Below are 144,179 nucleotides of genomic sequence, written 5' to 3'. Positions count from 1 at the left end.
TCCGACTATTTGTAAATGGTGAGATGCTATTTTACCCGGGGCGTGGCCTGTCGATGACATCATATCCACGTTCCCCTCGGTTTACTCGGCGACTGCTATGACAGAATTTACAAATTTTACAGTGCACCTTTAACAATAACAATGATTATATTATGAATAAATAGTCTAATGTACTATGTGCAGTATGAAGTGATGTCAAATTAAAACATTCAAAAGTTATATTCTTTTACATTTATGCATTTAGCAGATTATTTTATATTCTTGCAAAAGCAAAAGGCTCTATTTAATAAATATTTATACATTTGACTTTCAGCTTTTAATATATTAACTATAATTATATTAATGTAAAATACTTTTCTTTACAAATTATCAACATAACATTGAGTGAAAAGTTTCCTTTAAAAAATAAAATAGTAAATAAAACGACCTAAAAATAATACAAACATCATTTTTTTTTTAAATTAACTAAATTAAGTAAAACATGCTTTTATTACTAAAGAGGAGCAAAAATGACTGGAAATAAATATTTATACGTTGTCAAATATTTTAGTTTTACCTTTTAATATATTAACTATAATTATATTTAGTGATGCACCGATCATGATTTTACATGGCCGATTCCGATGCCGATTTTTTTTTCAAGAAAACTGTCCCATTCCGATACCGATTTCCGATTAAAAATAAAAATAAAATTACACAATAAAAGAACGAAAGTATACATGAACAAGATGTTTATTTGGTATTTAACAGGCTAAATTGGCTTTTGGCTAATGAAAACAAGTCCTCAATCTGAAATTAACTTGAAATTGAATTGGAAATGAAAAGGCTGAAAGGTGAAATTAAAGGCAACAACTGCATATTCTGCAATCCAAACGAAGACGTTACTTAAATCAGCATTTGTTTTTAAATTCAGTGTAAAGAAAAAAGTCTTTACCAGTGAAATTAAATAAAACCAAAGTATATAATTGTTCCAAAATGTTAAATTAAATAAAGTTTAGTGCAACGAAAAAAACTAAGATGCTACAGCAGGTGCTTTTTAAATGAAATTAAGTCAATGTATCTTAAAGGTAAAATAAAGATGATCATCCTATAGGCTACAGAACTGATAGTATTTCATTTCTAAAGTGCAGCATGTTCTTCTTTAGGCTACAAAAAGAAGTATTTCGGCTTTGTCACAAGTTAGTCTGTTTCGTTCTCATCCGATCCAACACGTGAGAAGCTGAGCTGAACAAACGCTCACTATCTGCGCTTGAGGTAAGCTTGCGCAACTTCAGCTCGCGCAACTTCAGCTCGCACAACTTCAGCTCGCGCAGGAAAGCGGCTCTTCATTCCCTTCAGCGGATCTCGTCTCTTCCCTCAGTTCTCCAGTTTCCGTTTGTAACACACAAGTGACATGTTCGCGAATGATTGCAATATAGGCGTATGTGCACGCGGGCGCACTTCCGGAAAAATCGGCAGAAAAATACAAAGAAAACCGGCCGGTTTTTGGCCGGTCAACCGGTGCCTAATTATATTAATGTAAAATACTTTTCTTTTCAAATGATCAACATAACATTGAGTGAAAAGTTTCATTTAAAAAATAAAATAGTTAATAAAACGACGTAAAAATTATGTAAAATTAAAAAAAATTACTAAACTAAGTAAAACATGCTTTTATTACAAAAGAGGAGCAAAAATGACAGGGAAATAAATATTTATACATTGTCAAATATTTTACTCTTACCTTTCAAGAAATTAAAATAAGAAAAATCTATAATTATAATAATTTAACAGTTTAATTTGTTTCATCACAAATGATCAACAACGAGTGAAAATTTCCCGACTCTTAAACAGTTGAGTTTTACCGTTTTCTCATCCATTCAGCCGATCTCCGGGTCTGCACTTTTAGCATAGCTTAGCATAGATCAATGAATCTGATTAGACCGTTAGCATCTCGCTCAAAAAGAGTTTAGATATTTTTCCTATTTAAAACTCGACTCTTCTGTAGTTCCATCGTGTACTAAGACCGACGGAAAATGAGAAGTTGTGATTTTCTAGGCCGATATGGCAGGAACTATACTCTCATTCCTGCGTAATAATCAAGAGCTGTGAGACGTCCGAAAATAGTCCCAGCTCTCTCTGTGTTAGCCGGTTGTCATGTTGGTTATGTTGACGGAAGTTCGCCTATTTTCAGCCGCTGTGTAATATCATTGCAAGTAAACAACAGTGTGTATTTGTGTGAAACAGCAGTGGCGATCTGTGTGTTTGTGTAGTTCTGGACACGGCTGGACAGGAGGAGTTCAGTGCCATGAGGGAGCAGTACATGAGGACCGGGGACGGATTTCTCATCGTCTTCTCAGTCACTGACAAAGCCAGTTTTGAACACGTGGACCGTTTCCACCAGCTCATTCTGAGAGTGAAGGACAGGTACGAACACACATCAAAACTACCCATCTAAAACTGAAACGTTTTCCCCCAACAGTAATGTCCCTTACTTGATTGTTGCTTTGTCGCAGGGAGTCGTTTCCCATGGTTCTAGTGGCAAATAAAGTTGACCTGGTGCATTTACGCAAGATCACTAGTGAGCAGGGACGAGAGATGGCCTCCAAACACAGCGTGAGTGAAACCTGTCACATCATCTGAACGAACCGCAATATTCTCCAGCAAAACATGCGGTTTTATCTACTGGGATTTGACTGGATTTGGAAAAGTAAAACATGTTAGGGCATGAAATGAATGGTTATTGTTTTCCCAACTCACAAGGCCTTGAGAGATTTTGGAAGCTGATATTGTTTTGCATTATTATATTTTTATTGCATTATTTTGTATTATTTTTATATTCATTTATATTGATCACTTTGTTATTATATCCTCTTTTAAAAAAGATATATTTTTTACAATATGACCAGCAATGTTTATTAAGAAATAGAATCTATTTTTATTTCCTGTTCTCTTTTTCTTTCATTTTTCTACATTATTATTTTTATATAACTATATATTTATTTATACACACTATACATATACATATATATATATATATATATATATATATATATATATATATATATATATATATATATATATATATATATATATATATATATATATATATATATATATATATATATAAATTATTGATCAATCAATTTGATATTATTTAACCTTTAATTTAAATGGTTTTTTTTTAATATATATTTTATTTTGTTTACTTTAAACTTTTAATGAATTGTTCAATTTAAAGAAGTTTATTTTTATTTTGTTTTGTGGCTCTTTTTTTATTTTAAGTATCGGTTTAGGCACCGATACCATTTTAAAAGTATCGGTTCAGGCACTGTTTAGGCACCAGTACCATTTTAAAAGTATCGGTTTAGGCACCGGTACCGTTTTAAAAGTATCGGTTCAGGCACCGTTTAGGCACCAGTACCGTTTTAAAAGTATCGGTTTAGGCACCGGTACCATTTTAAAAGTATCGGTTCAGGCACTGTTTAGGCACCAGTACCGTTTTAAAAGTATCGGTTTAGGCACCGGTACCATTTTAAAAGTATCGGTTCAGGCACCGTTTAGGCACCAGTACCGTTTTAAAAGTATCGGTTTAGGCACCGGTACCGTTTTAAAAGTATCGGTTCAGGCACTGTTTAGGCACCAGTACCGTTTTAAAAGTATCGGTTTAGGCACCTGTACCATTTTAAAAGTATCGGTTCAGGCACCGTTTAGGCACCGGTACCATTTTAAAAGTATCGGTTCAGGCACCGTTTAGCTACCGATACCATTTTAAAAGTATCGGTTCAGGCACCGTTTAGGCACTGGTACCATTTTAAAAGTATCCGTTTAGGCACCGGTACCATTTTTAAAGTATCCGTTTAGGCACCGATACCGTTTTAAAAGTTTCGGTTCAGGCACCGTTTTTAGGCACCGGTATTGTTTTAAAAGTATTGGTTTGGCACCGTTTAGGCACCGGTACCGTTTTAAAAGTATCGGTTTAGGCACCGTTTAGGCACGATACCGTTTTAAAAGTATCGGTTTAGGCACGGTACCATTTTAAAGGTATCGGTTTGGCACCGTTTACGCACCGGTACCGTTTTAAAAGTATTTGTTTAGGCACCGGTACCGTTTTAAAAGTATTGGTTTAGGCACCGCTTAGGCACGATACCGTTTTAAAAGTATCGGTTTAGGCACCGTTTAGGCACGAGACCGTTTTAAAAGTATCGGTTCAGGCACCGTTTGTAGGCACCGGTACTGTTTTAAAAGTATCGGTTTGGCACTGTTTAGGCACCGGTACCGTTTTAAAAGTATCGGTTTAGGCACCGTTTAGGCATGATACTGTTTTAAAAGTATCGGTTTAGGCACAGTTTAGGCATGATACTGTTTTAAAAGTATCGGTTTAGGCACAGTTTAGGCATGATAATGTTTTAAAAGTATCGGTTTAGGCACAGTTTAGGCACGATACCATTTTAAAAGTATCGGTTCAGGCACCGTTTTTAGGCACCGGTACTGTTTTAAAAGTATCGGTTCAGGCACCGTTTAGGCACCGATACTGTTATCGGTTTGAAAACCCAAACGATAACCAACCATATTCATCACAGATTTCATATTATTATTATTATTATTATTATTATCATCAATCAATTAATTTGTTATTGATTAATCTTTTATGTAATATTTTTACAAATATTTTCTTACAATAATGCAAACCACTAAATAGTTCACAATAATATTTTTTTTATATTTTTAATAAAAACTATAATATATACTAATAATACAAACCCTTTTTTAATCATGTCACATCTACTATGAATATTTTGTGCGGTTGTAATTGTTGTGTTTTTATGTCTTCATCACAGATCACGTATATTGAGACGAGTGCAAAGGATCCGCCCATGAATGTAGACAAAGCGTTTCACGAGCTCGTCAGAGTGATACGGTGCGTCCAAGTTTACAGATTCCGTCCTACTTTCACCCTCCGTACTCTACAAAGCTAGCGTCGCGTTAGCATTCCCATTCATCTCAATGGCATTGATGTTGGTTGATCTCTGTTCACAGTCAGCAGATCCCAGAACGAGGTCTGAAGAAGAAGAGGAAAGCCAAATGGAGGGCGGACAGACCTTCGGGTTCCCAGAGGCTGCACTGCGTCTTACTGTGACCGCACACCCTCTATCTCTGGGCGTCAATGCCGCGATGATGACTCCAAGACTCGGACTGTTAAAACACACACACACACACACACTATGATAATATCCAGGAACTAGAGAACACAGATTCAATATTCAATATAATGTGGAATTTCAGGCAGTTTTCATGGGATTTTCCTAGCAGGTGAAAAATGACAGGATTCTAGCGCTGTTCACTCATGTTATTTCTCAGAGAACAATTCAGAGACACACTTTCTGAGGCCTTGTTTTGTATTGTGTTTCTATATTTATTGTGCTGAATTCTATATTGTTAAGTGATTGTTAATACAGCGTAATCGCTTTGAAAACGACCTGTTCTTGGAATGGACGTCCGTACTGATCAGAATTACAGTTGCACAATGGGCACATACAGATGCACTTAGAAAGGAGGGGGGGGGGGGGGGGGGTCAAATACTGGTTACCATGGGTACCATATTTTTATGAACAAAATTAAGATACATTTCCAAAACACTGCAAAAAAACAAACAAAACAGCAATAGGGTTACACACATGACACTAAAATAACTAAATAAAGTAATTATAAGTAAACATTTTACATGAAATTATATAATTTTTAACTATTTCAACAACATTTTACCATAAAAGTGCTCGCATTGTCTTATTGAATATAAATACGTTTTACCATATAAGGTAACGTGATGTCATCCAATACGTTTTTTTTCTGTAGCATTTTTCCCAGTTAAAATATTACTCCCATTATTAGTATTACTTCAGCTATATTTGGAGAAACATTATTTTATACTTTATTTTAGTCAATTGTATGGCATAAAAAAAAAAGGTGCGTTCACGCCATGTTTTAATTACAATAAAAGTGCCAAACCTGATCTCACGGGAAAACGTAACTATATTATGAGGTAATGAATTCGTACAATGTGAATTGTACAAAAATATACCCAAACCCCACCCCTAAACGTAACCGCCACTGGGGCGTAAGCAGATCGTATGAAAACGTATGATTGTTATTGTACGAATTAATATGAATTAGCCTCTAAATCGCCAAAACGTAAAATAGTTATGAATTTATGGTATTTTTAGAAAATAAAATTATAGTTTATTTTAGTTAATTGGATGGCAGAACAAAATACAAAAATAAAATGCGTTCACGCCATGTAGTAATAACCGTAATTACGAGATTTCATCTTGTAAAACGTGTTCACGTCCTGGTAGAGCTCGTAAATTCAGCTTGTAAGATGGGAATGTTCTGAGAGTTCCTACTTGTACCACCTGACCGCTGGAGATTCATTTAGCCGTTGATACTGTTGCCATAGAAACGCATAATTCCAAAGACCGCTCGAAAAGAAACTCACATGTTGTAATCTCAAGACTACGGTAATGACAACATGGCGTGAACGCAGCAATACTTCTCAGTATTTTCTTTCTCAAAAGCGGCAAACCTGATCTCACAGGAAAACATAACTATGTTGTGAGGTAGCGCTTTCGTATGAATTCGTACAATTTGAATCGTACAAAAACGCGCGATTATTAGAAAGAAAGTGAGCATGAAGGCCCACTCTAACCCCCCTAAATGTAACCGCCATTGGGGTGTAAGCAGATCGTACGAAAACATATGAATTCAATTGTATGATTACGGTTTACCATAGAAACGCATAATTCCGAGGACGTAAACGGCTCCGAATATAATGTCAAGTGTTGTAATCTTGAGATTACGGTAATTACGACATGGCATGAATGTAGCAATACTTCTCAGTATTTTCTTTCTAAAAAGTGGCAAACCTGATCTCACAGGAAAATGTAACTATGTTACGAGGTATCGCTTTCGTATGAATTTGTACGATTATTAGAAAGAAAGTGAACATGAAGGCCCAACCTAACCCCCCCTAAATGTAACCGCCACTGGGGTGAAAGCAGATCGAAATATAACATCACGTTTTGTAATATCGAGATTATGGTAATTACGATATGGTGCGAATGCAGCAATACTTCTCAGTATTTACTTTCTAAAAAGTGGCAGACCTGATCTCACGGGAGAACGGAACTATATTACGAGTTAGCGCTTTCGTATGAATTCGTACAATGTGAATTGTACAAAAACGTACGATTATTAGAAAGAAAGTGAGCATGAAGGCCTACCCTAACCCCCCCCCCCTTACTGTAACTGCCACTGGGGTGTAAGCAGATTGTACGAAAACATGAATTCAATTGTACGATTACGGTTTGCCATAGAAACGCATAATTCGAGGACGTAAACGGCTCTGAATATAACGTCACGTGTTGTAATCTTGAGATTACGGTAATTACGGCATGGCATGAATGTAGCAATACTTCTCAGTATTTTCTTTCTAAAAAGTGGCAAACCTAATCTCACAGGAAAATGTAACTATGTCGCTTTCGTATGAATTCGTACAATGTGAATCGTACAAAAACGCACGATTATTAGAAAGAAAGTGAGCATGAAGGCCCAACCTAACCCCCCCTAAATGTAACCGCCACTGGGGTGTAAGCAAAACGAACGAAAACGTACTAATGAGATTGTACGAATTAATACAAATTAGCAACCAATTCGCCAAAAATGTACAATAGTTCTGAATGTAACGTCACGTGTTGTAATCTCAAGATTACGGTAATTACAACATGGCGTGAACGCCGCAATACTTTTCAGTGTTTTCTTTCTTAAAAGCGGCAAACCTGATCTCACAGGAAAATGTAACTTAGCGCTTTCGTATGTATTCGTACAATGCGTTTCGTACAAAATAAGTATGATTATTAGAAAGAAAGCATGAAGGCCCATCCCCTAAATGTAACCTCCACTGGGGTGTAAACAGATCGTACGAAAACGTATGAATGAAATTGTACGAATTATTACAAATTAGCCACCAATTCACCAAATAGTTACGAATCGTCATGAGATTGTGTTGCGTATTCTTCATGTTCCGCTTAGAAACAATACGTAACTATGGTAACCGGAATTCGTTCACCCGGCGCTAAACCACGCCCCCAATGTGTGATGCGTTGCTGACTGTATCTATAAAAACTCAAAGATCGATGTTCGTACATCAGCTCCTCTTTGACGATATACGATGTTATTAAATCCAGATCTGTAAGACATCAGCTGATTGTAGATCAAGACTATCACATTGAAAGTTTTGTACATTTAATGCCTGATCTCAATTACGTTGCCATAAAACTGATTCAATCAGTAATTGCACAAAAACGTTACAGTGTTACATCGTGTCTTTGATGCTTTTGTTACATGGTTACAATGTAACATTCTCCATTGTGACATCATTGCGAAGTCATTAGGTCAAGGGACGCGGTCCGCCTTGATCTCTCGCGTTTATCTTTTTTCGCTCGTCTTGAATGCATCGTCACTTTATTTTGAATGCGTTTTTTGCTCGTTTCGAAGTTCTCATTGATGTTTTGAATGTATTGTATGTTATTCTATACGCCGGTTTTGCTTTTTGATGTTTCAAAAAGTACAGCTTTAGTGTTTAGCATATTAAAGGAACACCGTCCAAGTAGTTTGTTTTGTGATTCGTCTGCCCTATACGTGTTTATTTGAATCTTACGAAAGCAGATCTGTTTTGTTTCAAAGACTGGATGTCCTCCTGACATTTTCGATTTCCTTTGAAACTTGGTGCAAATTTTGCGGTTCTGTTATTACTGGATTTTTTTTTTTTTGCTATTGTTTTTTTTTTTTAAGTAATTTATTATATAAAGTCTATGTATTCTGTGATCATGTTTGTATGAAGATTAAGATCATTAAGACCAATTAAGGCCAAAAACATGCTCTGAAAAAGAAGGGATTTTTTGCATCAGGAATATTGTAAGAATTTGTAAAGTGGAATATAAACATATTATAATAAAAATCTAATAAATCAATCAATTTGTTTTATTTACCTGATTTATTTGAATAAACGCGGCATGAATTAGTTGTGAACTTTATTCAATTTTGTAGTTTCTTTTCAGTTTTGCATGAAATATTTACACATATATAACAATTGCTATTTAATAGTAACTAATAATAATAAATAAATGCAAAAATAAAATAATTTAGCATGTTTCTTTACCCTACTACCGTATGATTTTTCCATTATTCCAATCATTCTATTATTCCTTGTGTTTATGTTATGCCTTTTCGGCCACATGGTGGCGCTATTTACTAAGGAACACTGCAGAGTTCACAGAAAATGTGATCAAGTATATACTTTAAATGTTAAATATGTATGATTTTTTAATTTAATTGTGCAAATTACACCAAAGTTGTGTATTTAGAGACCACAGTGTATGTGTGTATGGGAAGCTTTTCAATTTGTTGAGGCCAAATTCAAGCGGAAATCCCCAAAATGGTCCCAGAGGTTAAGAAAAACAGACCTTTTAACCACAAACGTCTTTATTCTTCTGAGACCTACTGTACATATTAGAGGAACCGGATATGAAACACGTACACATAGGCTACTAATATTCATAATTATTATTAACCTTATACAGACACACAAAACAATACTCACCCAAACGCAATTAGTGAACAGAAGTGCTATTCATAAGAGGAACATTTCATAATTGCAATGCCCCTGTGACATCACACCATTATATTCATAAAGGGGTTTCAGCACGTTCTGAATGGATTTAGTGGATTAGGGATTTTGCTGTTGTTATTGTCGCACAGTCAGAAATAATGGCAGTTCATGGTCAACTACATCAAAAAGAGATATTTGTATTCACGACACGGTCACTTCAAAATCCAAATATCTTTTATATGTCATGTATTTCTTCCTCAGAATTCATTACTTATGGAAGAATTTTTACATTGAATCTTCAATTGAGGCAGCGTTCAGACCTCAGAAACTTCAACCAACCAAAGGGATCCGTCGCCAACATTTCTGACATTTCACATTTACATAAAACAACGTCACTTAAGTCTGCAAATCTTTTTAGTTTCTCGACGTCGTACAAACCATCATCATGAAAATATAAAATGTTTCTGTAAAGATCATAAAAGTGAAAGTTGAACTTACAGCGACAAATCAAAATTGCGTTCTGTGGTAATCAACGACAACAAACGAGTGATTCTATAATTGAAAAGTCAAAATTATGATATTCTGTCTTATTTATGAGATGGAAAGTCCAAATTATGACAAGCTAAATCCTATTAATGAGATGGAAAGTCCAAATTATGACAAGCTAAGTCCTATTTATGAGTTGAAAAGTCCAAATTATGATATTCTGTCATAACCATGAGATAAAAAGTCCAAATTATGACAAGCTAAATCCTATTTATGAGTTGAAAAGTCCAAATTATGATATTCTGTCATAACCATGAGATAAAAAAGTCCAAATTATGACAATCTAAGACCTATTTATGAGTTGAAAAGTCCAAATTATGATATTCTGTCATAACCATGAGATAAAAAAGTCCAAATTATGACAAGCTAAATCCTATTTATGAGATAAAAAGTCAAATTTATGATATTCTGTCATAACCATGAGATAAAAAGTCCAAATTATGACAATCTAAGACCTATTTATGAGATGGAAAGTCGAAATTATGATATTCTGTCATAACCATGAGATAAAAGTCAACATTATGATAAGCTAAATCCTATTTATGAGATAAAAAGTCCAAATTATGATAATCTAAGTCTTATTTTTGAGATGGAAAATCAAAATTATGACAAGCTTAATCCTATTAATGAGATGGAAAGTCAAAATTATGATATTCTGTCATAACCATGAGATAAAAGTCAACATTATGATAAGCTAAATCCTATTTATGAGATAAAAAGTCTAAATTATGACAATCTAAGTCTTATTTTTGAGATGGAAAGTCCAAATTATGATATTCTGTCATAATCATGAGATAAAAAGTCAATTATGATATTCCTTCATAACCATGAGATAAAAAGTCCACATTATGACAAGCTAAATCCTGATTATTAGACAAAGTGAATATGATGACATACTAAGTCATTATTATGAGATAAAAAGTCGAAATTATGATATACTGACATTGAGATAAAGTCCAAATTATGACATACTAAGTGTAGATTTTGTCTAAAAAAAATTAAAAAAAAAAGGATTTTTGAATATGATATTTTTTTTTTGCGAGACAGAATGACTTGAGACTTGACTCGGACTCATGATAAAGACTCCAGATGAAAGACTTGTGAACATCTGTGGGCGGAGCAAAAGCATTTGATAGATGGTTAAACGAGTCTTGAGTTCAAGCAAGAAAATGAAAACATCGATCGGAAGAAAAACGGCAAGACCTTTGTAGGCTACAAGAGACTGGTGATAGTGGCCTCAGAAGGGTTCTTCCCTTAATGATGTGCTCTACAGTCAGAGTTAAGAGAAAAGCAGAGGGCTCATGTGGAGATATTCAAACGCAGAGACAAAAGTGCACAATGACTGATTTCCTCTTGGATTTCCACTCACTGTAAAGAACATGGGGTTCTTTAGTAATGATGAAGTCCACTGTCAGTCTGTTTCCAGTTAGGAGAAAACCTGAGGGCTTATGGGTAGTTTAATAGCGCTCTCCTTTTCTCCTCTGGAACTTTTGTTTTCTTCTGTTTCTCGGCTTCTTCTCATCAGACATAAAAACATAAAAATTATGACAAGCTAAGACCTATTTAGTCGAAAAGCCAAATTATGATATTCTGTCATAATCATGAGATAAAAATTCTAAATTATGACAATCTAAGACCTATTTATGAGTAGAAAAGTCTAAATTATGACAAGCTAAGTCCTATTTATGAGTGGAAAAGTCTAAATTATGACAAGATAAGACCTATTAATGAGTCGAAAAGTCAAAATTATGATATTCTGTCATAATCATGAGACAAAAAATCTAAATTATGACAAAAAAAGTCATATTTATGAGATAAAAAGTCCTAATTATGACAATCTAAGACCTATTTATGAGTCGAAAAGTCAAAATTATGATATTCTGTCATAATCATAAGATAAAAAGTCAAAATTATGACAAGCTAAGTCCTATTTATGAGATAAAAAGTCCAAATTATGACAATCTAAGACCTATTTATGAGTCAAAATTATGATATTCTTTTTTATGAGTTAAAATGTCAAAATTATGACAAGCTAAATTATAATCATGAGATAAAGTCCAAATTATGACAAGCTAAATCCTGTTTATGAGATAAAAAGTCCAAATTATGACAAGCTAAGACCTATTTATGAGTTGAAAAGTCCAAATTATGATATTCTGTCATAATCATACGATAAAAAGTATTGCCAAATTATGACAATCTAAGACACAACCATGAGATAAAAAAGTCCAAATTATGACAAGCTAAATCATAATCATGAGATAAAGTCAAAATTATGACAAGCTAAATCCTATTTATGAGATAAAAAGTCTAAATTATGACATACTCAGGGTTTTTCCTGGGTCAAAAATGGTCTTCGGTGGTGGCTGACAGACATGTTCATCCATACACACACACACACACACACACACACACACACACACACACACACACACACACACACACACACACACACACGCACAGTAAAAAAGTACCCTACCCACGTGATCTGCAAGCGCAATACTGACAATACATCTTAAATAAATTCAAAGAAAGTTTGTAACTTTTGCTTTTCTTATTTTGATCCCACATGAAAAAATACTATAGTAAATATACTACAGTAAATTAACAAAGTGTAGTAAATACTACAATATACTACAATTTACTGTAGTGTCTTTACTATAGTATGGTTCAAAAACACTATAGTATTTACTACAGTAATTTACTATAATATACTATAGTATTTTTTTCATGTGGGATACCTTGATGTTTGTTTTTGTTCCTCAGTTTTACACTATTTACTGATAATTGTATTAAAAAAAATTAACAAATAGCCTAATTTTCTGCCATATACAATTTCATAAAATGATCAGCTAACTAACAACAACTTTGTTCTGGGTTCACCTCACTCCAGTCTAAACTAAATGATTTTAGGCTATTTATTTTACTACACATTGTCCACATAAATAAGCTGAAAGACTGTGGATGATTCAAACTAACTCTTACACCCACTCTTGCTAAAGTGGGTAAGAACACTTGTGATTAAACTGAATTATGAGTTCAGTGTTGGACTGATCAGTTGTTCTAACCAGTCGTTAAAATGATTCGGTTCAAAGGAGTCATTAGTTGGCGAACCGGACATTAGCAGACGCGTTGTGTGTGAATCCTGAAAGAACATCGCGAAAGATTTGTCAACACACAGAAAACACTTCATAACCGGATAGGATGTGTTTCCCGTTTATTGAAAGTATGGTTTTCTTCTCATTCTTGGATCGGATCTCCTTAGCCAAGCGTCTCCAACAGAAGCCGCCTCTCATATCAATTATTCCTATATAGAAAAGACGGAGAAAATCAAATACCCACAATGCATTGCAGCATAACAAATGGAGTATCGTGGGAGAACATCAATACGGTGTGATTGAGTATTGTCTATCTGAATGTGTGATCGTTCGCAGACTACACGATCTTTTATCACACCTGAATGAGAGCGATGCTTTGAGAACAGCGAGACAAATCTTCTTCCCTAAAATTGCATTGTGGGAACAGGTGTGAATGGCGTCTAATGAGCTCAGACTGAAGAGACGAGGCCTCTCGGAGCGAGGGAACTGTAGTAAGGCAGCTAGCAGGCCTTTGTGATGGATATAAACTAATTACATATAAATGAAATGAATTTTACCCAAGAATGAAAATTATGTCTTCATTTATTCACCTCATGTCACCTCACGGCTGCAAGACTGACTGAATTCTGTGGAAAACAACTGGAAAATTAATAATCAACAAATAACTTCTCGAACGGAAAAGTCATAATTATGACAAGTCATATTTCATTTAAAAAGACGAAATTATGACACGCTGTTCTATTTATGATATTCTGTCAGAATCATACGATAAAAAGTATTGCCAAATTATGACAATCTAAGACACAACCATGAGATAAAAAGTCCAAATTATGACTATCTAAGACCTATTTATGAGTTGAAAAGTCCAAATTATGACAAGATAAGACCTATTCATGAGTCAAAAATTCAAAATTATGATATTCTGTCATAACCATGAGAGAAAATGTCCAAATTATGAAAAGCTAAATCATAATCATGAGATTGAATCTAAATGATGACAAAAAAAGTCATATTTATGAGATAAAAAGTCCTAATTATGAGTTGAAAAAAGTCAAAATTATGATATTTTGTCATAATCATGAGATAAAAAGTCAAAATTATGACAATCTAAGACCTATTTATGTGTTGAAAAGCCAAAATTATGACAAGACCTATTTATGAGTTGAAAAGTCCAAATTATGACAAGATAAGACCTATTTTTGAGTGGAAAGTCAAAATTACGATATTCTGTCATAATCATGAGACAAAATCTAAATTATCACAAGCTAAGTCCTATTTATGAGTTGAAAAGTCCGAATTATGACAAGACCTATTTATGAGTCGAAAAGTCCAAATTATGATATTCTGTCATAATCATGTGATAAAAAGTCCAAATTATGACAAGCTAAATCCTATTTATGAGTCAAAATTATGATATTCTGTCTTAACCATGAGATAAAATGTCCAAATTATGACAAGCTAAATCCTATTTATGAGTCAAAATTATGATATTCTGTCATAACCATGAGATAAAATGTCTAAATTATTACAAGCTAAATCCTATTTATGAGTCGAAAAGTCAAAATTATGATATTCTGTCATAATCATACGATAAAAAGTATTGCCAAATTATGACAATCTAAGACACAACCATGAGATAAAAAAGTCCAAATTATGACAAGCTAAATCCTATTAATGAGATAAAAAGTCCAAATTATGACTATCTAAGACCTAATTATGAGTTGAAAAGTCAAAATTATGATATTTTGTCATAATCATGAGACAAAAAAATCTAAATTATGACAAGCTAAATCATAATCATGAAATAAAGTCTAAATTATAACAAGCTAAGTCCTGTTTAGTAGTCAAAATTATGATATTCTGTCATAACCATGAGAGAAAATGTCCAAATTATGAAAAGCTAAATCATAATCATGAGATTGAATCTAAATTATGACAAAAAAAGTCATATTTATGAGATGAAAAGTCTAAATTATGACAAGAAAAGTCACATTTATGAGATAAAAAGTCCTAATTATGAGTTGAAAAAAGTCAAAATTATATTTTGTTATAATCATGTGATAAAAAGTCAAAATTATGACAATCTAAGACCTATTTATTTGATAAAAAGTCCAAATTATGACATGCTGTTCTATTTATATTCTGTCATAATCATACGATAAAAAGTATTGCCAAATGATGACAATCTAAGACACAACCATGAGATAAAAAGTCCAAATTATGACAAGCTAAGACCTATTTATGAGTCAAATTTATAATATTCTGTCATAATCATGAGATAAAAAGTCCAAATTGTGACAAGCTAAATCCTATTTATGAGTCAAAATTATAATATTCTGTCATAATCATGAGATAAAAAGTCCAAATTGTGACAAGCTAAATCCTATTTATGAGTCAAAATTATGATATTCTGTCATAACCATGAGATAAAATGTCCAAATTATGACAAATATAAGACCTATTTATGAGATAAAAAGTCTAAATTATGACATACTAAGTCATAACCATGAGATTAAAAAGTTAATCTCATAATTGTCATTATAACTGTAATAATTTTGGCATTTTATAATTAATTCTCATAATTATGACTTACATATCTAATAATTGCAACTTTTGGTCATAATTATTGAACAAAGTGTCAAAATTATGACTTGGTATGTCAATTTTGACTTATGTAAATGTATTTTTTTATTTATAATGTGTCGACTTTATCTCATAACTGACTTTTCTGAATTGCGACATTATATCATAAAATATTATCCCCTTGGATAAAACAGGAAAACCTATTTTACCCAGTTTACCCATCTCAGGAAAAGATCCAAACATTCCTTTATTGTTCCACGAAATAAAGTCATGCGATTTACTCGATGTACTTCGATCTCCATTCTTGCGCGAACCGGCCCCTTTACGTTTAGTAAACACGCATTTGTAACCTGATCTTGAGAACATCATCATCATCATCAAAGAACAGAAAAGAAGAAAGAAGCCGCTCCCTGAAGACTTACAGTACGCTGATTTCCACGCCACTGGGCCGGTTCAGCTCATTACTGTCAATTATCATCACAATCCTTCTCAAATCCCATACATCACAACACCCACCCGACGAGGACCACAATCTCTGATGTTCCAGATCACAACACAACAAAAAGCGGAACAAAGATGAGGTGCGAGTAAAGCTTCATCTATTTTTAATCTTCGCTCTCTGCATGGCTCTCGCTGTATAATTAGCAGGTTCAAATATCAGCTGAGCACTTGGAAATCACCTCAAGGCTTGTTTTATATGTGTGTTTGTATAAGTGTGATCTCATTATCTTTATTTTTTGGTATATTGTTGTAGAGTTTGTTTGATGTTCATTATTTTGCACGCAAGAGTGTGCGAGTAACGACCAGGAACGCTCATTACGATGCTTGCATTTGCTAAATTGGTGCTGGTTTTCTTGGCCTGCGAGCAAGAAAAATCACAAAATGAATTGTGATTTCTCATTTGGATAGCAAATTAACTTTTGCTTTAGAAAAGAAACAGTTCCAAACTTTGCTAGTTGCCATGATAGTTAGTGCAATCAAAAGTTGGAGATCTCAATATAAACCCAAATATTTTGTTTTCCAGGCTGTATTATTCATATGTTGTGGCTGAAATATCCATCAAACTGGCGGCCATCTTGGATTCTTGGACATAAAACAATTTTTTCGCTACTCCTCTAGCAATGTTGTACGACTGTAGAAATTTTGTACACGTTTTGAACACGTAACCCAATCCCTTCCTTAAACCTGCCCATTTGTGTATTATAAAAACATACTGTGACAAGATGGCCGCCGGTGATGACGTTAAAGACTCCGCCGTAAGACATCTAGCCTTTATTATGGATATATATGAGCAGCATCAGCAGCTCATCTTTTTTGTCTACTCACTTCCTCTTTGTCGCATCCATAGATATCCATAATAAAGGCTAGATGTCTTACGGCGGAGTCTCTAACGTCATCACCGGCGGCCATCTTGTCACAGGGCTCTGTGGCTCCTGATGTAAGGCGAGTGATCTGAACACAAATACTCTTATCTCGCTGAAATCTGGACGGATTTACAAATGGTTTGGTTTCTTACAAACGTTATTAGCGTGGCTATGATTATGGATGCTTGAACAAATTATGAATCATTTTTCATAAGTATGCAGTGTCATAACTACATCTCTGACGTTTATAACAAACCAAACCGTTTGAAAATCGGTAGAAAATTTAGCAAGTTATGGTTATTTAAAAAGTACACGCACCATTAAAACACAATGTTAGGAGTGAGCGAGCTGACTGTGACAAGATGGCCGCCAGGTGCGGACTCGACCTCCATTGGCCAGCAGCGCGGACGACACATCTAGCCTTTATTATGGATATCTATGGTCGTATCAATGTGTGTTCGGCAAGACCGTTTTGTGCTTGAGCGCCACCAAGTGGTTTTACAGTCACTTCAGCAGCTCCATGCGTGTGAACAAAAGGTGGTCGGCCAGTTTTTTTTTAAAATGACGTTTTTACGCCTGGTGTTTTGCGCATCGGTGTGCTGCACACTCACATTGGCGCCCTTTGTTTAGTCACGAGGCATTAAAGGGTTAGTTCACCCAAAAATGAAAATTCTGTCATTAATTCCTCACCCTCATGTGGTTGGACACCCGTCAGACCTCCGTTCATCTTCAGACACAAATGAAGATATTTTAGTGTAAATCCGATGGCTCTGAAAGGCCTCCATTGGCTCAACTTTACACTCTCAAGACCCTTAAAAGACACTAAAGACGTCGTTACAAAGTCCATCTCACTACAGTGGCTCTACAATACCTTTATAAAGCGACGAGAATAGTTTTTGTGCGCAAAACCCTAAATAACGACTTATATAGTGATGACCGATTTCAAAATAATGCATCATGAAGCTTCAAAGCGTTATGAATCAGTGAGTCGAATCGCGTGTCAAACCGCCAAACTGCTGAAATCACGCGACTTTGGCGATTCTAACCGCTGAATCGACTCACTGATTCATAACGCTCCAAACAGCTGAATCGACTCACTGATTCATAACGCTTCGAAGCTTCATGAGGCCGTGTTTTGAAATCGTCATCACTATATAAGTCGTTATTTAGGGGTTTTTTTGCGCACAAAAACTATTCTCGTCACTTCATAAAGTTATTGTAGAGTCACTGTAGTGAGATGGACGTTGTAACGACGTCTTTAGTGTCTTTTAAGGGTCTTGAGAGTGTAAAGTTGAGCCAATGGAGGCCTTTCAGAGCATCAGATTTACACTAAAATATCTTCATTTGTGTCTGAAGATGAACGGAGATCTGACGGGTGTCCAACCACATGAGGGTGAGGAATTAATGACAGAATTTTCATTTTTGGGTGAACTAACCCTTTAAATATCGGCGATAAACACGCGCAAAATCGTCCCGGTGTGAATTAACGCTAGCAGGTGACAAAATATGACTAAAACTAAAAGCCATTTTAGTCAAAAGACTATGACTAAACACTGATTTGAATCATAACAGAGAAGAAAGTCCAATCTCTGAGCAATAACATTTCCCAGGGAAAATGATGCACCATCAAATAAAAATAAGCAGATGAAAATAAAAAAAACACCTGCAGAAATGAAACCACTCAGATGAGATTAAAGTGGTGAGTGTCGGCAATGAAGCCATCATCGGCAAGTTACGCCTGACTGGATACCATGATGAGATATGAAACTAAGGCTTGGCGGTAAGTCTTATGAGCGTATGAATTATCCCTCGAGCCATTAATTGCATGCTAGACAAGACAATACAAGCACACTCAAAAACATCATTTTTTGCACTGGTGCTGCAATGTGATTGAAACATCCTTCCTTTTGTTCTCTTCACAGATTGCATTGAAATAAAATTGCTGCTGGCACTTCTACACAAGAGTTACAGTGCAACAACAAGCATTCAGAAGGATTTTATTTATTTTTTTGTGCCAACCCAGGGGTCCTCGCTGAAGCGAAAGTGTTGAAAAAGCGAAGCCCATTAACATCAGTTCCACCCGCTAAGCTTGTCGTAGTGGCTAATAAGCACAGCAAATGCAGGAAAGGGATGATAAAAAAAGGAAAGGGGAGGTGGGAGACTTTGCATTGATGCATTCGCTAATGGAGACAGAAAGTCGCAAGATTAGCGATGATGGGGACATAAAAAGGTCTAATAATTTGAGAGAAGGCGACATTCTGTCACCTGCTCTTACACAACGGCCATCATTAAAGTGAATCATTTTCCATTTCCTTTCTATGAAAAGACTTTGTGCGCGTGTTCAAAAGGCCAAAGAATCGGTTGCTTTTCACAGGAGGCAAATCAATATTGGCACGAGTCTGAGGACATAATCAGCTTCATTATAGGGAAAATTGGATCTGAATGGAATTCAAAATATTTGATCCACAAAAGGACAATGTTCATATGTTGGGTTGGCGTGTCTCTGCCTCAAGCCTGGTTCAAGTGACCCCGATTTTTCCCACTCATGTGGCACAGATCGGATATGACGTGTGAATGTGTAAGCAGGAAAAAAAACACATGAATGTCCTCCAATCGGATTCAGGCCTCATTCATATGTGGTAATAAATCCGATATTATTCAAATACGTGCATTTGCGTCTACCATGTAAGCGGTCAAATCGGATATTCCCCAGTAAATGGGGAATGGGGAACACATGACACGAATGGCTCTCCGCTTTACGAGAGCAATGTTTTGCTGACCTTTAACCCTTAATCACCCCTCAAGTAGAGTTTACGTTTGTGATCGTTGGGGTCAGATAGACCCCAAACATTTACAGAGCGATTGCATAAGGAAATATACATTTTTTACATGGAAAACTATATATCATTTTTTTTATTTACTTCTCTACTTTACATTTATGCTGTGTTTTGTGGATATTTGGTCGTTTTTTACCTATTTACTGCACAATTACTTAACAAGGCCATAAATTGGCTCATTAAATTTATTTATTTTTTGTTCACAAAATCACTTAAATGATGATCTTAATTAAATCTAAATTGCTTTTGGACATTGCTCTGTGTGTTAGGGATAGAATACCGCCATCTGCAGGTTAGGGGAAAAACCTTAGGAATTATAGTTAAAGAAAGAAGGTGCAATGACCACATATATCCAGCAGAGGCCATAGGGACTTCATTTTTACTTCATCGATTTTGTGTGTGTGTGTGTGTGTGTGTGTGTGTGTGTGTGTGTGTGTGTGTGTGTGTGTGTGTGTGTGTGTGTGTGTGTGTGTGTGTGTGTGAGAGAGATAGAAAGTTCGTTCCACTTTGTGTTTATGCTCTAGGACCAGACATTGATTTAAATGTAGACATTTTCAGATTTATACTGGATTTTTTTTTTTTTTTGACAAACAATTAAAATAAAACCTGTGTGTGTGTGAGTTTGTGTGTGAGAGTGAACATGCTTGTTCCATGTTGCATTTGTGCTCTAGTATTAGTCCTTCATTTATGTATGGCAATTTTTCAGATTTATGCCAGTTTTGTTGATTTTATTTGCCAATTTCTATACAAATGCGCTCTGTTGCAGTCACACACGTGTGTGTGTTTGTGCGAACGCATGTGCGTGTGTGTGTGTATGAGATAGAAAGTTCGTTCCACTTTGTGTTTATGCTCTAGGACCAGAACTTAATTTAAATGTAGAAATTCAGATTCATATTGGATTTTGTTTTATTTTTGTAACAAACAAAGTGAAAAAAAAAAAGTTTTCTTCATTTTTCGATTCTTTTTCAATGTGGGGTCATTCTAACCCTGAGGACCTTAAATGGTAAAAAAATTGTACACACCTTTAGAACAACCAAATCAAGCCCAGATTTTTTGTGCATGTTTAGATGGATTATTTACGAAAAGTCCAGTGGGGTCAGCTGGACCCAAGGGGTGATTAAGGGTTAACGATAATGCGGAAAGCAAAACATTGAATAATCATTTTGTCTGCATCCATTGTGTCAATTGCATTTTGCACCGTTTTACTTCCTACTTCAGAACGTCTTGGGCTGTTTCGCCAGTGTATAGTGTAAATAAAAATTTCGGATACCGCTCGCTTTTAAAAGATAATGTAAGCGGGTCGTCAAAAAAAACCCAAAAAAAAAACCAGATATAGTCACCAAATCGTAATTGTGCATCAAGACCTGCTGTCACAATTCACCAGTGTGAGTGGGACTGTCACGCCTTCATAGACTACATTACCCATAATCCTTTGACTCATTAGCACTCACTGTTTACACCTGTGTCTCATTTCCCTGTTCACTTCACCCTATATAAACCTGGTTATCTCAGTCATTCCTTGCGAAGTCTTGTGTAACACTGCATTTCTGAGCGGTTTACCTCGTTTCTTGTCTCTTGGTCTTGGATTTACTTGCCCGTTCCGTGGATTACTCTTTTGCCGGTCTCTCCTGTTTTATTCAGTCCAATCAGGCAAACAAGACTTCGCAAAGAATGACTGAGAGAACCAGGTTTATATAGGGTGAAGTGAATAGGGAAATGAGACACAGGTGTAAACAGTGAGTGCTAATGAGTCCGGGCAAAGGATTATGGGTAATGTAGTCTATGAAGGAGTGACTGTAATCACGGACACTCACACTGGTGAACTGTGACACCTGCAGTGTAAACGCGGCCTAAGAGAACTAAATGAGACAGTTGTTAGCATTGGTAAAAAATAATAACTTAAATGCTATAAACCCTAACGCTCAAAATAATGAATTGGTTTGAGTAGAGCCAACTCAAATTAAGCAAATTAGTCCAATCAAATGGACTTTTATGAGTATTTAGGGACTTTTTTTTCTTTTGAGTTCTCAAAACGGACACATTTTAAGTATCGTTTCATTGTTTTGAGTTTTATGAACGCGTTTCTGGGCTGGGATTTATATTTCCCAGCATTCTTTGCCATGACACTCAAAAGGTAAAGTAAACGCCAAAATTAAGTGCTATATTATGTTTCTTGTGCAAGATTAATGTTAAATGATAGATTTAGTAGTGTATAATGTTTTGTTATGCTAGTTTAAACGAGTTTCTGTCATGCTGGGGTTTCCATCATGTGACGAGTGGAGCATGAGCTTAGTTTGAGAACAGATATACAGTATGTTAAATTTATTATATTGCTAATGCTACCAAAGCGTTGTGTAACCAATTTATTGAATTAGCTAGTCAAGTTTCCACTAAAATGTGAGATTACATGATAGTTTCAAGGGCAGCTGATAAATAAATAAAATAATAACACCAAAATATATAATTAGATGCTATGATAAGCCGTATATATTTATAAAATAATTTAAAACGCATAGCATGACTCATCATTTCCAAGGATTTGTACAGAAAATGTTTGAGTTTGTATTAAAAGCTCTGACTTCTGATGGCAAATATATCTGAGAAAAACTTTTCTTTTCTATAATTAAAATTTCTCGTTGGGAAAGGATATGGAACAGTAATCGCAGTGCGAACACATAACCCGCCTCCCACAGGGCCATGAATGGCTGTAGAGTTGATTTAAACTCAGAGCAAGACACATTAAGGGCACCCTTGTGTACCGAACGGTAAACACTTGAGTCTATTAAGGCTTTCAGTCTAATTCAGCCATTCAGGAGCTTTTATTCACATTCAAATTGCATTTAACTATACTATGTGTGTGGCCTGTTGTAATCTTCAAAAACAGCTAGTGTATTCATTGGGACAAGTACGTCATACTTTAGGTTTACATTGTAATGATCACATTTTAACATGACCCTATAGTATATTCAAATGTTACATATTGTTGCATATTTGTATGTTTATATTGACATATCAATTAATTTTGAATATTTGGATTGATACTGTACAATATCAATATATGTAGGCCAATTTTTACATTAAAAAATCTAAGTAAAATGTATGTTTGTGTCCTGAGGAATTCATGTTTATTTTATTGTATTTAAAATAAATTGGATTAAACATATTTAATTTAACTACATGAAGTTAAAACACATGCTTTTTTTTTTTTTTTTAAGGGTTAGCACACAATACAAATATTAAAGCCAAAAAATATATATCAATGCAACTTTCATAAAGTAAAATCACTAAACGCCTTCCTTCCGCTGGATAAAATAGTCCCTCTTCGTGAAGCGAACAGCAACAGAAGTTACGATTACGTCATTAGATGTCGGCAAAAACTGTCTTTATGAGTGAGTCAGTCAATGACGAAGACTTTTAAATTGAAAGGACTGAAACTTGCGCGGAAATGCTTGAGTTAAAACGGCGAGATATCGCTGTGGACATTCAAGCGATTTTTTTTTATTATGGACATAAGGCAGGTAATACTCTTTTACACTAATGCATTATGGGATCAGTTTCCCGCCAAATTTATTGCAGCCACGCATAAAAAAATTATAAGCATGAATCAAAATTTAAAAAACATGTGAAAATATAACGCACAAAACTGAAAAATCAATGCAAAGTTGACCAGAATCACAAACAACGCAGTCACGGAAATAAAAATAATACGCGCAAATCAAATATTTAAACAAGTTTAAAATTATATTGCTCAAAACTGAATCCTGAATTCAAAATTATCCGAATTGCTCACAAAATCATGTTTTCTGCTCCTATTTAATTTTTTTGCATGTCCGTGCTCTTTTCTCCTTTGCTCTTGTTTCCACATTCTGTGCTTGCGGTTTCAAATGTTGCAGTTCAAGTTTCATGTAAATTAGGGGCGGGTCTTAGCATCACCATTGGTCCACTAGTTCTAGATTGACAGCTCATCCTCAAGCCAATCAATTGAAGAGGGAAGTTTACGTCACTCCAATGCGACTCATGCCGCAGTTCAGCCGGCCGCTGTTGAGCTACGAGTATAAAGCTTTTCTATCACTATATCTGCAAGGAAATACATTATTGTATTGTTATGAATAGGGAGATGCCACAATTCTCAATATAATATTGAACCGTTCGGTACGGCATTCACGGTTCAATACGCGCTTGTGAATTGCGGTTTTCTCGGTTTTGCATTTAATTAATTATTTTTCTACAAATTCTATCATTTGTCTCCATCCCAATACTGAACAACGCGACATACATTCACATCACAGGTTAGTGGGAGAGTTAAACTCACGGGACACTATAGTTATTCACAATCATGAAAGTTCATTATTTGCATGTGTTTTAAAGCCTTGCCGGTTAAACATGCGCTTTTCAGAGCGCGCGCACTAAACGCCTGTCAAACACGTGATTACTGGACTAAGTCGTCTTACTGCGTTAATACTTTCAAATACACACAAGGTTTAACATAAACACAGTCGGGTATGTCTAAAGTGAAAGTAAAATCGCAATCGTGTCTGTATATTACATGCGTGCAGGTCTTTAATTGACAGCGGCGCAACCTATAGTGAACACGCGGTCCTTAAAGGGACAGTTCACCTCTAAAATGATCTCATTATTTACTCACTCTAATATTGTTCCAAACCTGTATTCATTTCTCGATGACAGAATTTTCAGTTTTGAGTGAACTATCCCTTTAATGTTAATACAACAACAAAAGACAAAGAGAAAATCACTCACTGCTCTTGACTGAAGAACTAATACAGTAGCTTTAATAAGAATCAATGTATTTGATTCTCAAAATAATCTGCCAACGGGGTAAGCAAAATAATCGTTTTCTGTTTCAATTAAGATCATTTTGAGTTATTTTCCCCCAAAACAAGACAAAAACTTTTGCTTGTCTAGTAAATGCTTCTTAATGTAAGATTTTTTAGATATTTAGACTGAAAACAAGACAAAAATACTAAGTAAGAAAAGCATTTTTTGCAGTGTACTGAAACCTGACTTTTTTTGAAAACTCCGGCCAGGTTGAAGATTTTTAGAAACTCCAGTTGCAGTGTTGTGTAGATGGTGAAACCGGAGATTTCGGCTAGTGAAGTCGAGGTGTGCGGCGTTCTCTCTTTTGTTTGACGTCAGATTGTACGCCGTTATCTCTTTTGTTTACACGAGTCGAGTCTATGCAATGGCGGACGTAGCTTTTAATAACTCTGCTAACAGCGCTTATCACATGTATCTCATTGTATTACAGAACAGAAGCACCAGAATGCAATAATACAAAATACTAAGTGTGTTAAGCGATTACAGTCCACTTATATATACAGTATATACAGTTACCATTTGTAGTAATTTCTCACGCTATAACTCAGATACATTTTCACTCGTTTCTTACTCGATACTACGGTGCGGGCTCAGTGGCTAATCAAGATCCGTAAATCACGTGTGTGTGTGTGTGTGTGTGGGACATTCGTTTTTACACCAGGTTGGTTTATAAGGCTTTTGAAATAGCATAACACCAACATGTTAATCAATGTGTGTGTGCGAGTTGTGAAAAATGTTTAATTTTGAGCACCATCATTCATATCTCCCGTCTCTTCATATCTTGTAATCGGAAGCGCACACTTGGAAATAGAAAAACGGCAATTACATGACAAAAATTGTAGTTAGTAATCCATTACATTACATATTTAAGGTAATGTAATCTGACTACTTTTGGATTACTTTTGTCCTAACTTGTTTGAGACAAGTTTAATGAAAAGCTATTAAGTAATGAAATCATAAAAATTCAAATAAAAACGATATATATCATCGTTATATTATATCTTTTTTAAAATTCGATATTACAATGTATTAGATGCTTATTTCTGTGTTCTTGAAATCTTTATTTTTTACATTTTACAATGTAAATGTAAGTGTTCTTGTCGACACGCACATCGGATGCAACACTTTTAGTTCATATCATGAAATACAATGTCTGATTAATTGCGTTTATTACACCTTTGCGTGAAACATCAATACATTTAAAACTATTTAAGAAAAACATTTACTGGCAAACCACAGTAAAAAAATAGCTTGATACAAAATTTGTACAATAAAACATTCATGCCAAGCAGCGACCAACTGATTGTCTTGCTAAAAGCGTAATCAAATACATGGCAAAGCAGAACTCTGAACATTGGGTTGCGTTCATGAAGACGAGCAGAACAAAAATGGGTTTAAATTTATCGGCAAAACCAACTTGCTAACAATTTTACAAACCTAAAACGTAAGCAGTGGAAATGATTTGCAAAAGCATTCTTGCATAATTCTGCTTGAGTTTCATGAATGAAACGCATCATTTGATCGCAAAAAAAACACACTTCATTTACCAAACTTAATGACGTAAACAATCTTGCGATGATGTTAATTTCCAGCAAATGTCAAGTATTTCTCGCTAACTGGGCTTTGAAGGTAAGGCCTAGAAATGAGTGAAACCAGTTGATCCAAACCAAACCGTATTTTCATGCATTATACAACACGTATAGCCTCTGTGTTCGACTGGCTTGCGATCATTTTTTGAGTAAACATGAAATCAAAATGGACGCCACTTACTTTCTTAATACACTTTGTTAGCAAACTCTCATTCAGGTCTGGCTCCATTTTGGTCTGTACAGCTAATTTTGACAATCCAATCAATTCCCAAAGGATAAAATCCAGGTAAGCATTGAAGCAAAATGAAACCCAGTTACTTTCTTAATACACATTCTGGGTCTTACAATGAATCGATGTGTCATTCTAAAGAAATCCAATCAATTCCCGAAGGATGAAATAAAGCAAATACATCACATTACGAAAGTAAAATGGGTTGCAAATGGCAATTCATTGTGATAATTTTGAAGTAAGCATTAAATCATAATGGATGCCATTTACTTTCTTAATACACATTCTGGGTCATAATATTAATCAATGCATGTTGTATCAAAGAAATGCAATTTTGACAATCTAATAAATTCCTGAAGGATAAAATATAGTTTTTTTTAGTTGAATATATTGTTTCAATAGTAAACGCATCACATTACGGAAGTAAAATGGGTTGCAAATGGCAATGCATTGAGATTTTTGAAGTAAGCATTAAATCAAAATGAACGCCATTTACTTTCTTAATACACTTTCTTAGTAAACTCTCATTCAGGTCTGGCTCCATTTTGGTCTGTACAGCAAATTTTGAAAATCCAATCAATTCCCAAAGGATAAAATCCAGTTTTTTTTTTGTTGAATATCCTGTTTCGATAATAAATACGTCACATTATGGAAGTAAAATGGGTTGCAAATGGCAATGCATTGAGATTTTTGAAATAAATCATTAAATCAAAATGGACGCCATTTACTTTCTTAATACACATTATGTGTCTTTGTGTAAATCAATGCTTCTTGTTCCAAAGATATATTTTTTCCCCCAAAAAACGACCTTTTCTTTCTAGGGCGACTTCATTTTTTGTATGTACGACCAATTTTGACAATCTAATCAATTCCCGAAGGATAATTTTTTGTTGTTGTTGTTGAATATCTTGTTTCAATAGTAAACGCATCACATTACGGAAGTAAAATGGGTTGCAAATGGCAATGCATTGAGATTTTTGAAGTAAGCATTCAATCAAAATGGACGCCATTTACTTTCTTAATACACTTTCTTAGCAAACTCTCATTCAGGTCGGACTCCATTTTTGGTATGAATGACCAATTTTGACAATCCAATCAATTCCCAAAGGATAAAATCCAGGTAAGCAGAAGTAAGCATTGAATCAAAATGGAACCCAATTACCCAAATACACATTCTGGGTCTTACAATGAATAAAATGCATCATTCCAAAGAAATCCAATAAATTCCTGAAGGATCCAGGTTTCTTTTTTTGAATATCCTGTTTCAATATTAAACACATTCTGGGTCTTAATATGAATCTTTTGACAATCCAATCAATTTCCAAAGAATAAAATCCAGGGTTTTTTTGTTGAATATCTTGTTTCAACTGCAAATACATCACATTACGGAAGTAAAATGGGTTGCAAATGGCAATGCATTGAGATTTTTGAAGTAAGCATTAAATCAAAATGGACGCCATTTACTTTCTTAATACACTTTCTTAGTAAACTCTCATTCAGGTCTGGCTCCATTTTGGTCTGTACAGCAAATTTTGAAAATCCAATCAATTCCCAAAGGATAAAATCCAGTTTTTTTTTGTTGAATATCCTGTTTCGATAATAAATACGTCACATTATGGAAGTAAAATGGGTTGCGAGATTTTTGAAATAAATCATTAAATCAAAATGGACGCCATTTACTTTCTTAATACACATTATGTGTCTTAGTATAAATCAATGCTTGTTGTTCCAAAGATATATTTTTCCCCCCAAAAAAACGACCTTTTCTTTCTAGGGCGACTCCATTTTTGGTATACGGCCAATTTTGACAATCTAATCAATTCCCGAAGGATAATTTTTTGTTGTTGTTGTTGAATATCTTGTTTCAATAGTAAACGCATCACATTACGGAAGTAAAATGGGTTGCAAATGGCAATGCATTGAGATTTTTGAAGTAAGCATTAAATCAAAATGGACGCCATTTACTTTCCTAATACACTTTCTTAGCAAACTCTCAGGTCGGACTCCATTTTTGGTATGAACAACCAATTTTGACAATCCAATCAATTCCTGAAGGATAAAATCCAGGTTTTTAGTTGAATATCTTGTTTCAATAGTAAACGCATCACATTACGGAAGTTAAATGGGTTGCAAATGGCAATGCATTGAGATTTTTAAAGTAAGCATTAAATCAAAATGGACGCCATTTACTTTCTTAATACACTTTCTTAGCAAACTCTCATTCAGGTCGGACTCCATTTAGGTCTGCACAACCAATTTTGACAATCCAATCAATTCCCAAAGGATAAAATCCAGGTTTTTTTTTGTGTTGTTGTTGTTGAATATCCTGTTTCAATAGTAAATACGTCACATTACGGAAGTAAAATGGGTTGCAAATGGCAATGCATTGAGATTTTTGAAGTGAAATGGACGCTATTTACTTTTTTTAATGCACGTTCTGGGTTTTACTATGAATCAATCAATTCATGTAATTTCAAAGAAATACCCCAACCCCCCCCCAAACTAGCTCTTCTTTCTCTGGCGACTTTCCTTTTACGCTGGCCACAGTAAAATGGGTTGCAAAAGGCAATTCACGTTAAATGAAGCCTTTTAAAGTACTTCCTCTTCCTCCTGATCCAAACTGTGGTACGTCACAGATAAAGAATCCTTCCGCGAGATGCATTTGGTGATTCCCGTAGGGACGGCGTCATCGTCCCTCTTTATGACTTTATCCTCAGAATCCACATGGGCCGTGATTTGCACACTCTCTTCGAAACAAATGCTGAGGGCTTCCTGTCGTACGGTGGTTTTAGCGCTTTCTTTGAACGTGATGTCGTCGATGTGTTTGGCCTCCTCGTCGATTTCTTCCGGGATGGAAGGCGGAAGGCTCTCGATGTCCGAGTTGCTGAAGACGTACCCGGGCAGGATGGCGTGTGTGTGTGAGGGCTGTGTGAGCGAGCTGACATTGGTCTGAGCGGAGCAACGGTACACCCTGCTGGTGAGGAGGGCAGAACTGCGGCTCACAGAGGTCAGCTGGGACTGGACACTGGCACCACTGCTGTTCAGGACCGGCCCGTAGCGGTAGTTCGCCAAAACTACAGGACCCTTCCAGTCGAACGCAAGAGTCCAACGGAGCCAGGTCTTACGGATTTCAGTCTGGACCTAGGGTAGAACAGAGGATCATGAGCAGTTGTGGAGTCTTTAAAGGGTTAGTTCACCCATTAATTCATTAATTCCTCACCCTCATGTGGTTGGACACCCGTCAGACCTCCGTTCATCTTCAGACACAAATGAAGATATTTTAGTGTAAATCTGATGCTCTGAAAGGCCTCCATTGGCTCAACTTTACACTCTCAAGACCCTTAAAAGACACTAAAGACGTCGTTACAAAGTCCATCTCACTACAGTGGCTCTACAATAACTTTATGAATTTACGGCGAGAATAGTTTTTGTGCGCAAAAAAATCCTAAATAACGACTTATATAGTGTTGACCGATTTCAAAACGCGGCATCATGAAGCTTCGAAACGTTATGAATCAGTGAGTCGAAACATGATTCGGATCGCGTGTCAAACCGCCAAACTGCTGAAATTTGGCGATCCAAATCGCTGAATCGACTCACTGATTCATAACGCTCCGAACCGCTGAATCGACTCACTAATTCATAACGCTCCAAACCGCTGAATCGACTCACTGATTCATAACGCTCCAAAACGCTGAATCGACTCACTGATTCATAACGCTCCGAACCGCTGAATCAACTCACTGATTCATAACGCTCCAAACCGCTGAATCGACTCACTGATTCATAACGCTCCAAACCGCTGAATCGACTCACTGATTCATAACGCTCCGAACCGCTGAATCGACTCACTGATTCATAACGCTCCGAACCGCTGAATCGACTCACTGATTCATAACGCTCCAAACCGCTGAATCGACTCACTGATTCATAACGCTTTAAAAACCGCTGAATCGACTCAATGATTCATAATGCTCCAAACCGCTGAATCGACTCACTGATTCATAACGCTCCAAACCGCTGAATCGACTCACTGATTCATAACGCTCCGAACCGCTGAATCGACTCACTGATTCATAATGCTCCAAACCGCTGAATCGACTCACTGATTCATAACGCTCCAAACCGCTGAATCGACTCACTGATTCATAACTAGGGTTGGGTATCGTTTGGGTTTTTTTCGATTCCGGTGCCAAACCGATACTTTTAAAACGGTTCCGGTGCCTAAACGATGCCTGAACCGATACTTTTTTTTTTTTTAAAGGCCACCAAACGAGGTGGATGACATTAAATGGCTTTTTATTTATTTATTTATTTATTATTTAAATTGAACCATTTATTAAAAGTTTAATGTATACTTAAATGTATGAATATAAATAAATACAAAACACAATTTACTTATTTACAAATTATAATTGACATATTCACAGTAAAACCTAAGCCACCCAACTACAACAAGCCTAATATAACTCTAAACAGTTACAGTAATAACAGCAGTCGTCTGTATTCTTGCTCTGCTACTAACCAGCTTCGAGCTTCAGCTCTTTTTTGAAATATGATCATATTCTCTGGCTAAATATTTTAGAACGCATCGCCTTAATGTTTCCATGGCGACGCGTCATTTTTCTCACATGACACACAGCAGCCGCAATAGCGCTGACAGCTCAGCTGTATCGGGTTTATTTCGTTTTTTCTTTTTATTCAAAATATTCACAAACTTCTTAACTGTGTCACGAACTATCTGATGTTCAAATGTGTGAGTGAATGTGTGTTAGTTGATCTATAAAGCGCAATGGGCGGCGCCATGTTAGTTTGCGCCTCAGAATCGGATCTGTCGGATTTACAACACTTGAGTTCATTCACGTCTCACGAAATACATGAAAGTAAGTGACCAGTGAACTGGAAGAAGAACAGAGTAAACTATATAGTTACTATATAATGTGCATGTATCTGATGTGAATAAAACACGTAACGTTAGTCAAATTATAACCGTCTGAAAGGATTGTCATTGCCGCTTTCATAGACATCTGTGTGTGTTTTTTGCTAGTACTTATGAACATTTTATGTCTGAAACCTGAAATAAACATGATGTGGTTGAAAACACTGAATAGTTGTCATGAGATGTGGTTGAAAACACTGAATAGTTGTCATGAGTTGTGATGTGACGAGCGCTGAGCGTCTGTCTCTGGCTCAGCCAAAGCGCGAAAGCACGTTTGAATTTTGGCACCGAAATGAGGAACCGAAATCTGCGTTCTGATTCGGTCCGGTACATACCGGTTATATAAGCACCGGTGCCATATTGGAACCGGATTTCGGTACCCAACCCTATTCATAACGCTCCAAACCGCTGAAACGACTCACTGATTCATAACGCTTCGAAAGCTTCATGATGCCGTGTTTTGAAATCGTCATCACTATATAAGTCGTTATTTAGGTTTTTTTTGCGCACAAAAACTATTCTTGTCGCTTTATAAAGTTATTGTAGAACCACTGTAGTGAGATGGACTTTGTAACGACGTCTTTAGTGTCTTTTAAGGGTCTTGAGAGTGTAAAGTTGAGCCAATGGAGGCCTTTCTGAGCCATCAGATTTACACTAAAATATCTTCATTTGTGTCTGAAGATGAACGGAGGTCTGACGGGTGTCCAACCACATGAGGGTGAGGAGAAACTGCCGCTTGGTGTGGACAGACAAGTTGCTTGACGCTAGAATCTTATCGCATCACATCTAGTTAGCAAACGGTGTGAAAACGACAACATGGCGGATGTAGTATGTCCGGATTACATTTATACTACACTCATTCATACTATATCGAATGTATATATATTGAATGTACTTTTTTAACATCACGAAATTTGTTCAAATTCAAAAGTAGTTCCTACTAGGGATGCAACAATACAGTTAGTCCACAGTTCAATATATACCTCGGTTTTTACCCACGGTTTTCGGTTCGGTTCGGTTCTGATGGCTTGTCACATACATTTTTTGTTATTCTATTCTTAGGCGACAGGAACAGCAAGAGGTTAAAGAGAAAAAAGACAATTTTTTTATTGCAATACTCTTTCTTTATTTTACTTAAAAGAATTGAAAAACCTTACTTAAACTTAAAACTTTACTTAAAAAAACCCTTGTACACATTCCTGTATTGGATAATATAAAATAAATATATATAAAGATTTACACTGGCAGCTCAGAGCTGTACAGCAGCATTTAAGTATGAAATTGAATGAATAAATGTAAAAATAAAACATTACATAGACTTCACTATAAAATATACACTGATTCTTATTAAAGCTACTGTATTAGTTCTTCAGTCAAGAGCAGTGAGTGATTTTCTCTTTGTCTTTTGTTGTTGTATTAACATTAAAGGGATATTTCACTCAAAACTGAAAATTATGTCATCGAGAAATGAATACAGGTTTGAAACATTGATAGTGAAATATTAGAGTGAGTAAATAATGACATAATTTTAGAGGTGAACTGTCCCTTTAAGGACCGCGTGTTCACTGGCTGCGCTGCTGTCTACACATCTAATATACAGTCACGATTGCGATTTTACTTTCACTTTAGACATAACCGACTGTGTTTATGTTAACCTTGTGTGTATTTGACAGTATTAGCGCAGTAAGACGACTACTTAGTCCAGTAATCACGTGTTTGACAGGCGTTTAGTGCGCGCGCTCTGAAAAGCGCATGTTAAACCGCGCACGCGAATGAAACGGCAAGGCTTTAAAACGCATGCAAATAATGAACTTTGGTGATTGTGAATAACTATAGTGTCCTGTGAGTATAACTCTACCACTAACCTGTGATGTGAATGTATGTCGCGTTGTTCAGTATTGGGATGGAGGCAAATTATAGAATTTGTAGAAAAATAATTAATTAAATGCGAAACCGAAAAAAACGCAATTCACAAGCGCGTATTGAACCGTGAATGCCGTACCGAACGGTTCAATATTATATTGAGAATTGTGGCATCCCTAGTTCCTACTCACATAGTACGCGATTTCAGACACAACCGTTGTCTTTGAGTGAAAGGTTGACAGGATCAGTGTGAAAATTTACTTTGCTAAAGTGTCAGAATTTTAAATATAAATGTTGTATCACCCACACTTACCTCTCCATTGCAGAAGCAGTAGATAATGGAGACAAAAAATCCCTGAAAGAGACCAGCAAACACCGGTGAGAAAATAATATCAGGAGTGAGAGAATGTTTCTTGCCAAACTTGTGCATTATTATTATTATTTTTTTTTTTTAAAGCTGCACTATGTAAAACATTTTTCAGTAAAATATCCAAACATCACTAGGCCAGTGTTATATATTTTGTTCAGTTGAATACTTACAATATCCCAAATGTTTTCCGACTATTTGTAATCGTGAGATGCTATTTTACCCGAGGAATCGAGACGTGAGAGGGCGTGGCCTGTCGATGACATCATATCCGCGTTCCCCTCAGTTCGCGGTTTTATACTTTAACTGGTTTCGCTATTTCGTTTATCAATAAATATATTTATTATACATATTGTTCATTTATTCATGTATAAAAACCATTCTTATTTATTTTATATAAATAAGAATAAGTATAAATATTCAGTTTTTTGGGGGCTTTTGTTTCACAGGAAAGACAGAAAAGCAAAGAAAAAATGCTTTTAATTTACTCAGCACCAACTTTTATTTTTAATTTAATTTATTGTAACTTTTATTTCTCAGAATAAAGTGGGAAAAACAAAGAAAAAAGCTTCCACACCAACTTCTCTTTTCTTTTAAATTATATTAACTTTATTTTCACAGGAAAGACAGAAAAGCTTCTAATGGACCGCAGCACCAATTTTTTATCTATTTTATTTTAATTTGTAATTTCCACTCAAGACAGAAAGAAGGAAAGCTTTCGCTGTATCTCAGTAAAAACTTTTAATGTATTCTATTTTAATTACATGTATTTATAGACAGACAAACGAAAAGAAAGAAAGCTTCTGATGCATCCCAGCACCAACTTTTAATTGAATTAATCTTAATGTAATTTAAATGATTTTCATGTAATCTTTATTTCACAGCACAGAGCTTCTGATGCACCTCAGCGGCAACTTATTAATTTTAGTTTAATTTATTTTATCTATTCAATTATTTTGTAAATTGTCTTTTATCTCCCGTCAATTATTCCATGTGTTGTTTCAGTTCACACTGTCCACAGATAAGCCGCAAAATGCTTCTGAAATATGAAAGTGCAGTTATTTATCACGCCAACAGAGCAAATTAATCCGAAATGGAAACTGACACATTATTATATTCCCCGTTATCTAACGCCACATTAGTGAGTGTTTATTGAGAGTGGAAATAGACGCACCTGGAACGAGTTGAAGAAGAGTTCACAGTACATGCGCAGCTCCCATCCAAGACCTGTGAATGTGTGCGGCATTCCCACAAACACAATGTAGTGGACACCGAAGACCAGAACCAGAACCAGTGTGGACTTAGCCAGCTTCCTGGACACAAACAGACACATTTTCCCATCATTATTCAATCCTAAACCACCTTACAAAATGATAAAGTGATGGTGTTAGATGTAAAGAGTACCTGAAAACCACACTTGAGTAAAAGTACAGATACCTTACAGCAAAAATGACTCCATTACAAGTTATAAGTCACCAGTTCCAATACGACTATATCTGATTTTAGTTACCCGTACCGAATGAAGGCTCAAAGAAGCACTAGTCCTCTCCATCTGAGAGACACACCAGTGAAAAACAAGAAACAGCTGATTTGTGAGAGAGCAATCACATTTTCTAAAATCTAAATAAAACTGAACACCTCAATATTGCAATAAATCAAGGTTGACACAACAGGCTCTTAAACGTCTACAAACACTCAAGTCTCAGATAATCTCAAGTGCTCAAAAAAGCCATAAGTAAAGCAATATCCTTAAAAAAAAATGTATCTCCAGTATAACGGGTAAATAAAGTAAAGTTAAGTAAAACAAGCAGCAATAAGCCGGGGCCAAGCGCAAATAAGAAGACAAGACATGCCAAAATGGCTGGGAGGGTTAGACCAACTGCAGCAATTAAACACATTTAAAGATGATTTTAGGCAAAAAGGCTGAAAAATGCATTGTAGTCTATGGGAATTTTATGTTGTGTTCTATTATAGTGTCTTCGGAGTGAGCCCATACATGTGTGTGTCAATTTTGGTGAAAATATCTAATTTTGTTTTGGAGTTATAGACATTTATATGAAAAAACACGTAAAAAATGACTGACACCTGACTTTGATTGGATTTTACTCCCCCTTACTATCAATATTTTGACATTTGGGCATATACTTATCGCTATAAACCTATGTTTTCGAACTTCTGACGCTGGTTTCGTCTCGATCGGACTAGCGGTTTTGAAGATATCAGCTAACGTTTTATAAGCGCTAAATTACAACGCTGCACAAACCATACGCCGAAACCTGGCAAGTCTGGTATCGTTGGACTCGGCAAGAATTCAGGACGAAAAAAGTTACTCCCATGAAAATAAGTTAACCACACCCAAAGTTATAAGCGTTTGGAAAAAAAATCTCCACTAGTTGGTGCTGTTTCAGAACTTCTTAGGCTCCTTCAGGGCATTGTGCTGATGACCTAAACCGAGATTTGTAACAATCCGTTAATGTGTTCATAAAAAACAGCATTTTAGCACATAATTCAAAATGGCCGACAGCCAAAATGGCTGATATGGTAAAATTTGATATCAGTCGACTCGGCATGACACCCCAAATCTAAGGAGACCACTTGTATGATTTTTGGACAAACGGTTCATAAGTTATAACCAAAAATAGCAATTTTTTGCATCTCCGGACCAGTAGATGGCGCTGCGCCGAAACGCTGCATGTTGCCTCAGATCATGCTTGTGATCACATGTACCAAGTTTGGTTTGAATACGATAAAGCGTTGCAGAGATATAGCCTTAAGTGTATTTTCGCAACCGCTACGTAAAATTTGTTCGAGCGTTAATCGAAAACGATTTGACGAATCAACTTGAATTCAATAACTTTTTGTCAACACTGGCTGAAGATGATCTGGTTACATTTTCTTGCAAATCGGACAAACCGTCTAGGTTCGCAAAAGTAGGTTTTTCGTAAAATTAAAAATGGCGGGATTTTCATGTCGACATGAGCTCAGGAATCAGTGGGAATTTCTAGCCCTTGCGGTTCAAAAGTTATTAGCATAAACATGAGTCAAACTTTGGACAGTTGGTGGCGCTAGAGGGATTGAGTTAGAGACTCCAAATTTGCTGTGATGACAGACAAGACTGTCCTCTATGAGTGTGCCAAATTTCACAACTTTTTACCATATGGTTCTATGGGCTGCCATAGACTCCCATGGCGGGAGAAGAAGAATAATAGGAATGCTAGCGGTTTCAATAGGATCCTACGCACCTTCGGTTAGCTGATATTTTCACACTCAGTATGTCTCAGTATGCCTACGTGTGCAGTAAACATTTTGTCACTGTCAAATATCCAAATGTCAGTTTTATATATATTATATTTTAGTATAACCTGTCGCCGATTACGTTCCCCTCCAGTGGGCGTAGTTCTCAGTGTAATATAACATCCGTCTCAATTGCCTGTATCCACTTTTGTCCACTTAAACGCTTGTTTTTTTGGGTCGACAGCTTATTAAAACTTTAAGTTTTGTGTTGTTTAGCTTGTTTGCTGTACACCCTGTAACAGCCGCTTTTAGGTGCTTTTTTTCTGTTATTTGTTATAAGTCAGAAATGACGAGGAGGCGCTTCACGCAATACAAAGTCAATGGAGAGCATTGGTTTTCAGATTATGACGCTCTGTCTCTATGGTATGGCAGCAGAATACAGCGTTTTCAGTCGTGTTTGCGGATCTGTGTGAATGAGGATCATTTTGACAATGGTATTGTCTGTACGTGGAAAACTCAAAGAAAAAACTAATTTAAACTAAGTTAGGTGCCATGCAAAATGTAACAAGTAATTGCATTACTCATCACAAATGTATCGGAGTAAAGAGTACACATGTGGCAAAATGAGTGGGAATGCGCGCGGGCTAATTTCGATTTTCGATGCACTTCCAGGGCACGAAGCTCCCGTTCCACCCCATCCCAAAGATGCTCTATTGGGTTGAGATCTGGTGACTGTGGCGGCCATTTTAGTTCAGTGAACTCATTGTCATGTTAAAGAAACCAATTTGAAATGATTGGAGCTTTGTGACGGTGCATTATCCTGCTGGAAGTAGCCATCAGAGGATGGGGACATGGTGCTCATAAAGGGATGGACATGGGCAGAAACAATGCTCAGGTAGGCCGTGGCATTTAAACCATGCCCAATTGGCACTAAGGGGCCTAAAGTGTGCCAAGAAAACATCCCCCACACCATTACACCACCACCACCAGCCTGCACAGTGGGAACAAGGCATGATGGATCCATGTTCTCATTCTGTTTACGCCAAATTCTGACTCTACCATCTGAATGTCTCAACAGAAATCCAGACTCATCAGACCAGGCAACATTTTTCCAGTCTTCAACCGTCCAATTTTGGTGAGCTCGTGCAAATTGTCGCCTCTTCTTCCTATTTGTAGTGGAGATGAGTGGTACCCGGTGGGGTCTTCTGCTGTTGTAGCTCATCCGCCTCAAGGTTGTGTGTGTTGTGGCGTCACAAATGCTTTGCTGCAGACCTCGGTTGTAACGAGTGGTTATTTCAGTCAAAGTTGCTCTTCTATCAGCTTGAATCAGTCGCCCATTCTCCTCTGACCTCGAGCATCAACAAGGCATTTTCTCCCACAGGACTGCCGCATACTGGATGTTTTTCCCTTTTCACACCATTCTTTGTAAACCCTAGAAATGGTTGTGCGTGAAAATCCCAGTAACTGAGCAGATTGTGAAATACTCAGACCGGCCCGTCTGGCTCCAACAACCATGCCACGCTCAAAATTGCTTAAATCCCCTTTCTTTCCCATTCCGACATTCAGTGTGGAGTTCAGGAGATTGTCTTGATCAGGACCACACCCCTAAATCCATTGAAGCAACTGCCATGTGATTGGTTGATTAGATAATTGCATTAATGAGAAATTGAACAGGTGTTCCTAATAATCCTTTAGATGAGTGTATGTGCATTTTAAGATGTCCTGAATGCCAAAAAAAAAAAAAAAAAACAGCTTGATATGACTGATACAGTTTTTCCATTTTTGTGGACATGTTAATTTACTGAAGGCTAACAGGAAAGCTAGGGTAGCTACATTTTTTTAAATTAGTTCACAATATGCACAATACAGGCTGAAAAAAGCTGAGCTTTATTATTGACTGAGAGCTACAAATGGAATTATTAATTCACAATATGCACACATTCATTATTAATCTTATGACTAATCTGAAGAAAACGGCTTTGTTAATATTTCTTGTTTGTAAATTATATTATAAATGACATTACATAGGCCTATTTTAATTCAAAATGGCGAAATTAGACAAGTTTATCAATTTGCCTGAATATTTTTGTCATTTGTTTAAAGTTTCTGACTTACAGAAGCAGCTGAAACGTTTAGTTTTGCTATATCTCTCACTTGATGTCGAGTCGCGCTGCTAATATTCTCACTCAGCCTCAGCAGCTTCTGTGAACATAAAGCCCGCCTTACGTTACTCTGATCTGATTGGTTTTCTCAAATATGTTGACATTGACGAGCGGTGACAGACCAATGAGAGCTCAGATCAACACACACACCTCTGCTTCTGCTTTCGCTGCGGAGTGAAGAACACGCGGATTAATAGACGGGACGAAGCCTCCCGCCAGTTTCATACACTTTAAAAAAAAAAAGGTTCTATATGGCACCAAAAATGGTTCTTGGCTCGTAATCATAGGGGAACCTTTTTTAGTGCTATATAGCACCAATTTTGGTGCTTCAGTGGTTCTTCAGCGGTTCTTCAGCGGTTCTTCACCGGTTCTTTGACTAAGGTGCTATATAGCACCTCTGAAGAACCACTGAAGCACCAAAATTGGTGCTATATAGCACTAAAAAAGGTTCCCCTATGATTACGAGCCTTTTTTTTTAGAGTGTATGTTATAAAGGTTAATCACAATTTTTTTTTAGGGGGGCTGGACAGAAGTTTGGTGGTGAAGCCCCCCCTAAAAAGGGCCTAGTGACGCCCATGTGTAACATTATATTAGATCCGTGCGGTAGAGTATATTGTAATATATAGGCTGTCTGTCTCATTAATGTTAAACCATTGTATCATGGAAAAAAAAGTTGAATATTTATATATTTTTTTCATGAGTTTTCTATAGATATGGGGTGTGTGTCAGATAACCAGGGAGTTTAAGGTATGGTTGCTTAACTTTAACTTGATTTTTCTCAAAATTGACTTTGCTGACTCCATCGACGTCAAACATGTGTAGCTCAGTCATGATTTTATTTTTTAACAGGGACAAAAAAGAGAGAACATATTACACCTGTGTTGTCATCACTTCATTGGCTACCCGTTCGTTTAAGAGTTGATTTTAAGGTTTTAGTATTTGTATTTAAATCAATTCATGGTCTTGCCCCTTCGTATATTTCAGAACTTATCCATTCGTATTCGTATTAAATCTAAAAGTGACAGAGCTTTCTCAGTTCATGGTCCTAAGCTCTGCAATCCCCTACCTGTGTCTATTAGACTTTCCCCTACTCTTTCTACATTTAAATCTTCTCTCAAAACATACTTTTTTTCTCAGGCATATGTTTAATTTGATATTAATTTCTTAATTTTATTACTTTTGTTTGGTTTCTTTTGATATTTTATTATTAGTGCTTAAATGATATTGTATGAGGGTGTTTTGTTTGATATATTGTGCAGCACTTTGGTCAGCATTTATGCTGTTTTAAAGGGCTATATAAATAAACTTGACCTTGACCTAGTCTGATTCCAGCAAATCATACATCATTTTAAGGTTTTAACTCGTTGTGACTCATTTTTTCCAGTACGGGTCACATATACGTACTCAAAAATGTAATCAAGAAGGGACTAAAAGTTATTCATATCTTTTGAAAATACAAGTAGCCCAAAGAAATACTTAAATACAGCAGCTAATTACATTCAGACAAATACTTTACACCACTGTTAGATTTGAAATATAAAACGGAAACATGATGGTTTTCACACGGAGTAAAGCGATGGAAAACCGCCTCCGTCTCGGCACTGAGAGCTGAGAGATTGAGGTTGAAATGAGAGCGAGACACCGTGAGCGTGAGAGTCAAAGTCTCTCTGAAGGATTATTATTGCATTACATGCCAGAAAATGAGAAAAGTTGAGTTGAGTTTTGAGTCTGATTTTCATAACCTCAAATAATGGGTTCTGGAAGAAGTTGAGGAGACCTGCACTGAACTCAAATCTAATGTAAATTGCTTAATCACTTCAAGTTCAGAGCATAAGTCCGACTCTTATTAATAGTCAAATGTGACTGTGCCCGTTCATCCGTAACGTCATTAATGGCTTTCATTGCCTGTGTTAATTTCACTTGAGCTTCTCAAACCTCTGTTGGTTTCAAACACTCTCCAGATGCGGCTCTAATTCTGTTCACATGATTTAGGATTCGTTCTAGTCATTTATTTCAATGTTTATTCACAAAATTAACTGGAAATCAAAATGTTACATGGTCAAATATCTGCCTTGCTCCCTTAAACATAAAATAAAAGTTATCATTTTAGGGTTTCAGGTCATTTTGACCCACGAGGGAAGGATTTGTGCGAGGGTGGGATGAGGATTAAACATTAGGTAACACTTTAATTTAAATTGACGTAGTTGCACATTACTACATGTACTTAACTAGTAACTAAGCCAAACCCTAACCCTATAGTAAGTACATGTAGTTAATTAATATTACTCAGTACTTAAGTACAATGTCACCTTAAAATAAAGTGTAACCAAATATTATATGACACTTTATTCACAATTATTAAATCCAATGTAACTTGTGGTTCTTACAAACATGATCCCTCCCTTCGCTGGGAGTTTGATTGACAGGCGATCTGACCAATCATAATCCGCCATTTTTATCCGACAAAGCAGTCAAGAGAGTTTGTAGATCAGGGGTGTCCAAAATCCGGCCCACAGCTTGTATATTAACTTATATTATATGTGGCCCGCCACGCATAATTTACAAATCGTGCAGTTTCACAATGTCAATGTTCTATATTTTAGGCCAGGGAAACGCCGGCAAAAGCGGAACGAAACAGTGCTACTTGTGCGCAGCGCGACTCGCGAGCTCTGACTCTGAACAAATGTGTTTATTTGCTGAGTGTCTCGATCACATGACCACTAAACAGCCAATGAGAAGCTTTAGAGTTTGGCGCAGAGGTCTCCGGTACGAGCTGCACATCTTTATGTGATTTAATTGAGTTTAAAGCCAGTTAAACAGCACTGACTTAACAACAACACTAACAATCAGGAAAAACACTGAGCCGAAACCGTTTCAACCAACAATTCACCAACATTTATCATGGATTTACTGTGGTAACACTACCTGTGACCGTGGTAATTTGTCAGAAATGTAGGTTAATATATCTAATAATTTGTAATGTTGACATGTATTAAATTAGTAATAAAGGCCAAATTACAGACTATTTTTGTCATATACTTGCAGTTTTGTGCATTTGTATTTATGTTTATAGACTAAATACCATAAAGCTATTCTAGATATAGAAATAATTTTCTTTTACTTTTTTACCATGCCGTGAGGTGCCATGTGTGCACTGTAAAAATGCTCTTATTTAGTATTTTTGTCTTGTTTCTAGTCTAAATATATCTCTTAAATCAAGATGCATTTACTAGATAAGTTAAATGACATTATATTTTTTCTTGTTTTCTGGAGTTTTTGCGTAAAACAAGCAAATTTATCTGCCAATGGGGTTAGAAAAATAATTATTGTTTCTATTTTCAGTCCCAAACAGAAACAAGATTATTTTTCTTACCCCATTGGCAGATTTATTAGCTTGTTTTAGAAATCAACCCCCCCCCCCAGAAATCAAGAAGAAATATGTAATTTTCCTTAGTAAAAGCATCTTGATTTAAGATTTTTTTTTAGATATTTGGAGTGGAAAAAAGACAGAAATACTAAATAAGAAAAGCATGTTTTGCAGTGTGCATGTTTGCCTGTGGTGCTCTTCGGTCATTTCTGAATTTTGAATTTTTAAAAATCACAGCTTCATCAGAATGATATGAAACTTGGTGACTTTTCTAGCATTAGGTATGTAAACACACAAAATAATTGGGGTCATGATTCGAGCATGCTAATCGGTCGTAAAAAAAATTTGCGTTCATTGTCTTCGGTCATAAATGACCGACCATAGGAAATGAATGGGAAATCGGCAAAATTCTACAAATATTTGTGTGTACAATCTACAAATCGGCCACGATGCTGAAAAAAAGTACACAGCAGTAAATGGGTGACACTCTAAAACATCAAGAGTGTGATATTGACACACACACACACTTATACACACACACACGCACACTTATACACACACACACCTATGAAAAACGGAACTTATGAACCACACATTTTGATTCCCTTTCGAAAGGGAACTCGCGCTGCGTCAGCTTGACGCTACGGGGAACGCCTTCAGCGTGACAGGTGTCTGAATCACAATCGAATCACGTCAATCCTATTGACCGGCGACAGCCCATGACATCATCAAAGTGCGACCAGGAAGTATATAAGGGCGCCTTACCAACATGACACCGCTTCTTCGTCTTCAGGGACTGTTTGTCTGCTTCGAGAGAAAGAATCACGAATAAAAAGCAATGAAACACACAGGGAAGTCCAAGCATAACTTCCGGAAGTGCGCGGATCCGTGTCCCAGGTTCCTTACACCTGAGGACACACATACCCTTTGTGTGTTTTGTCTGGGGGAAGAGCACGCACGGGAGGTTCTCGAGGGAGCCTCCTTTGCCAACTGCGAGCGTCTTCCCATCCGGACGCTCCGCTCTCGTCTGGCCCTCTTCTCGAGGGAAGTGGGTCCAGCTTCTGGGGACGGTCCCGCCGGTGCTGAGGCCGAGCGCCGGCTGCAATCATGGGGTTCCCAGATGGATCTGGCTCATCGTCTAGAGAGAGGCGTGGTTCTCTCTGACGATCGGTCAGATCGCGAGGGGCAGCTGCCGGGGGAGGAGTCAGACCTTTCCTCCCTTTTGTCAGCTGGTGCTCTTCCGGATGAGCAAGGGGTAGCTGAGCAGGGTGGTGATGAAGTATCAGCTGAGGCTGAACCCTCTCAGCCGCCCTGCCCCGTGTATGACGAGCTGCTGGAAGTGATGGAGCGTGCCACTGCTAGACTGCAGCTACAGTGGCGGCGCGCGAGGAGAGAGCCCGCGCGTTCGAGCCGCCTCGATGATCGGTTTCTCTCCGACGTCAATCCAGCAGCTCCTGGGAGCCTTCCATTCCTCCCCGATCTTCATGATCAGATCTCGGGGGCATGGAAGAAGCCGTACTCGGCTCGGATCTTTCGTTATCAGCGAGGGAATTTCGCTGATGTCGAGGGATCCGCCGAGTCCGGTTATGTGTCGATGCCACCAATCGACGAGACGTTCGCGAACTATCTCGCGTCTGGGAGGCCATCGACACTGAGAACTCCTGCCCTGCCCTCTAAGGCGCTGAAGACCACCTCACGCCTTAACGGCAGGGCATACACGTCGGCAGGTCAGGCTGCGTCGGCGTTGCACACTATGGCGGTGTTGCAAGCTTACCAGGCTGATCTGCTGAGGGATCTCGATCAGGGGGAGGGCCTACCCCCTGATGCGATGGCCGAGCTGCGTCGCACCACAGATTTTGCTCTCCGGGCTACCAAACAAACAGCGGTCGCCATCGGTCGTTCGATGGCGGCCATGGTAGCCACGGAGAGACATCTGTGGCTGAACCTGGCGGACATCGGGGGGAAAGAAAAGACCTTTCTCCTCGATGCCCCGGTCTCGCCCTCTGAACTCTTCGGCACCTCCGTCGAGGCGGTGGTGGGAAGGTTTAGAGAGGCGAGGGCGCGCTCGGCGGCATTTAGATCATGCATCCCGCGGAGATCCGGGGCGGCACCCAGACAGGCGGGAAGCTCCGGTCCGTCACGGTCTGAGGACTGGCGGCAGGACCAGCGAGCCAGCGTCGCTTCTCGCGCGCCCCCTCCTGGTTGAAGCAGGGCGTGGAAAAAGCGTGACTCCCGCACTCAGAAGAGGAAGGACGTCGGACAAGTGACCCGGAACCAGCGCCGTGGAGGGCCACGTTGGGATCAGTCTCCGCCTCCGAGGAGGCGCTAGACTAACGCAGGCCCTTCCTCCTTCTAATAATTCCCTTTTCCCCTACGCCTCTACATCAGGCGGTGGGCCCGTGATGAGCGGGAAAAGGAAGTACCCCAATCTCTGACGCCCCGCCAGGCCTGGTGTGTGAGAGCGCCCTCGAGCGGGTCGGTGGTAATGCTGCACCTAAGCACACACATTATGAATAAAGATTGTGGTTGAATATCAATGGCGCGCTGCAGGCGAGCGGGTAAGTCCCCTGTGGGGAAAATATTAATACATTTTCTGTTCCATGCTCCCTGCTGAGGATTTCGGGATCACTTTGGAGTAGTTGGATATTTCTGTGGACGGCCAGAACGAATGCAATTTACAAGCCAGTTGCTTTAAAAGTATATTCAGCAGGTTTTTGCAAGCGCTGTTGATTATGTTTTTTATCTCTAAAAAAAAACAAAAAAAAAAACGGGAATATCACCAGCTCATTCCTGCGGGTGTGTAGCGCTTTTCTCTGAATATAGGAAGGCTGCGTGTAAGAATTCCCAGCTTCAAGCTTGTAACTGGTAGCCACCTCAGGGTAGAGCGGCCTGCGTCCTCTCTCAGTGTAAGACTGGCTAGAGAATTGGGATCAGACTGTTACAACTACAGCTAGATCTAAAAAGAGCCCATTAAAACAAAACAGGTTTAGATCTATTTTGGCCTATGCTTCTAGGGTTAAAAAAAAAAAAAAAAATTTCCCTAATGTAGCCGTCTCTTACGTAGAGTCGTCCGGCCAAGGCCCGCCCCCTTTTCTGTGTTCGGGGTTTTTAAAAAAAGCTAGCAATACAGATGGTGCTGTGCAGTATGTGATAGCGACCTAGCCAGTGGTCGCTTGGAGGGGTAGGCCATCCTTTTTGTTTGGTGTAAGGATGTTGTATATGTTGTTCAACTTTGCCCTCCAGAGCTAGTTGTTTTAAGCCGCCAGTTCTTTGGAATTATACCTGGCATGTGGCAGTACTCCTCTGTTAAAACAGGGTAGATTAGAGTATTTCGCTAACCTAGCTCTGTATCATTCTGCCTCACCCATGGCTTGGGTTGAGCGGCACTTCTTAACCTTTGTAAAAAAAAAAAATGAAAATGGTCTGGTAGTGAGCTCCCTTGTAGCCAGAGCATTGCCATGGCTGACGCCCTTGCATTTAAACGATAGGCCGCTTCAAAAGCTAGGTCCTTCATTGGGCGGGTGGCGTACGTGGTACTCCCCCCGTTTAGGGGGTCCAGGGCGTTGTTTTGCCGAGTATCCTGTCATGAGTAATGTAATTAGGTTCCAGAGCTTGTAGGCGCTGCTGGTAAGACTGCAACTGTCATACAGTAGGCCCGAAAAGTGGGCCGCTGGGATGGATTAGCCCCAGGTTGGGACCTTGGAGAACTTGGGCAGTCTGGGCAGTAGACTCCGGGTCAGGTGGTAGGCCTCAGTAGGCCTCCTTGCGAGTGAGTCCCGACGTTGGGGAGGTTAGCGATTAATAGCTGCAACCTAGATAGGTAGTCAGCTTTGGAAAGTAGGCCTTTTGCAAAGTCGGCCCCTTTTGATTGCTATGTGTTTACTCCCCAACGATGTCGGCCTCAAGTAGCAGAATTTTCAACTAATAACTTCTCTTTGTTGTCTTGTCAGCCAGCAGAGGAGCCGCTGTCAGCCGGGAGATATAGCAGCCAGTCTCGTGCCTGCCACAACAGGAAGCCGCCTCCGCGGATCTGCTGTAAGGCTCCTTGGACGCCAGTCGACCATGATAAGTCAGTGCGGCTGCCTGACTGTCCCTAGGGGTGAGCCCCGGGACCAGGATGCCTCTGGCAAAAAATGGACTAACATGGACTGCTGGCAGATGGTAGGCCTTACTCTGCCTCCCGGTGAGCTCGCTACCAGGCGATAGGCCGCACTGGGCCTCCCTGAGGGGGAATTCCCGAGTCAGAATGCTCGGGCGGCTAGCATAGCCTGCTATTAGGTAGCGGGCCTCTCCAGGTCTCCCTGAGGGGATGAGCTCCTGTTTCCAGCTGCATCGACAGTGGGCTTCGACTGCTATTATGGGGATGGGCCTTATCTGGCCTCCCTTTGGCCGAGTTCCCGAGTTGGTTCCTCGAGCATTTGGCATGTACTGCTATCATGCAATAGGCCTCACTAGGCCTCCCTGAGGGGTTGGGTTCTCAGTTCAAGAACTGTTTACTGGCATATGCTGACAGCTAGTGGTATCTGCCCCTTATTTGGCAGCATCTGAGGATGGTCTTACCCTGGCGCGACTGAGGTCGCTTCTGCTACTTGGTTCCCATGGGAGGGAATCTAGCCTACAACCTGGCTTACCTACCGGGCAGCCCCTTCCTAAGCTCCCCTCTCTCCGAGGGTCGTCTGTGAGCCCGAAGCTGCCTGGGCCTGATCAGATGGTCGTAGGCCCCTCGCGAGGCCTCCCAAGTTGGATCAGCTTTTAGGCCAGTCTGGCCTCCTGAGTGTTTCTACCTGATAATAGCTCAGTAGATCCTAGGATCGAGCAGATTGACTCCCCTCGCTGGCAAGGGTAGAAAGCGCTATGCTGAGTACCGCTCTCCAGGATGCCCGTCTCTGAGATCCGGCTCGAGGAGGACACTGCCATTCTGCAGTCCCTTGGACTGGATGCCTCTTCAGGAGGCGAGTATCCAGAGGCTCTGTTCTCGAACAGACAAGGATGGCCCGGCCGAAGTGCCCCTTGAAAAAGGCACCAAGCTAGGCCGCCTTGGCGGCGTTAGTGGCTGGCTGGGGCGCCCTAGGGCCCCCTAGCCACATTCCCTTAAAGGAGCCCCCTTCCTTTGAATGGGTTGGATCCAGGCCTTTGAGCGGCCTGATTAGGACCTCGTGGAGCCGCACTAAGGTTCCTGACGAGGCTTATAGCTTGGGCTATGACCGTAGGGAATGCTGTCACTGACAGCCTTGTGTGACCAGAGGGGAAGTGGTTCAAGCATTTCATTTGAATTTGCGTGTCCTGACAGTTGTCACTGCCAGTGGGCATACACTCCCCTCGGCATGGCGGCGTTGGTATTTCGTTCCCCGTAGCGTCAAGCTGACGCAGCGCGAGTTCCCTTTCGAAAGGGAACGTCTCCGGTTACGTATGTAACCTAGGTTCCCTGAGAACAGGGAACGAGACGCTGCGTCGCTTTGCCATGCCTCAGGGCCTGCCCGCCGAACAGTCCCTGAAGACGAAGAGGCGGTGTCATGTTGGTAAGGCGCCCTTATATACTTCCTGGTCGCACTTTGATGATGTCATGGGCTGTCGCCGGTCAATAGGATTGACGTGATTCGATTGTGATTCAGACACCTGTCACGCTGAAGGCGTTCCCCGTAGCGTCAAGCTGACGCAGCGTCTCGTTCCCTGTTCTCAGGGAACCTAGGTTACATACGTAACCGGAGATGATTTTTAAAAATCACAGCTTCATCAGAATGATATGAAACTGGTGACTTTTCTAGCATTAGGTATGTAAACACACGCAAAAATTGAGGGCAATCGAGCGTGCTAATTGGTCGTAAAAAAACACTCCCACTTGTGCTCTTCGGTCAAAAATGACACCATAGGAAATGAATGGGAAATCTGCAAAAACACAAATTCACAGAAAAAAAATCTATATTTCTGACAAAAAAAATATATATTAAACTTTATAATAAATAGTCTTTGAGATATTTTTAAATATATATTCAAATCCATAAAAAAATAAAAAATGAATCATTAAATGTGTTCAAAACAGAACTAGGGGATTCTCCATAGAGACCTCTAGTGATTACACACATGGTTGCATTATTTCTTAAATAATTCCAAAAGAGGGGCTAATCTGCCTTCAAAAAATATATATAATTTAAAATATAATTTTCAATGCCAAAAATAGACCATAATTATTGCATAAATATTAAAAAATACCATCAAATCATCTCAAAATACAAAATTAAAAAGAAAAAATATTATTGAAGAAAATAAATTGCATTGGTTTTACTGGAGTGGAGGAAGTTTAATTTTTAGGAGTCGACCAATGCAACCCCTAAATGAAGAGCACCAGAGGGTTAAATAAGTATAGAGTTCTAACTCACTAATAATATTTAAATTTCACCCATTAAAACGTTTTGGTGGTTTTTACAGATATTGTTAAATATCTATACATTTACAAGCTACTCTATCCCCTGTTGTAGATTAACATCGGTGGACTTGAACTTGAAAAATGGTGTGTACTGACGTCTTTCCGCGGTTGAAACAACATTTATCTTAGTGTTCATTCATGTTTATTTGATTATTAACTAGAAGGAAGAGATGATCAGTTCATGAGCAGCTTTAACTGAAGCGCTACAGCGACCTGTCACCACAAAACGGTATTTATTTACATTTTAGAGTTGAGACTTTGTTTTATATTACAGTCCCTCCAGAAAAACGACATTATGCGATCGCATGATTTTATGCAAAAGTTTATGCATAATCAGCCATATTTATGCGTGGGCTGCATTTTTTCAAATACGCCGCACTTTCGCCGCATAAATTGCCTGTTTCCGCGTGCAACATATGCGGGGCTAGCATGATTTCATAATCCCCGCATTTTCGTTGCAAAAAAGTCATATATATTAGCAGAAAGTTGAAAAATGTTTGTTTACTTCACACAAGAGCCGCCATTTCCCCCTGTTGCCATGGGGACGTTTTGAAGTGACGTAATTACCCGACGTGAACGTCATCGAAAAGCTGCAAACCCCCGTGGAGAAACCACAGATATCGCTGAAACCATGATGAAGCACAAACTCCCATTGGCCAACAAAAATAACAGCAAAAGACCAAAGCAAAGCAGTTTCCCGTGTGTTGACCGATTTCAAAACACTGCATAATGAAGCTTCGAAGCGTTATGAGTCAGTGAGTCGATTCAGCGGTTTGGAGCGTTATGAATCAGTGAGTCGATTGAGCGGTTTGGAGCGTTATGAATCAGTGAGTCGATTCAGCGGTTTGGAGCGTTATGAATCAGTGAGTCGATTCAGCGGTTTGGAGCGTTATGAATCAGTGAGTTGATTCAGCGGTTCAGAGCGTTATGAATCAGTGAGTTGATTCAGCGGTTCAGAGCGTTATGAATCAGTGAGTCGATTCAGCGGTTTGGAGCGTTATGAATCAGTGAGTTGATTCAGCGGTTTGGAGCGTTATGAATCAGTGAGTCGATTCAGCGGTTTGGAGCGTTATGAATCAGTGAGTTGATTCAGCGGTTCAGAGCGTTATGAATCAGTGAGTCGATTCAGCGGTTTGGAGCGTTATGAATCAGTGAGTTGATTCAGCGGTTCAGAGTGTTATGAATCAGTGAGTCGATTCAGCGGCTCAGAGCGTTATGAGTCAGTGAGTCGATTCAGCGGTTCGGAGCGTTATGATTCAGTGAGTTGATTCAGCGGTTCGGAGCGTTATGAATCAGTGAGTCAATTCAGCAGTTCAGAGCGTTATGAATCAGTGAGTCAATTCAGCGGTTCAGAGCGTTATGAATCAGTGAGTCGATTCAGCGGTTCAGACCGTTATGAATCAGTGAGTCAATTCAGCGGTTCAGAGCGTTATGAATCAGTGAGTCGATTCAGTGGTTCAGAGCATTATGAATCAGTGAGTCGATTCAGCGGTTCAGAGCGTTATGAATCAGTGAGTCGATTCAGCGGTTCAGAGCGTTATGAATCAGTGAGTCGATTCAGCGGTTTGGAGCGTTATGAATCAGTGAGTCGATTCAGCGGTTCAGAACGTTATGAATCAGTGAGTCGATTCAGTGGTTCAGAGCGTTATGAATCAGTGAGTCGATTCAGCGGTTCAGACCGTTATGAATCAGTGAGTCGATTCAGCGGTTCAGAGCGTTATGAATCAGTGAGTCGATTCAGTGGTTTGTATCGCCAAAGTCACGTGATTTCAGCAGTTTGGCGGTTTGACACGCAATCTGAATCATGATTCGACTCGCTGATTCATAATGCTCTGAACCGCTGAATCTACTAACTGATTCATAACGCTTCGAAGCTTCATGATGCAGTGTTTTGAAATCGTCATCACTATATAAGTCGTTATTTAGGTTTTTTTTGCACACAAAAACTATTCTCGCCTCTTCATAAAGTTATTGTAGAGCCGCTGTAGTGAGATGGACTTTGTAACGACGTCTTTAGTGTCTTTTAAGGGTCTTGAGAGTGTAAAGTTGAGCCAATGGAGGCCTTTCAGAGCATCAGATTTACACTAAAATATCTTCATTTGTGTCTGAAGATGAACGGAGGTCTGACGGGTGTCCAACCACATGAGGGTCAGTCATTAATGACAGAATTTACATTTTTGGGTGAACTAACCCTTTAAGAGATTGCACTTTGTGCATTGGAAGCACTCAAATGTCTGTTTTGTAAAGCTACCTCTGTAAAACAGGAAGTTATTTATTAATTTTTTGTAGCATATTCCTTTTGTAAAGCTACAGAACTTGTTTGACTCAATGTTTTGTAAATTTGAGCCATGTGTTTATTAAGGTCTTCAATAAAACAAGATGAGAACTTAAATATTCCCCGCACTTTCTGTGATGTAGTGCTTTTTTTCTCTTTTTCATCAAACCGCAGTTTTTGCAAGTTCCAGCAATTTCATCGCATAAATATCCCGCATTTTCCATCGCATTTTTTTAAGAAAACGTGCGGCATAATCAAGGATTTTTGCCCGCAACAATCACAAAAAAAAGCCACATTTTTCTGGAAGGACTGATATTAAAAGTAACCTGCTCTATCAGTGTGTTGTCAGTATCCTCTGCTCTGCGATGTGTTTTTCCCTGCTTGAGAACATGATGTGTTGTCGGACACGGCAACAGTAACTAAAGGGGGCGGGTCTTTGCGAACAGTCAATTGCAAGGTTTGTTGAGAATCAAGCATTCATGCTTCGAACACCCTAATAACCACCTTAAACCCGAGCAACCCATTAAAATGCCACAGCAACCACATATCAATTATTCAGGAACCACCAAGAATACCCTAGCAACCATTCAGAACTCCCTAGTAACCAACCAGAACACCCATGATGTCGGAGAGTTTTGTGTTCAGTGTTGAGGATCATTAAAGAGCCACAGACAGTGAAACTGTGCTTCAAAGCCAGGCGAGTACATTACGCACTAGAGGGATTTGCTATGATAAGAGACTATCTTGATCTGCCAGTCAGTTCCACTCGAAGACTATTAGTCAGAGATACTGTGACTTCAATGAAAGCAGCACGACCAGAGCTCTCTTTCAAACACCCTCTGGAAAATTACAGTCCTCTTCTGGATATCTCAGCAATGATGTCCAAACACTCCACCACAGCCACAAGAACACAGCAACGCAACAGATTTGGTATATTATAAAATAGCACCTGTACCTTTGGCCTTGTGGAATCAGATACCGGCAGAAACGGGAACTGTTTGATTCGCTTTTAATTTGTGACCAAAACAATCCCAAATCCAATCTCCTCCGCTATATGAGTTCATGTACAGCGTAACAGTAATTTGATGCGCTCACCTGTACTGCTTACGCGTGTCGTACCGGCCTGCGTTTGTTTCTCGGATCTTAGTGGCCAGAACTCGTACGATATTTACAAACAGAATGAAATTCAGCTGCAAGAAAGACAGAAAAAGGAAACAATGATTGGTTCAGAATTGTATTGTTTCATAATTCATTTGACTAAAGGTTCAAACTATTTGTACAATTAAATAATAATTAATAATAAAATAAAATGTTTATGATATATAGATAGATAGATAGATAGATAGATGATAGATAGATAGATAGATAGATAGATAGATAGATAGATAGATAGATAGATAGATAGATAGATAGATAGATAGATAGATAGATAGATAGATAGATAGATAGATAGATAGATAGATAGATAGATAGATAGATAGATAGATAGATAGATAAAAATGAAACGATTAATTCATAATTGTATGTCATAATTAATTTGACTGAAGGTCAAACACTTTCTTATATGTACAGATAAAATAATAATAAAATCGAAATAATATTGTTTGATGATTAATATTATGTAAGTGTGAATAAACATATTATATTTTTAAAAATGTTTAATATATTAAATATTATTAGATATAGACATATTTTATTTGTATTAAAATTGTAATATATATATATATATATATATATATATATATATAATCAAAATAATATTGTTTAATGATGAATATTATGCAAGCATGAATAAACATATTATACATATAATAAACATTATAATAAACACACGCATATACATTATATATATATATTATATATATATATATATATATATATAATATATATATATATATATATATATATTAAATATTATTGGATATACACATTTTATTTGTATTAAAATTAGGGCTGTCAAAAGATTAATCGCAATTAATCGCATTCCAAAATAAAAGTTTGTGTTTACATAATATATGTGTGTGTACTCTGTTAATTATTATTTATATATAAATACACACACATTCATGTATATATTTAAGAAATATTTGCATGTATATACTGTATATACATTTATATAATCTATAATATATATAAATATAAATGTTTTATATATAAAAATAATATTTTTTTCTTAAATATATACATGCTAGTGTGTGTATTTATATATAAATAATAATTAACAGAGTACACACACATATATTATGTAAACACAAACTTTTATTTTGGATGCGATTAATCGCGATTAATCTTTTGACAGCCCTAATTAAAATGTTATTATATACAGTTGCAATCGAAATGATTTAACCCCCTTGACCTGCAAGACATTTTGCTGCCAAGAACAACATTTTATGAAAAACAATTCAACAAAGACATCATTAAACTACTAAAGAAAGTTTATTATTAAACAATTGAATGATTCTGAGAATGTAAAGTTGATGAGAAATATGTTCAAATTAGTCAGATTTGGTGCAGAAACTTTTATTCTCTATAACCTCCAATAAAGAAGCTTCTGTCAGCTCTTTACTGCAATCCCCGCCCATTCCTCGCTTGAAAAAGCTTCCAGATTGCTGAAAATCTTTGGTTGCCACTGCTTTCGTCAAATTCCACCAAATATTTTGAATGCGTTTTAGATCTGAAGACTGTACAGGCCACTCAAGAACATCTATGATCCCTGAACCAAGCTTCAGTAGATTTGGATGTATACTTTGGGATGGCTTTCCTTCAGGAAAGTCCATTGATCATCAAGCTTCAGTCTCGGCTCCGAAGGCATCTTTGCCAAAATGGCTTGATACTTCAAAGAATTCATGATGTCCTTCATACAGTCAAGATTTCCACTTCCTGCAACAGCAAAGCCCCGCCATAACAAAACTGGACCGCCTTCCTGTTTGACCATCTGCTCATAGGCTTTGCCTTTTTTGCACCAGACATACTGTTGATCCACTGGTCCAAAAAGTTCCAGTGTGGTCACATAACTAAACTTATATAAACGCATACATACAAATCACATACATGGGTAAGATGACTGGCAGAATGAAAAAACGGATCGGAACAGAGGAATGGAGCTATGAAAACACCTGAAAGAACCATCAGTGACTATAAGCTCCTTTGTCTGAACAAAGGGGTTCACAGCTTTATCTAACTACACAGCGATTTTGTATATCGTACATTACTTGCATTTGCCTGAGTGGTTGAAGAGCATCCAATGGACAGTCACAGGAGAAAGTCTTGATAGTTCGGTCTGATGGTGTTGAGGTTACAATCGATTTCTTCTGCGTTGGGTATTTACTAGTAGTTACTTGCATTTGCCTGAGTGGTTGAAGAGCATCCAATGGACAGTCAAAGGAGAAAGTCTTGATAGTTCGGTCTGATGGTGTTGAGGTTACAATCGATTTCTTCTGCGTTGGGTATTTACTAGTAGTTACTTGCATTTGCCTGAGTGGTTGAAGAGTGTCCGATGTACAGTCACAGGAGAAAGTCTTGATAGTTCGGTCTGATGGTGTTGAGGTTACAATCGATTTCTTCTGCGTTGGGTATTTACTAGTAGTTACTTGCATTTGCCTGAGTGGTTGAAGAGTGTCCGATGTACAGTCACAAGAGAAAGTCTTGATAGTTCGGTCTGATGGTGTTGAGGTTGCAATCGATTTCTTCTGTGTTGACTGAAGAAGATATGATGAACTTGCACGGTTATTCCGACTCCGTTGAGGTCGAGGAAGTTGCACATGGCTTGAGGTGTTGGGCCTGCCGGCCCGCGACCATGTTGTCGGATCGGGTTTCCGGTCACTCCATAAAACATTCTTCCAGAACTGGTCTATCCAAACGAATTTCAGCATATTCAAGTCAGTCTTTTATGTTCTTCTTGGTCAAGAGTGGCATTCGGCAAGATGTCCCAACATGAAGTCCATGCTTGTCTAGTGTTCTTCTTATATTCTGCATTGAAATGTTTCTTCCTCCTTTCATCAGGTCATCTTGCAAGTCTTTGACAGTAAATTGAGGGTTTTTCTCAGTTGCTCTGATCCAACATTTTATTCCCCTTAATGATATTGTGCTTTTTCCTCTCAAAACCATTAATGGTTTTCTGGTACAACATATTTGAAACTTATAAATAACGCTGCCAGCTGTGTCTCTAGGAACTGTTAGTGTTTTTGGAAATCTTCTTGTAGACATAGACTTTATAATGTAATTAAAAAAATTGTTCTCTATAGCTTTTGTGAGAGCTCTTTTGACTTGGCCGTATTTGCAACTCAACTTTGCACATGCATGGGATAGATGTATGTATTTATGTGTAACAGCATAAGCTAATTCTGTTTTGTTGTAAAGGGAGTTTCTAAAGCAGGGTTCCCACTCGTCCTGGAAAACCTGGAAAATTTATGACAAATTTTCCAGTCCTGGAAAACACATGGAAAATTAGAGAAAATGTAAAATGTCCTGGAAAATCTTGTTGTTTTCTGGGGAAATTCTTTAAAAAAAAGTTATTTCTTTAGCCGAGTATAAAGAGTTTATCGCTGGCCCAAACAATTAGCGCTAGTTGCAGAAAGCACATGTTCAGGAATGCTGAGTTTGATACGTGTGCGTAGTATTTTGAATAATGATGTTTAGTCTTGTGTTGCCACTTGCAGCCGTTAGCTAATGCTTAATGCTATTAACTGCTCAAATGTATGCAGTGAATTCTAACTCGTAAGCTGCTACCTAATCACATAATTTTGATATAAAGTCACATTTGTGTGTTATAAAGTCAGAATTGCAAGATATAGTCAGAATTGCGTGATATAAATTCGCAATTCTGACCTTTTCTTCACAATTGACTTTTTTGCGCAGTTGCGAGTTTATATCTTGCAATTCTGACTTCTTTTCTCAGAATTGTGTGATCTAAACTGCAATTGCAAGTTATAAAGTCCAATTCTGAGGAAAAAAGAATTACTAAAATGTTCGCGTTTATATCACAAATATGTAAACTCGCAATTGCGAGAAAGTCAGAATAGCGAGATAAAAAGTCACAATTACCTTTTCTTTCTATTCTGTGGTGTAAACAAGCTTCCATAGTCATAATGTATGATTAAGAGCTCATATTGAAAAATGCTGGATTGTTAAGTAATGGCAATAAACTGTACGGCTTTTAAATACTTAGAAAGCAATATTTGGCATGATCCTTGTCTTTTATTCCCGCCGTAGTAAAATTGAAAATGTCCTGGAAAAGTACTGGAAAATGGTTGCTGAAAAAGAGTGGGAACCCTGAAAAGGCTTAATTGTGTTTTGTACTATACCATATGTAGCGAGTTAGCTCAAAGGGGAAATATTAATAATTATTCATAACTATGATTATTCATTGTTTAGTTACGCACATTTGAATCAGTTAATGAGATTAACTGCTCGGGTTATGTATATAACCCTTGTTCCCTGAGAAGGGGAACGAGCACTGCATCGGGACGACGCTTTGGGGATGCTCCCTTAACATCAGCGAATCTGAAACCAGAATGCCAACTAGGCCAATCCGATTGGGGTGCGTGATGACGTCATCGTGACGGCATACCCGGAAGTATAAAAGGGGTGCTGGAACGTAATGGCGGTAGTAATTGCTCTGAAGCATGCGCTCCAGGCGCGCCAAGGTGTGGCGTCGGGATGCAGTGCTCGTTCCCCTTCTCAGGGAACAAGGGTTATATACATAACCCGAGCAGTTCCCTTTCGAGGGAACTCGCACTGCATCGGGACGACGCTTTGGGGAACGAGTACCCACTAGGCCACACCGAAGGGTAGCGCCTGCCCTAGTGTGAAGCCGGAAACCGGGCACAGCTAGGACTGGAGCACCCTAGCACCAGGCGTCGTAGGGAGATCCAGGCTATAAAACCTGATAAAAGTGTGTGGGGTAGCCCACCCGGCCGCCTCGCAGATATCCTGCAAGGGGACCCCAGAAAGAAGGGCCACCGAAGAGGCCATGCCTCTGGTGGAATGAGCCCTCACGGCCACAGGTGAAGGCAAACTGCGCACCTGGTAGGCCATGGTAATCGCCTGGACAATCCAGTTACTGATTGTCTGAGTAGACGCAGGCAATCCCTTCTTAGGTGAGCCAAAACACACCAACAGTTGTTGTGATCTCCTCCACTGTGCAGACTTCGCCAGATAAACTCTTAGAGCCCTAACCGGGCAGAGTGGGTGAAGCCTCCCCTCTTCCGCCGTCACATGAGGCGGAGGATGAAATGCCTGCAGGACCAATGACCTGACCACCCTTGATGGCACCTTAGGCACGTAGCCCGGCCTAGGGTGTAAGATGGCCTTTACTCCTCCCGGGGCAAACTCCAGGCAGGTCGGCGTTACCGCCAAGGCCTGGAGATCTCCCACTCTCCTGAGAGAGGTAATGGCAAGGAGAAAAGCCACCTTAAGGGTCAGATCCTTTGGTCCAGCCGACTCCAATGGTTCGAAGGGGGCCTCAGCCAATCCTTCGAGAACCACTGCCAGGTCCCAGGTTGGAACTCTGGACCGAGCCGCAGGCCTCATCCTCCGAGCCCCACGGAGGAATTGTACAACCAGCTGGTGCCTACCCAGAGGCCCATCACCCAAAGGAGTGTGGAAAGCCGCAATGGCAGCCACGTACACCTTGAGTGTGGACGGGGTAAGCCCTGCAGAGAAACGATCTTGGAGGAACTCCAGCACTGAAGCCACTGGGCAGTTAACTGGGTCCACCTCACGTTCTCTGCACCAAGTGGAAAATACATTCCACTTGAGGCTGTACAGTCTCCTCGTAGACGGAGCCCTGGAGCTGAGTAAGGTCTCTATCACGTCTGCCGATAGGCCAGCCTCTATGAACCTGGTCCCCTCAGGGGCCAGACCCACAGGTTCCAAATCTCCGGGCGGGGGTAAAATATCGTACCCGCCGCCTGAGATAGGAGATCCCTCCTCAGAGGAGAAAGCTCTTGAGAGCTTTGTATACCGCCATCATCTCCAGGCAATTTATGTGCCAGGAGGAATGACGGCTCTCCCATGGGCCCCTCGCAAAGCGGCCGTCCATGACTGCCCCCCAGCCAGTGAGGGAGGCGTCTGTTGAAACGGATTTCCGGCAACAAGACGCTCCCAACACTGGCCCTCGGGACAGAAACCAAGGTTTCTTCCATATGGCTAGGGAACGAGAGCATTTGCGCGTTACCCTGATCATACGGAAAGGATTCCCTCTGGGGGAAAACCCCTTGGTTTTCAACCACCACTGGATGGGTCTCATGTACAGCAGGCCAAAAGGTATTATGTTGGACGCTGCTGCCATGTGACCCAGCACTCTCTGAAAGTGCTTCACAGTGATGTTGTGGCCTAGCCTTATTCCTGAGACCATCGCCTGTATGGTCTCGACTCGCGCGGGAGACATTCGTGCCCGCATCGTTGTCGAGTCCCACACGACCCCGAGGAACGTAGTCCTCTGGGACGGCGTCAACACGCTCTTTTTCGTGTTGAGTCTCAGCCCCAAGCATTTCATGTGGTTCAGAACGACATCTCGATGCCGAACCGCCACCTCGTACGACTGGGCCAGTATGAGCCAGTCGTCGATATAATTCAGCACACGGATGCCCTGAAGTCTCATTGGAGCCAGAGCTGCATCCATGCACTTCGTGAACGTGCGTGGGGAGAGGGCTAGGCCAAAGGGAAGCACTCGATATTGGTACGCTTCGCCCCCGAAAGCGAACCTCAGGTACTTCCTGTGACATGGAAGGATGGAGACATGGAAATATGCGTCCTTTAGATCTATCGTGACGAACCAGTCCTCGGACTGGATCTGACTCACGATCATGGGAATAGTGAGCATTTTGAACCTGAAGCTCCTCAGAGACAGATTCAAAACCCTCAGATCTATAATCGGATGCAACCCTCCATCCTTTTTGGGAACTATAAAGTACCGGCTGTAGAACCCGGACTCTCTTTCCAGCGGAGGAACACGCTCTATGGCTTCCTTCGCTAGAAGAGTTTTTACTTCTAGTTCCATTACCCGAACCTGCTCGGGTATCACTGCTGTCCAGTATAACCCCCTGAATTGCGGAGGAGGAAAACCGAACTGCAGTTTGTACCCCTTTTCTACAGTACGCAGGACCCACGTAGAAATATTCGGAAGGCATTTCCATGCGCCGAAATAATCTACTAAGGGAACCAGCCTCTCGAGGCTGGCGTCGGGTGTTACACGGTTCCCGTTCCCAACCTCCTGAAGCGGCTGACCGGCAGGAAGTAGTTGGGAACGGTTCTCCGTGTGCGGACGCGCGAGCTGACCAGCCGCAGGTCTTTCCAGAGGCGGCTGGTGCAGCATGCGTTCGCGGGAAATCGATGTGGCCCGAAGCGTCATAGACGGCGGGATTACCACATCGATTTCCCCAGAGCGCCGCGGAGGAAACAACCTCGGTTGTTTCTCCGCGGGGGGGACCGCTCTTAGAAGCCCAGCCGTGGCTAGGACTTCTTCCCAGCAGTCTTCCGCGCCTGAAGGACGTTCCGAAGATCGCCTTTAGGAGCTGAAGGCTGCTGCTGAGAGCGCCGCCTCTGTTGCCAGGCTCCAGGGGGAGGGGCTCTAGAAGCGACGCTCTCCTTTTGCACCTTCCGGTGCGAGGAGCTGGATGACGGCTGAGGCTGCCCGCTAGGGCCAGCCTTCCCAGGTTTAGAGCGGCGAGGGAGATACTGGTGGAAGGCTGCCGACTGTTTCTTCGCCTCCTGGTGTCTGGAAACGACGGTGTTAACCGCGTCTCCAAACAGACCAGAAGGCGAGATCGGGGAGTCCAGGAGAAAAGCTCTATCCTTCTCCTTTATCCCCGACAGATTCAGCCAGAGATGTCTCTCCACTGTCACCATGGAAGCCATGGAGCGGCCGATAGCGCGGGCCGTCTCCTTGGTGACGCGGAGAGACAAATCTGCAGCCTTCCTTAGTTCCAGAATGTCCTCCGGAGAGGGACCATCTCCCTCGTCCAACTCTTTAAGGAGGTCGGCCTGGTAGGCCTGCAGAATTGATAATGTGTGCAGGGAACCACCAGCCTGACCAGCCGCCATATATGCTTTGCCCACCAAAGATGAGGTGTGTAGATCCGGGAAAAAAGGCAGGCCCCGGCGAGGTGTTTGAACCCGGTGTGAGAGGAACCGGTCATCCAGCCTGCTGGGTGGCTGGATTTCCGGAGCCTCTTGTGGCCAACTTATATTTAATTTGGCCACTGCCCGGGTCAACACCTCGACCAGCTCCTCTTGGGCGGGTGGATGAAGCGATGAAACAATTCCTGCTTCATCCCCCGCCTCGGTGCCTATTTCCTCCGGCTCCTCGGAACCGGAGAGAACAAGCATCGGACCTCCCACCCCGGGGGAAGAAGCCGCAGCGCGGGCTTCCACACGGGGAGGAAGATCCTCGGAACTGTCAGAGGAGGATCGGGAAAGTGCCGCAGCAGTCCCGAAACCCTCTGACAAATCCCGCTGTGAGCCCCATGATCTGCGACGCCGAGCCGCCTCAGCGACTGCGGGTCCAGAACCACGAGGCTCACGAGGCTGGCCGGCCTCATCAAACGCAGCCAGCCGAGAGCGAAGCACCCTGAGCGTCAGTTTTTCGCAGTGCTCACAAGCGGCTCCCTCGAGAGCTTGGGCATGCTGGACGCCCAGGCAGTGCACACAAAGCAGGTGTGTATCCGAGCCCGACATGAACCTGGGACACGGATGCACACACTGTTTGAACTCTCTCACACTTTCCATACTTTTTCACACACTTTCACTGACAAACAACAGTAAATAGACAGACAGTTTACAGATAGCGCTTGCTGAAGAGCAATAACTACCGCCATTATGTTCCAGCACCCCTTTTATACTTCCGGGTATGCCGTCACGATGACGTCATCACGCACGCCAATCGGATTGGCCTAGTTGGCATTCTGGTTTCAGATTCGCTGATGCTAAGGGAGCATCCCCAAAGCGTCGTCCCGATGCAGTGCGAGTTCCCTCGAAAGGGAACCTGATGTAGCTACACTAACACTACAATCAATCAGTTCATCCTGTGAACACTCAGTATTGATTATTAAATAATTCTAAAAGATGGGTATTTACTAGTAGTTACTTGCATTTGCCTGAGTGCTTGAAGAGTCCGATGTATAGTCACAGAAGAAAGCCTTGATAGTTCGGTCTGATGGTGTTGAAGTTGCAATCGATTTCTTTTAACCTTTAGAATAGCCTCTCCTCTGAGTGGTCAGTGAGCCAATCATACTTAGGCTTTCGGAGGGAAAGTCTTACGATCCGTTGTCTCAAGCAGATAGTTTGTATATGTAACTGGATTGGTTGCTTATGAAGGAACTATTAAAGATTCTTGTAATACTAATATGTTGCACAGGTATCGACATATTACATGCACAATCATTCAGATCTTCAAAGTACAACTCCATAGACACCAAACAAGGTATAGCTGAGGTGACTGCGGGTTCTATATGCATAAAAACTAAATACCATATGAAAAATGAGATGGTACTAATCATACACACAATGTCCTGGGATGCGTGTTCATTTATAGATCAGTTTTTCTATAAACGAATGCAGGAAATTCTGTTTAAGGGCTATGGGTCTCCCTATCGCCCTTGTTTTTCACACTCTTTTAAGCCATAAACAAAGTCTTCTCTGATGGTAGCCCTCATAAAGGTGACCTTGCTCTTTTGGGGGAAGGTCCATTACCAAGCAAAAAGCATTTAAAGCATATTTGTTAAATGTAACAAGGAACTATGTGTCTGATTTGTCTCAGTCGTTACACGTACAAATAAGTGACTTAAAAACAGCAGCGTTGAATAATTATGACAATCCGGTAGCTCAAAAGCATTAGATTATATATTGACATTATCACTTTTAATTTGCCACTAAACTATTATAGATGCATAAAATAAAACTCCTACATTTGTGAATGATTACAGTCTTGGGGGGTGAATAATTTTGATTGCAACTGTATATGTATAATTTTATTTTTAACAATTTAAATAAACCTCCATAGAGAAATGGATAAACTGAGACGTGATATTTGAAGAAATATCAAGTTGTGAAAATAATATTTTCATTGCTGTCATTTCCAATCAAGCTGCAATTTTGTCTAATTATGCTGAAAATATTATTTAATTGTCTGTGTTTTTCACAGCTACGAAATTACCATTTGCAGGATAATTACGCCATTTTATTCCACAAGTCATTAAATGTAATTTTCACTCCAAATTGCTGTTAAACACAAAACATGAATTGAGATGTGGTGGAAATTTCAGGAGGTTTCAGGGCTGGCCAGAGTGAGAAAGTTGAACAAGTTGAACGCATTAAAAAAAACGCATTAAAGTATGTTCAACATTTTATCTTATAATTATGACTCAGCGTTTCATATTTTCAACTTTTTATCTCACTATTATTACTTTTAAAATCATATTTTCAACGTTTTATCTTATTATGACTTAGCATGTCATATTTTTGACTTTATCTAATGATGAGGACTTTTAAAATCATATTTTCCACATTTTATCTTATAATTATGACTTAGCATGACATATTTTTGACTTTATCTAATGATGAGGACTTTTAAAATCATATTTTCCACATTTTATCTTATAATTATGACTTAGCATGTCATATTTTTGACTTTATCTAATGATGAGGACTTTAAAAATCATATTTTCCAAATTTTATCTTATAATTATGACTTAGCATGTCATATTTTTGACTTTATCTAATGATGAGGACTTTTAAAATCATATTTTCAACATTTTATCTTGACTTAGCATGACATATTTTTGACTTTATCTAATGATGAGGACTTAAAATCATATTTTCCACATTTTATCTTATAATTATGACTTAGCATGTCATATTTTTGACTTTATCTAATGATGAGGACTTTTAAAATCATATTTTCAACATTTTATCTTATGACTTAGCATGACATATTTTTGACTTTATCTAATGATGAGGACTTTTAAAATCATATTTTCCACATTTTATCTTATAATTATGACTTAGCATGTCATATTTTTGACTTTATTTAATGATGAGGACTTTTAAAATCATATTTTCCACATTTTATCTTATAATTATGACTTAGCATGACATATTTTTGACTTTATCTAATGATGAGGACTTTTAAAATCATATTTTCCACATTTTATCTTATAATTATGACTTAGCATGACATATTTTTGACTTTATCTAATGATGAGGACTTTTAAAATCATATTTTCCACATTTTATCTTATAATTATGACTTAGCATGACATATTTTTGACTTTATCTAATGATGAGGACTTTTAAAATCATATTTTCCACATTTTATCTTATAATTATGACTTAGCATGTCATATATTTGACTTTATCTAATGATGAGGACTTTTAAAATCATATTTTCCACATTTTATCTTATAATTATGACTTAGCATGTCATATTTTTGACTTTATCTAATGATGAGGACTTTTAAAATCATATTTTCCACATTTTATCTTATAATTATGACTTAGCATGACATATTTTTGACTTTATCTAATGATGAGGACTTTTAAAATCATATTTTCCACATTTTATCTTATAATTATGACTTAGCATGTCATATTTTTGACTTTATCTAATGATGAGGACTTTTAAAATCATATTTTCAACATTTTATCTTGACTTAGCATGACATATTTTTGACTTTATCTAATGATGAGGACTTTAAAAATCATATTTTCCACATTTTATCTTATAATTATGACTTAGCATGACATATTTTTGACTTTATCTAATGATGAGGACTTTTAAAATTATATTTTCCACATTTTATCTTATAATTATGACTTAGCATGACATATTTTTGACTTTATCTAATGATGAGGACTTTTAAAATCATATTTTCCACATTTTATCTTATAATTATGACTTAGCATGACATATTTTTTACTTTATCTAATGATGAGGACTTTTAAAATCATATTTTCCACATTTTATCTTATAATTATGACTTAGCATGTCATATTTTTGACTTTATCTAATGATGAGGACTTTTAAAATCATAAAAATCAACAAGTTGAAAGCATTCCGCATATCTGAGCCGTGAACGTTTCAACAGGTCTAAACAGTTTTCCATATTCCACGCTACGTCGTAATCAATACACCATAGAAATTGTTAGTCATGAGCGCTTGGTGCGCAAATTCATCCTTATTTGTATGTTTTGCTGACAGGCTGGACAAAAATACATTTGCATTCTGTCACATAATTACAGCTCTCCTGTTGTGCGACGGTCCAGACATTCTTAAAATCGCAGCTCCATTACAGCCGAAAGCGCTTATGCTCGGCAAAGCCAATAATTAACAGCATAATGTGCTCATGCAGCAGATAAATATATGCATGGAACCACTAACTGGTCAATCACATTCAGTCACAGCACGTCAACAAACGACAGTACGCCTCAATCCACACGACCCTTTGACCCGCTGGATTACAGGATTTGACGTCTCTTTTCGAGTGTCCCGTGTCCAGGGTTGAGTTGGGGGTTAATGGGAAGACAGCTGTGTGTGATTCTGTTGCTCTTAACAACTGCTTTGATGGCAACTTCACGAATATGGTGCAATTTGGTCTCCCACAAGGCATTTAGAAACGAGAACTGTTCGATATGTTAGACTCTTATCCAGCGTTTAATTCATCCGAAATTAAAAACGTCACAATCCCACGACCCTGAAAATGTATTTAATCATAATTTGGATTTTTAAGTCCTAATTTTTACTTTAAATCATAAAATCATAAAAAAAAATCATATTTTCAACATTTTATCTTATAATTATGACTTAGCATGTCATATTTTTGACTTTATCTAATGATGAGGACTTTTAAAATCATATTTTCAACATTTTATCTTATTATGACTTAGCATTAAAAATGTCACAATCCCACGACCCTGAAAATGTATTTAATCATAATTTTGATTTTTAAGTCCTAATTTTGACTTTAAATCCATTTATCTCTGAATTTCTAAAGTCCTAATTTCAATTGTTCATCTCACAATGACTTAGTATGTCGTATTTTTGACTTTTTATCTCACTATTATGACTTTTAAAATCATATTTTTGACTTTATCTAATAATGAGGACATTTCAAATCATATTTTCAACATTTTATCTTATGGTTATGACTTGGCGTTTCATATTTTCAACTTTTTATCTCACTATTATGACTTTTAAAATCATATTTTCAACATTTTATCTTATAATTATGACTTGGCATGTAGTATTTTCAACATTTTATCTTATAATTGACTTTTAAAATCATATTTTCCACATTTTATCTAATAATGAGGACTTTTAAAATCATATTTTCAACATTTTATCTTATAATTATGACTTAGCATGTCGTATTTTTGTCTTTTTATCTCACTATTATGACTTTTAAAATCATATTTTCAACATTTTATCTTATAATTATGACTAAGCATGTCATATTTTTGACTTTATTTAATAATGAGGACTTTTAAAATCATATTTTGACTTTTTATCTAATAATGAGGACTTTAAAAATCATATTTTCAACATTTTATCTTATTATGACTTAGCATGTCGTATTTTTGTCTTATCTCACTATTATGACTTTTAAAATCATATTTTCAACATTTTATCTTATAATTATGACTAAGCATGTCATATTTTTGACTTTTTATCTCACTATTATGACTTTTAAAATCGTATTTTCAACATTTTATCTTATAATTATGACTAAGCATGTCAAATTTTTGACTTTTTATCTCACTATTATGACTTTTAAAATCATATTTTCAACATTTTATCTTATAATTATGACTAAGCATGTCATATTTTTGACTTTTTATCTCACTATTATGACTTTTAAAATCATATTTTCAACATTTTATCTTATAATTATGACTAAGCATGTCATATTTTTGACTTTTTATCTCACTATTATGACTTTTAAAATCATATTTTCAACATTTTATCTTATAATTATGACTAAGCATGTCATATTTTTGACTTTTTATCTCACTATTATGACTTTTAAAATCATATTTTCAACATTTTATCTTATAATTATGACTAAGCATGTCATATTTTTGACTTTATCTAATAATGAGGACTTTAAAATCATATTTTCAACATTTTATCTTGTAATTATGACTTAGCATATTTTCAACATTTTATCTTATAATGAGGACATTTAAAATCATATTTTCAACATTTTATCTCTTAATTATGACTTAACATGTCGTATTTTCAACATTTTATCTTGTAATTATGACTTAGCATGTCGTATTTTTGACTTTTTATCTCACTATTATGACTTTTAAAATCATATTTTTGACTTTATCTAATAATGAGGACTTTTAAAATCATATTTTCAACATTTTATCTTGTAATTATGACTTAGCATATTTTCAACATTTTATCTTATAATGAGGACATTTAAAATCATATTTTCAACATTTTATCTCTTAATTATGACTTAACATGTCGTATTTTCAACATTTTATCTTGTAATTATGACTTAGCATGTCGTATTTTTGACTTTTTATCACACTATAATGACTTTTAAAATCATATTTTTTTACTTTATCTAATAATGAGGACTTTTAAAATCATACTTTCAACATTTTATCTTATACTTATGACTTAGCTTGTCATATTTTTGACTTTTTATCTAATAATGAGGACTTTTAAAATCATATTTTCAATATTTTATCGTTTAATTATGACTTTATGATAACTAAAATGAGCTGATCAGTATTATAGTTGAATATTTAGTGTCCCCATCTGAGCAAACCAAAGCCAAAGGCGACAGAGGCGATGAAATAATACTACAGTAACACTGAATGTATCTATTTTCAATATTTTTATAACCACCAACCAACTCACCCCTATTGCTGTCAGAATAGGAACTTGGTAAATCCATTTAATATTGCCAGCGCTCAACTCCCAACACCTTAGGGGGAAAATAGAGTAATATTAGTTAAGATATATATAGAACAGCTTGTGTGTTTGTGACTTTTTTATATTTCCGAGAAGGCTGGGAAATGTGCGGTTTGCTCACCTTACATCTGCCAGCGTTGCCCTGACGACAGCCCAGGTTGACACGAAGAGAGCCGGAACACCTGCAGTCGCACAAATTAGAAAAGGACCAGATTTATCAACTTTAATGCAGAATTCAAGCACAGAAGCATGCCCGACGCGTGCCACTGACTCCCCGGAACAACACAATTCTCAATTTGTTTTATTTTTTGTTCAGATCCTACAATTCAAAGCCTCCTGAAAGTCTTCTCGACCCTCTGGATGATAAATGACATGTGAAGTCTCCCCTCACCTGCCATTGGTCAAACAAACCCTTAGTCCCGCCCCAAATTCACACTATTGGCTGCCTAAAAGGTCAAGGTTTGGCTGGTTAGATGTTTTAACTACACCATCAGCAGCCATTAAAATGAAAATATAAAAAGAAAATCAATATTTTTTTATATATCGACAGTATATTAAGTAACATGATTTATAATGTCTTATATAATAATATATTTTAATATACATTTTATTAAATGTTTTTTCAGCCATATTCTGACAAAATAAATATGCTTTTTCATGCTTTAAAAAACATTTAATGATTTTTATAATAAAAAAAACACACACATATATATATATATATATATATATATATATATATATATATATATATATATATATATATATATATATATATATATATATATATATATATATATATATATATATATATATATATATATATATATATATAAATAAAAATATTATATATATATATATTAGGCTGTCAAAAGATTAATCACGATTAATCGCATCCAAAATAAAAGCTTGTGTTTACATAATATATGTGTGTGTGTACTCTGTTAATAATAATATATGTGTGTGTACTCTGTTAATTATTATTTATATATAAATACACACACAAGCATGTATATATTTAAGAAAAAAATATTATTTTTATATGTAAAACATTTATATTTATATATATTATAGATTATATAAATGTATATACATGCAAATATTTCTTAAATATATACATGAATGTGTGTGTATTTATATATAAATAATAATTAACAGAGTACACACACATATTTTATTATTAACAGAGTACACACACTTTTATTTTGGATGCGATTAATCGCGATTAATCTTTTGACAGCCCTAATATATATATATATATATATATATATATATATATATATATATATATATATAATAAATTATCTATGTTTATTAGTGCTGGGTTAAAAATGAATTGTGATTAATCGCATCCAAAATAAATGTTTTATGTTTACATAATATGTGTGTATAATTATTATGTATATATAAATACACACACATTCATGTATATATTTAAGAAATATTTGCATGTATATACTGTGTATATATAATTGATCTTGTATATAATTTTTTTTTTTTAAATATAATTTTTTTTAAATATATACATGCATGTATGTGTATTTTATTTATACATAATTATATACAGTACACACACATATATTATGTAAACATTTATTATGTAAAAATTGATTAATCACGATTCATTGATTAAAAATGTATTTAAAATAATTGATTAATTTTTCCCCAGCACTAATGTTTATATTATAAGTTTAAAAAAATATTATATATATATATCAGGGCTGTCAAAAGATTAATCGTGATTAATCACATCCAAAATAAAAGTTTGTGTTTGCATAATATATGTGTGTGTACTCTGTTAATTATTATTTATATATAAATACACACACAAGCATGTATATATTTAAGAAAAAAATATTATTTTTATATATAAAACATTTATATTTATATATATTATAGATTATATACAGTATATACATGCAAATATTTCTTAAATATATATACATGCTTGTGTGTGTATTTATATAAAAATAATAATTAACAGAGTACACACACATATATTATGTAAACACAAACTTTTATTTTGGATGCGATTAATCGCGATTAATCTTTTGACAGCCCTAATATATATATATATATATATATATATATATATATATATATATATATATATATATATATATATATATATATATATATATATATATATATATATATATAATTTCACGAAATGTACTTATTTATTTGTTTACAGTTGACATTTACAGTATTTTAATATTAAAAAAAAAAGACACTTCAACTTTCATATGTTAATAGTCTGGCTATAAATAATATGCTGAGAGCAAAAGTCCCAGTGGCCATTGATTTATGATGATGTGTCTCTCTAAATACAGAGTTTATTAATTATGAAAAAGCCAAAACTCGACCTCAGCAAACAACTTGCGGCGATGTCTCTTTGATCAGATGTTGAGTATGAATCGCCCTCATTAGGTGGTTACTCTACGGCAAACACATCGATGCCAGGAACATGAATTATGCATTATTGATTATGATCAGAACATCAATACGTTGCTTAATGTTGACTGTAAAATGGCTGATCCTGTGCTCGGTGTCATTGTCAATCTGTGTGTAACAAACATGTGTGGGTTTTCTGTCATTCGAGAGAGTATCTAAGACCTTTCAAAGCACTTCAGAGATGTCTGCTCGGCTTGCCTGGCGAATATTAAGCATCAAAGTATGAATAACTAAAGCTTTAAATAAGTGTTTCCGCCTCAAAGGACAGCAAAACGATCCGACTGAGATTGTAGGAAGAGGAAGCCTCACATGAGGGTTATCATAACAAGCTGTGAAATGGGTTGGGTTACGTCTGGGCAGTGTTCATTTTGACAGCATATTTTGATTTAGTTTTATAGTCATAGTCTTTTGACTAAAATGCCATTTAGTTTTAGTCATATTTTAGTCACCTGAATTGTTTTTAGTTTTAGTCTAGTTTTAGTCGACTAAAATCTAATGAGTTTAGTTAAGTTGTAATACATTAAGCATTTAAGCATTACATAACCGACTGTCACTTGAACTGTCATTTTGACATTATTTTGTTTTTTACATTAAAAATACACGAAAGAGCTCAATTCACTTTTTGTTTGTTTTTAAAAACATCTATATAGTTTTTATAACTTTGTATTTCTGTTTTAGTTAGTATATCATGTTAAGCTAAAGCTTCAAATAAGTTCATTTATTTATTTTTAATTTCAGTTAACATTTATTTAATGTCAGGTAATGAAGTTTTTTTTAATGGTTTTAGTGAACTATTATAACGCTGATACTTTATTGAATATGTGTCAAATACTGATCTTTCCTCCTGACTATGAATTAAATGGGAATTAAATTAAATACAGTTTATTGTGTAAGCAAAATCGAATATATAATGCGTGACTTAATTATAAACCAGCTGGAAATACACCGGGACTCTTATTTTGAAATGTCTGCGCCTTACTATTGCAGTTGGAGCTCACTCAATTTCAGATGAGGAGATAAAATATGCCTTGTTACAACCGTCTAAAACATATTACTATATAAACATCGTAAAGTAAACATTGTCATTATTCATCAGCATTAGTTCATAAACAATTGCGTGGCATAAATGTGTGTTATTGATTGATTGTGAGCCGGCTGGATTAGGGGTGTGTGAGCCGTGTTTTCTGTTTTCGTGTTTTGACTGGATCTCTTCCCGAATCGTCCCTCACTAACATTTTCGTCTCGTTTTTATTTGTTGACGAAAATGACCGTTGATTTTCGTTATAGTTTTTGTCATCCAACACTAGTTTTTATTTAGTTATCGTCTCGTTTCCGTCAGTGAAAAAAGGTCGTTGACGAAAATTATGACGAAAATTATTCGTCAACGAAATTAACACTGCACCTGGGCAGGGCAAAACCAGCCGCTGATTGCTCCTAATGCGCACTTACCCCACCCGATGAGGGTGAAGCCCCACAGATATTTGGAGTCGGAGAAGAAGGCCATGAAAATGAGACTGTGAAGGTACAGGCCCTCCACTAGGATCCAGTAGTAGTTGGTTGCCAGGAAATAAATGAAGAATAGGACCGTGATCTTGCAGCCGAACTGAAAATACAAACAACCAGCCAATCAGAAACCTGCAATCGACCAATCACAGCTCATTGTTATGCTGCCTATAAGCATAGCTGCCAAGTCGGCGTATAACACACGACTTTGCGCTTCTTTTTTTGGAAAGACGCGTTAAAAAATCACGTGTTTTTTGGGCTTATTTTAAAATATGTGGTTGCTTGTTAAGCACCTTCGTTTCTTTACATTGGTCGCCGTTTTGTCCTGTACATTGACTGACACACAGCTAATAGCCAATCAGTGTAATGAAGTGCTGTAGTAATTCATCGTCATCATATTTTCAACATTTTATCTCTTAATTATGACTTAGCATGTTGTATTTTCGACTTTTTATCTCACTATTATGACTTAAAATCATATTTTTGACTTTATCTAATAATGAGGACATTTAAAATCATATTTTTCAACATTTTATCTTATAATTATGACTTAACATGTTGTATTTTTGACTTTTTATCTCACTATTATGACTTTTAAAAGCATATTTTTGACTTTATCTAATAATGACGACATTTAAAATCATATTTTCAACATCTTATCTCTTAATTATGACTTAGCATGTCGTATTTTCGACTTTTTATCTCACTATTATGACTTTTAAAATCATATTTTTTACTTTATCTAATAATGAGGACATATAATTATAAGATAAAATGTGATTCTATGTCCTCATTATTAGATAAAGTAAAAAATATGATTTTAAAAGTCATAATAGTGAGATAAAGTCAAAAATACAACATGCAAAGTCATAATTATAAGATAAAATGTGATTCTGACTTCGCATGTTGTATTTTTGACTTTTTATCTCACTATTATGACTTTTAAAATCACATTTTGACTTTATCTAATAATGACGACTTTTAAAATCATACTTTCAACATTTTATCTTATAATTATCACTTAGCATGTCATATTTTTGACTTTTTATCTCACTATTATGACTTTTAAAATCATATCTTTGACTTTATCTAATAATGAGGACATTTAAAATCATATTTTCAACATTTTATCTCTTAATTATGACTTAACATGTCGTATTTTTTACTTTATATTACTATAATGACTTTTAAAATCATATCTTTGACTTTATCTAATAATGAGGACATTTAAAATCATATTTTCAACATTTTATCTCTTAATTATGACTTAACATGTCGTATTTTTGACTTTTTATCTCACTATAATGACTTTTAAAATCCTATTTTTGACTTTATCTAATAATGAGGACATTTAAAATCATATTTTCAACATTTTATCTCTTAATTGTGACTTAGCATGTCGTATTTTCGACTTTTTATCTCACTATAAGGACTTAAAATCACATTTTGACTTTATCTAATGAGGACTTTTAAAATCATATTTTTCAACATTTTATCTCTTAATTATGACTTAACATGTCGTATTTTTGACTTTTTATCTCACTATAATGACTTTTAAAATCATATCTTTGACTTTATCTAATAATGAGGACATTTAAAATCATATTTTCAACATTTTATCTCTTAATTATGACTTAGCATGTCGTATTTTCGACTTTTTATCTCACTATTATGACTTTTAAAATCATATTTTTTACTTTATCTAATAATGAGGACATTTAAAATCATACTTTCAACATTTTATCTTATAATTATGACTTCGCATGTTGTATTTTTGACTTTTTATCTAACTATTATGACTTTTAAAATCACATTTTGACTTTATCTAATAATGACGACTTTTAAAATCATACTTTCAACATTTTATCTTATAATTATGACTTAGCATGTCATATTTTTGACTTTTTATCTCACTATAAGGACTTAAAATCACATTTTGACTTTATCTAATAATGACGACTTTTAAAATCATACTTTCAACATTTTATCTTATAATTATGACTTAGCATGTCATATTTTTGACTTTTTATCTCACTATAAGGACTTAAAATCACATTTTGACTTTATCTAATGAGGACTTTTAAAATCATATTTTCAACATTTTATCTCTTAATTATGACTTAACATGTCGTATTTTTGACTTTTTATCTCACTATAATGACTTTTAAAATCCTATTTTTGACTTTATCTAATAATGACGACTTTTAAAATCATATTTTCTAAATTTTATCTTATAATTATGACTTAGCATGTCGTATTTTCGACTTTACATCCCGCCTCTTCCCCCTCATTTGCCCTGTCCCAAATGGCACACTTCATGTGCACTTTCGGTCTTGTGGACTTAAAATGGCTGCCGTGTGCGGGTGTCCGTTAAAGGGATCCCCTAGTGTTAAGACTTGTATGGCTTAATATAACACAAATGATGTCTCTTACTGAAATATGTAATAGAAAAAACATGAAAGATCTACGTTATGTAAAAAATCCATTATATATTTGGACATTGGGCGACGCCATTTTGTTTGCGTTCTAGGTCGATGACGTAGAATGGTTGCACTTGGCAATCAACTGGTGCTATTTTTACCACAACAGAACTCGAAAAATGTTTCAGAGTTAAAAACAACAACAATGAATTGCTTTGTAATTGCATTTAAAACACACTCAAACACACGTGTGCACACAAACTCACACACACAAACAGATTTCACCAACGCTCAACCAACGTCAATGCAGAGAAAAGTTAATTTAAGTTAACACAAGTTAATTAATGTAATTGCAGCAAAAACTAGTTCAACTCATCTCAAGAAAAATGTAATTAAACTCAGCCTAGATTTCTAAGTCATTGCACTCACATACTGAGTCTTGTCCAGAGGGGAAATGGAGACGGTGCTGATGTTGTCCATTAGCATGGTGTCGTACTCCTGTAGCACACCATTAGCGTACACCACTCTATCTTTCACGAAAATGCTGGCCGCACGCAGCATGAAAGACACGAACAGATGCATGTGGATGTAGTTTCTGGTGCAGTGGAGACGCCTGGGACACGAAAAGAGAGAAAAGTTATGCTAATCACAGGAAATCTTGTCAGTTTTGTTCTTTTCTAAGGAGCCTCTAAAGGGACATGGTGGTTGGAAAAAAATTGGCAGCGGCCATTTGCACTAAGTAGCAATAGATGGTGTTTACACCAAGTGTTAATAGTGATCGATGGTGTTTACACCAAGTGTTAATAGCGATAGATGGTGTTTACACCAAATGTTAATAGCGATAGATGGTGTTTACACCAAGTGTTAATAGTGATAGATGGTATTTACACCGTGCAAATAGCGATAGATGGTACATACAACAAGTGTAAATAGCGATAGATGGTACATACAACAAGTGTAAATAGCGATAGATGGTATTTACACTGTGTAAATAGCGATAGATGGTATTTACACTGTGTAAATAGCGATAGATGGTATTTACACTGTGTAAATAGCGATAGGTGTACTTACACCAAGTGTAAATAGCGATAGATGGTATTTACACTGTGTAAATAGCCATAGATGTACTTACACCAAGTGTAAATAGTGATAGATGGTATTTACACTGTGTAAATAGCCATAGATGTACTTACACCAAGTGTAAATAGCGATAGATGGTATTTACACTGTGTAAATAGCCATAGATGTACTTACACCAAGTGTAAATAGTGATAGATGGTATTTACACTGTGTAAATAGCGATAGATGGTATTTACACTGTGTAAATAGCGATAGATGGTATTTACACTGTGTAAATAGCGATAGATGGTATTTACACTGTGTAAATAGCGATAGATGTACTTACACCAAGTGTAAATAGTGATAGATGGTATTTACACTGTGTAAATAGCCATAGATGTACTTACACCAAGTGTAAATAGTGATAGATGGTATTTACACTGTGTAAATAGCGATAGATGGTACATACAACAAGTGCAAATAGCGGTAGATGGTATTTACACTGTGTAAATAGCGATAGATGGTACATACAACAAGTGCAAATAGCGATAGATGGTATTTATACTGTGTAAATAGCGATAGATGGTATTTACACTGTGTAAATAGCGATAGATGGTATTTACACTGTGTAAAGAGCGATAGATGGTATTTACACCAAGTGTAAATAGTGATAGATGGTATTTACACTGTGTAAATAGCGATAGATGTACTTACACCAAGTGTAAATAGTGATAGATGGTATTTACACTGTGTAAATAGCGATAGATGGTACATACAACAAGTGCAAATAGCGGTAGACGGTATTTACACTGTGTAAATAGCGATAGATGGTACATAAAATAAGTGCTAATAGAGATAGATGGTATTTACACTGTGTAAATAGCGATAGATGGTACATACAACAAGTGCTAATAGAGATAGATGGTATTTACACTGTGTAAATAGTGATAGATGGTACATACAACAAGTGCTAATAGAGATAGATGGTATTTACACTGTGTAAATAGCGATAGATGGTATTTACACTGTGTAAATAGCGATAGATGGTACATACAACAAGTGCTAATAGAGATAGATGGTATTTACACTGTGTAAATAGTGATAGATGGTACATACAACAAGTACAAATAGTGATAGATGGTATTTACACTGTGTAAATAGCGATAGATGGTGTTTACACCAAGTGTAAATAGCGATAGATGGTATTTACACTGTGTAAATAGCGATAGATGGTATTTACACTGTGTAAATAGCGATAGATGGTATTTACACTGTGTAAATAGCGATAGATGGTACTTACACCAAGTGTAAATAGCGATAGATGGTACTTACACCAAGTGTAAATAGCGATAGATGGTACTTACACCAAGTGTAAATAGCGATAGTAGATGGTACTTACACCAAGTGTAAATAGTGATAGATGGTGTTTACACCAAGTGTAAATAGCGATAGATGGTATTTACACCAAGTGTAAATAGCGATAGATGGTACTTACACCAAGTGTAAATAGCGATAGATGGTACTTACACCAAGTGTAAATAGCGATAGATGGTATTTACACTGTGTAAATAGCGATAGATGGTATTTACACTGTGTAAATAGCGATAGATGGTATTTACACCAAGTGTAAATAGTGATAGATGGTATTTACACTGTGTAAATAGCGATAGATGTACTTACACCAAGTGTAAATAGTGATAGATGGTATTTACACTGTGTAAATAGCGATAGATGTACTTACACCAAGTGTAAATAGTGATAGATGGTATTTACACTGTGTAAATAGCGATAGATGGTACATACAACAAGTGCAAATAGCGGTAGATGGTATTTACACTGTGTAAATAGCGATAGATGGTACATACAACAAGTGCAAATAGCGATAGACGGTATTTACACTGTGTAAATAGCGATAGATGGTACATACAACAAGTGCTAATAGAGATAGATGGTATTTACACTGTGTAAATAGCGATAGATGGTACATACAACAAGTGCTAATAGAGATAGATGGTATTTACACTGTGTAAATAGTGATAGATGGTACATACAACAAGTGCTAATAGAGATAGATGGTATTTACACTGTGTAAATAGCGATAGATGGTATTTACACTGTGTAAATAGCGATAGATGGTACATACAACAAGTGCTAATAGAGATAGATGGTATTTACACTGTGTAAATAGTGATAGATGGTACATACAACAAGTACAAATAGTGATAGATGGTATTTACACTGTGTAAATAGCGATAGATGGTGTTTACACCAAGTGTAAATAGCGATAGATGGTATTTACACTGTGTAAATAGCGATAGATGGTATTTACACTGTGTAAATAGCGATAGATGGTATTTACACTGTGTAAATAGCGATAGGTGTACTTACACCAAGTGTAAATAGCGATAGATGGTACTTACACCAAGTGTAAATAGCGATAGATGGTACTTACACCAAGTGTAAATAGCGATAGATGGTACTTACACCAAGTGTAAATAGCGATAGATGGTACTTACACCAAGTGTAAATAGGGATAGATGGTGTTTACACCAAGTGTAAATAGCGATAGATGGTATTTACACCAAGTGTAAATAGCGATAGATGGTATTTACACCAAGTGTAAATAGCGATAGATGGTACTTACACCAAGTGTAAATAGCGATAGATGGTGTTTACACCAAGTGTAAATAGCGATAGATGGTATTTGCACCAAGTGTAAATAGCGATAGATGGTATTTGCACCAAGTGTAAATAGCGATAGATGGTATTTGCACCAAGTGTAAATAGCGATAGATGTACTTACACCAAGTGTAAATAGCGATAGATGTACTTACACCAAGTGTAAATAGCGATAGATGTACTTACACCAAGTGTAAATAGCGATAGATGTACTTACACCAAGTGTAAATAGCGATAGATGTACTTACACCAAGTGTAAATAGCGATAGATGTACTTACACCAAGTGTAAATAGCGATAGATGGTATTTACACCAAGTGCAAATAATGAAAGATGGTATATACACAAAGTACCTTTTATTTCAAGTAATGAAAATGCTTTTATAGTTTTAATTTTACTTTTAGTAAACAATAATAATTACCCTGCTTCATATAATGATTTGTAAAAAAAAAAATTGTGCCTATAGTTAATAAATGTGGACTTCACTGGAGCCTTTCAAATTGAAAACGCAGAGTACAAGATGTTCAGATACATTAGAAACTCACTGGGGAACTCTTCAGCTAATTTAATTTCTGACGGTCTTTTGAGATGAGACTGAATCGTCCCGCTTGAAGCAGCCCCTTGTACTTCATAATGAACACATGGAGTTATTAGTGTTGCTATAACTTGCCAGGTGGGATCAAAGTCAGTTCAATTACCGGAAGTATCCGATGATGAAAATGGCGACCAGCAGTGAGCTGAAGGACACCGCGTAGCCGACGGTGTACATGATGTGCAGCCGCTCGAAAAAGTCCCTCTGGAAACACAACAACACTTGAGCCATCAGAGTAATCTTTGCTAGACACTCTGAACATTTCCTAAGACTTTTGGCTTAATATAGGGTGACCAAACGTCCTGTTTTCAAGTCATGTCCTGGCCCTAAAATAAAAAAAAATCTATCCATACAGAGGGGGCATACTTTAAATGTATTGAAATTAATAAGGAAACTTTGAGTAAACTTTGAGTATCATTTGAGTATCTCATTGCCGGGCGAGTGTCCTGGTTTTCGGTAATCAAAATATGGTCACCCTAGCTTAATCAGGGTTCCCACTCTTTTTCAGCAACCATTTTCCAGTACTTTTCCAGGACATTTTCAATTTTACTACTACGACAAGGATCACGCCAAAAATTGCTTTCTAAGTTTTTAAAAGCTGTACAGTTCATTGCCATTACTTAACAATCCAGCATTTTTCAATATGAGCTCTTAATCATACATTATGACTATGGAAGCTTGTTTACACCACAGAATAGAAAGAAAAGGTAATTGTGACTTTTTATCTCGCTATTCTGACTTTCTCGCAATTGCGAGATTACATATTTGTGATATAAACGCGAAAATTGTTGCAATTCTTTTTTCCTCAGAATTTGACTTTATAACTTGCAATTGCAGTTTAGATCTCACAATTCTGAGAAAAAAGTCAGAATTGCAAGATATAAACTCGCAACTGCGCAAAAAAGTAAATTGCGAAGAAAAGACTTGCGAGTTTATATCACGCAATTCTGACTATATCTTGCAATTCTGACTTTATAACACACAAATGTGACTTTATATCAAAATTATGTGATTAGGTAGCAGCTTAACATTCACTGCATACATTTGAGCAGTTATAGCATTAGCTATTAAACATCATTATTCAAAATACTACTCGCACGCATCAAACTCAGCATTCCTGAACATGTGCTTTCTGCAACTAGCGCTAGTTGTTTGGGCCAGCGATAAACTCTTTATACTCGGCTAAAGAAATAACTTTTTTTTAAAGAATTTTCCCAGAAAACAACAAGATTTTCCAGGACATTTTACATTTTCTCTAATTTTCCATGTGTTTTCCAGGACTGGAAAATTTGTCATCAATTTTCCAGGTTTTCAAGGTTTTCCAGGACGAGTGGGAACCCTGTTAATACAACTAGTGGCATTTTAATCTGTATAAGCAGCTTTATGTCTTACAATAAGACTTTGTGTCATAACACACAAACCTAACCACATCTCATTGGAGTATTATAATCAAAAAGTCACTCAATAAGACACCACAACCTGTTTAATTGGACTTACTTTGTCCTTTTCGATGCCTGGAGCCAAGAACCGCAGACAGTCTGAATAATTGACCCAAGTTCTGTTCTCCACCGATACCCAAGACCCATTCGAGTTGCACTGACGGTAAGCAAATCCTAAGAAAAACAAGATACAGAACAATTTGTTAGATCTTGTTGAAGAAACTGTGTTTGTTAAAAGTTGTTTTGCTCCGGTGTACCTTTGTGGTTGAAGTCGTACACATAGCCGGGACACGGCACTTTGGCGACGGTTCCTGGGGAACCTTGAGGCCAGCAAACCAATCCATCCCATCCAGGAGAACAGACCTCATCTATTGTGGGATTACAAATTTATACATTGTTATATATAGGTTCCAATGTAATAGAATATAACTGAAAACATTATCTATATTTGTGTTTTACATTTGGAAGCAAACTTGAGGAAATTCTAATTACGTCAGGCCGTGTAAGTGTTTGAAACATTAAGTATTTTGTCTTTATGCACCTCCTGACTATTTACCATGACAAGTTTAGAGCAATACTGCCTGAGTGATTGGATTAACATCTATGCATTTGAATGACACTGTTATGCTGATTGAATTACGGCTGATGAGACAGGAATATTTGGGGTGTGTCCCTATTTTCCTATGTCTCCTCCCCTGCTGTATAATCCCTCCCCTTGAAATGTAGATAAATTGCATTATTTTGTACTGTTAAGTTAGACTGTTTTCGGACGACCTGCAGCACAGAGAGTTCTCATTAAAAGAATAAGTTCTGTTTGATCCCGACGTCTCCTGGTCTTCATCTTCTGAGTTTCCTACACTTTAGAAGAGAAATGTTTCACAACAGTGTACACAATGTGGGAACCATAATCACATTTTAATGGGATGGAAATGCAATCTCACCTTCACACTTTCACACCTGCCTCATTTAGTTGGGTTGAATCGTAATAGAGTTGGTTTTCCCATTTGGTGCGGTTGGTTTGGTCAGGTGTGAAAGCAGCAACCAAAAGCAGACCAAACTAGTTTCAAACGAACTCTGGAGAACGTGATCCGACCTCGAACATACACAACTGCAAAAAGTACTGATCATTTTTGGACTAAACCAGCTGCCGTAGTCGGCCTCGCTGTGCATTATGTGATGAGGAAGTGTTTGTTGAGTGTTTGTTGACAGCTCGCGGACAAACTTGGAGTAGTGAGCAGGTACAGAGCCTCATAGAAATTTGGTCTGATGACCATAGATATACATAATAAAGGCTAGATGTCTCGTCCGCGCTGCTGGCCAATGGAGGTCGACGTCCACACCTGGCGGCCATCTTGTCACCCTCAGCTCGCTCACTCCTAACATTGTGTTTTAATGGTGCTTGCACTTTTTAAATCACTTGCTCAATTTTCTACCGATTTTCAAACTGTTTGGTTTGTTATAAACGTCAGAGATGTAGTTATGACACTGCATACTTAGGAATAATTATTCATAATTTGTTCAAGCATGCAGAATTATAGCCACGTTAATAATGTTTGTAAGAAACCAAACCATTTGTAAATCCGTCAAGATTTCAGCGAGATAAGAGTATTTGTGTTCAGATCACTCGCCTTCATCAGGAGCCACAGAGCCCTGTGACAAGATGGCCGCCAGTGATGACGTTAGAGACTCCGCCATAAGACATCTGTGCCCGGTTGCATAAAGCACCTTAAGTTTTTCCCTCAAGTATGAGACTTAAGGGCCGATTTCTCCTTACCTAAGAGAATAACTTAAGGGTGTTGCATATAATCTCTTAAACGGTTCTCTTAGGTAAGGGAAACATTTAAAGGGTTAGTTCACCCAAAAATGAAAATCAGTGAGTCGAATCATGATTCAGATCGCGTGTCAAACCGCCAAACTGCTGAAATTTGGCGATCCAAACCGTTGAATCGACTCACTGATTCATAACGCTTCGAAGCTTCATGATGCCTTGTTTTGAAATCGTCATCACTATATAAGTCGTTATTTAGGGGTTTTTTGCGCACAAAAACTATTCTCGCCGATTCATAAAGTTATTGTAGAGCCACTGTAGTGAGATGGACTTTGTAACGACGTCTTTAGTGTCTTTTAAGGGTCTTGAGAGTGTAAAGTGCATTGAGCCAATGGAGGCCTTTCAGAGCATCAGATTTACACTAAAATATCTTCATTTGTGTCTGAAGATGAACGGAGGTCTGACGGGTGTCCAACGACATGAGGGTCAGTCATTAATGACAGAATTTTCATTTTTGGGCGAACTAACCCTTTAAAATCCACGTTATAAAAGTCTTGTTGGCATAGATACGCAAAACACTAACACTAATCCTACATTCCCACCAAACGTGAATCGAGCGTCAAATCCGTGTCTAGTTTGATGCTTGAACTTTGAATGCATTCGCGCGTCCAAAGCGAGATGGACACGCGTATAAAGCAAGCGTTTGAAGCGAAATTGACGCGCGTCCTTTTGCGCTTTTCATAGTGGTTGTGTGCGGCCGCGAAATTGAAAAATACTACTGTTATTGTGTCACGAAATGTAGTTTTAAGAGTTGTTCAGTCGAGAATGTAGTTGTTTAAAGCTCAAATCTGTGGTTTATTTGTAAAGAGAGCGCCTATTTAAAAATGTTGCGAGATCCCGGCGATCGCCTCGCGCTCATGTAACCCGCCTGGAACAGCCTCACCTCGGCTAGTCCTCCTGACTTTTGCCACTGGTAAACGAGACATGTTTAAATTCAAAATCTATAGCTTCGGTTCTATTATATGAAACATAAGTTAAAAGACATTAATGACTTGTTATTATGTCAAACGACTTCTTTAATTATGTGAGTTTTTCTTCATCTCATTCAGAAATGTACGTATGACTGCAAGTGTTCAGTGTCAGTGGTTGCGATGTGTGATGGTCAAATCAGTGTATTCTTGCAACAATTTTTCATCGCCAAGATGGTCCAAAGGGTTCTCCCTATCCCTAAAAATACTTCTTGGCACATAACGATCTTCAGCTGGTTCCATAAATTCAGCCATGTCGTCTTATTTTTGTCCGCGTTACTCTTAAGGTTACGATTCCCAAACCTAGAGTTATACTTAGGGAAATGGGTTTTAAGGGGTTTTATGCAACACTTAATGCTTTTTAAGGGATTACTTAAGTGAAAAAACAGCATTTAAGGGGAATTCTAAGTGTTTGTGACGTTTCACTTAAAGAAACCCTTAAGTAACACTTAAGTTTTTTTTCTGCAACACCCTTAGGTTTAAGGGAAACATAAGGGCGAACTTAAGGGAAAATTACACTTAAGGTGCTTTATGCAATCCTTTATCATGGATATCTATGCTGATGACCATATTAGGTCCCAACTTTCGAAAACTCACAAGTTATTAGAACGTTGTTTTCAAGCCGCATCCGCATCGCTTCATTATAGAAATGTATTGTTTGCATATTGTGGTGTATACAAACAATGTAATAGATTATGGCCAGGGACAAAACCAGCCCGCGCAGTCGCAGTTTAGGAAATACGCCATGGCCAATGAGTGATGTGGATGTTGTCATGTGACTGCATTTTGGGTCATTTCAACTTATTAGGACCAAAGCAATCAGTGTGGTGTGAAAAGGAAACCAAAAAAAGATGAAAAATGCTACAATGTATAATTGTTTGCCCTTGGGTCGGACCAAATGAACCGAACTAGAGATGTTAAAGCACCCTGGGACTGTGAGTAAAGATCCATCGTTTCTGGTACTGGATAAGTTTCAGTTCCCAGATATCATGCAAATCAGAAAATATCCTCACAATGTTTACTCCGATAATTCAATTTCTATTCAGTGTCTTCCATGAGTAGACTAATGATCTCACAGGCTAACTTACATACACTGCAAGAACAGAGGAAAAAGTTCTCACTCCCAGGGCAGCAAAAACAAAATGGTGTAAGTTTGTTCTCGGAAGCCCTGGTTTGGGAGTTCTCACAGCTTGTTCTCGACAAACACACAGAGTACCACCCCAAAGCCCTTAGTTCCCGGGGAAAGTTCCTGCGGTGGAAACACAGCTAAAGTTCAGGAACTTTCAGAGGTGGGACCATAGATAGTAAAAGAAATGGACACAGCGACCCCATAGACTTCAACGGGAAAAAGTGAAGTCAATTAGAAGCACTCACTTCCTCAGACTGATCTTAAAGACGTAGATGTGGCGAGAGCAGCCAGTCTGACAGTTGTAAGTCTTCTAGTAGTTCTGCAAAGTGAAATCTGAATCACGATGTTGAAATATTTTGTCAAGTTGCTTATGGGTTTCTCCCCATGCTTCACCTTTGACTTTATCGGACTTTATGCCTCCACTTTATGCCCCCCCGATTGCCTCATAGACAGTAAAAGATTGCCTGCAAGCTTCTCCTTGGGTCTATACCAGGGGTCCCTTTTCTATTTTATATATATATATATATATATATATATATATATATATATATATATATATATATATATATATATATATATATATATATATATATATATATATATATATATATATATATAAATAAATAAATTACATGTTTTGTTTCTTGGAAACATGACAGATTTGACAAAAGCTTGAGCTGATAGTTAAGTAGCTTGAGATAGGACACAGGACATTTATAGATATTTAACAATATCTTTAAAACTTTCATCAACGAAAAAGTTTTAATGGGTGAAATTTACATATTTGTTCTTGATTCCTGGGGGAAAAAATCTAAATGAATTGAGTTTTTGCTTGAAACAAACTTAATTATTTGCCAATGGATTAGAAAAATAATCTTGTTTCTGTTTGGGACACAATAAACAAGATTCCAAACAGAAACATTATTTTTCTTCCCACATTGGCAGATATATTTGCTTGTTTTAACCAAAAACTCACTTCAATTTCATTTTATTTTCCAGAAAATAAGAAAAAATATCTAATGTAATTTAACTTATCTAGTAAATTCATCTTGATTTAAGAATTTTTAGATATATTTGTACTAGAAACAAGACAAAAATACTAAATAACAGCATTTTTTGCAGTGCACACAAGGCATAAAGTAAAAAAAAAATCTATATCTAGAATGGCTTTAAGTTATTTAGTCTATAAACATATGAATACAAATGCACAAAACTGCAAGTTAATGACAAAAACAGTCTTTAATTTGGCTTTTATTACTCATTTAATACATGTCTACATTACAAATTAAATAAAATGAGATATTAACCTACATTTCTGACAAATGACCACGGTTACAGTTACCACAGTAAACACATGATAATGTTGGCATTGTTTGAAAAGTATTTGAACTGAATCAGCTGATTTGCAGGTTAGTGTTGTTGATTAAGTCAGTGCTGTTTAACTGGATTTAAATTAAATTAAATCACAGAGAGTTTCGCAGCTCGTACCGGAGACCTCTGCGCCAAACTCTAAAGCTTCTCATTGGCTGTTTAGTGGTCATGTGATCGAGACACTCAGCAGGTAAACACATTTGTTCAGAGTCAGAGCTCGCGAGTTTAGCGCTGTTTCGTTCCGCTTTTGCCGCTGTTTCCCTGGCCTAAAATCTACTACTGCCACGATTTGTCAATTATGCGTGGCGGGCCACATATTATATATTTTAATAGACAAGCTGCGGGCCGTTTGAAATTCATCCCTGGGCCGCATTTGGCCCGCGGGCCGGACTTTGGACACCCCTGGTCTATACGGTAATTTCTCTACTATGCGACAGGCAGTCGCGTGGTTATGACGCAATCGTTACCCTTTTTCTACAAAAACGGCTTCTACGGGGCGATAGTGTAAGATACAAGGTAATGGAGCCTTTTATACATTGTCGTGTTTCTTTAGAAATAAACAATGGAGGAATGGAGTCTTTAAACGTCTCGGATGTAAAGTTATTCGCTGTCAAAGTGACGCCAAAATGAATGGGAGTCAATGGGATGCTAACAGCAGGTGATGGCTTGGTTAGCAATGGCCGCCCCTATGGAAGGTACGCTTTCCGGGTGCTGGATTACCCCCTTGGGTGGGACTTGGTTGAGTTCATGCAGCATTTTATTTCAACCGCCATTTTTAAAAGTCTGGGCCCGTATTTATCAAGCCTCTAAAGGTCCTTTCACACTGGACGTGATTTTGATGCGCAAATAATTTGCGCAATGGTTTTATTTTTTGATCAGCTGTTTGTGTAATGAGTGCTTCCACACCGAATGCGAATGTGCTGTGGCGAAAAAACAATGTTTATTTTTTTCCCCTCAATAGCTATGTTTCCATCCACCTATTTTTATGCGCATTTTGGGATCAAAAAATGCTGAATGGAAACGCATAAATTCTAAAAATGCGCACAAAAAAACCTTTGAGTCGGATACATTTTCTATCCGATACGAAAACATGCACGTAAACTACGATGAAAACGCATTTACCCAATAAATCCCTTGATGCGCATAAGGAAAATCTTGTTACTTTGCACAGCATCTGAATTGTCAAAGATGCTCGGTATATTTGGTTACACTTTATTTCGATAGTCCACTTCAAACATTCTACAAACTATAAGTAACTTTGCAACTACATGTCAACTAACTGTCTTTTGAGTATTAGTTGACTGTCAGTAGACTGGTAAGTTATGGTTAGGTGTTAGGGTTCGGGTTAGTAGAATAAGTTGAATTGTAGTTGCCAAGTTACTTATAGTCAGTAGAATGTCTGTTGGGGGACCAACAAAATAAAGTTTTAGTAAATATTAAGCAGACAGTCTACAAATACTCTAATGACAGTTAGTTGATATGTAGTTGCAAAGGTACTTATAGTTAGTAGAATGTCTAAAGTGGACTATCAAAATAAAGTGTAACCGTATATTTCCCAAACCGCACATCTGCCTCTGAAAGCAAGACAACACGTTTATTGAGACGCACAAGTTTCTCTGAGACGCAAATCATTTATTATATCCGAAAATGATTATACAGTGGCTTCTCCTATGTTTCTAAGTGATTGTTTAGCGGTAGTTTATCAGGAAGTGACAATTATGTTGTCTTCGACTGTGCTTTATTCGCAAAAGTTTTATGCGATATTGCATTTTTGCGCATAAATTATATACGCAACTTTGGATGGAAACGTAGCTATTGTCAATATTTTTTTTAAACTCTCGCAGCGACAGAAAAGGCTTAAACCAATCACATACAAGGACACAAAGGTGACGAAATGTCTAGTTGATGTCATTAGCTATTCAATAAACATTAACCTCACGAGATTACAGCTGTAGTTGTAGTTACAGGTGTAAAGATGCAGATGTGTTTGCCCACTGTAGGCTACAGACAACGATAACATCACCTTTTGAGTTAAAACTCTAGCACCACTTTGTGTACCGGGAACGCCTTCTACTGAATTTGCACGTTCACTCGGCAAATCCGCAGTGAAAATCGCTTACACTCAAGACGCGCCGAAAAATGTTTCGAAAAACGCTGCTGATAATCGTCCTAGTGTGCACAGGCCTTAAGAGTGATTCTTAGCTTTGAGAAAGTTTGGTAGTAGAAGTAAATTTCACAAATTCTCAGCACTTAAGACTAAAATTACACTTTGAGAAGCTTGATAAATACGGGCCCTGTTGCGGTGCAGTAAGAGTTGTTTGCTATTCAAATCAACAATGGAGTTTAACCCTCTGGTGCTCTTCGGTCATTTCTGACCGGAAAATTTTCTGTTTTGAAATTTAAAAAATCACAGCTTCATCAAAATGATATGAAACTAGGTGACTTTTCTAGCATTAGGTATGTAAACACACACAACAAATTGGGGTCATGATTCAAGCATGCTAATTGGTCATTTTAAAAAAAGTAGCGTTCATTGTCCAACCATAGGAAATGAATGGGAAATCGGCAAAAACACAAATTCTCTGAATATTTGTGTGTACAATCTACAAATCGGCCACGATGCTGAAAAAAAGTACACAGCAGTAAAGGTGACACTCTAAAACATCAAGAGTGTGATATTGACACACACACACACTTATACACACACACACGCACACTTATACACACACACACCTATGAAAAACTGAACCTATGAACCACATTTAGAATTTTTTTAAATTACAGCTTCATCAAAATGATATGAAACTGACTTTTCTAGCATTGGGTATGTAAACACAAAAAAAATGGAGGGCATGATTCGAGCATGCTGATTGGTCTTAAAAAAAATACTCCCACATGTGCTCTTCGGTCAAAAATGACACCATAGGAAATGAATGGGAAATCTGCAAAAACACAAATTCACAGAAAAAAATCTATATTTCTAACAAAAATCTACAAAATACAACAAAATAATCTGCCTTCAAAAAAATTATTTTGAAGGCCTAGTCTCTATTTTAACCTGAAATACTGCCATGATTAAAAATAAAAAAATTACAAAAATGTTTTATATAATTTTCAATGGCAAAAATAGACCATAATTATTGCATAAATATTAAAAAATACCATCAAATCATCTCAAAATACAAAAATAAAAGAAAAAAATATTATTGAAGAAAAATAAATTGCATTGGTTTTACTGGGGTGGAGGAAGTTTAATTTTTAGGTGTCCGGTCACTTATTACCGGGAAGACGACCAATGCAACCCCTAAATGAAGAGCACCAGAGGGTTAAAGAATACGACTGATGGATCGACAACAAGGTTCAGGCTTTATTAATCTTACATGCGGGAACTGGAAAGTCACGCGCAGTCCTACGCCCCTGGACTTATTTGCCTAATCTTCACGGTACTTTAAAGCATGATGGAAACACCGACAGCAACAGGACTGGGGGGAAAAAGTTCCTGGGGAAAAAAGTTCCTTGGACAAATTGACTAGTCTTGGCAACCCCTACTCTGAAACACTGCCCTTAATTCATCAGAATTTAATTGGTAATCTATCAATACCCAGGTGTGGAGGAAACTGTGCATGGTTTTTTATTCATTACGGTCCATTGCTCACTCAAACCTAGCCTAAAGGCCTGTTCACACCGGGACGATTTTCGCACGCGTTTATCGCCGACGTTTAACGCCTCGGGACTAAACAATGGGCGCCAATGTGAGTGTTCACACCGACGCGCAAAACGCCAGGCGTAAAAGCGTCATTTTTAAAAAAACGCCTCGGGTTCGTTTTTTTATTTTGACGCGGCGCGTAAAAAACTGTCCGACCAATGAGATCGCCGCTTTTGTTCACGTGCCTGGAGCTGCTGAAGTGACAGTAAAACACGACTTGGTGGCGCTCGAGCACAAAACGGTCTTGCCGAGCACACATTGATACGACGAAGAAGTAGTAAGTAGACAAAGAAGAAGATGAACTGCTAATGCTGCTTGCCAGTTAGCAAAAAGTGTGTGAATGGTTTTGTCCATATACATAATATGTCTATGGTTTTGGCAAGCACGTAAATACTGTCTCTCTTCTCCTTCTGTGTGACAAGCGAGTGTCAGAGGCTTAAAGTGCCGCAGCACCATCTTGTGTACCGGGAGCGCATCTACTGAATGTGCACGTTCACTCGGCGCAGCGCCAGTGAAAATCGCTTGGGTGTGAACACTCAAGACGCGCCGAAAAACGGCACGAAAAACGCTGGCGATAAGCGCGCGCGATATTCATCCCGGTGTGTACAGGCCTTAACACGAAACCTAATTAAAGCCGTTAAGAGTCCATCGAGGAATGTCTTAAGTAATTATAGTTTCTTTAGCAACAGAATAATCTTGCGTGAAATCTTCCTAACATGATTTATTATGAAAGGAATAGCCTCAAAGCACACGCTTTATCTTTCCTCGAGGCTCATTGATTCGACGCTGTTGTAAGTCTTCGTTCTAATTGCAGGCATTCCGTCAAACATTGATCCAACCTCCGCAGAAGCATTTGGGGGAAAAGGGCAAGGTCTGTATGGAAACACCACACCAACTGGGCAATTCCCTGAAGGGAGAGGAGAGTGTCCAAAGCGCTACAAGAGCCTGGTGCTATTCTGAGCGGATGAATCAGCGCAGCTCAATTCAACCTGGTGGTTTGCTGATAACCCTTGAAAGAAAGAACACCAACAAGCTTTGTCTGTGCTGTAAAACATCTATTTGTGGACTCTGACGGTCATTTGGGTTGGAGATGTCGCAGGCACCATGTAGTCTTTGACACTTTATACATACACATATCAAAGCCCACACATTAATATTTTGATATTCTGAGAATGTTCCAATTGTTGCCATGGCAAATTGAGGTTCGGTGAGGGCGCTCGACAACTTGATGCAAATGACAACGGCTACACTCTAATTAGCTCTAATCACCAATATTAGCAAATGTTGTCAAACAAAAGGAAACCTTTTAGCTTTCATGTTTACCGTGCATTTGAAGAGCAGCACAAACGTCCAAATGAAAAGAAAATAATTGCAATCTTTGGACAAAAGCACAATTTTATAGAAGTTTAGGCAACCAACCCTAGAGATCAAACATGTATAATTTGTAAAGAAGCATCTGGAAAGATATATATATACGGTTTATGCGATTCCAGTCTTCACATTTGATTGGCTGAGTGGCGTTCCAATAGCCTGGCTCCGCCCTCCGTGCTCAATTTTCCTTTTTCAGTCATGTGCGTCGGAAGCAAAAAAAAACGTCTGTCTGAAAGTTTTTTCTGGAGTAGATGCCATTTACATACAAATATGCCGCCTTGTTTGCTAAACGTCTGGTTGGGAAAGACAAAATTACGGAAATCACTGTATCATTGAGAACGGCAATAGTGTTGGGGTGAGACGCATGGCATCAAGTTTTGACGCAAATCGACCCGCGGTTCGAATCCGCCTTTTGCCGAACTCACTCTTCTCCCTTTTCGCATTTATTTTCAATAAAAATTACAAAAATATTATAAAAGTGGAAAAAACGCGTCTAACGTGTTTAATAATAAGTGTTTATCGGTTAGGGGTAAGTAAACAGACATGTGCTGAATAAGAGACGATAAAAGTGAGTGGGTCCAATATAATTGTTCGTAAAAAGTGGGTGGGTCTAGCCTGGATGCCAGTTGAACTTAGCCCCGCCCACAACATTTGAGCTCGGGAAGTTCGGCTGGACTTGATCCGTAGAGGAGTAATTATGCCTGAACAGAAACTGTTCGGACCAATGATATTGTCAAGACGGGCGTTAGACGATGATGGACAGATGATCAACAGTAACGTCATCAAAGGCGCTTGGGTTGAATTTGTTCTAATCCTAAACGGAGAACTTGTTCGTATGTGCGTTCACCTTTACTATTTCTCTCAGAAATGATGATGGTGTTGGTAAGTAAACTCTGTGTATCCTTAAATTCTTTTTACAACACCGGCAAAGATTGATTACACTCATCTTTTTCTTCTAGCGTTACTTATTCCAGCGTGCGGGCACAGGATTGGCAAGTTTTTACAACAAAACCCGCCCAATTGCTTCTCAAAACTAGCCAAAAACAAGCCCAATAGCTTTCCGGAGAGGTTCTCCGGAAAAAAATGGCATTTGGCTGGTAAAATATGTGTTATTTTGGCAGGGCTGGCAGCTAAAAATTGCATTCCTGGGTCTGTATATCACATAATTGGGGTCGCTTCAACCCGCGGACTTGGCAACACAGTGCAGTTGAGTTCTGTTGACATTTGACAACTAACGTTATGCATCGCTCCGTTGCTCTGATTGGTTGCAGGTCTTTCCAATTGAGGTCTTTCCTGGTTCGGTTGAAACACACCCCATAATCACAGCCCAATGGAGCAGATCAGACTCATATTCTGACTAGAATTGAGTATGACGACGTCAGGCTAAGGTGGGTCTTGTCCAACCCACATACAATGTTTCAGACGCCCATGCCTTCAGTGCGTCGTCTAGGTTTGCGTTATATTCGCTGGTTTTCTCCGGACACTTTTTAACCAATCAGAGAACAGAGGAAGTGGCTGAGAGCGATGGCGTTGATATTGTGTGCTAGTTTGAGTTGTAGTTCAGTAATGGTGGCGGAGAAAGATGCGAGGGAAGCCGTTCGGTCTGTTGTGGCAACGCTGCCGAATATCCAGAAGTTAAAGCTGGAGCAAGATCAATCTTTGCTGAGTTTTATTGGCGGCCATGATGTTGTGACCCTCCTCCCCACGGGGTTCGGGAAAAGTTTGTTTTTCCAGCTCCGTTAGTGGTGAAGGATTTGGCGAATGCTAGCGATGCTAAGCTGATAGTTGTTGTCATTTCCCCTCATACGTCACAAACATTAGCAATTGGTTATGGCAGATCCAATAGTTTTAAACTTCAACAGAGTTCCCGCCTTCAAGGAAGTGAACGCTTGTCAATGGAGAGCGGCCAGACTCTGAACAAATGAGATGTATGAATAGGACCAGGCTAGCGTAGCGTTCCAAGACTGCAGAGCTATAATAGTACGGCAGAGCTGCATATGTTCACTGTTTGATGTCTTATCCCACTCTTTCTGCAGGTTTCATGGTTATGCCAATTTGGGTGCTCTTCATTCGTAGGCTGCAAATCTAGGCTGTCACATCACCAAGCGTCATCTCAATTTGAAGGATCCTTGGAAGTCAGCCTTCCTTTTACATCCTTCAATTGGCTTTTTTTGAAGGAGACATCAGACGAATGCATTTTCGTGATGCCCCAAAACAACTCTTTTTTTTTTTTTTTTTACAGCATTCTATGCAGATTTGGAATTTGCTGGATTTTGTTGAATGGACGCTTCTAACGGTCTAATCCGATTCAATGATCTATGCTAAGCTACGCTAAAAGTGCAAACCCGGAGATCGGCTGAATGGATTCGAAAACGGTCAAACTCAACTCGGAAAATGGAAAATTTCTAGTGGAGTGTTGCTTTAAAGGGATAGTTCACCCTAAAACAATTTTTTTATGTTTATTTGCTCACCCCCAGGGCATCCAAGATGTAGGTGTGTTTGTTTCTTCAGTCGAACACAAATGAAGATTTTTAACAGTGTGATAGTCGTATAATGATGTCAATGGGGATATTTTAGAGTATGAGAGCAATGAGAGTAAAAACACACAGACATACGAATCCTTATTAAACCCTGCGGCTTGTGGCAACTAGGCTTGCTACGATAGTCGTGTTGCCGGTGTTACCGGTGTCCAGACTCAACACCGGTTACATCACTTGCCCACCGTGGCACCGCCCACCGTCTTTTTGATTTTTTTTATAGTAATAAAATAATTTAGTTCAGTTAGACAATACAAATAAAAACTGAACGTATCTACTTAATAAAGCAGGATCCGACCGTGAGTCTCGGCAGCGGCAGGAGTCATTCATCAGATTTAAGAGTGCGGAGCTGACTGAGATGATCGCGGAAGATTTGGTTTCAAAGCGAAACGTAAAAACGCCTATTTAAGGGAGTTTGTCATTTGTTTTGTTGTTGTGTTTTTCATTAAAAATAATAGACTAATGAACCCATAATTCAAGCAACCCGCAGCCGAATTGGCGCTAATTCAAAACCGAAAGTTAAATGTGCACGGCCGCACAGAGAGAGCGCATTGTTTACTTTCGCCTGGCTCCGCAGTGCGATCCTCCGCTACGCTGACTGCGCGCATTTATTTTTGCAGCGCGCACCCTCGCGCTCTTGCGGGCGCGTCGAGTATAAACGAGGCTTTACGGACGAACTGTTATTCATTCATGGCGTGCATCTCAATCATAGACTGATCAATGCTTGATCAGTGCCATGACTACTGAACTAGGGAACTGATTGAGACGCACCCATGGCCTCACAGAGCGCGCATTTACAGACGAGCTGTCATTCACGGTGTGTGAATACGCAACACTGGCGCGTTTTCAGTTCAGAGCGGTCGTGTGCATGTTACTTTCGGTTAGATAGAATTAGTGATTTAAAAGCCTCTGCCGGTGATACCGGTATTACCGGTGTTGTCACACATCAATTAACCGGCGGGAAAATTTCCTCACCGTCACATCCCTAGTGGCAACACATTGATGTCATAAGACACGAAACCATCGGTTTCTGCGAGAAACCCAACAGTATTTGTTATTTTTTTACCTCTTCTCAGACGAATGTCATCTAGTTTTCCCAGCGCCATAACTTCCGGTGAATAAGGTCAAAATACTGGCGTGATCAAAGATATATATACGTAGATGCCTCATTCGACCGATCCGCGCACTAATGAGGAATCTATGTATATATCTATGATCGCGCCGGTATATATCTATGATCGGCAGCAACTATTACTGCCATTATAAAGCTTGGATTAGCCAGAACATTTTTAATATAACTCAGATTTTATTCGTCTGAAAGAAGAATGTCATACACACCTCGGATGACTTGAGGGTGAGTAAATCATGGGCTAATTTTCATTTTTGGGTGAACTATAATTCTAATGATTGTTATCAACCCGTTCTCACTCCCAAGGCGTCAAAATCTGAAGCATGGTCAAGTGCCTTCCCGTCACAATGAAGACGGTAAAGACAACCCTAGGCGTCACTATATCGTCACGCAGGTGCTCCATTGATTTCAGTTGTTTGCCCAATGCATCAGATCAAGACGCTTTTAATTCTTTGCATTAAGCAGATATTCTGAATATTTATAGGCTACTTTTATATTTTGGAGCAACTAACCCAACTCCTACCCTAAACCTACCCACTTCTCAACAATATAAAACACATACCAGGCAAATAAAGGACAATCACAGCTATTTATTGCAAAAACTGACCAAAAACAGTATAAAAGTATTAACTCCATGTCTTCTGAAGTCATACGATATCTTCATGAAGAGTTGATCTTAATGTTTTAATCTCTGAAGTTATGATCCCGCCGCTCCGTGAACACACACGCACTCAGTCACGTCTCACACATGACTCTTTAGCATGACGCAATTGGTCACGAGACACACAAGAGCCAATTACATTTTACAATCAAAGCTGACGTAACGTTTCTTCGGGCGGCAATTTTTAAAATTTGAATGTGTGCATGATCTTCTGCGGATGGAGACGCTGATCGCGTTTGGGGATTTTCGTCACACAAATCAATCGTTTGGCCTCGGAACACTTGGAAATTGTTCCTACAGTCATATCTGCCCATTATATCCTGTATTTTATATCATATAATACACAATTGGGCAGGTTTAGGGATGCGATGGGGTTGGGTTACATGTTCAAACGTGACTAAATAGCGTAAATAAAATAAATGTAAATAAAATTATGCTGGCTGATTAAATTGATAATCACACTCCAAAATGTCATAATGGCAAAATCATAACCCAATATAATTTCATCATGACGATAACGCTCCCATGCCCAACATGTCTGTGAATGATGAATGGAGCACCTGCGCGTCGAAATTGTATTGGGTTATGATTTTGCCATTATGACATGTTGGAGTGTGATTATCAATTTAATCCGGCAGCATAATTTTATTTACATTTATTTTATTTACACTATTTAGTCACGTTTGAACATGTAACCCAACCCAACCCCACCCCTAAACCTGCCCATTTGTGTATTATATGATATAAAATACAAGATATAACGGGCAGATATGACTGCAGGCACAATTTCCATGTGTTCCGAAGCCAATCGATTGATTTGTGTGAAGAAAATCCCCAAACGCGTCTTCATCGTGAAGGCACTTGACCATGCTTCAGATTTTGACGCCTTGGGAGTGAGAACGGGTTGTTGTTGTTGTTCAAACAATGACCACGTTTACGTTATTTCCCTTATTCTGAATAAGACAATATTCTGATTAAGGTGTTTTCATGAGTTGCTTTTAGAATATTCCGTTCATGTTCCCGTTTCACATGTTATAGAATGCGACTAAAATAGGCACACATGTCTTAATTAGATTTTTGTTTAATTCGAGTATGGCTTTTACTGGATTAAGGTAATTAGAAATCACTGTTTACATGGTAGCTTCTGTAATGGCAAAAATTAATTCGTCGACATCACTAATAAGAGACAAACCAAGATCCAATTGTCTTTATAAAGATTTATTTTCCTTGCAAGGAAGAGCCACGGTCAAACGCAGCCGCTCGAGGCTACCTTGAGTGTGAACTGCTAAAACAAAAGAAAGCACAAACTTTTATACCCTCAACAACCCCCTCAGTAATTTTCCATACATCTGGCGAGACCCACTGAAGGTTTCGCCTTGAGCAAGAGGTGAGACAATACACAAATGGTCCCCCTCCTGTCTTGGATCTCATTTGAATTAAAAGCAAGAAACACAATGGTCCTTCATCTTCATCTAACAAAGCATGTTAGCCAGGAACTCAGATTCCAAGAGCAAAAAAAGATAAAAGGGACAATGTATGGCTTCCACAGGTGAGGCCTCTTTGATCTGACTCATTTAAAACACAATAGAGAAAACAGGTCTGGAAGATTAAATCTTCTGTGATTAAATTTTTCCCCAACAATTTCCCCCTTTTATCATTCTTTGATAACTTTCAAAAAAGAAAAATTTTAAATGTGTATATAATAAAAATAGAAGTAGTAATAATAGTCACTCATCACATTCATTAAAGCTGGGTAACAGCAACCTGTCGAGTCTTTCTGTGGCATGAAATGGTTTCTGTCACCACAAACCCAAATTACAGCATGCGAAGTGTCACTTGGTTTGCTAAACGTACAGGTAAAACCTGTTGTGATACTGCCTATCACCGCTGTGCAGTTCCCTGTGGTCGAATTCTTGATGTCAATTCTGACTCTGCAGTCAGAACACCCTGCTTTCACGTTCAGCTTCAGTCTCGTGAGCACACGAACACATCTCCTTGAACATGCATCACTCTCAATTTTGTAATCAACATGTCTGTGTGGTTGTACCGCTGCGTTCTCTTTCGAGCAGACGTTGGATGTTTTGTTGGAATCTTCCCTTGCTCGATGTCCGCTGCAGCTCTAAGCACCACCTACTGGATTCTGTAGGCTTGAAATAGGGTTTAACTTGAAAACTGGTTGGCTCAGCACCACGTTGTGCCAGTGTCTCTGCTCCTGAGATGATAACGGCAAATGATGTTTATATATCTGCCCGCACAGACGTTTTCCTCCTGCTTCTCTCTCCTCTTGGCTCCTCCTCCCCGATCACTGTTGGGACCTTTCTGCAATGGCTCGCATGCACCCACGTCGCTCTCTCCGCTACTTTGACGGCAGTGTCGTCAGAAGCCTGACAAAAGGCCCTAGCCGCCTTTCCGCCTTCCAGCTTTTCGTACTCAGGTCCTGTTTTACCACGTGATCTCCTGGCTTGATGTTGTGCAAGGGAGTCTCAGCCGGTTTCCCCTGAGCAGTTTTCGCCTGCACACATACACCAGACAACAGAGAAGACATTTCTTTGCAATAATTCACAATTCTATTGATGCAAGCTATTGTTTACCCCCTTCCATTCCCATGAATGGTGGTCTTCCAAAAAATGTCTCAAACGGGCTCAGATTTACTAAAGGCCTTTTCTCGTTTTCATGTATTTCAATATGCATCAAAATGCGAAATTTTCAGCAAATATTGTAACCCCCTTATAAACTTCATTCATTTGAGTACCATTACCATTACCATTCCCCCTTTGGCTGCAGGCTCGCCCATGCAGCCATTTATCATAATCATTGAAAATATTGTTGAGGTAAACAAGGCTTGCCATCACTTCTTGTCTAGACGCCATTTTGCACATTCACACATCATTCATAAGTTTCCAGCCACGTCTCCACAGGTGCTTCTCCGCTGCTGTGGCAAATGCCTGCATACTCTGTAAGGAAATCAAAGCATTTGTGTTAGTTTCAGATAATAAAATGCATTCTGGTTCCTTTGACTGCTGTGCTGCCGCGGCCTTCGCAGCCGCATCTGCTCTCACGGTTTCCTGTTGAAATAAACTCTTTGTTGTTAGTTACGCTGCGCATTTAAGTCTTAACTTGAAAGTTTCCCATAAACATACTGAAAATATCCAATAAAATGAAAGACAAATCCGTATTTCATCTCTGTAAGCCGGGCTAAGTCAGTAATCACTGTCACTGCTCTCCCATCATGTTAGGGGTGTGTGATACCTACAAAATTCAAACATGCCAACTTTCTGCTATCAACCGTTTGACGACACACACATCCCTAGGCCAGACCCACAGTCACTCCTCAGAGACTAAACACTTTAGAAAACATATATGAAAACAAACAATCAGTGGTTCTTTTGATTAATCAAAATCATAACAGACCTTTTTGGCATTCACTCAAACTCAAACTAAACAATACAAATAAGTAAGATAGATAATAATCCATCTTAGCGCCTTAAATCTCTACATAAAACATCCTTCAGTTTACATTTTGTGCTTTGCCCACAGTTTCTCACTGTGCATCACATTCTTATCAACCTTCCTTCAGTCAGTCATTTCAACACAATTCTTCACAAACTTCCCTACTTACTATTTCCAACAGAACCATTTTCACTCATCATAGCCCACCTCATATTTAACCATTAACAAATATAAATCTAAATTTGTTAATGTTAAATATACTTCATCAAAATGACAAAATTATCAATTTGTATTACGTTCAATCAGCTCGTTCACTCATCTTTATCTCGTGACATCATACTTAATCATACTCAATACCCAATTCTTTATCAAAATCTTTTCAGCTCCTGTTATCAATAAACAAAATTAATTAATTAATCAATTAGGATTTCTTTTAAAGTACCATTTTCTCCATGCCCTGTCCATTAAAACTCCTCTTACATCATGTCATTTGGCAGTGATTCTTATCATCAAACTTGCCACATCAATTTCTTTAACGCTGGTTAAAACCAGTCTCTATTTTAAAAAGCATTCATATTTCAATATCCATTTTAGCCTAATTTGACTTTGATTGTTCACAATCCCTGTCAGAAATCCTAATTTTTATTTTTATTTTCTATTTATTTTTTTGTTTCCTGTATGAATCAAAATATGTCTAGAAGTTATCTAGATATTCTTTTAGAAGTTATCTTTTTGGTTCGCCCTCCGGCCTTTCATAAATATGAGGGAGTCTCTAGATCATTTGGATAGTGACTTCGGTTAAATTGTCACTTTGTCTCTTAATTAATCCAAAGATAAATTAAAATAGTCTTCATCCATGACAAATTTGGTCATAATTACTAGTGACAGACAGAGCTGGATGTCCAATCCACTTAAAGCTCGTCCCATGTTCTGATCATCTTTTCATCAGATTCACTCAGAATAATCAACTTCCTCTAAAGTTTTTTTGTTTTGTTTAACTCAACCCATCTGTAATGATAAAGACACTAATTCCAGAGGTTACTGACACACTACACTCAATCATGACGCATAAATATGAACTGCTCATTCTCAAGATGTGCTTTTACATGGTCTCTTAACCAGTTTCAAATATGTTCGTTCATTAGTTGTTTATTTTTAGAAAAGTCAGCTGGGTTGTTTTGTTCTGATATCATTGTTTTTGTGTAGTCTCAGCTTTAACTGAGCAATAACAGATATAGTACAATCCCTGTTTCCAGCCTCTCTCTCTCTCTCTCTCTCTCACCCAGATAATCTTTTCAACAGTCTTCTAAGACTTTAACTATAATGTTAAATTCATTAACCCTTAAATCATTAATCCTTCACAAAGTTTTAGAAATTTCATAGTGTAACTTATTGTTTCAAGTTATCTTTAGTTTAGATTTCTTTGTTATTCAGACCTTCTCTTTAAACTTCAAAAGCCGTCCTCATCTTAAAGCCATCACCATGTCTCCAAATTATCCTCTGCCATCCTAATGACCTGCAGGATTAAGACTATGATAGAGACATATTAGTTCAATATCATACAGTTTTACTAATCCAAATAAATTTTGTTCTGCTCCACAAAGTTATCAATCACAATCACAGCATGGTCTCAGCTGGCTCTTGAATGCCGATCTCATTCATAGCTCTTTTCCTTCAGGGTGTTTCCTGGCTCTCAATTTATGCGGTATTTGGTGAGCGGTATAGAGGGGCCAATATTAGGGCAGGGGCTGCTGTGTCCAGTCTTGACCTTGGCCCTTACGAAACACAGCTCCCCCCCCAACAGAGATGCTGCTGGCCTCACAGACATCTGCCTCACCTCTCATACACACCTCACATAAAACCCCCTCCTCCTTTTTTTTTTTTTTTTTTTTTTTTTTTTTTGGTAGGGGGTCCAAGGCGACTTATCGTGATTCCCCTGGCTTGGGTTGCCCCCCGTCAGGCCGTAGGAAGTCTTACCCGTCATCGGGAACAACCACATCGTGCTCAACCTCGTCATCGCTTTGAGATCTTTGACCCTAAACAGGATCCGATATTTTCTAGAGCCTTTCGGAAAGTGCATTCAAGAGTCATCAGAGCCATCTGGTCTGCTTTCAAATTAGCAAAAACATGGAGACAGGTTAATTATAACACAACTTAATCACTAAAATCCAGCATACTTCTTCAAAGCTGCCCCATAGCAGTGCTTAGATTATTTTCAGTGAATTTAGCCAAAACACCTGTCCATTCATTTTAATGTTCTGCTACATCTGTGACCAAGGCCATCAGTTCTGTACATGGTGAAGGCTAAAAGCAGACAGAAGTTACTGGTCATATCATACATTAGTCAAACATTTCAGTTCATTAAAAGTCTGTATTTTTAAAACATGTCTTATTGCCCTCTTGATGGCACCTTTTTCTATCTTAACAAATAACTGTCTATTATGTTCACATGATACCCTGTGCCTTTACTCATCAATATCTTCTATCATCTGTGGCACAGGCTCATATATCAGCTTTGAGCTGGTCTGGGATCAGAGAGAGACTTTGAGGCCTTCAGGGCTGGTACACTGCATTTTCATAAACTTCTCACTCTTCACACTAGCTCAGCGTAAGATCTGGCTTTGTTTTCAAATAAATGAGACATTTTCCTTTTAACTCTATCCTTAGACAGAAATCACATTTTCAAATGATCATAACTTTATATTTGTCTCTTGCCCCCAAAATTAATTCAGAAACTTTAATTTCCACTCAGATTGAGTCTCTGTTACTCAAATTAGGCCACGTGGTGGCCGGATTGAGATTACAAATGGTTTATTTCAGATCAGCACAATCTTATCTTTTGAAACCAAAACATCAATTTCTAGGGTTTTCAACATTTTAACACCTATAGTTATTTCAACAACCCAATATTCAGTCAAATCATCATTATCAGAGTTTTGCAAAGGTGAGAAGAGCAAGAACATATTTATTATATCTTTTTCATTTAACTCGGTTAATCAGGATTTATATATTTTATATATATCTTTTACAACATGTTTTATCATCTTTAACTTTAATTTTAACCTCATATTAAAATTATCTCAAATCCTTCCTTCAAAAATAATCACTAAAGAATTTATCAAGCTTATTATTTTCTCATTTTCTTAGTGTAAATCTCTGTTTTATTCTTTTTTTTTTTTTTTTTTTTTTTTTTTTTTTTTTTTTTTTTTTTTTTTTTTTTTACTGATTTCATTTACAGAATTTAGTCTGGTGGCCTGATTTGCCACACTTTTTACACCTTATGGGTGTTCAGACACAGTTATGTGCAAAATCAATGGCCCAGCTGACCACAATTAAAACACTCTCATCTTTAGCTTATGGAGCAACGTTCAGCAACCTGTGTGCTCCAAAAGTGGCAGTCTGTCTGAGAACAGAGCTCTCTCGAGGTCCAATAAAACAGACAATGGCTTGCAATTTATGGTGCTTTATCAAAGTTTATCTGCTTTTTTACCAACATTATTTTTAGTTACTCAAATTGTATATCTCCCTTCGGGTATGGCACCTCCCCCATTTTATAAATTAATGAATACGCACAAACATCTACAAATTTGAATTCTCTTGTTCTCTCTTTGTTTGTAGCTAGTTAACTTCCAATTACAATAAAAACATTTCTGCCCATTATCTTCATCAGTCCAGCAAATTTCTTTGAAGTCAGGGTTTCAGAGCGGAGCTGCTTACAGCATTTGCTCTTGTTCATCTTACAATCTTTATACCGACTAATCAAATTACTGATCATATCACTCAAATTGTTAGCTAAAATTTTGTCAAAGTTCATACTCACCAGCGATCTTTAAACAGCTGTGGCATTTTAATTTCTCCGTTTCATTTCTCCACAGTCAATGCCTCTCACACCCAGCATTTCGGTGTCTGCTCACAGTTCTCACACGCGTTCTCACAACAGCCCATCGATTTATCCTTTTCCTTCAACTGACTCTTTCACAGTCCCAGTCCGGTCACTCAGCGGTGACACTCAAATCATGACATTTAATGAACTTCGTATACGTTGCATGCATTTCTGGCCATATAATTTTCTCATTTGATAAAATACCGGTGTCTCATATTCAGCTAGCTTTCTTTTGGATTTCCCCATATTGGCAGTCTGATTCTGTGGCTTTTTCGCGCGCGCGCTATTAATCTGTTGGACGTCTCCGTACAGATCTGATCTCTTCACCCAAGATCAGCCGGGCGGACACTCGCAATAGTGCCCTTTTCGGGACTGCACACAACTCAGTCCCCGGACCGCACACAACTCAGTCCCCGGACCGCACACAACTCAGTCCCCGGACCGCACACAACTCAGTCCTCCAATTCGCCCACGTGATTTCAGTTTCTATCCCATAAACATATCAACCACGTTGCATTCGTCACAGAGTCAGACTCCCCCTATGGTTTATCCCTATCAATTCAATTTTCAATTTAACCAAATTCTAAAAAATAAAATAAAAATTCCCCCTGAATTTTTTTTCAAGAGTTTGTCTCTTACCAGAAGCGCCCCGTTGCCATCGGATTCTTTTTCTCTGATTCCAGTGTCTGGACCCTCCGGACACCCCCAGAGCAGTCAGCCCTTCTCCCTCAATTCTTCGGGGTAAGGCTGTGACTCTAAGTCCAGGATGATCGGGTCACTGTCTGCTCTCGGGGTCCAGAAGGCACATCCAAGGAATCCCAAACTTCTGACACCAACTGTAATGGCAAAAATTAATTCGTCGACATCACTAATAAGAGACAAACCAAGATCCAATTGTCTTTATAAAGATTTATTTTCCTTGCAAGGAAGAGCCACGGTCAAACGCAGCCGCTCGAGGCTACCTTGAGTGTGAACTGCTAAAACAAAAGAAAGCACAAACTTTTATACCCTCAACAACCCCCTCAGTAATTTTCCATACATCTGGCGAGACCCACTGAAGGTTTCGCCTTGAGCAAGAGGTGAGACAATACACAAATGGTCCCCCTCCTGTCTTGGATCTCATTTGAATTAAAAGCAAGAAACACAATGGTCCTTCATCTTCATCTAACAAAGCATGTTAGCCAGGAACTCAGATTCCAAGAGCAATAAAAGATAAAAGGGACAATGTATGGCTTCCACAGGTGAGGCCTCTTTGATCTGACTCATTTAAAACACAATAGAGAAAACAGGTCTGGAAGATTAAATCTTCTGTGATTAAATTTTTCCCCAACACTTCTTAATCAGAGTATGGTCTTATCAGATTAATATCGGAGTATTGCTGTCCATGTAAACGCACTGAATGATCAATTATGGGAATTTATGTAAACGGACATCCCTATTCGGGACCTTTTATTTACCTACATTTTTGCACAAACACATTGACATCAGTGTGTTCGCACACCATTTTTGCTTGTTGGATGTGAAAACATTCAACTGTGTGAGATATGACCCGGCATGTGTGAGATTGCTGGCTGATGAGGAGATCTTGATGGATAAACTGCAGGACATTCAAGCTCGGATAATGTTTAATCTTGTGCAGCTGAATGGAAGTGTCTTTATTCACAGGAGTTTATAGTTCAGTGGTTATTTTCTCAGTCATTCTCTGTGATGATCAAATAATCTCTTAAAGCAAACTCGGTCCTGGAAGGCCGCTGTCCTGCAGAGTTTAGCTCCAACCCCACTTAAACACACCTGAACCAGCTAATCAGTGTCTTATTAGGGCCTAGTAAGCATAGATATACATAATAAAGGCCAGTGCCCGGTTGCATAAAGCACCTTAAGTGTAATTTTCCCTTAAGTTCGCCCTTATGTTTCCCTTGAACCTAAGGGTGTTGCAGAAAAAAATCGTCTAAGGTTACGTATGTAACCTCTGTTCCCTGAGAACAGGGAACTCTCGCTGCGTCTAGCTGACGCTATGGGGAACGCCCTCAGCGTGACTGGTGTCTGAAGCTACTATCGAATCACGGCAAAGTCTTTGACCGACGTCAGCCCATGACGTCATCACCATGCGACCCGGAAGTATATAAGGGCGCTGTGCCAACACAGATACATCTCTTTCGTCTGAAGGGACTGTATGGCAGATAGGCCCTGAAGCATGGCAACGCGACGCAGCGCTCGTTCCCTGTTCTCAGGGAACAGAGGTTACATACGTAACCTTAGACGTTCCCTTTCGAAAGGGAACTCTCGCTGCGTCTAGCTGACGCTATGGGGAACGATATACCAACGCCGCCATGCTGAGGGGAGTGTCTGCCCATTGGCAGTGACAACTGTCAACACAAGTAATTCATAGAAAAACCTGAGCGACTCCCCCTCAGGTCACTGGGCTGACAGTGACAGCACTCCCTACGGTCATAGCCCAAGCTATGAAACTAAACGGAACCCTAACGCACTGCGTGGGGTCCCATCCAGACAGCTCGAAGGCCCGGGACCACTACTTCCACAGAAGGGGTCCCTTTAAGGGAATGTGGCTAGGGGACCCGAAGGAACCCCAGCCAGTCACTACTCGGGAAACCAGTTCTCCCGAGTGCCACCAGGGAGGCCTGACCTGGTGCCCTAAATGTTATGGACACTTCGGTTTAGCCAACCCTGTCTGTTCAAAAACAGAACCTCTGGAAGGTGCCCAGGGGGCATCCAAACTAAGGGACTGAAAATCTGGCAGTCCTACTTAGCCCGGAACTCAGAGACGGGTTATCCAAGAGAGCAATACTCAGCGTAACGCTTTAGAACCCTTGCTAGCGAGGGGAGTCTGCCTGCTCAAATCAAGGATCTACCAGGTGCTTGTGTTTCAAAGCAGTAGGGAGGCCGAAAGGGCCTAAGGACTGATCTAACAGGGAGGCCTCATGAGAGGCCTACGACCGTCTGACCAGGCTCAGGCGGTTGAGCACTCATAGACGACCCTCATTGAGGGGAGCAGCTGAGCCTGCCTGGCGGGTAACCTCCAGTTGCAGGCCCAACTACCACAAGTTCTCCACAGAGAACTGGTAATCAAAAAGTGCCTAGCTCAGGAACTTCACCTTCAAGGAGGCCCTGTGGGCCTACTACTTGATAGCGGGTTTTCCAGGGAGGCCTAGTGAGGACTACTACCTGACAGCAATACCGCCAATTTTCAGAGCGTTCAAGCTCACTTCCAGGGAGGCCTAGGGAGGCCTACCACCTGCCAGCGAAGCATAGTCCCTTGCTGAGGTTACGTCTTGTTTTCTCAAGGAGGCCTAATGGAGGCCTACTACTTGACAGTCAAGCTACGCAGGCTAGTCGAGCATCCTGATTAAGGAACCCTCCCTCAAGGGAGGCCTATTAAGGCCTACTACCTGATAACCAGCCTTTAGGGAGGCCTGGAGAGGCCTGCTACCTGTTTGCAATTCGTGCTAACTGTTTCAAATGACTGGGTCCCAGGAACGCCTTAGGGAGGCCTGATGGGGCCTACTACCTTGTTCGAGTGACCACAACCTGGGAGCTCACCCTCAGGGAGGCCTAGTAAGGCCTTAGAATAAACAGCAGGCCTTCAGGGAGGCCTGACGCAAAGACGAGAAATAACTGCCAGACAAACAAACTGGCTGCTACTTAAACCAACGACTCTCAATGAGAGGAGGCCTCCGATCCAAGTGGTGCACAATCAAAGGTGACGGTGCCTCAGCAACGCGCCTCCTTCATCCACATCCCAACTGATGCCGCAGCGCTCAGTCGTAACAGAGACAAACTAATCCAACCTGCAGTGGCTTAGGGAACCGAAGACACATATTAACCCTAAGCGGTAGAAAAACACTCCATTCTATCAGAAAAGTGTGCTACCGCCTAGTAATCCGCAAACATTTCAAAGAAAAGAGCGGCGGCCTAAACACTACTCTCAATGAGAGGAGGCCCATTTTCTGATAACCATGCGTGGTGGCCAACCTGGCGCCATCTTGACCAACCAGGGAAAGCCAAACACACGCTCACCTACACAGCCCAGAGTCTTGCGCTGTGCTAAGCCAACAAACAGGGGAAAAACAGTTCTCTCTGATGAATACCCAACTCTATACAGGAACCTGGGGTCTGTAAGAAATACATATTTTTAGTGTAATACACAAAAAATGACCACTCTCACCTGCGGCATGTTGAGCGAAGACTCATTGTGCAGTTCTCACCACCATGTTCTACCGCCCTTGAATGCCTGAAAGGGGCGTTCTCACTGAGTAAGTCCGGGCGGGCCATCAGAACAAAGTTATACTCATCATGGGCCCGCCTCAGGCCTGATGTAAGAAGCGCCTGGGTAAAAATCATTAAAAGACATTAAAAAGGAAAAAGGAGAGGGCTAGGATGTAACCGCCCTCAAGGGAAGTGATCCATCACCAACGCCTTCTTTGAGAGCGTTTGTCCTGGATCACCTCCCTCAGATCCTTTTTCCCGCGGGAATCCCTCTGTGCCCTGCTCCTCCATGGAGGGGGGGCACGAGAGGAGATGCTAGCCCTCTGGTCCTGCCTACGGTCCTCAGACCGTGAAGGACCAGATCCCGCCTGCCTGGGTGGGGGCGCGGATCTCAGCGGTATAGATGTCTTAAATGCCGCTGAGCGCGCCTTCGCCTCCCTAAACTTTCCAACCACCGCCTCAACGGAGGTGCCGAAAAGTTCAGTAGGCGAAACCGGCGAATCGAGGAGAAAGCCCTTCTCTTTCTCCCCGATATCAGCCAGGCTCAGCCACAGATGCCTCTCCGTGACCACCATAGCCGCCATAGAACGGCCGATAGCAGCAGCAGTCTGTTTGGTGGCCCGGAGAGCAAGATCTGTGGTGCGGCGCAGCTCAGCAACCGCCTCAGGGGACAGCCCGGCCCCCTGGTCGAGATCCTCCAGCAGTTCCGCCTGGTACGCCTGCAACACCGCCATCGTGTGCAGGGTCTTACCAGCCTGACCTGCTGCCGCGTACGCCCTGCCATTCAACCGCGAGGTAGTTTTCAGCGGTTTGGATGGCAGAGATGGAGCTCTCAGCGTCGACGCCTGCCCAGAGACGAGATAGTTCGCAAACGTCTCGTCTATGGGAGGCAACGACACATACCCGTGCTTACCCATTCCCTCGACATCAGCGAAGCTTGCCCGCTGATGTCGGTGAATGCGGGCAGAGAACGGGTTCTTCCATGCCGCCTGGACCTCAGTATGCAGGTCCGGGAGGAATGGAAGGCTCATCTGAGGTGCTGGTCTATGACCGGGGAGAAATCGATCGTCGAGCCGTCCACGAGCGACTTCTCCCCCAGCGCGCCGCCAGGGCAGCCTCAGCCTGTCCGTGGCGCGCTCCATAGCATCCAGCAGCTCGGCATTTGCGGGACAGGGTGGCTGAGAGGGTCCAGGCTGGTCCTGGTCGCTATTACCATCCTCCTCAGCCATCTCCTGCCCGTCCCGAAGAGCACCCGCTGCAGAGCTCGGCGGAGAACTGTCGTTCTCCACGTCGACCTGCAGATCGCTCTCGTCAGCCGCCAGATCGTCCGAGAGAACCACACCTCTCTCCAGACGATCAGCGAGCTCCATCTGGGAGCCCCACGATGTGTGCCGCCGCTCCGCCTCAGCGCGAGCGTGACTCACATCGGCAGCCCCAGAAGTTGTGCCCTCTTCCCTCGAGAAAAGGGCCAGACGAGAACGGAGCGTTCTCACGGGGAACTGCTCACAGTTTGCACAGGCAGCTCCCTCGAGAACTGCCTGTGCATGCTCTTCACACAAGCAATAAACGCACAGAGTGTGAGTGTCTCCTGGTGTCAGAAACCTCTGACACGGGTCGGCACACTTCCTAAAGCTTTGCTTCTTCTCTGTGCCTTACCAGATCCGCAGATACCGCTTCAAACAAACAGTCCCTGAAGACGAAAAAGATGTATCTGTGTTGGCACAGCGCCCTTATATACTTCCGGGTCGCATGGTGATGACGTCATGGGCTGACGTCGGTCAAAGACTTTGCCGTGATTCGATAGTAGCTTCAGACACCAGTCACGCTGAGGGCGTTCCCCATAGCGTCAGCTAGACGCAGCGAGAGTTCCCTTTCGAAAGGGAACCTTAAGTGTTACTTAAGGGTTTCTTTAAGTGAAACGTCATAGACACTTAGAATTCCCCTTAAATGCTGTTTTTTCACTTAAGTAATCCCTTAAAAAGCGTTAAGTGTTGCATAAAACCCCTTAAAAGGTAATTTCCCTAAGTATAACTCTAGGTTTGGGAATCGTAACCTTAAGAGTAACGCGGACAAAAATAAGACGACATGGCTGAATTTATGGAACCAGCTGAAGATCATTATGTGCCAAGAAGAATTTTTAGGGATAGGGAAAACCCTTTGGACATCGTAGCGATGAAAAATTGTTGCAAGAAAACCTATTTGACCATCACACATCACAACCACTGTGACACTGAACACTTGCAGTCATACGTACATTTCTGAATGAGATGAAGAAAAACTCACATAATTAAAGAAGTCGTTTGACGTTATAACAAGTTGGTGACTTTATTGGTACTTGGTATATGAACACCCAAAAAAATTGGGGACAGGATTTGAAAAGTCTAAGTCGTCGTAAAAAAAATAGTCACACTCAGGACCTTCGGGTCAAAAATGACCCCCATAGGAAATTAATGGAATATGAATATGAATATGAAAATACTGAGTTTTTTTGTACATACAATCTACAAATCAGCCAGGATGCAGAAAAAAAGGACTCAACAGTGAAGATCTCTAAAACATCAAGAGTGCAAAACAGACAAAAAAAACTCACACACACACACAAAAACACAATTAGCTTTTGGAATGACGCGTTAATTTGTGTGTCCGTGTGTTTTTGTGTGTATAAGTGTGTGTGTGTGAGTTTTTTTGTCTGTTTTAGAGATCTTCACTGTTGAGTCCTTTTTTTCTGCATCATGGCTGATTTGTAGATTGTATGCAAAAAAAAAAACGAATTTCCCATTCATTTCCAATGGGGGCGAAGGTCCTGAGTGTGACATTTTTTTTTTACGACCACTTAGACTTTTCAAATCCTGTCCCCAATTTCCACTTTTTTGGGGACTCAAAGTTTCGGACCATTCCGATGAAGCTACGATTTGTAAAAAAAAATTATAAAACGCAAGATCCACTATAGTGGTAAAAATGTGCTATTGCGTGATAAAAATGCTCAATGTGTTCACCGGATGGCGCCGATCTCATTTTAAAAATTGCTTTCATGAGGCCTAGGCTTGACTCTAAAATGAAATACAGCTTTAATAAAAAAAAATATATATATAAATATATAAAATTTTGTATTATATTCAATGGGAAAAAATGGGTCATAATTATTGCGTAAATGTTAATTATGAATCATAACATTATCTCAAAACACCAAAAGAGAAAATAAAAAATATTATTGAACAAAAATATATTTCATTGATTTTACTCAAATCTTTTTTTTATCTTAATACCGCCCTCAGGGTCATTTTTGACCCGAAGGTCCTGAGTGTGACCCATAAATGAAATAGTTTCTGTAGTTACATTTGTAATTAGTAGGGATGCCACAATTCTCAATATAATATTGAACCGTTCGGTACGGCATTCACGGTTCAATACGCGCTTGTGAATTGCGTTTCTCATTTAATTAATTATTTTTCTACAAATTCTATAATTTGCCTCCATCCCAATACTGAACAACACGATATACATTTACATCACAGGTTAGTGGGAGAGTTATACTCACAGGACACTAGTTATTCACAATCACGAAAGTTCATTATTTGCATGTGTTTTAAAGCCTTGCCGGCTCATTCACGTGCGCGGTTTTAACATGCGCTTCTCCGAGCGCGCACACTAAACGCCTGTCAAACACGCGATTACTGGACTAAGTAGTCGTCTTACTGCGCTAATACTGTCAAATACACACATGGTTAACATAAACACACAGTCTTAACCTCTTGCTGTTCCTGTCGCCTAAGAATAGAATAACAAAAAATTTATGTGACAAGCCATCAGAACCGAACCGAAAACCGTGGTTAAAAACCGAGGTATATATTGAACCGTGGACTAACTGTATTGTTGCATCCCTAGTAATTAGACAGTTGGCCCTTCCCTTACACCAAACCCTACCCTTAAACTTACCCATACCACCACACCTGTCCCTAACCCTACCCTTAAACTTACCCAGACCACCACACCTGTCCCTAACCCTACCCTTAAACTTACCCAAACCACCACACCTGTCCCTAACCCTACCCTTAAACTTACCCATACCACCACACCTGTCCCTAACCCTACCCTTAAACTTACCGAAACCACCACACCTGTCCCTAACCCTACCCTTAAACTTACCCATACCACCACACCTGTCCCTAACCCTACCCTTAAACTTACCCATACCACCACACCTGTCCCAAACCCTACCCTTAAACTTACCCAAACCACCACACCTGTCCCTAACCCTACCCTTAAACTTACCGAAACCACCACACCTGTCCCTAACCCTACCCTTAAACTTACCCATACCACCACACCTGTCCCTAACCCTACCCTTAAACTTACCCAAACCACCACACCTGTCCCTAACCCTACCCTTAAACTTACCCAAACCACCACACCTGTCCCTAACCCTACCCTTAAACTTACCCAAACCACCACACCTGTCCCTAACCCTACCCTTAAACTTACCCAAACCACCACACCTGTCCCTAACCCTACCCTTAAACTTACCCAAACCATCACACCTGTCCCTAACCCTACCCTTAAACTTACCCATACCAACACACCTGTCCCTAACCCTACCCTTAAACTTACCCAAACCACCACACCTGTCCCTAACCCTACCCTTAAACTTACCCAAACCACCACACCTGTCCCTAACCCTACCCTTAAACTTACCCAAACCACCACACCTGTCCCTAACCCTACCCTTAAACTAACCCAAACCACCACACCTGTCCCTAACCCTACCCTTAAACTTACCCAAACCACCACACCTGTCCCTAACCCTACCCTTAAACTTACCCAAAGCACCACACCTGTCCCTAACCCTACCCTTAAACTAACCCAAACCACCACACCTGTCCCTAACCCTACCCTTAAACTTACCCAAACCACCACACCTGTTCCTAACTTTACCCTTAAACTTACCCAAACCACCACACCTGTCCCTAACTTTACCCTTAAACTTACCCAAACCACCACACCTGTTCCTAACTTTACCCTTAAACTTACCCAAACCACCACACCTGTTCCTAACTTTACCCTTAAACTTACCCAAACCACCACACCTGTCCCTAACTTTACCCTTAAACTTACCCAAACCACCACACCTGTTCCTAACTTTACCCTTAAACTTACCCAAACCACCACACCTGTCCCTAACTTTACCCTTAAACTTACCCAAACCACCACACCTGTTCCTAACTTTACCCTTAAACTTACCCAAACCACCACACCTGTTCCTAACTTTACCCTTAAACTTACCCAAACCACCACACCTGTTCCTAACTTTACCTTTAAACTTACCCAAACCACCACACCTGTCCCTAACTTTACCCTTAAACTTACCCAAACCACCACACCTGTTCCTAACTTTACCCTTAAACTTACCCAAACCACCACACCTGTCCCTAACCCTACCCTTAAACTTAACCACACCACCACACCTGTCCCTAACCCTACCCTTATCCCACCTCAATATCAGCAAAGGTGTTTTGCAATACATTTTGAACACAGTAAGTACATTGTACTACTTATTTTTTGATGTAAGTACATAGTACTTAAGGCCACCTAATATAAAGTGGGGCTGAAATGTTAAACCTTTTTGCTCTATTTTCAACTTCCTGGTTTAAATTTGTCTTCATGTCAATGTCACAGGCTGTACTAAAGTACGCCGATGACTCATCGATGTCTCATAATTATTCATGAGACTACGTGTCTTTGTCCTATGAGAAGTTGATGGGCATTTTCCTCTGCCTGGCTCTTCAAACAGTAAGTGAGAGATGCATTAATGGCTCAAAAACAAGTGTTTTTTCCACTTTGTATGAGTTTCTGTGTTGCCTACGTCATGGGCGTCACTAGGCCCTTTTTAGGGGGCTTCAGCCCTATAAATATCCATATTTAAAAATGCATTTAATTTTTTTCTATGGCTCTGCATCAGCCGTCCCCGCGCCATAACTTCCGGCGAATAAGGTCAAAATACCGGCGCGATCATAGATATATACATAGATTCCTCATTAGTGCCTGCGCGGATCGGTCAAATGAGGCATCTACGTATATATATCTATGATCACGCCAGTATTTTGACCTTATTCGCCGGAAGTTATGGTGCTGGGAAAACTAGATGACATTCGTCTGATAAGAGGTAAAAAAATAACAAATACTGTTGGGTTTCTCGCAGAAAGCGATGGTTTCGTGTCTTAAGACATCAATGTGTTGGGTTTAATAAGGATTCATATGTCTGTGTGTTTTTACTCTCATACTCTAAAATATCCCCATTGACATCATTATACGACTATCACACTGTTAAAAATCTTCATTTGTGTTCGACTGAAGAAACAAAGACACTTACATTTTGGATGCCCTGGGGGTGAGCAGATAAACATAAACATTTTGTTTTTGGGTGAAGTATCCCTTTAAAGAACACCTGCCTCAGCATCCTAATTCAGAATTACACAGGTAATCATGAACCTTTCACAAGCTTATCTTGGTATATCTGCTCGGCTAACACATGGATGGACCAACACGTGTAAATCAAAACAGGAAAAAAATGGAAAATTGGGAGAAAAACAATAAATGTGCGTAAACAGCAGGGTGACTCACAAGCCGCATAACACAATTAATCTGTGACATCACAAACTCCCTTCAGAAGGACTGTAATGGATGTGCAGAAGTGCAGTGGTTTTTCACATCTGAAAGCAATTGCACTTTGAAAGCGTCAGCACATTTAAAGCCTTTGAGCTTGGTATTGTATGGCATGATGTCCTATTATGCTTGTTCACACCGTTATCTTTCTTTAGTGTGTAATTTGTCTGTTTGCGCATGAAAAGGTTGCAAAGTTACAAAGCCACTCCAAAGGGAGTTATTCTCTATATCAGTGCGCACTGTTTCTGAACTCCATGATACACCTTGAAGAGTTTTCTTCCAGGATGAACACGTCACAATATATTACTCATTAAAAAAATTCTCTCCCAAGGCGACACGCAAACAAAGGGCGAGGTTGAGGTGCATAAGTAGTGTGTTGTTGTCGAGGTTTATTCCACCCTGAATCTAATGGTGCATTCACACCGGACGCAAACGACGCAATTTGCGCAAGTGATTTACATTCTGCGGCGCGTTTCACGCGAATGAGACGGCGTAAATGACACGTGATTCGCACAAGTACAAAAATCTGAACTTTGGCGGATATTCGCGCCGCGTTAACCAATCAGGAGCTTGCTCTAGTAGTGACACCAATGAGGAGAAAATCTGTATATTAATATCTGGTTCAGACGATATGATTATCACTGTAATAATATTAAATGACATGAAACACAACCCAGTCTCTTTTTGTTAAATGCAAGTTTATGTATGATCAATAATATAAAAGTATAAGTAAAAGGTATAATAAGCTATACATGAAATAAAGCAAACAATTCAGTCAAACATTCAAAGTCAGTGCTAGTCGGCTACAACGGTAACGTAAAGTTAAATAGCCTAAAAATAAAAAAGTAATGAAACTTCACTTTGCCCTCAGCCTAAACGATTTGCCAGGGAACAAATCTGTTGTGAAGTGAATGTCACGCGCGAATGAAGCGAGTAAACTCAAAATGTTCAAGCGTCCAACTTCATGCGAATAGCGCTATTTATTTGCGTCATACGCGTCCGGTGTGAACGCCACATAACACCTTAACTTTTTTTTTCGTATCATTTTAGTAATTATCATAAATTAGGTATCATTCGAAAGCTTACAAACTCAAAATTCATCCTGTGAAAACCGTTTTGAAATCGGACATTGCGTTACCATGAAAATGGTACTCTAAATTCTTCTAGCAAGCTCCTCCCCCTAGTGGGCGGTGTCATGTTTCATATTACAACATTTATTTTAACTACTTTATAATCAAAATCTTTTCCAATCTTGACAAAACGCATATCGTGGGAAAAGTCTGAGTCTCAAGGGTCCATATTTGGTGACTGTTTTGTGATGGAAGTGATATTTGGACAGAAATTTACAGGAAAATGCATCAAAAAAACAATCAATGGAATTTCAATGACACCCGGTGGCTATTTGTGGTACAGCGCCTGAACAAAATCTCATGGGGACTTTAATTTTTGTGATATCAACTTCAAATTTGGAACACAACTTGGTAAGACACATGGCTTTGATTTTATAGTAATTTTATAGTAAAAAATTTTTGTAAAATATATATTTTATATGAAATAAAAAATATTTAGTACAATATATTTTATTTACAGTAAATTTAAACTTCCATAACTTTTTCATACTTTCATATTTTGAATTGCTTTCTTTTTACTGCAGCAATAATCTGCAGAGTGTCTGCTTTAAAACAAGACCACATTTAGGTCTATATTCCAAAGCATTCTTGAATTACAGCCCTTTAAGTTTGGATAGTGCATTTTCATGTGTATTCTCAAAAAGGGGGGTGACAGTTAAGAATGTAGTTTACTGTAAAAAAATAAATAAATAAATAAACCAGGATTCAATTAAACGGAGCCGGTTCTTGTTATGATCGAACGAGGCCAACTTGAAAAGCGACTAAAAATCAATCCCCGCCAAATTCGATATCCTTGAATCTGCATGAGATTGAACACAAAAACTGTGTAATTGAGATTCTCGCATGAGTGTCCAGATAGACGGTTCTGTGATTGAAAGGGTCTAAATAAAGACTCAAACCACAGGCATTTGAACAGAAGCAAGAGGGATTCAAGCTCAGAATCCAAAGATCTGCTGTTGAAACGGATCTTGGATCTCTCGAACTGCAGATTTGGACAGATCAGTCCTTTAAACAGATTTAGATGGATTAGGCGTCAGATGTGAATTCACACGTAATAAGCTTTTAAACTAATGAACAAATGGCTTGTATCTCAATCCTCCATTCAGTTATGCAAATGATCACTCAAAAAATAGCTTGTTGGTCTAAATTAATTCAATTATGACACCTATTTCCACACAGTTGATGTATTTGAACTTAAGTTATGTTAATTCTACTGATGAGTCAAATTAATGCTAAGTGAATGAGATCACAGCAGTTTCATTTGACGTATTCTGTGAATATTTCCTGAGCTTTATTCATTTGTTCAACCAGTGCTGTTTCTGTTCAGTGAAGAGTTGAGTTTAATCTGAAGAGCAGTTTTGAAGCGTAAAGTCGGGTCGAGCTGGCCGTCGCCATCTTGTCGAGTCACTCCCGGATAACAGAAAATAGGCAAAGAGGCGGGACGTGGGCGGAGCCGAGGTGACGACTAACAGACAGCAGACAAACGGCAATCCACCTGTCACTCAAAGTGGCCACGCCCTTAATTATGCAGAACTTTAAGGCTTTATATAATGTAAACGAATGAGTTATAAATAAAATCCCCCCTCACAGTTGTCATGAAGGGCAACATTAGCCGTACAGACCAAAAGCACAGTTTGTCCCAGACTGTAAACATGTGTTCTTCTGCTGTAAAGTCGGCCATTTTAACATGAGCTCAATGAGATTCTGCTCCTTCTGGAGTCTGCCTCTAGTGGCCAGTCCATGAACTGCAGTTTAACTCACTTCAGGAGAAACTGCGGGAGGAGCCGCTTGGTTTGAGCTTACGGAACTGTTGCTATATCAGCAAGACCTGGGGCCTATACCATGAAGCCGGTTTAGCTGGCTAGCCAGATATGTTTAAGCTTAGTTTGTGCTAATCCTGGGTTTTAGGTACCATTAAAGTGGTTTGGCTTTTAGCAGTGTTCATCTCCATAGTAACTTACGCTCCACGGCTAACCTGCTTCAGGGCAGGTTATGTTCTGGATAAGAGATCAAACTGAAATTGGACCAATCAGCTGTGAGCAAAGTGACACACCTCTAATGCAATAAAGCCACTCCCCCTGTTTCTACTCCAAAGGTCACTACATAGCAAATGGCTATTAAAGACTAAAGTGTCTGGCTTTTAACAATGCTTATTTATAATAATAGTAATTTTGAATGATTTAGATATCATTTATGTAATTATTATACCCGTAATCAATTACACGTTTCATTTTACTTAATCAATCATTAATAGGCACTTAGTTGAAATTTATATAAATAGCCTATACAAAGCTCATACAAATAAGCTTTAAAATCAATACACAAAGCTATAAAAATGACTACATTACTCAATTCTCTATATATCAACTTCATAACTTTTACTAATTTTTTATAATTTTCTTTAAGTTGTACTCTTTTAGCTCTTTTCTTCTTGCTGTGTAAATTTGTTTAAATTCTTAATATTTTTCAATCATGTAATATTCTGCAGAAGAGAGAAATGAATCTCACTGCTTCTCTCGCGAGAAGTGCGAAGTGAAGTTTTACTGATCCACAGCCTGTGATTGGCTGTTCACTGCTGATGTCACAGCTAAAATCCTAAACTCAGGATCAAAGCCTGAGTTGACAGAGAAAGCTGATGATCGGCATCATGGGACCAACAAAGCCTGAATAGATTGGTTTGGTTTTTGTCAACTCTAAACTAATCCTGTAACCCTGAGTTTGTTAAACTACCATCATGGTACAGGCCCCAGGAGAGGTTATATCAAATCATCAACAATCAAATCCAGCTAACTGAGTTAGCGACGTACAAAGAACATACCCCAGGGGCCTGTACCATGATGGTAGTTTAACAAATTTTAGCTGTGACATCAGTAGTGAACAGCCAATCACATGCTCTGGATCAGTAAAACTGAGATTCACTTCTCGCGAGAGAAGCAGTGAGATTCACTTCACTCTTCTGCAGAATATACATGATTGAAAAATATTAAGAATTTAAAAAAATTTACACAGCAAGAAGAAAAGAGCTGTCTATGAAAGAGTACAACTTAAAGAAAATATTCACTACGCCAATGCAAGTAAATGTTATGAAGTTGGTTTAGTTGATATATAGAGAATTGAGTAATGTAGTCATTTTTATAGCTTTGTGTATTGATTTTAAAGCTTATTTGTATGACCTTTGTATAGGCTAATTATATTAATTTCAACTAAGTACCTATTAATGATTGATTAACTAAAATGATACATGTGTAATTGATTACGGTTTTAATAATTACATAAATGATATCTAAATCATTCAAAATTACTATTATTATAAATAAGCATTGTTAAAAGCCAGTCTTTAATAGCCATTTGCTATAGTGACCTTTAATGTGTAGTAGAAACAGGGGGAGTGGCTTTATTGCATCAGAGGTGTGTCACTTTGCTCACAGCTGATTGGTCTAATTTCAGTTTGAGATCAAGAAAGAAATGGAGCATTATATTGAATCAATCCAATTTTCTATCAAGCAAAAAGCAGTTAAAATGTTAAAAGTTTGCAAACTTTTCAATGTCTTTATGTAGGTCTAGTTTAAACCTTCCCCCTAGTGTTTGTTACTTTTATGTTGTACTGTCTTTGTAATTTTTTTTTTGTAAAATTTTGTCTTGCAATACATTTTTTTTTTAAAAAGACGAAGCGAAAAAAATAATAAAAATAATAATAATTTCAGTTTGATCTCTTATCCAGAACATAACCTGCCCTGGAGCAGGTTAGCCGTGGAGCGTAAGTTACTATGGAGATGAACACGGCTAAAAGCCAAACCACTTTAATGGTACCTAAAACCCAGGATTAGCACAAACTAAGCTTAAACATATCTGGCTAGCCAGCTAAACCGGCTTCATGGTATAGGCCCCAGGTCTTTCCCTATACTAAAAGTCAGTGGCTATATGCACTAAGTGAAAATAACATTTTCTTAGCGATAGATGATATTTACCCTAAGTGAAATAGTGATATATTCTATTTACACCATGTAAAAGTAGCAGTTGCAATATGTGTAAATAGTAATTAGATGCTATTTAAACTTCATTTAGACGGATACATACTTTTTACACCTCAGTGTTGTTGTACATTAACAGGATGCAATAATAACAGAGTAAATTATTATATTTATTAAATTATTAAATGGATGCCGCCTTAATGGGCCAATAAAAGCTCTCCCTACACCGACCCTTAACCCAATAAATGCTTTTACCATTATTAAACATTTCGTTAGGCACTTCATTTTTATTGAAGGTAAATGCCTTTCTGATGTGATTTGTGATGAGAAAAGTGAGACGAGCGAGAGTCGAAAAGGCGGATTCGAACCCGGGTGGATCGTGTCACAACCAAGACCTTTAAGCCTTATGTGGCGTTCACACCGGACGCGAATGACGCGAATAAATAGCGCTATTCGCGCGAAGTTGGACGCTTGAACATTTTGAGTTTACTCGCTTCATTCGCGCGTGACACAACAGAAGTGAGTTCGCCTCATGGGCGGGGCTTCTGCCAGCGTCTCGTCTCGTTGTGAAATGGCTGATATGGATTGTGTTTACACGTCTTTTTTTGTTAAAATTCTACTGTTAATGTGTGACAAAACATAGTTTTAAGACTTTTTCAGGCGATAATGTAGTTGTTTAACACTAGAACTGCCACGGGGTAAAATTTACCCATGGCTGTTTTTCAAATGTACATAAAAGATTTTCAATAAAATATCCAGGTCTCCCAGTCACTGACTTTTACTAAAACTGTGTTATTTACAATCTCTTGTTGTTAAAAATTGTTTAGATAAAACCAGATTAAAAACAGGGCATTTATACCTATAAGCGCCAGCGGGTCAAATTTATATATAAATCCTTAATTTTCGCGCTGTGTTTGAGCAACGCGTCTGCTTACTGTAAACAGTCACACAACGCACAGTCAAATTAAGATGTTTTAGCCTATTTATAAATGTTCAAACTTTGGATTAATTATACATTTTTGTTTAGCTATTTTTTATTGTGTAATTGTTTGCTACTGTATTGCTATTTATTCAAGTCAGCCCGTTTCCTGAAAAAATATATTTCCGATCTATAATGGAATGAATAAAACAATTTTCATGATTATAGCAATATATTGGTGTTGTTCTCTTTTTCAAATTAAAAATGATATAACTAATTAAATAATTAATTAGGTGAAACTGTGCGCTTAGATTTGTCGTTGCACATGCAGTGCGGTGGATTATTATAATCGCTCTTTATTGTCTATTTAGGGTATTTTAGTAATTTATCAATTCATTCGCGTCCGGTGTGAACGCACCATTACGCTTTACTGACTACACCACTGAAAACATTGAACCTAGAGTGTTTTTTTAATTTAGTTTTTCCCAAACAGGCGTTGTCAGGCGAAGCTAGTGTGAATAGACACTCCGTTGCTAAAAACACATTAAACGGCACTTCATTTCCACATTTACTCTCCCAATCCATCCCTATGCAATCCTATAAATCCACTGCCCAGTTTCAGTCAATGCAACATAAATTATTCATGTAGTCCCAACACAAATGATTTATGTTAACTTAACATTTTATACATTTCATTAACGTAATGCAATTGAGTGCGAAAGCAAAAAACTAAATATTTGTGTGTTTCATCTTATTTTAAAACTGAGCAAAAAGCTTTTTTTGAGTGCACTGAACATCAAAACAATGTTGGTTTGAGAGTGAAAAGGACCGAGCGGAGAAAAGGTAAGGTCTTACCGGCAGGGTTGTGTTCGGAGATGTTCTGAAGGCACTGCAGTTTAATGTCATACAGCAGGAGAACTTGTTCCTGAGCTGTTAAACCTCCTTCAGAGTCCAAATGCTGCCCGGAGACAACAAAAACAACAACAGGAATTGATGGAGTCTTTGAATCTTGGATTTGATTAGACCTCCAATCCGACCCACATGAAAAAATACCATAGTATATTATCGTAAAATTACTCTAGTAAATACTATAGTGTTTTTGAACCGTACTATAGTAAAGATACTACAGTAAATTAAAGTATATTATAGTAAAATTACTGTAGTAAATACTAGTGTTTTTTAACCATACTATAGTAAAGATACTACAGTAAATTAAAGTATATTATAGTAAAATTACTGTAGTAAATACTAGTGTTTTTTAACCATACTATAGTAAAGATACTACAGTAAATTAAAGTATATTATAGTAAAATTACTGTAGTAAATACTAGTGTTTTTGAACCATATAGTAAAGATACTACAGTAAATTAAATTAAAGTATATTATAGTAAAATTACTGTAGTAAATACTAGTGTTTTTGAACCATACTATAGTAAAGATATTACAGTATATTATAGTAAAATTACTGTAGTAAATACTAGTGTTTTTGAACCATACTATAGTAAAGATATTACAGTATATTATAGTAAAATTACTGTAGTAAATACTAGTGTTTTTGAACCATACTATAGTAAAGATATTACAGTATATTATAGTAAAATTACTGTAGTAAATACTAGTGTTTTTGAACCATACTATAGTAAAGATATTACAGTATATTATAGTAAAATTACTGTAGTAAATACTAGTGTTTTTGAACCGTACTATAGTAAAGATATTACAGTATATTATAGTAAAATTACTGTAGTAAATACTAGTGTTTTTGAACCGTACTATAGTAAAGATACTACAGTAAATTGTAGTATATTATAGTAAAATTACTGTAGTAAATACTAGTGTTTTTGAACCATACTATAGTAAAGATACTACAGTAAATTGTAGTATATTATAGTAAAATTACTGTAGTAAATACTAGTGTTTTTGAACCATACTATAGTAAAGATATTACAGTATATTATAGTAAAATTACTGTAGTAAATACTAGTGTTTTTGAACCGTACTATAGTAAAGATACTACAGTAAATTGTAGTATATTATAGTAAAATTACTGTAGTAAATACTAGTGTTTTTGAACCATACTATAGTAAAGATACTACAGTAAATTAAAGTATATTATAGTAAAATTACTGTAGTAAATACTAGTGTTTTTGAACCATATAGTAAAGATACTACAGTAAATTAAATTAAAGTATATTATAGTAAAATTACTGTAGTAAATACTAGTGTTTTTGAACCGTACTATAGTAAAGATATTAAAATATATTATAGTAAAATTACTGTAGTAAATACTAGTGTTTTTGAACCGTACTATAGTAAAGATACTACAGTAAATTGTAGTATATTATAGTAAAATTACTGTAGTAAATACTAGTGTTTTTGAACCGTACTATAGTAAAGATACTACAGTAAATTGTAGTATATTATAGTAAAATTACTGTAGTAAATACTAGTGTTTTTGAACCATACTATAGTAAAGATATTACAGTATATTATAGTAAAATTACTGTAGTAAATACTAGTGTTTTTGAACCGTACTATAGTAAAGATACTACAGTAAATTGTAGTATATTATAGTAAAATTACTGTAGTAAATACTAGTGTTTTTGAACCATACTATAGTAAAGATATTGCAGTAAATTGTAGTATATTATAGTAAAATTACTGTAGTAAATACTAGTGTTTTTGAACCATACTATAGTAAAGATATAACATTAAATTGTAGTATATTATAGTAAAATTACTGTAGTAAATACTAGTGTTTTTGAACCGTACTATAGTAAAGATACTACAGTAAATTGTAGTATATTATAGTAAAATTACTGTAGTAAATACTAGTGTTTTTGAACCGTACTATAGTAAAGATACTACAGTAAATTGTAGTATATTATAGTAAAATTACTGTAGTAAATACTAGTGTTTTTGAACCATACTATAGTAAAGATATTACAGTATATTATAGTAAAATTACTGTAGTAAATACTAGTGTTTTTGAACCGTACTATAGTAAAGATACTACAGTAAATTGTAGTATATTATAGTAAAATTACTGTAGTAAATACTAGTGTTTTTGAACCATACTATAGTAAAGATATTGCAGTAAATTGTAGTATATTATAGTAAAATTACTGTAGTAAATACTAGTGTTTTTGAACCATACTATAGTAAAGATATAACATTAAATTGTAGTATATTATAGTAAAATTACTGTAGTAAATACTAGTGTTTTTGAACCATACTAAAGTAAAGATATAAATTGTTGTATATTATAGTATTTACTACACTTTGTCAATTTATTGTAGTATATTTAGTAGTACTTAATAGTAGTATTTAAAAGTACGGTTCAAAAACATAATAGTATTTACTAGAGAAATTTTACTATAATATACTATAGTATTTTTTCATGAGTTTTAAAGCGTTATAAATAAATGAAAAGCATCAGAAGACATTAGCAATTGATCAAAAATGTTCAAACTTTCCCAATGAACCTGATAAGACATCTCATTATGTTCAACATAATATTGTATTAGGCTTTTCATTCAAATAAAACGTGAAGATGATGTGAGATGAGGGTGTAAAAATGCAACAAATGATTTGTTCGTCTTACCTGTGCTTCGACTGAAGTGCCAAGCAGAACTTGGGCAAATATCCACAGTGCTATAATCCACATTATGATAATAATACTTGTACAAATGGACTATTTTCTCAGTGGTTTCTCTGCGCGTGAAGCTCAGTGTGTGCCGATCCTGCATCTCCAGCCCATACTCGCACTGGAGAATGAACTCCGCATCTGCTGAGAGAGAAGTGCATTGAATACCACCACCCACAGGAGAAATACTCCTTCAGAAAAAAAGAGAGATGGTGCACCTCTGCGCATCCCCCCCTCCTGAAATACATGCACAATGACCAGCTGTATAATTTCACACAAACTGGACGCTTTTTTTGGGACAACTCTGCCCTGAAGGCTGATTTTTGGTGGAATGTGAAGCCCACTTTCAAGACATCTTCATAAAGTTTCTCTCTCTTTCGGTCTCTCCCATCTCTGTATTTTAAATCCTCTTTACTCTGCTGGGATTTTGCACCCTCCTCTGCATTCTGGGCAGCGCACCACATGTTGCCATTGTTTTATTTGAATCATATTCAATTTGGGTCGTCCATCCTTCTCAGATTAGTGCTGGATACGTTACTGCTGAAACAGAGACACTGTTGAATACAGAAATGTATACCAGAAATAAGTAAGTATACAGAAATGTACACTCTTCTTTTATATTTTTGTTTTTAAAATCTGTGTATCTTTCACCAACTGTGTGTACGCACAAATTTGTGTGTGAAATCTGCTTACAAACATCAGTAATACCTAATAAATCATTCTCAAATGACTCTGGGTGGCCTGATAAACGTGTGTTAATAACCCTTGAACCCGGTCTTTGTTTCTCCACAGACCTCCAGGCAACAAAATGTTATTTTATAACAAAAAAATTTGGTTTTTTTTTAACAAATGTAATTTTACTCTGTTTATTAATGTTTTTACTCAACATCTGTGCAGTTTTTGAAGTATTTATAATAATTTTAAATTTATATAAATAAATAAAAAAATATTTTCACATAAAATAATTTTTTTTTAATGTAAAATTCACTTTATAAAATACCCAAATTTCTAACTTTCATTCGTGGGAGTGACATGGATAATTTGACATGGTTTAGTGCCCATCTTTTGGAAAATAAAGTTAAAATAAATAAATAAAAATAAAAGACTTTTACCAGTAAATGGCTGCAGAGCTCCACTATTAGTGAAAGACATCTTTCCACAAGTATTTTTCAGTTGGATTCATATCTAAATGTTGTGAAATCACAATTATAACAATTAAAATTAATTAATTTTGTCTAGGGCTGTGCGATATTGAAGAAAAATGCGATATGCAATACCTTTGCGATATTCGATATGCGATACGATATTGCTTTAAGTGTGTAAAATCTATTTTAATTATATTTTTAAAAAATTATTTAAAAATTGAGAATGATACCATTTATGTGTTTCACATTCTTTCTGGGAAAAGAAAGTATCGCTGCAACTTCTGAAAGTGACCAGCAGTGTTTTAGCAAAAATGTATGTCACAAATCTATAATTTTAACATCATTGTAAACAAACAAAAAATGTAATGCCAATATTTAAATACCAAAAACTCTTTACTTGACTTGGTAATATATAGTTATATCAACCTCTCTCTCACCGCCATTTTGACTTAACTGTGTGTGTATTTGACAGCTCGAGTGTGTAACAAAACACGAAACAAAACTGAAGGGATCACACACTTTCAGAGAAGCGGCTTGTGCGCACGTTTCGGTGTGTGTGTGTCAGACAGCGCGAGACGGCAAGGAGTTGTTTTTCGCAAGTTATTGCGTTTAATAACTCTTTTTAACGTCAAGCAAGTCACATAAGTAATCCATTCCATTCCATAAGTAATTCGAATCCATTCAGCCGATCTCCGTGTCTGCACTTTTAGCATAGCTTAGCATAGATCATTGAATCTGATTAGACCGTTAGCATCTCGCTCAAAAATGACCAAAGAGTGTCAATATTTTTCCTATTTAAAACTCGACTCTTCTGTATCGTTGTATTCCATCGTGTACTAAGACCGACGGAAAATGAGAAGTTGTGATTTTCTAGGCCGATATTGCAGGAACTATACTCTCATTCCTGCGTAATAATCAAGAGCTGTGAGACGGCCTATGAGTGCAGCGGCGCAATGATATTACACAGCGCAGGAATGAGAGTATAGTTCCTGACATATCGGCCTAGAAAATCACAGATTCAATGATCTATGCTAAGCTATGCTAAAAGTGCAGACCCGGAGATCGGCTGAATGGATTCGAAAACGGTAAAACTCAACTGTTTAACTCTAGGGGAGTCGGAAAATGAGCCTATTTAAAAACTTTAAAAAAGTGCAGTGTTCCTTTTAGATAAAATGTTCTGGTGGTTGAAACTTGTTTTGAGGGTTGTCATGGCGAAAGTGCATCTTTAGGGTGCGTTCAGACTTGTAGTTCGGTTCGTTTGGTCCGGACCAAAAAACAAAACACATAGTCCTGGACCGCTTAGCGTTCACATTGGCATTTTTAACAGCGAACCTAAAGTTACCGAACTAAAGGCGTAGGGATACCCTCACAACCTGATTGGTCGGCTTTATGACGTATATTTCGCGACGGAGCCGAACATTCAAAACAATGCTGTGTGCTGATTAAACCGTCTGGAGGTCAAAAATCACCCGAAGCGTTTTATAAAATAAATAAAAAATCGTAGCTTCATCGGAATGGTCCGAAACTTGGTGACTTTATTGGTACTTGGTGTATGAACACCCAAAAAAATTGGGGACAGGATTTGAAAAGTCTAAGTGGTCGTAAAAAAGGGACTCAACAGTCTTAGGACCTTCGGGTCAAAAAAGACCCGCATAGGAAATGAATGGGAAATTGACAAAAATATGAAAATACTGAGTTTTTTTGTGCGTACAATCTACAAATCAGCCAGGATGCAGAAAAAAAGGACTCAACAGTGAAGATCTCAAAAACATCAAGAGTGCAAAACAGACAAAAAACTCACACACACACACACAAAAACACAATTAGCTTTTGGAATGGTATGCGTTAATTTGTGTGTGCGTGTGTTTTTGTGTGTATAAGTGTGTGTGTGTGAGTTTTTTTGTCTGTTTTGCACTCTTGATGTTTTAGAGATCTTCACTGTTGAGTGCTTTTTTTCTGCATCCTGGCTGATTTGTAGATTTTACACACAAAAAAACAATTTCCCATTCATTTCCTATGGGGGTCATTTTTGACCCGAAGGTCCTAAGACTGTTGAGTCCCTTTTTTACGACCACTTAGACTTTTCAAATCCTGTCCCCAATTTTTTTGGGTGTTCATATACCAAGTACCAATAAAGTCACCAAGTTTCGGACCATTCCGATGAAGCTACGATTTTTTTTATTTATTATAAAACGCAAGATTCACTATAGTGGTAAAAATGTGCTATTGCGTGATAAAAATGCTCAATGTGTCCACCGGATGGCACCGATCTCATTTAAAACATTGCTTTCATGAGGCCTAGGCTTGACTCTAAAATGAAATACAGCTTTAATAAAAAAAAATAAAAAAAATAATATATATATAATTTTTTTATTATTTTCAATGGGAAAAAATGGGTCATAATTATTGCATAAATATTAATTATAAATCATAAAATTATCTCAAAACACCAAAAAAGAAAAGAAAAAATATTATTGAACAAAAATATATTATCTTTTTTATCTTAATCCCACCGTCCGGGTCATTTTGGACCCGAAGGTCCTGAGTGTGACCCATAAATGAAGAACCCCAGAGGGTTAAACGCGATACTTTAATGCGTGTACATATGGTTTTATTTTGACCAGTGGAGAACTCACGAAGAGCTCATCAAATGTTCAACACATTCAGAAACGCAGCAGGATTTCCTCCAGATCTGCATATATTGATGAGGCTTTACCTCCTCGCTGCTCCACGTTTGCCCTCTACTCATTTTGGATACACCGATCTTTCCGCGTCGTCAAATCAGCTGACTTTAGCGTCACATCTTGTGACATCACGTCCTGTTTTGGGTTGGTTTACATGTCTTTGGTCCGTGTTGTGTTCATATATCAGTGGAACCGCACCAGAGTTGGTTTGGAAGCGGACTGAGACCCGTCTCTTTAGCGTCTCGCTCCGCTTGTTTGGTCCGGATTTTCGAACTTTTCAGTTTGGTCCGAATCAAAATTACAGGTGTGAAACCTCCCCTGACCACGGTCCAGACCAACAGACGAAATTTGGTCCGACGAAAAGAGGTCCGAATCAAACTGAACAAAGGTTAGGTTTGTTTCTAGTGTGAAAGCATTTTCTGTAAGGTTTGGACTTTCAGAGCATTTACAGGAAGTTCCTGTTTATGTTTAAATATTATAACGTTATTTTTAAATTCAATCTAGGCTACATTGATTATGAAAAGTGAAAAGATGCGCAATATGTCAGAAGGTCAGAAATTATTTAGAAAGAAATTTTGAATGATTTTGCGTAGAAAGCCTTTCTTTAATGTGACTTTCGTAAATTGTATATTAATTTTAATTAACGTTTAATCAGATAATTGCCTGGATTTAATCAATAAGAAGCAAATAGTGTATAGCAGACAATAATGGCGGGAGCGATCACATGCTTTACACATGAACTGGAGCGCGTCTCAAATAAACTGAAACTCAGCAGATACTCGTCTCACAAACATGAGAAATATGTGAATATAAAGCTTGAAATGTCCACTTTTAAACGTAACGAAAAGAAAATATTCCAGCAATGCGACTGTTCAATAGTGGCCACGATATGCGTCCGTTCATTCACTCTTGTCAAAGACGCGTCACACACACGTCCGTTTACAAACCAATCAGTGTCCAGATGCCGAACACATGATGATGATGAGTGGACTCAAGTGTGTCGTGTAAAGTTCTTTAGTGCACTCGCATAACTGCAATGTGAAACCAAACCAAAACTAATCCAATGTATAAAATGTAATTTTTGAATTTGAAGATCAAGGTAAAGTGCACTTTTTTTGTCTTCTGGGAAATATGTAAGTGTCTTCAGTTGCTTCCGAAGGGCAGGACTAAATTACATTTGTTTTATATATAAACAAAATAAGAAAAATCTTCATCCTGTTCAAAAGTTTTCACCCCCCAGCCCCTAATGCAGTTTCCTTCTGGAGCATCAGTGAATGTGTCCACCTTTGGTAATAGTTGTGTTTGAGTCCCTCAGTCGTCCTCATTCAGTCCCTGCTGGAGACCTGGAGGATTTCTCTGAAGAACGCTGGGCAGTTTAACTGCAGAACAAACAAGAGACTCAAGAACAACCATCACAAAACACACACACACTCACACACAGCCGTGGACCATCAGAGAACGACACACACACTCACTCACACACACACACACACACACACTCACAGCCGTGGATCATCAGAGAACGACACACACACAGACACACACTCACACACACACAGAGCCGTGGATCATCAGGGAACGACACACACACACACACACAGACCCGTGGATCATCAGAGAACGACACACACACTCACACACACACAGAGCCGTGGATCATCAGGGAACGACACACACACACGTTTGTTTTTGTGAAATGTGAGGACATTCCATAGGCGTAATGGTTTTTATACCGTACAAACCGTATTTTCTATCCCCTTACACTGACCCTAAACCTACCCATCACACACACACACACTGACCCTAAACCTACCCATCACACACACACACACTGCCCCTAAACCTACCCATCACACACACACACACACACACACACTGCCCCTAAACCTACCCATCACACACACACACACTGCCCCTAAACCTACCCATCACACACACACACACACACTGCCCCTAAACCTACCCATCACACACACACACACTGCCCCTAAACCTACCCATCACACACACACACACTGCCCCTAAACCTACCCATCACACACACACACACACACACTGCCCCTAAACCTACCCATCACACACACACACACTGCCCCTAAACCTACCCATCACACACACACACACACACACTGCCCCTAAACCTACCCATCACACACACACACACACTGCCCCTAAACCTACCCATCACACACACACACACTGCCCCTAAACCTACCCATCACACACACACACACACACACACACACACACTGCCCCTAAACCTAACCCTCACAGGAGACTGTGCAGTTCACTTTCTGTGAAAAAAAACTCATTCTGTGATTTATAAGCATTTTGAAAAGTGAGGACATGGGGAACGTCCTCATATTTCTCCCTCTTTTTGTAATACCCATGTCATTATACACATTTGTGTCCTGATATTTCACAAAAACATGCCCACAGACACACACACACACACACACACACACACACACACAGAGCCGTGGATCATCAGAGAACGACACACACACACAGAGCCGTGGATCATCAGAGAACGACACACACACACACTCACACACACACACACACACACACACACACAGAGCCGTGGATCATCAGAGAACGACACACACACACACACACACACACACACACACACACACACACACACAGAGCCGTGGATCATCAGAGAACGACACACACACACACACACACACTCACACACACACACACAGAGCCGTGGATCATCAGAGAACGACACACACACTCACACACAGCCGTGGATTATAAGAACGACACACACACACTCACACACACAGCCGTGGACCATCAGAGAACGACACACACACACTCACACACACACACACAGAGCCGTGGATCATCAGAGATTGACACACACACACACACACACACACACACACACACACACACACACAGAGCCGTGGATCATCAGAGAACGACACACACACACACACACTCACACACACACAGAGCCGTGGATCATCAGAGAACGACACACACACTCACACACAGCCGTGGATTATAAGAACGACACACACACACTCACACACACAGCCGTGGACCATCAGAGAACGACACACACACACACACACTCACACACACACAGAGCCGTGGATCATCAGAGAACGACACACACACTCACACACAGCCGTGGATTATAAGAACGACACACACACACTCACACACACAGCCGTGGACCATCAGAGAACGACACACACACACACACACTCACACAGAGCCGTGGACCATCAGAGAACGACACACACACACACACACTCACACACTCACACAGAGCCCTGGACCATCAGAGAACGACACACACACACACACACTCACACACTCACACAGAGCCCTGGACCATCAGAGAACGACACACACACACACACACACACACAGAGCCGTGGATCATCAGAGAACGACACACACACACTCACAGCCCTCTTATTTTGTTAATATTATTAACATTGGGGTGTGTAAACGTTTGAGCAAGACTGTATACTGATGAGCCAAAACATTATGACCACCTGCCTAATACGCTGTTGGTCCACCGTGTGCTGCCATAATCAGCGCCGGCCTGCCGAGGGACCCTACAGAACCCCTGAAGGTGTGCTGTGGCGTCTGGCACCAAGATCTTAGCAGCAGATCCTTCAAGTCCTGCGAAGTGGAGCCGCCGTGGATCAAACTTGTTGGGCCAGCACATCTCACAGATGCTCGATTAGACTGAGATCTGGGGAATACTCACACTCACACACACACACACACACACACAGCCGTGGATCATCAGGGAACGGTGTGATGGGTAGGTTTAGGGGCAGTGTGTGTGTGTGTGTGTGTGTGTGATGGGTAGGTTTAGGGGCAGGGGCAGTGTGTGTGTGTGTGTGTGTGTGTGTGTGTGTGTGTGTGATGGGTAGGTTTAGGGGTAGGGGCAGTGTGTGTGTGTGTGTGTGTGTGTGTGTGTGTGTGTGTGTATGTGTGTGATGGGTAGGTTTAGGGGCAGTGTGTGTGTGTGTGTGTGTGTGTGTCTGTGTCTGTGTGTGTGTGTGTGTGTGTGTGTGTGTCTGTGTGTGTGTGTGTGTGTGTGTGATGGGAAGGTTTAAGGGGTAGGGGCAGTGTGTGTGTGTATGTGTGTGATGGGTAGGTTTAGGGGCAGTGTGTGTGTGTGTGTGTGTGTGTGTGTGTGTGTGTGTGTGTGTGTGTGTGTGTGTGTGCGTGCGTGTGTGTGTATGTGTGTGTGTGTGTGTGTGTGTGTGTGTGTGTGTGTGTGTGTGTGTGTGTGTGTGATGGGTAGGTTTAGGGGCAGTGTGTGTGTGTGTGTGTGCGTGTGTGTGATGGGTAGGTTTAGGGGCAGGGGCAGTGTGTGTGTGTGCGTGTGTGTGTGTGTGATGGGTAGGTTTAGGGGCAGTGTGTGTGTGTGTGTGTGTGTGTGTGTGTGTGTGTGATGGGTAGGTTTACGGGCAGGGGCAGTGTGTGTGTGTGTGCGTGTGTGTGTGTGTGTGTGTGTGTGTGTGATGGGTAGGTTTAGGGGCAGTGTGTGTGTGTGTGTGTGTGTGTGTGATGGGTAGGTTTAGGGGCAGGGGCAGTGTGTGTGTGTGTGTGTGTGTGTGATAGGTAGGTTTAAGGGCAGGGGCAGTGTGTGTGTGTGTGTGTGTGTGTGTGTGATGGGTAGGTTTAAGGGCAGGGCCAGTGTGTGTGTGTGTGTGTGTGTGTGTGTGTGTGATGGGTAGGTTTAGGGGCAGTGTGTGTGTGTGTGTGTGTGTGTGTGTGTGTGTGTGTGTGTGTGTGTGTGTGTGTGTGATGGGTAGGTTTAAGGGCAGGGGCAGTGTGTGTGTGTGTGTGTGTGTGTGTGTGTGTGTGTGTGTGTGTGTGTGTGTGTGTGATGGGTAGGTTTAAGGGCAGGGGCAGTGTGTGTGTGTGTGTGTGTGTGTGTGTGTGTGTGATGGGTAGGTTTAGGGGCAGTGTGTGTGTGTGTGTGTGTGTGTGTGATGGGTAGGTTTAGGGGTAGGGGCAGTGTGTGTGTGTGTGTGTGTGTGTGTGATGGGTAGGTTTAGGGGCAGTGTGTGTGTGTGTGTGTGTGTGTGTGTGTGTGTGTGTGATGGGTAGGTTTAGGGGCAGTGTGTGTGTGTGTGTGTGTGTGTGTGTGTGTGTGTGATGGGTAGGTTTAGGGGCAGTGTGTGTGTGTGTGTGTGTGTGTGTGTGTGTGTGTGTGTGTGTGTGTGTGTGTGTGTGTGTGTGTGTGTGTGTGTGATGGGTAGGTTTAGGGGCAGGGGCAGTGTGTGTGTGTGTGTGTGTGTGTGTGTGTGTGTGTGTGTGTGTGATGGGTAGGTTTAAGGGCAGGGGCAGTGTGTGTGTGTGTGTGTGTGTGTGTGTGTGTGTGTGTGTGTGTGTGTGTGTGATGGGTAGGTTTAGGGGCAGTGTGTGTGTGTGTGTGTGTGTGTGTGATGGGTAGGTTTAGGGGTAGGGGCAGTGTGTGTGTGTGTGTGTGTGTGTGTGATGGGTAGGTTTAGGGGCAGTGTGTGTGTGTGTGTGTGTGTGTGTGTGTGATGGGTAGGTTTAGGGGCAGTGTGTGTGTGTGTGTGTGTGTGTGTGTGTGTGTGTGTGTGTGTGTGTGTGTGTGTGTGATGGGTAGGTTTAGGGGCAGTGTGTGTGTGTGTGTGTGTGTGTGTGTGTGTGTGTGTGTGTGTGTGTGTGTGTGTGTGTGTGTGTGTGTGTGTGTGTGTGTGTGTGTGTGTGTGTGTGTGTGTGTGTGTGTGTGTGTGTGTGTGATGGGTAGGTTTAGGGGCAGGGGCAGTGTAGGGGGATAGAAAATACAGTATGTACGGTATAAAAACCATTACGCCCATGGAAAGTCCCCATAAAACATGAAAACCCAACATGTGTGTGTGTGTGTGTGTGTGTGTGTCCAACCTTTAGCCTCCACTAAACCAAGCGTGAGTGTGGAGAATGTTGTGGTAGAATCCTTTCCACCACAAATGAAAGCAGAAATCTGTGACGTGCAATAACATTCATATGAAAATCACCAAGCGTCAACAATGAAATCTGTCAAGCGCATGATTCATTTTTTTTTTTTTTGCAATTATTTCTGAAATGTTAGCATGACACGGTACCTGAATATATTTCCCCCCTTCTTTGATCTTCGCAAAAGGGTTGTCATAGGAACCAGCAAATTTAGCACTTCGCTTTTTTCGGAGTTGCTTAATAAATATTTAAGGATGTGTTTGCAACATTTCTTGAAGTTGCTCTTTAAATAAGTGCTAGTTCCAATATTTCATTTTTGCAATGTTTGTAGAAAGTCCAGGATAGATAATACTCTCTTTCTTCCTCTCTCCATCTACTTTTCTTCACCATTTGCTTTTCCTTTCTGGACCTAAAAAAAAGCAGATTCAACATGTTCAATCTGTAAAAACAAGCCCTGACGAATGAAATATAAGAGAGGATGTCATTTAAACATAAATTAATGTAATTTGATTGATTGTAACACAAAGTTGGGTGTTTCTGTCATGTTGTCACACAATATAAAGACTGCTGGGTTAAAAATAACCCAAGTTGGGTTGAAAATGGACTAACCCAGCGATTGGGTTGTTTTAAGCAAACATTTAACCCAACTGCACGGTTAAAACAACCCAATTTCTGGGTTCGTCCATTTTCAACCCAACTTGGGTTATTTTTAACCCAGAATTTTTTAGAGTGTAGCCTGAAGTAAATGACCTGCACAGAAAATCACATTTACATTGCACTGTAAAAAATGACAACCCGGCAGTTGGGTTAAATGTTAGCTTAAAACGACCCAATCGCTGGGTTTGTCCATTTTCAACCCAACTTGGGTTGTTTTTAACCCAGCGTTTTTTACAGTGTAAACTAGGGTGACCATATTTTGATTAGCGAAAACCAGGGCAATGAGATACTCAAATGATACTCAAAGTTTACTCAAAGATTCCTTATTAATTTCAATACATTTAAAGTATGTATGGATAGAAAATTGTTATACTAGGGCCAGGACAGGACTTGAAAACCGGACATGTCCTGGGAAAACAATGAAAATTACTCTTCATATCTTTCTGTAGAGATCAACTTTTATATAAAGAGATGTGTATTATTTAGTATGGAAGCCCGTTTCCGCCACTAATTAAAAAAATTAAAACAGTAATTGCGACTTTATATCTCAGAATTCTGACTTTAAAACTCGCAATTGCGACTTTTTATCTCAGAATTATGACTTTATAACTCGCAATTGCGACTTTTTATCTCAGAATTCTGACTTTATAACTCGCAATTGCGACTTTTTATCTCAGAATTCTGACTTTATAACTCGCAATTGCAACTTTATATCTCGGAATAGAATTCTGACTTTATAAATCACAATTGCGACTTTATATCTCAGAATTCTGACTTTATAAATCACAATTGCAACTTTATATCTCGGAAAAGAATTCTGACTTTATAACTCGCAATTGCAACTTTATATCTCAGAATTCTGACTTTATAACTCGCAATTGCGACTTTTTATCTCAGAATTCTGACTTTATAACTCGCAATTGCGACTTTATATCTCAGAATTCTGACTTTATAACTCGCAATTGCGACTTTTTATCTCAGAATTCTGACTTTATAACTCGCAATTGCGACTTTTTATCTCAGAATTCTGACTTTATAACTCGCAATTGCAACTTTATATCTCGGAATAGAATTCTGACTTTATAAATCACAATTGCGACTTTATATCTCAGAATTCTGACTTTATAAATCACAATTGCAACTTTATATCTCGGAAAAGAATTCTGACTTTATAACTCGCAATTGCGACTTTATATCTCGGAAAAGAATTCTGACTTTATAACTCGCAATTGCAACTTTATATCTCGGAATAGAATTCTGACTTTATAACTCACAAGTGCAACTTTATATCTCGGAATAGAATTCTGACTTTATAAGTCACAATTGCGACTTTTTATCTCAGAATTATGACTTTATAACTCGCAATTGCGACTTTTTATCTCAGAATTCTGACTTTATAACTCGCAATTGCGACTTTTTATCTCAGAATTCTGACTTTATAACTCGCAATTGCAACTTTATATCTCGAAATAGAATTCTGACTTTATAAATCACAATTGCGACTTTATATCTCAGAATTATGACTTTATAACTCGCAATTGCAACTTTATATCTCGGAATAGAATTCTGACTTTATAACTCGCAATTGCGACTTTATATCTCAGAATTCTGACTTTATAACTCGCAATTGCAACTTTATATCTCGGAATAGAATTCTGACTTTATAACTCGCAATTGCGACTTTATATCTCAGAATTCTGACTTTATATCACGCAATTGCGACTTTATATCTCAGAATTCTGACTTTATATCTCACAATTCTGACTTTATAACTCACAATTGCGACTTTATAACTCGCAATTGCGACTTTATATCTCAGAATTCTGACTTTATATCACACAATTCTGACTTTATATCACGCAGTTGCGACTTTATATCTCAGAATTCGGACTTTATATCACGCAGTTGCGACTTTATATCTCAGAATTCGGACTTTATAACTCGCAATTGCGACTTTATATCCCAGAATTATGACTTTATAAATCACAATTGCGACTTTATATCTCAGAATTCTGACTTTATAAATCACAATTGCGACTTTATATCTCAGAATTCTGACTTTATAACTCACAATTGCGACTTTATATCTCAGAATTCTGACTTTATAACTCGCAATTGCGACTTTATATCTCAGAATTCTGACTTTATAAATCACAATTGCGACTTTATATCAGAATTCTGACTTTATAAATCACAATTGCGACTTTATATCTCAGAATTCTGACTTTATAACTCACAATTGCGACTTTATATCTCAGAATTCTGACTTTATAACTCGCAATTGCGACTTTATATCTCAGAATTCTGACTTTATAAATCACAATTGCGACTTTATATCTCAGAATTCTGACTTTATAACTCACAATTGCGACTTTATATCTCAGAATTCTGACTTTATAACTCACAATTGCGACTTTATATCTCAGAATTCTGACTTTATAACTCACAATTGCGACTTTATATCTCAGAATTGCGACTTTATATCTCAGAATTCTGACTTTATAACTCACAATTGCGACTTTATATCTCAGAATTCTGACTTTATATCTCACAATTGCGACTTTATATCTCAGAATTGCGACTTTATATCTCAGAATTCTGACTTTATAACTCACAATTGCGACTTTATATCTCAGAATTCTGACTTTATAACTCACAATTGCGACTTTATATCTCAGAATTGCGACTTTATATCTCAGAATTCTGACTTTATAACTCACAATTGCGACTTTATATCTCAGAATTCTGACTTTATATCTCAGAATTCTGACTTTATAACTCACAATTGCGACTTTATATCTCAGAATTCTGACTTTATATCTCAGAATTCTGACTTTATATCACACAATTCTGACTTCATATCTCAGAATTCTGACTTTATATCACGCAATTGCGACTTTATATCTCAGAATTCTGACTTTATAACTCGCAAATGCGATTTTATATCTCAGAATTCTAACTTTATATCACGCAATTACGGCTTTATATCTCACAATTCTGACTTTATAACTCACAATTGTGAGAAAAAAGTCGCAATTACTGTTTTTATTTTTTTATTTAGTGGCGGAAACGGGCTTCCATATTTTAGTGCTGGAAATCGATTAAAAAAAACCAACTAATTAATAAAAAAAATTCTGTAATTAATCGTTTTTAATATTTTAAGTTTTTAATAATTTTATTTTGTAATAATTTCAGTTACTCTCCAAATTAATGTAGAAACAATTTATTGACAGTATATTTTAAATATGTGTTGTAATGGCATGTTTTTATGAATGAAGGCCAGTATCACTGATGTCTCTATGAAACATTAATGACGTTACATTACAGTATAACTGAAAGCTCCCAATTTCAACATTTATTAGGCTTTAAAAAAACAACTTTTAATTTAAGTGAACTTAAAACTATCTCTACATAAACCCAAAATAATAAATGTTATTTTTACCTGTGGCCTTCCCTGTTAGACATATACAGAAATGTAATGGTTATCAAACAGCTTTCTTAACTGCATAAATAATACATGAAATAAAGATTAATCATCATTAAATCATCATGATGATTAATCATCATCAACCCGATCCTGTAGATTTGCATTATACAACATTAGGAAGATTAGACCCTTCCTATCAGAGCATGCCACACAACTCTTGGTCCAAGCTCTTGTTCTCTCCAGACTGGACTACTGTAATGCTCTTCTAGCGGGCCTTCCGGCATGCACTATCAAACCCTTGCAACTGATCCAGAATGCAGCGGCGAGGGTGATCTTTAACGAGCCGAAGAGAGCACACGTCACGCCTCTCCTCATCAGACTCCACTGGCTACCAATAGCCGCTCGCATCAAATTCAAGGCACTGGTACTCGCCTTCAAAACATCCACTGGCTCTGCACCAATATACCTAAACTCGCTCGTTCAGACTTACACACCCTCCAGGAGCTTACGTTCTGCTAGTGAACGACGCCTTGTGGTGCCATACCAGAGAGGCATGAAATCGCTGTCACGAAGCTTTTCCTGGGCTGTTCCCACCTGGTGGAATGACCTGCATATCTCAATTCGTGCGGCCGAGTCTGTAGCCATTTTCAAAAAAGACCTAAAGACACATCTTTTCCAGCAACACCTGACCAATCAAGAATAGCACTTAACATTCTATTCATTTTCTGTCTGTCTAATTTATTAAAAAAAAAAAAAACTGTCCTGTGTGTTCTGAGCTAGATTAACTGAGACTTGCTACAGCACTTGCATACTGTTGCCCTTGACTGTTAGTTGCTTCTTTTGCTCTCATTTGTAAGTCGCTTTGGATAAAAGCGTCTGCTAAATGACTAAATGTAAATGTAAAATTAAAGCTACAATTTCTGTTCCCGTTGTTCTGTGATGAACATTAATGACAGGCATCATCAGTGCTACTGTCACTTTAAGAACGGCCGCGAATATGACATCGCATTTCCTCACAACTCTTTAAGTTCTTTTAAGACGTTATTTAACTAATTTAAGACGTTATTTAACTAATTTAAGACCCTAATATGAGAATACTCAACATTCTCTGTGTTGTTGTTATTGTTTGTTCAAGAGCAAAAGAGAACTGGATGTGAGCAGGAGACTGACCCGAGTGTGTGTGTGTGTGTGTGTGTGTGTGTGTGTGTGTGTGTGTGTGTGTGGGCATGTTTTTGTGAAATATCAGGACACAAATGTGTATAATGACATGGGTATGACATAGGTATTACAAAAAGAGGGTGAAATATGAGGACGTTCCCCATGTCCTCACTTTTCAAAATGCTTATAAATCACACAGAACAAGTTTTTTTTCACAGAAAGTGAACTGCACAGTCTCCTGTGAGGGCTAGGTTTAGGGGCAGGTGCAGTGTAAGGGGATAGAAAATACGGTTTGTACGGTATAAAAACCATTACGCCTATGGAATGTCCTCACATTTCACAAAAACAAACATGTGTGTGTGTGTGTCAGATGCTGCGTCCCAATTCGCCTACTTATACTACGTCCTAAAAGTACTCTTTTTGTGAAGAAAAAGTACATACTTTTGAGTGTGTTGCAGAAGAGTATGTAAGCTTTGGGACACACTACTTCATCTTTAACGGACTCTGTTGCTTAGTTACGTGCATTTACGTGCGTCCAGTCACCGTTTAAACTCTATGTTTAAACTGCCCTGTCAATCATCGTCACAGCTCAAATCCTCCACATTGAATTTAATTTCCTACAGTATTGGAGAGAAATGTAGTCGCACGTTGATCTGCCATTCCTGGGTCTTTAATGCAGAGACTCCTCTCATGTGTTTGCAAAGTTAATGGCCAAACGTATCATTACAAAAGTTCACAATGCTGCTGCAGGTGAAATATAATGTGGCTAACATTGAATAAATATCTTTTTGTCAAGTTAAATACTGATAATTGCTCACTCGAGCCCTTTATCTAATCCTCTCCACTTAACCGTCAGACTCGCGTAACCGCCATGTTTGTAGTTTTTTGTAACACTTTTTATCCGCTTTTGTAGTTCTAATCGAATCCTCATCCATTTTGCAATGGGTTGTGGGCAATATCAACCGTTAGAGTGCACATCGATCTGCATTTCGAATTATGACCGGAAATAGTAGACCATCCAGGAATCTTTGGAATACTCTTTTCAACATACTACGATTTAGGCCATACTAATTCTTTTTTCGAATACTATTTAGTACGGATAGTATGCGAATTGGGACGCAGCTAGAGTGTCCCTCAATTAGCTGACATGAGACACAGCCACACAGGACATTGACACACACACACACACACACACACACACAGGACATTAACATAAAGTGTGTCTTGTCGCGCTTGGAAGCATTTACATGAATAGGAGCGTGATGATCATGTAACGCTAGGCAAAAATGGATATAAAAACGGACGCTGCGTTATTTGCGTTAAATATTTTTAATGCGTTAAGCTGAAAAAATTAATCGCCCGCGTTGACGCGTTAATTTGCCCAGCCCTAATATTATTTGTTTGAAAATATATCACTTGTACTTTGTACTTTCTTTAAAGGGTAAGTGTACCCAAAAATTAGGGCTGTCAAAAGATTAATCGTGATTAATCGCATCCTAATTAAAAAGTTTGTGTTTACATAATATATGTGTGTGTACTCTGTTAATTATTATTTATATATAAATACACACACATTCATGTATATATTTAAGAAATATTTGCATGTATATACATTTATATAATCTATAATATATACAAATATAAATGTTTTATATATAAAAATAATATTTTTTTCTTAAATATATACATGCTTGTGTGTGTATGTATATATAAATAATAATTAATAGAGTACACACACATATATTATGTAAACACAAACTTTTATTTTGGATGCGATTAATCGCGATTAATCTTTTGACAGCCCTACCAAAAATGAAACATTTCTCACGATTTACAAATATTGGGATATTGTAAGTACTCAACTGATCGAAATATATAACACTGGCCTAGTGGTGTTTGGATATTTTACTAAAAAAATGTTACATAGTGCAGCTTTAACTTTATTAAGTCTCCTGAGCGCTAACAGAGCAACCTTTGAGCAATAAAATGCTCATTAGCAGTGTACAGTAAGAGAGAGATTGACTTAAAAGTGTCAAGTACATGACATTTTAGCTCTAAAATGTGACTAATCTGTCTAATTAAATAATAAACAGCAGTTTTGGCATTCAATTTTGGCCCCGGTCCTCACAAAATGAAGATATTTAGACATTTAAATGACCTTCGGGAATCTTTATGAGACCTCTCACTGTGCAAAAGTGCAAGTATGCACAATCTGCTTGATTTGGAGACCCGCCCAATTGTTCACTGTCCATTTCCATAGCAACAAAACCACCTAAAAAAACCCAACTGGTTCCTTCATTCCTTACTGTAAACCTTGCATAAAGCTTATCTGATACACACACACACACACACACAGCCACACCTTTGAAGACATGCACACGTATCATTACAATAAATATAGCTATTTACTCGTCTAGAATGAGTGAGTTCAATGGCCATATCCACACATTTTACATCTGATTTTAACTTATGATATGACATTATGTGCCATGTACAAACTTGTTCAAGTCGAAATGGATCCATGTTGAGGATCTGGAAAGTCCGGGAAAGGCGCTGTCATTTCCAGTGAAATGTGTAATTATGCTTGTCAAGACTGTCACCTGTTAAGAGTAAGAGGGAGATTAATATGTGTTATTTCATGCTGAGAAGTAGAAAATAGATTGATAAATTGAGAGAAAGGACAAGAGTTTTCCATCCAAGACTGAATTCATGGGTCAGTTGCCTTGTCCTTGTCCTTGTCTTATGATACGGTGGACGTCCTCTATGTATTTGAGAAAAAAATTAGGAAACACTGAATTATTTGACCATGAAATAGGTACTTTTCATATTACTAATGTCGTTTTTTTTTCAAAAGCTTTGTTCGGTTGAATTTTTCTGGAAGGTGCAGCACTTCATAGACGTTTAATTTTCATTCAAAGCCTGAATAAACGTTCAAACGCCTCAATTTAAACCCAAAATTCAGTCTTAAGGGACTTCAAACTTAATTTCACTCCAAAATGACTATTACGGCACGGTTTCACACAACATTAACGTGTTAGTCGTGTGTTTTTGGACAGCGAGTAGCTAAATAATGGATGTAAACAAATCCTTGAAGAAGTCATGGTGTTAATACTAGTTTTAAAGTTCTCTCATAACACTAAAAATGTTCTCTCGTTATATTTTAATGGTTTCACAAGATTGATTTTTAATTATATTTGGCGGTCAATGACGATCCAAAACAGCTTTTGAGCTGTACGTCCATTGAACGTCCAATAGGTGGCAGAATACACAAACACTTCGCATTTTAGCCCATGTTAAACCCCCAACAGTATTTAATCTAAAATGATAATTCTGTCAGTATTTCTTACCCTCACGTTGTTACGTCTTTCTTTATTTTGTCAAAAGATAAATTCTGTAGAATGTCTATTTAACGACAGGGAATGGACGATTTTGAGTCTACAAGAGGCCACAAAATCACCATAAACTCCACACACGACTATTTAAACTTGAAACCGGACTAGTGAGTTGAACTTGAGAACCGGATCCATTCTTCTTCTCTTTCTCCTTCTTTCTTCTGGAGTTTTATGACGGTTTGGAACCGGATCCGAAAAAGGATAATGAGCGATTCAGCGCAAAGATTCGACTCAAATGAATCGTTCATTCACTTTTCGCTTGTAAACTCTGACATGGTTCCGGACAAATCGCGTTTGTTCAAAAATATTTATATTATTAAAAAGTTTTAACCACTTTTATGATAGTATTATTGTGATACTTTATGATAACTGTGAATTTATGTCATTTTGGGGGCATTTTGACGAGTTTAAGTCTACAAAAGGCCACAAAATCAGCTTAAACTAGTCCACACACAATTAAGTCGTCAGAAATCATACAAACCTTGTGTGAGGAACGGACTGATATTTAAGCCACTGTTATATCTGATAATCTTCCCCTCAAGTGGGCGGTTACTATTGAACTTGAAACCGGACTAGTGAGTTGAACTTGAGAACCGGATCCCTTCTTCTTCTTCTTCTTCTTCTTCTTCTTCTTCTTCTTCTTCTTCTTCTTCTTCTTCTTCTGGAGTTTTATCGTGGTTTGGATCCATTATTAGGCAAAAAAATTATTAACTTCTAATGAGCGATTCATCGCAAAGATTCGACTCAAATGAATTGTTCGTTCACTTTTCGCTTGTAAACTCTGACATGGATTTTGTTCAAAAAGATCGATATTTTTCAAAAGTTTTAACCACTTTTAAGATAGTATTATTGTGAGACTTTATGATACCTGTGAATTTATGTCATTTGGGGGGCTTTTTGACGAGTTTAAGTCAAGTGGGCGGTTGACTGTTGAACTTGAAACCGTTGCTGCGTCCCAATTCGCCTACTTATACTACGTCCTAAAAGTATGTACTCTTTTTGTGAAGAAAAAGTACATACTTTTGAGTGTGTAGCAGAAGAGTATGCAAGCTTTGGGACATACTACTTCGTCATCTTTAACGGACTCTGTTACGTGCGTCCCGTCACCGTTTAAAATGTCAATCATCGTCACAGTTCAAATCCCCCACTTTAAATTTAATTTCCTACCGTATCGGAGAGAAATGTAGTCGCTCGTTGATCTGCCTTTCGTGGGTCTTCAGACTCCTCTCATGTGTTTGCAAAGTTAATGGCCAAACGTATCATTACAAAAGTTCTCAATGCTGCTGCAGGTGAAATATAATGTGGATAATATTGAATAAATATCTTTTCGTCAGGTTAAATACTGATAATTGCTCACTCAAACCACTTTATCTAATCCTCTCCACTTAACCGTCAGACTCGCGTAACCATCATGTTTGTAGTTTTTTAAACACTTTTTATCCGCGTTTGTAGTTCTAATCGAATCCTCGTCCATCTCGCAATGGGTTGTGGGCAATATCAGCCGTTAGAGTGCGCATCGATCTGCACTTCGGATTCTGACCGGAAATAGTAAACCATCCGGGAATCTTTGGAATACTTTTTTCAACATACTACGATTTGGGACATACTAATTCTTTTTTCGAATACTATTTAGCACGGATAGTATGCGAATTGGGACGCAGCACGTATTCTTCTTCTTCTTCTTCTTCTTCTTCTTCTTCTTCTTCTTCTTCTTCTTCTTCTTCTTCATCTTCTGGAGTTTTACAGCGGTTTGGCACGGGATCCATTATTAGGCAAGAAAATAATTCACCTGTAATGAACGATTCATCGCAAAGATTCGACTCAAATTAATCGTTCATTAACTTTTCTCTTGTAAACTCTGACATGGTTCCGGACAAATCGATTTATGTTCAAAAAGATCGATATTATTCAAAAGTTTGAACCACTTTTATGATAGTATTATTGTGATACGTTATGATACCTGTGAATTTATGTCATTTTGGCGGCATTTTGACGAGTTTAAGTCTACAAAAGGCCACAAAATTATCATAAACTAGTCTTCAGAAATCATACAAACCTTTGTGTGAGGAACAGACTGATATTTAAGCCACGGTATATCTGATAATCTTCCCCTCAAGTGGGCGGTTGACCGCTGAACTTGAAACCGGACTAGTGAGTTGAACTTCAGAACCAGATCCATTCTTCTTCTTCTTCTGGACTTTTATCGCGGTTTGGATCCATTACTAGGCAAAAAAATAATTCACCTCTAATGAGCGATTCATCCAAAAAGATTCGACTCAAATGAATCGTTCATTCACTTTTCTCTTGTAAACTATGACATGGTTTCGGACAAGATTTTGTTCAAAAAGATCAATATTATTCAAAAGTTTTAACCACTTTTAAGATAGTATTATTGTGATACTTTATGATACCTGTGAATTTATGTCATTTTGGGGGCTTTTTGATGAGTTTAAGTCTACAAAAGGCCACAAAATCACCAGAAACTCCACACTTGTTTTTTATTTAAATAGTCTTCAGAAATCATAAAAAATCTTGTGTGAGGAACGGACTGATATTTAAGCCACTGTTATATCTGATAATCTTCCCCTCAAGTGGGCGGTTGACCGTCTTGAAACCAGACTAGTGAGTTGAACTCGAGAACCAGATCCATATCTTCTTCTGGAGTTTTATGGCGGTTTGGAACCGGAATCCATTATTAGGCAAAAAAAAATCACCTCTAAAGAGCGATTCATCGTAAAGATTCGACTCAAATGAAACGTTCATTCACCTTTATCTTGTAAACTCTGACATGCTGTCGGACAAATCGATTTTTTTTTCTCAAAAAGTTTGAACCACTTTCACAATAGTATTATGATACTTTGTGAATTTATGTCATTTTGGGGGCATTTTTCAGCCTTGTTAATGGACATCTTGTCTATAAGGATAAGGTATATTATTTTGAGAGATTAATTTAGTTTTAAGTTATTTGAAATCAACGTCTAAAATAATTTAAATGATTAATAAAAGAACGTTCTAAAGTAAGGGATCCCAAGCGCAGAATTATACGTTTTTCAACTGCGTAGGTAAAATGGCCCCGCTCCCCGCGGACTCCTGTGCGTCTCGACGCTCTTTGTGTTGAATGTGATCAGACAGCGAAACGAAACACACAGACCGTTGTCAGGTGCCTGGAACCACACCGACGCCGATCACAGCGCAACCACCGGCTTTTCTACAGCCTTTAACGTCCATATCATCCGGTTGAATCGTTAATACGGTGAGTGTTTGCCTGCTTCGCCTTGTAAACGCGTATGAAATGAAAGCGGGGCGCGTTTGGTGCGCTGCAGTCCACTGCGGAACACGCGCATCAGTCTTATACGTCTTTATTTGTGTTATTTATACATCTAAAATGTATCGACGACACACATATCAGATGTTTTATCAGTGATTTGATTGTACATTTACAAATAATCCCTTACAGGCACGTAATGTGGCTGCTTTAGGTCGTAAAGTGATGGTACCTAACGTACTTTGATATAACGTTACCATGGTTTTGAAATTCATGTAATGTTACCATGTTATGATAGTACCAAGACATTATAAAACCACATCCAAACAATCATGGTACATCTCAGCGTTATGCCATATTACATTAGAATACTATACTGCGTTACGCGGGTTGTATTTCTTTCTAAATGTACAACAACAAATTACTCTTGCATTAGCTAAAGCTATTGTATTATTTGAAGTACCTTGAAGTAACATGTAAACACAAT

General features: G+C 38.2%; 3 protein-coding genes across 4 annotated transcripts in view; 2 read left to right on the top strand and 1 right to left on the bottom strand.

Annotated features, from left to right (window-relative positions):
- mrasb (muscle RAS oncogene homolog b) overlaps positions 1–6,243 on the top strand; it is a 14,339-nt gene extending 8,096 nt beyond the window's left edge. The window contains exons 3-6 of the mRNA XM_079807781.1: positions 2,253–2,406; positions 2,496–2,595; positions 4,821–4,900; positions 5,020–6,243. Of these exons, the coding sequence (XP_079663907.1) occupies positions 2,253–2,406; positions 2,496–2,595; positions 4,821–4,900; positions 5,020–5,119 (434 nt within the window). The 3' untranslated portion in view covers positions 5,120–6,243. The remainder of the gene's footprint in view (positions 1–2,252; positions 2,407–2,495; positions 2,596–4,820; positions 4,901–5,019) is intronic.
- Positions 6,244–28,309: 22,066 nt separating this feature from the next.
- Positions 28,310–122,123, bottom strand: pth2rb (parathyroid hormone 2 receptor b). 2 transcript variants are annotated; one of them, XR_013815899.1, is made up of 14 exons: positions 121,971–122,123; positions 119,222–119,324; positions 79,687–79,797; positions 79,488–79,603; positions 78,097–78,194; positions 74,091–74,274; positions 71,188–71,341; positions 67,409–67,469; positions 67,234–67,300; positions 52,455–52,549; positions 35,072–35,210; positions 33,844–33,885; positions 28,919–29,869; positions 28,310–28,697 (listed from the first exon to the last, which is right to left on the bottom strand). XR_013815899.1 is itself a non-coding variant. In XM_079808221.1 (13 exons), the coding sequence occupies exons 1-13, from the start codon at positions 122,031–122,033 to the stop codon at positions 29,318–29,320; spliced, it is 1,785 nt and encodes a 594-aa protein (XP_079664347.1). In that variant the 5' UTR covers positions 122,034–122,123; the 3' UTR covers positions 28,806–29,317. The 2 variants fall into 2 exon arrangements, 1 of the variants encoding a protein (XP_079664347.1); XM_079808221.1 differs by lacking the exon at positions 28,310–28,697 and having other exon boundaries at positions 28,806–29,869.
- A 21,362-nt stretch (positions 122,124–143,485) lies between these two features.
- Positions 143,486–144,179, top strand: part of mgat5 (alpha-1,6-mannosylglycoprotein 6-beta-N-acetylglucosaminyltransferase) — a 143,683-nt gene continuing 142,989 nt past the window's right edge. Inside the window, exon 1 of the mRNA XM_079808219.1 lies at positions 143,486–143,680. The gene's annotated coding sequence lies outside the window, so the exon portion shown is untranslated. The remainder of the gene's footprint in view (positions 143,681–144,179) is intronic.

The sequence above is a fragment of the Gobio gobio genome (assembly GCF_949357685.1).
Source record: "Gobio gobio genome assembly, chromosome: 24".
NCBI classification, from domain to species: domain Eukaryota; kingdom Metazoa; phylum Chordata; class Actinopteri; order Cypriniformes; family Gobionidae; genus Gobio; species Gobio gobio.
Note: the sequence above shows the minus strand (reverse complement) of the source record. Positions and strands in the feature narration are given on the sequence as shown.

What these genes read in the sequence shown, in the direction of transcription:
- pth2rb (XM_079808221.1), bottom strand. Translation starts at nt 122,033, where the DNA reads ATGTGGATTATAGCACTGTGGATATTTGCCCAAGTTCTGCTTGGCACT. An exon ending in CAGGCATCGAAAAGGACAAA is followed by an intron (nt 78,195 to 79,487) that starts GTAAGTCCAATT and finishes TTGTGTTTCCAG; the next exon opens with AGGGACTTTTTCGAGCGGCT. An exon ending in CTCTGGACAAGACTCAGTAT is followed by an intron (nt 71,342 to 74,090) that starts GTGAGTGCAATG and finishes TTGTATTTTCAG; the next exon opens with TTCGGCTGCAAGATCACGGT.